Here is a 121896-nt window from a genome sequence, read left to right on the forward strand (position 1 = left end):
AACCTTGGTAATAAGAGCAAACGCTGGCAAACACCAGTAGGGCACTGGTCAAATTAGTGATGGGCCCTCCATGCGATGGAAACTATGGAGCCATTGAAGAGAGTGGGGGACATTCACACCCGCTGCTATGGAACCATCCCCAGACCTAATAGTGCACTCATCATGGTAAGTGATGGCTCACGACGCTGTCCATTGACTTTAAAGATCATTGAACTGTACTCTTAAAGAGAGTGAATTCCACAGTGTGTGAAGTATATGTCTGTAAAGCTGTTTTTAAAAAAAAGACCATAAAACATAATATGTAACTTATTCTCTGCTGTAAAACTGAATAGAAAGTATATACATAGTCATATGTGCTTGCATATGCATCGAAAAATTCGAGAAGAATATATAAGAAACAATAGTAGTTGCTTCTTGGGGAGGAGAAATTTTATTACATACACTTTGTACAATATATATTTTTTGCTACGAGCATGTATGTTCTTTGAATTTTGTGTGTGTGTGTATGAGGAAGATTAGCCCTGAGCTAACGTCTGTGCCAGTCTTCCTCTGTTTTATGTGGCTTGACCAGTCATGCTATATCCATGCCTGGGATCTGACCCTGTGAACCCGGGGCAGCTGAAGTGGAGTGCGTGAACTTACCACCACGCCACTGGGCCAGCCCCTCAGTAATTTCTTTTATTAGTGGCATTGATCATTCCATAGCTTGCACAGCAACATTTGAACCAGGAATTTAAATAGAATAAATGATTTTAATATTTTAACAACTTGAAGAAAAGAGGAATTTTTTTTTCACCAAAAGACAGGTATTACACACAACATACTTACTTTTTCATAAATAGAGCTTGAAGAAAAATTTTTTCCATGATGATAAAACCCAGAATAAGCACACAAACACACATAGTGGGGTTTTTTTCTGCTTAAAAAAAATAATACCTCTTTATTATAGAAATTTTAAAATAGAGAAAAATATGAAAAGAAAACAATAATTACCTATAATCCTTCAGAATTACAGCAACTGGTTACACATTGGTGTATTTTCAGCCTGTTCCTATGTGTATGTATTTTCTGCTTTACAATGATATGAGCATACTGCAAATAATTTTGTGTCCGATTTTTTCTGCCAAAGCCGTAGCGTGAAAAATTTCCCATGCCCTGAAAACGTTCTTAGAGAACGTGCCTTTGAGTGTGTGCATGATGCTGCATCCTGTGGACATTCTCTGGTTTGTTCAACCATCTCTCTTGTTGGACGTTCTGATTGTTCCAGAGCTTTGCTTTATAAATCGTGCTGCAGGGACCCTCCGGCAACCTATCTTTGTGCTCATCTGACAGCTTCCCCAGGACTGAATCCTCGAGGTGGAATGTCTGGGACATCAAAGGACATGTCCGTCGCAGCACTCTGGAAACAGGCTGCCAATGCGCCCTCCGCACAGGTCCTCCCACTGGAGGAGCCCGCTCCCTGAGAGGCACAGCCACTCCTGCTTGTGAAGATGCTGCTTCTCTGAGGACTGGCAGCATCGACGGCCATGGGATGCCTGCTAAGGATAAAGCACAACCAGGCACTTTACACTGATGAGTTTGCTCAATTCTCACCACAAAAGAGGCCTTATTATTGTCTCTGTTTGACCTGTTAAGAAACTGAGGCTAAGAAGCTGACCCTTGCCCGTGGTCTGTCTCCCAGTTAGTGCCAAAGCCAGGACTGAAAATCCAGTCTGGTTCTAAAACCCACACTCTTCAATTAGAAAAAAAAGCTATGGTACATTTTCCAAAGAAAACGACTTTTCCAGATGTCCGAGTGCCCAAGGCCAGTTAGGGTTGCAGAGTAAACAAAGCAGGTCCATGAATTGGTCAACAGGTTTTGAAATGTAGTTGTAACTTTCAATCAGAAAAAAAATCAACCATTTAACCAAGATATCTCAAATCAACAACAACCACAATTTTCTGGAAACAAGTATTTGATTCATAGCCATCAGCCTTACCTTAAGAGTGTGGCAAGAGGGAGGTAAAGTCATGAGTCGTGTATTAAAGGATAGCATTCAGCAGAACAGAACTTTTGCTGAAAACCAAACGACGGCCTGTGTCTGGGTGGGCAACAGGCTCAGAGACCCCTACGTGCCTTAATCAGTGCCTTAATCAGAGACCCCTATGCATCTTAATCAAATGGTCACAGCTGCAGCTCCACCAGAGCCAGGGGAGCCTACAGCCTCTCGCTGTGGCTTAAACCTCTGCACGCTCGAGCCAGGAGAGACCAGACAGTCAGTCAGCCTCCCCAAAGATGGGAGACCCATGTAAACCAACATCCTTGGCCCAGAGAAAGGAAAAGGGCCTGGACACAGACTGAGCCACTGCAGACCCCGATTTCCTGGGACCCTTGAATCGAGGTTCTCTGGGCTGGACATCTGACCCCACAAGGATATTAGAAACCAGTCAACAGGGCATCACTCCAGTTCAGGTACCAGGCAGTTTCAGAGAGCCTGGGCTGGCCGGGAGGGAGGTTACCTTTGTTCCTCAGGCCAGTGCTGTCTGGGAGAAGTATAACTTGAGCCATATACGTGGTTCTAAATTTTCCAGTAGTAACATGGAATAAGTAAAAAGAAACAGTGAAGTTAATTTTAACATATTTTATTGAACCTCATATATCCAAAATAGTATCCATCCAGCATGTATTCAATATAAAAATTACTAAGATATTTTTAATAACTTTATTAAACTATTTTACATTTTTTACACTAAATCTTTGAAATCCAGTGTGTATTTTACATGTACAGCACAGCTTAACTTGGACCCATCACCTCATTTTAAGAGCTCACTGGCAGTGTGGGCTGATGGCTACGGGATCAGACGGCTCAGGCTGAGGCCCTGGCCAACCGGTCTGTCCACGTCGCTGCTGTGAACAGGCCCACACTGCAATCTGGCCTGGCCTTACCTCTTTCCATCTCTGCTCTCATCACGGTGCTTTGACCCAGGGGCCACTCACTGAGCCTTTGTTAGGTGGGAAAAGCAGCCCGTAGGACTGTCCTGGGATCTACCCAGGCAGTTGTGGGACAGGTGATGTTACTGAACTAGCTTCGTTTCGCCTGTTGCGTGAAAAGCTGATCACCAAGACGACAAGTTTGCAGCAGATAACAGGTTTATTCACAAGGCAGCCAAGCAAGGAGACAGGAGGAAAAATCTCAAATCTGCCTCCCCAAAAATGGGGATTAGGGATATTATGGGGTAGGGGTTACGGTGGTCTGAAGTGTGGGGATAGATGATTGGAGGTAAGGAGGAGTGAAGTAATTGATGATCCACGCAAGTGTAGTCAAGCTTCGTGGCTCTTCTTGGTTGCGTGTTCACAAAATGGTGGCGTTAACATGACCTAAGGGTGGAACCTTTGACTCTCTGACACGAGGAAGTCACCTATTGGATACCTGCACAGGCCCAGTTGGTGGGTTGGTGGTCTGGACCAGCCTGAGCCGGAGAGGGGTCGACTCTTAGGTCCTGAAAAACAACTCAAGCATCAGTTACCGTCGTGACCCAAGCATCAGGGATGTCGTCTATGAGGAACCTGGTGGGAGTCAGATAATATGTTGCCTAAGCGGCACAGCTAGCAATGGGTGGGCAAACAACTCAAAGCTCCAATTAACAACTGCCTAAAAACTTTAGTTACCAGCTGCCTAATCATTAATGGCTAACTGCCCACCAGTTTCAGTGATGCTGTCAAATCACTCAGTCTACCCAGCATCTAACATCGGTTCCTCATGGGGAGCACGAGGAGCCCAGCAGTTGCCCTGCTTCCCTCCCAGGGCCTGTGGTGGGGAGGATCCAGCCCCATCACTTGCCAACGTGCTGTGACGGGCCTGATGGCAAGTAAGGGATGGGCTCACTCGTCATAATGCACAGCCGGTTACACTTCCCCCTCCCGTCTGAGAACCTTCCGTGTGCTCAGCTCTGCCCCAGGAACTGCCAAGGAGACCAAAGAGATAGAAAATGGCTTCCCTGGCCTCAGGGAGGGCTGCCCAGTTCCATGGATGTCAAGTTGGACGTTCATGGCAGCCGGAAACCGCATGCACAGCCCAGCCCCCAAGCACAAGCCATGGAAGGGCAGCAGAAGGTGCAAAGGGAATGGAGGGTATGGAGCTCAGTGGGGGCTCAGTCAGAGAGAGGGGATGACACCCAACAATATTCCAGAGGCGGAAAAATCCAGAAGCAGAAAACCCACAAATGAGAAGCAAAAAAGAGCTACTGCCTTTCGTCAATGCTAAGATGTACATTTTTTCATAATTTATTATCTCTGAAATCTGGGTGCATCTTACAATTGACGGCAGCTCAGTTTATGTGGCAGGTTACTTTTTCTTTCTTTCTTTCTTAGATACCTCTTTTAAAAAAATTATTGAAATATAATTGACAAAATTGTAAGATATTTAAAGTGTACAAGATATACATACACATTATGAAAGGATTCCTCTCAAAAGACGCCTCTTAAAATTGATGGCGTGTTAGATTCAGTGAAATACAATGTTTTAAACAATAGCAGTCACAATCACACTTTCTTTATTTACTTATTTTTTTCTGTCTCCTCATTTAGTCTTCACACCAGCCCCTCAGGAGATAGGATGGTCCCCTTTTTGCACATGTGGAGACTGAAGCTCTGGGCAGAAAAGAGTGGGACAAAGGCGCACAGGCAGAGATGGGATTCAAACCCAGGCCAAGGCAACTCCACAGCCCCTGCGCCTACATGTTGACATTCAACTTAAATCTGCACCGAATACAATGTTATTTACTGATCCCCTAGTTAGGTTGCAGGCCCCACGTTGGTTAAGTAGCACTTGTTATGATACAGCTCGTTACAGATAAGGAAAAAGACCTAGAGAAGTTAAGCAGCTTTCCCAAGGTCACACAGTAAGTAAGCAGCAGAAACAGGATTCGAACCCAGGTTTGCTGGTCCCCAGTGCCCCTGTGCTTCCTACTATGTTGTCCTAGTGTCTGTCCTTCTAGATGAAGTGAAGTGGACAAGGCCAAAGCCAGTTTGTCATTTCTGTCCTCACATCTGTAGGTCCTGGATAACTCTCCATGGTAGGTTCCTCCTTTCAGCTCTGTTTGGATCCTAATTATTCAGCTCCAAGTTCAGAAGCTTCCGGGGAGCCCTGGTTCATGGTTCCCAGCTCACCTGGTTTGGAGAAGCTCAGTAAACGGCCTCCCGGGCTGTCTCCACCTCCTGTCCTCCCCAGCTCTAATTGTGGGTTTCCTGTTGGCTTCTCAGGCCCACTGGGTTCTCTACTGGCCAAACCTGCCCCCCGCTCCTCCACCCACCCCAAGCCCTGGGGAAAGAGGCTGCCGGAGCTCCACAAGGTGGCAGTTTGGGGAAAGACACTAATTGCAAGTTGTCTCGCCAGCCTGGAACTGGCTAGCAGGATGGTCAGGCTGGGGCCCCACTTTCAGAACAGCTGATGACAGAAGGGGCACTGGGAAGGCTTGTCTGGGTCCCAGCCTGGGAGCAGCCCGTGGGATAGCAGGTCAAACCAGGGGGAAGGAGGGGACCAGCCCGAAGGAGGCTGAGGGACATCTCTCATTTCTCCTCCTCTATGCTGCAGCCACCCAACCCCCAAGGACCTGACATTCCCCCCACAGGCCCCCGTCTTCCCATCCTCCCTATTTCCCTGGCTCAGGCCTTATTCTCACTGACCCCTGTGTATTCAGTTTCCCCCTGCCAGGCCTGGTGGACTCCAAGTTTATGCTTTGGGTCTCAAGTCTCAGCTGGAAGGCTGCTGCCTCCAGGCAGCCTTCAGCTCCCCCAGGCCAACTGGTCCCCTTCCCCTCTGCCGGGACACCCTTGAGAGCCACAGAGCGGCTCAGAGCAGGAACAGACTCTGACAGCAGAGCGTGGCAGGTGTCACAGCAGTGGCACTTTGCGGGAGTGGCTCCCACAGCTCCTGAGAGCTAGCCATGGGCACGTCCTCTCCACTCGGTGGTCGGTGACATCAGCCTGGCAGATGAAAATCAGCCGTGGTGGGAGTTTTTACACCACAGAAACCAGCAAACACTGCAAACCATGGCGTTTTTTTTTTTTCTAGACAGCAAGCTGTTAAACACGTACTAGCATGCCACTGTGGGACAGGCATAATGGGGCTGGGGGCCCGCAGAGGGCCACTGACTTGGTTTGGGCTCCCCTAAAAACAGACGCTGATGTGAAGAGTTAAGAACAAGCAGTTTATTTGGAAGGTGATTGCAGGGAACAAAAGCACGGAGGCAGGGAAGGGAAGGAACTTATTTAAGGGGGTCTTACAGGCCATTTTGCCAACATGGGCAATCCTGGGGATGGCGGGCGGTGAGGAGCAGACCTCTGTCATCCACTGAGCCACGAGGAAGCCAGGGCGTTGATCCACCAGCCCCTGTGAGTCTTTGCTTGGGCGCTGGTTCCCTGGCTCTTCCAGCAGGCTCTGTGCTTGGACCCCGCCTCCCAGACTGTAAATCCCCAGGGCGGAGACGCCTCTCTTCTGCCTCCTGGGTCCCTGAGACCTTTCCAGGAAATCCATGAGAGCAGAACTAGTTTTATAACGATGCAAAGATATTAGTGTTCTGCCCTCTCGTTCTCTCATGAGTGTACAGTAGAATTTTCCAGAGGCCACATGACATGCAATATTGCAATAGATTGAATGCAGAAGCGAATGTGAGAGTCCAACTGTTCTTTTCACCCAGATATTAAAGAGATTTGCAAAAATGTATTAAAAATACTGATCTTCTCACTGCTAATTGTTTTTGTTTTGGAAGATATATTATTCTTAAAAAGTTGCTGTTAGTGCCATTGAGTCAATCCGACTCCCAGTGACCCTGTGGACAGCAGAGCGAAACCCTGCCCGGTCTTTCTGCACCATCCTCTCGCCTTCCGGTGCTGTATCAGACGATGCTCCGCTGCTGTTCACAGGATTTTCAGGGCCAGTTTTTTCAGGAGTGGGTGGCCAGGTCCTTCTTCCTAGTCTGGCTTAGTCTGGAAGCTCCACTGAAACCTGTCCACCATGGGTGACCCTGCTGGTCTTTGAAATACTGGTGGCATAGCTTTCAGCATCACAGCCACATGCAGCCGCCACACTATAACTGACTGACAGGTGGTGAGGTTCCCTGACCAGAAACGAACCCAGGCCTTGGCGATGAGAGCAGCAAACCTTGGGGCCAACCTGGCGGCATAGTGGTTGAGTTTGCATGTTCCGTTTCTGCAGCCTGGGGTTCACAGGCCCAGGTCCCCAGCGTGGACCTAGCACCGCTGTCAAGCCACACTGTGGTGGCATCCCACATAAAAACAAGGAAGATTGACACAGATGTTAGCTCAGCAACAATCTTCCTCACAAAAAAAACAAATAAACAGAGAGCAGCAAACCTTAATCACTAGACCACCAGGGCTAGCTTCTTAAAAAGTATTTTATTATAAATATGACAATATTTACATTCCTTGTTATTTGTAGTCAGTAAATAGTATGTTAAATTTTTCTTAATTTTCATTTATAACATGGTAAACATTGTTAGAAACCAGAAAACTGGCCCAAATGGAGTCACTTATGCTAAACCCCACATCACCGAACCAAGATTTAACTTAATTACAGTTTCAACTCTCCCAGGAATAGGATCTTAAACCAGTCAATCAGAACCTGGTCAGCACCTATGAGGTCATCTGCCTGGTAGCCCCCTGCTGTCCCCTAAGGAAAGTGACCTTGCCACAACCAATCTGCTTTTTGCTAATAGAACTTCGTCCTGCTCCCTTCTGCCTATAAAAGTCTTTCATTTTTTATAGCTCCTCAGAGCTCCTTTCTGTTTGCTGGACGAGATGCTGCCCAATTCATGAATCAATGAATAAAGCCAATGGGATCTTTGGAATTTACTCAGTTAAATTTTTTTTTCAACAACTTTGATAGCTATAACCTATATGAACAAAATCTTTTTGGGATACGCAACACTTTTTTTTTTTAAGATTTCATTTTTCTCCCCCAAACCCCCTGGTACATAGTTGTGTATTTTTAGTTGCGGCATATGGGACGCCACCTCAGCATGGCTTGATGAGTGGTGCCATGTCCACGCCCAGGATTCAAACTGGCAAAACCCTGGGCCGCCGAAGCAGAGCGTGCGAACTTAACCACTCAGCCACGGGGCTGGCCCCTACACAACGCTTTTAAGAGTGTAAAGGGGTCCCGAGACCCAAAAGCTTAAGAACTGGGGAGTTACTGTTTAATGGGCTGAGTTTCAATTAGGGAGGATGAGAAAGTTCTGGAGATGGAGATGGATGATGGTGATGGTTGCACAAGACTGCGAATGTACTTAACGCCCTACAACTTACACTTTAAAATGGTACATTTCGTTATGTGTATTTAACCACAATTTAAAAAAAATGTTTGAGAATCACTCTAGGCTCAGCTCAAGGAGCAGACTGTAGACATGTTGTGGAGACCACGTAGAGAAGGTTCTTTGAGAAGAGTTAGGCCTGAAACTTTAAAAACAAGGAACATGCCAGATGAGTGCTTCACGCATCATTATCTCTTCTTTCAGCAACCCCACTTTATAGATGAGGAAACTGAGGCTCAGAGAGGTGGAATGGTTTGCCCAAGACTAGCACCCTTAGGATTTGAACCCCCTCGGCTGAACGGTCTGACCCCACTGGATCCTTAGACCCCAACGTCACAGTCAACCCAGACAAGGGGCTCAGCTCCAACCGAGCAAAGCTTTGTCATGACAGTATACAACTTAACCCAAGGTGGCCACCCTCTATTTGAAAGGAAATACCCCATTCCCACTACAGAGCTGTTTTACAAGATGCTTTGTAAGCCAGTCACTTTTCCGATCTTTGAGCCTTATCCTCTCAGCAGGGGACCCAGATAGGTTGCAATGCAAAACCCCCATCACTACAGACATGGGGGGGAGGCCAAGCTCGCAGGTACTCAGGGACGTGCAAACCAACACTATGGGGACAGCAGTCATCTCGTAGGAGGGACAAGCCTGGCTATTGGACTGTGAGCTGCTGACCCTACTTCAGAGGCAGCAAAAACTGAGACCTGCACACCCTCTCTACTGCAGCCGTGGGGTGGGTCCATCCCCACTGGGGGAATGTGACCTGGGTCAGGCTGAGGCACAGGGGAACCACAGGGCTATGTGGCCTGAGCCTCAGGTTGGACTTGGTCCTCATCACTATGTTTATAGATACTTTGATAAGATTTGAAGGGAAAGTTCATCATACAATTTAAATCTGAGGCCCATTATGAGGCCACAGAGCCTATGAGAAGTGAATTAAAATGCTAAATTAATCCTGCAGGGATTTGGGACACATCCATTTGTTAAATGTAAACACTTAAAATGTGGACTATTTTGTAACCCCAGTTTCTCTGGTCTCCCTCTCCTCATCTCTGTCCATACATATGTGCGAACGTGTTTATAAATACACACATAAGTATATATATATATATGTGCATATATATATATGCAGTGTCTGTCTATACACACTCACCATGTATGTGTATATATATACATATGAACCTCATACCCCTAGAAGTCTAACAGACTCTAGGGGGCTGGATGGGGAATTTGGGGAAAGGGACAGGTCTGGGGTGCCAGGTAGACCCAGTGACTTCTCCAGGCAGAGCTCTGGGTCAGAGCTGGGGACCCATGGACAACAGGCAGCAGCCCCTCTCCGGCCACACAGTCTGCAAGAGCCTGCTAGAGGCCAGCGTTTCTGGTTTCCACCTAGAATTAACCCTTTGGGGTTGCAAAGCACAGAACAGCCTCCCAGCCCCAGGCACATAGAAGCTGCCAGGGCAGAGGAGGAAGGAGTCTTTCGAGCTCCCATGTCCCGTCCAGTCTGTTGAAACAAGTTGCAAATGAATAGTGAAAACAGGGCCACGTACAAGCTGATTGCTCCATGTCAGTTATTGTACTTCACCCTCCCGGGATGGCACCCTGCCGAGGTATTCTTATTCCCACTTTAAAGAAGAGATCAGGAAGTGGGAAATTTAGAGAAAGTGGCCAAGCTGGGATTTGAACCCAGGCCTCACTCTAAAACCCTCTCTCTCACCTCTGAACCAAGCTGCTCCATGGTGAGGAACTGTAAAAGTGACCTCTATTTGCATGGCTTTCAATATTTTCTATTGCTTTCTGTGGAAAAGATGATTAATTTTTAAATTATTATTTTTAAAGGGCCCTTTTTCTAATGGAGAAATTGGAAAAATATAAATAAAAAGTTAGTCAGAACAGGAGAAATTACAATGGATACCACAGAGACACAAAGGATTATAAGAGAATACTATGAAAAACCATATGCCAACAAATTGGACAATCTAGAAGGAATGGATAAATTATTGGACTCATACAACATCCCAAAACTGAACCAAGAAGAAATAGAATCTGAATAGACTAAACTAAGTAAAGTACCATAAAGAGAAGATTGAAACAGTAATCAAAAACCTCCCAAAAAATAAAAGTCCAGAACCAGATGGCTTCTCTGGAGAATTCTACCAAACTTTCAAAGAAGATTTAATACCTATCCTTCTCAAACTATTCCAAAAAATTGAGGAAAGCAGAACACTTCCTAACACTTTCTATGAGGCCAACATCACCCTGATCCCAAAGCCAGACAAGGACAATACAAAGAAGGAAAATGACAGGCCAATATCACTGATGAACATAGATGCAAAAATCCTCAACAAAATTTTGGCAAACCGAATACAGCAATACATTAAAAGGATCACGCACCATGATCAAGTGGGATTTATACCAGGGATGCAGGGATGGCTCAACATCCATAAATCAATCAACATGATACACTACATTAACAAAATGAGGAACAAAAACCACATGATCATCTCAATAGATGCAGGGAAAGTATTTGACAAGATCCAACATCCATTTATGACAAAAACCCTCAATAAAATGGGTATAGAAGGAAAGTACCTCAACATAATAAAGGCCATATATGACAAACCCACAGCCAACATCATACTCAATGAGGGAAAACTGAAAGCCATCCCTCTGAGGACAGGAACGAGACAAGGGTGTTCACTCTCATCACTCTTATTCAACATAGTACTGGAGGTTTTGGCCAGAGCAATTAGGCAAGAAAAAGAAATAAAAGGAGTCCAAATAGGCAAGCAAGAAGTGAAACTCTCGCTGTTTGCAGATGATATTATTTTATATATAGAAAACCCTAAAGAACCCATCAGAAGACTACTAGAAATAGTCAACAACTACAGCAAAGTTGCAGGGTACAAAATCAACTTACAAAAATCAGTTGCATTTCTATGCTCTACTAACGAACATACAGAAAGAGAACTCAAGAATACAGTCCCATTTACAATTGCAACAAAAAGAATAAAATATCTAGGAATAAATTTAACTAAGGAGGTAAAAGACCTATGCAATGAAAACTGTAAGACATTATTGAAAGAAATCAATGATGACATAAAGAAATGGAAAGATATTCCATGCACATGGATTGGAAGAATAAATATAGTTAAAATGTCCATACTACCTAAAGCACTCTACAGATTCAATGCAATCCCAATCAGAATCCCAATGACATTCTTCACAGAAATAGAACAAAGAATCCTAAAATTCATATGGGCAACAAGAGACCCCAAATAGCTAAAGCAATCCTGAGGAAAACTAACAAAGCTGGAGGCATCACAATCCCTGACTTCAAAACACACTACAAAGCTATGGTAATCAAAACAGCATGGTACTGGTACAAAAACAGACACACAGATCAATAGAACAGAATTGAAAGCCCAGAAATAAATCCACACATCTATGGACAGCTAATCTTTGACAAAGGAACTAAGAACATACGATGGAGGAAAGAAAGTCTCTCCAATAAATAGTATTGGGAAAACTGGACAGCCACATGCAAAAGAATGAAAATAGACCATTATCTTTCACCATACACAAAAATAAACTCAAAATGGATCAAAGACTTGAAGGTAAGACCTGAAACCCTAAAACTTGGACAAGAAAATATAGGCAGTGCACTCTTTGACATCAGTCTTAAAAGGATCTTTTCGAATACCATGTCTAGTCGAACAAGGGGAACAAAAGAAAAAATAAACAAGTGGGACTTCATCAGACTAAAGAGCTTCTGGAAGGTAAAGGACACCAGGAACAAAAGAAAAAGACAACCCACCAACTGGGAGAAAATATTTGCAAATCATATATCCTACAAGAGGTTAATCTCCAAAATATATGAAGAGCTCACACAACTCAACAACAAAAAGACAAACAACCTGATCAAAAAATAGGCAGAGGAGATGAACAGACATTTTTCCAAAGAAGATATACAGATGGCCAATAGGCGTATGAAAACATGTTCAACATCACTAATCATCAGGGAATTGCAAATCAAAGCTACACTGAAATATCACTCTACACCTGTTAGAATGGCTATAATCACCAAGACAAAAAATAACGAATGCTGGAGAGGATGTGGAGAAAAGGGAACCCTCATAAACTGCTGGTGGGAATGCAAACTGGTGCAGCCGCTATGGAAAACAGTATGGAGATTTCTCAAAAAATTAAAAATAGAAATACCATATGACCCAGCTATCCCACTACTGGGTATTTATCCCAAGAACTTGAAATCAGCAATTCAAAGAGACTCATGCACCCTTATGTTCACTGTAGAATTAGGCACAATAGCCAAGACGTGGAAGTAACCCAAGTGCCCATGGACTAATGATTGGATAAAGAAGATGTGGTATATATACAACGGACTACTACTCAGCCAAAGAAAAAGACAATATCATCCCATTTGCGACCACATGGATGGACCTTGAGGTTATTATGTTAAGTGAAATAAGCCAGACAGAGAAAAACAAACACCGTATGATTTCACTCATGTAGAAGATAAACAAACACATGGGCAAAGAGAACAGATTAGTGGTTACCAGAGGGGAAGGAAGTTGTGGGGTGCGTAAAAGGGGTGAAGGGGCACATTTATATGGTGACTGACAAATGATAATGTACAACTGAAATTTCAAAATGTTATAAACTATTACTACCTCAATAATAATATTTAAAAAGTCAGCATGATACCACCACTCAGAAATAAACACTGTACATTTTGGGTGTATTTCCTATATCTCCGGGTATATTTCCTGTATATTGTCATTCACCAATATATAAACACAATCTTGGGATAGAATGTATTTATTATTGTTAAAAGACCAACGGAGGCATATTAAAAATTTTAAGTTTCTCTGAGCAAAAATCGATTCGAATCAGGCAGCATCCAATCTGGCAGACAGAAAGGAGCTCCGAGGAGCTGTACAAAATGGGAGACTTTCATAGGCAGAGGGAAAGGAACAAGGAAGTTCTCCTAGGAGAAAAGGCGGTTGGTTATTGCAAGGGTACTCTCCTTCAGGGGATGGCAGGGGTCTGTCGGGCAGATTACCTCACTAGTGCTGACCAGGTGACTCCTGAGTGGCTGGTTTAAGATTCCATTTCTGGGAGAGCAGAAACTATAATTAAGTCGTGGTTTGGTGACATGGGACTTAACGTAAGTGACTCCATTTTTGGCCTGTTGTCTTGTTTTTACCAAACCCAATGAGGAAACTGAGGTTAAGAGAATGGCCCAAGGTCACGTAATTGGGAAAGGAGGAGACTGGAGCTGAACACAAGCACATGGACTCTGGAGTCTCAGCTTTTAAACGATGGGGTTCAGGACATGCTACCCCAAAATATGGCACCTGGCGTGTTTCAAGCTGAAGGAATTTGAGAAACAGCAGGTGCAGGAAGGATTGTCTGACCTTCTCCTGAAGCAGGTGATGAAACCCTCATGTGAGAGGTGCCCTCCCCATGCCCGGAGGAAAGGAACAGCCCCATCTCCAAGATGGAGAGGCTCCGAGAGGACTCTGAACGAACAGGCCCTACTAGGTCCCCCAGTTTGTACGGCTCTCAGACCTTTTGTCCTATCACCCTTCTCCACGGCTTCCTGCTCTTCATCAAACCCAGCATAAAAATGCTCAGGGTTAACCATTTCTTCAGGTCTTCACTTCCTCGTGAAGGCTCCCGTGTCACTGAAAACTAATATTAAATAAATTTAGATGTTTTCTCTTGTTAATCTGCCTTTCGTTACAGGGCCCAAGTCGAGGACTTAGAAGGGTAGGAAGAAAGATATTTTTTTCCCCTACACAACCCTACAATTTCCTTTATATCCCACTTTGGGCTTAAATTTCGAGCACTCCTTCACGCCATCATGCATTCCTCTCCCACAGTTGTTGGTAATACTTTGTATTTCTTGGGGAGCAAGGTTTAGCCTCACCAAGGGAAAGAAAGCCCTCAGCAGCACCTGACACCTGCACACGTTGCATTTAGCTTTTCTCAAACTGGAGGGCTCAGGCCTCGTCCCACGAAGCAGCGCTGGAGAACTCACTCACGGTCTGTGTTCTGCCCAAATCACAGAAGGTCCAGCAGAGGCCCCCAACACCCTCACGGCCTTGAGCCTGGGAAACTACCAGGCCTGTGGCCACTGCCCCAGAGGGCTCTCCCGTCTCCCTTGGTGCCCTTACTCGGCTGTTAGGCTGCCCAGGCCTTCAGCTGGGTGCAGCAGCAGCAGCAGCAGCAGCGGGGCCCAAACTGTGAAAAGGCTGGCTTCCCTCCTCCCAGCCGGCCTCCGAGTGTTCATGCTGCTCTCATTCTTCGGGCCCTGTGCCAACCCTGGGCTCACCCGCGCAGGATCTCCTCCCTGCAGAGGATGTGTCCTCATTTGATAGTATTCCGTGGGCTCCCCTGAAAAGCAGCCCCACAGTGACCAGGACTTGGCTCCCAGATGGCCTCACCTTCCCCCTCGGGGCCTTTCCTGGGGATTAGCTCCTCCAGATACCAGGACTAATGCCACCTGGGGCGGCTCCTCCACAGGTCCACCAAACCCTCAGTCAAGCCTGTTCATGGCAGATGGGGCATGTCAGCTCGACAATACTATTCTGCTCTTACTCTGTGCTTAAAAGAACAATACAGTTTCAGAGAAGCAACTCGATGCAGGAAAGGGACTCCGAGTCTCTAGGGCAGCCAATCGTGGGAGGCAAATATATGGGGCACTAATGGCAGATGAGGGCTAGCTTTAGCAAGGTTTGTTCTGTAGATACCTCTGCCGTCTCTGGGTTGATGAGGGTCTGGAGTTTTCTCCAGTGATTAACTTCTGGACTTCTTGGTAGAGAGGGGAGGGGGCACTTTTACAAGTTTATGTCCTGCTTTTAGGCAAATAGGAGGAAGGAAGAGAGCTTTTCTTGTATCTGCTTCTTCTCAACTGTCTTCAGCTCAAAATAATCCTAATGCTGATGTGGCATATTTTGGGGTGGAATCAGGGGAGACCCATGGTAAACACACAGTGGAATGCCACGTGAAAGGAACCTCAAATTAGGAGGAAGAAGGGAAAGTAGGGACTCATTGTCTCCTGGAGGTTCACGCCCTGGCACCCGCATCTGCCAACTGGGGACATCAACCTTCAAGAGTCACCAAGGAGGGGAAATGAGATTGTGTGTGTGAGGACACCTCTCAAGATGCTTGGCATGTAGACGTTACTTGAATCAGAACATATGACTCTTAGAAGGTTCTTCCTTATAGCCAGACAAAGTCTCCCTCCTGGTAATGATGAGATCTTGATGTAGTGCTGCCCAAAGTATGGCCCGTGAACCTGCTGAGATTTGTAGGGGAGGACAAAATTTTTCATCTACACTTCTATCTTCTTTGGGCTGCCCTATTAGTTAAATTGTCATAAGACAGATAACACAAGAAAAGCAAATTTAATTACATATGTATGGGAGCCGCATAAAAATATGAGACCCAGGGGCGAGTCGGGCAGTTGAGGCTTATACGCCATGGTGAGCTAAGGAATGGGATAGGGGCCTGGGGCTTCAAAGGGGAGGAGGGAAATTCGCAGGAAGATAAGAAGAACAGATGTTTGGTTATTAGATGTTTGCCCTGCCATCCATAGGTCTTTCAGGTAAAAAGTTACCTCTGGTAATAGCTCTCTTTCTGGGCCAGGCCCCCTATCTAAATTCCTTTAGGTAGTTAAGGTAGAGGTAAAAGTTTGTCTGAAGTCTGCTGATCGCCTTCATCCCAAAATAATCCACATGCCAAAGTGGCATGTCTTGAACTCCTACAGTCATATTTTGGGGTGGCAGATTCTGATCCCCTGAAGATTACTTACTGGATTCCACCCAGCATGTCCTAGAGATAGATCCCCAGTTGTCTTTGCTCCTCTTAGACCTACTCAGTCACCATCTCGGGGGACAGAGCCCTGGGCTCTACATCTTTGACAAACCCTTGAACAATTCTTGGGCAGAGCAAAGATTGAGAACCACTGATAAGGTGAATGAAACACTGCTTCTGGAGATTAGCGAGACTGGGTTCAAATCCCAGCTAGGCCACCAACTTAAGATTTCTACGCCTTGGTTTCCTGTTTTTTTTTTTAATGGGGATAATAATAGTATGCGTGGAGATTAAATGCACATAAATTTCTTAAGGCCTGGGCCAGCACAAAGTCAGTGCTCCACAGTTGTCAGCCATTGTCTTTCTCCTAGCAGCCATGCCCGGTTGCTTCTGCTGTCCCTCTGTGACACAGATCAAGCTCCTCCACCAGCCCAGGAATAACCCAGCTGGGACCTGCTGGGAGCAGGGCAAATGGAAGCCGGGAAGGGTGTCAGGGTGAGGCCTGTGGTTTTGCTCCCTGCTCCTCTCAAACTGTGACACACTGTAAGGACATGTTTGGCCACTGGAGGGCAGCATCCACCCAGCTCATTTTAAGACCAGCTTTCTCAAAAGCAGCATTTTCTGGGGTTTACTGGACACTGGGTTAGTTTCTTTACCCTAGGATTTCATTTGCATCTACCCTACTGCAGGCAGCCCTTAGTGGATAGACGTGTCCTAAAATATAACCCATAAAGAGAAGTTTTGCATAAAGAACCCTGCTTTCCTCTTGCACTGAATTATAAAATGAGCATTTTGTTCGTAAACCTGGGGTCTCCCACAGAAGCCCAGGGAGTTTTCTGAGTGCCCACATGCCTGACCACCAGGACTCCCCACTCCTCCCACAGGCGCCCAGAGAGCTCCCTATTTTCCCACTCTGCCAGCTGCGGGCTGCACATGAAGAAACATGGAGGCAGCCCAGAGCAAGGTGGCAGCCCCTCCCCACATGCTTGGCACTCTCTTCCCAATGCAGCAGCAAGGATGTTGCTCCAACCAGCAACCCAAGTGTTCGTGCAGTATGAGGACCAGGCATGGGCCTCCATCGCAACGTCACTCTCCCAAGCATGTCCCTGGGAATGGTCTGTGTCTTGGTAAGGGTTACCCCCAAAGCAACCTCTGGATGAGGGTGTGCTGTGAGCTCAGTGGGCAGCTAGACTTAATCTCGTGTGGAAACGCTGAGAAACAGTGCAAAACACGTGCCTCAGAATCCCATGCAAGGGGGAGGTAGCTGGGGTATTCATTCCCCAAGCCCTGGGGGCTGCTCTTGGGGCTACTTTCTCGTCGCCCACCCCACCCTCAGGCAGAATGGGAATCCATTCCTCCCCAGTCTCACAGATGACGTCATGCTTGTTGACCCGCCAGCGTCAGCATCTGGAGAACGTGCTCCTATGTCAGTTTCGGGGGGAAGCAGAGTCTTCTCAGTGGCTTGCAACAAACAGTCCTGACACACCCACACTGAGTCCAGGTGGCCTGGGTGAGGCCGCACCCTCCATTCCAGGGTGAACACACAACACAGGCCAGGCCTAAGCTGATGAGCCAATTCCATTGCCCTGGCTATGGCCACCATATTGCACACCTCCAGGGGATGTCTTTCTCTTCTCAAGAGTGTCTCTTTGCTAGACTTGAAATTGCAAGGTGGTGAGGTTGGAGCCCCTGGCAGCCATTTTGCCACCTCAGAGGGAGGGCCTGAATGAAATCAATCCAGAGAAACCAGGCGCTCCTGGCATCATGTGATGCCCTGCCCCAGGCACCTGGGAAGCCAGCATTTCCTCTGGACACTTCAGTTATCCTGGCCAGTAAATTACCCTTCTGCCTTTACCAGCTTGGGTTGGGTTTTGTCACTCTTGCACCCAGAAGGGTCCTAACCAATATACAACCTAATAGTGTGAGAAGCATCATCCACAAATGACGGTGGCTTGCATACAATCCTGAGTTATTACATCTAATCACCTCATGCTGATTGTGTATGAAACCAAAATATCCCGCTGTCTCTCTTACTCTCTCCCTCTCTCTCCTCCCACCCACTTTGGCTCCAACTTGGCTGTTCAGTACAGAGCACTGGGCTATGAGTCAGGAGACCTGGGTCCTCACCCTAGCTCTGCCTCAGCCTACCACTATAACCTGGAGCGAGGCAACCAATGCTCTCAGGCCTTCACTTTCTCCTCTGTCAAATGGACAGGTTGGACTCTATGACGTCAAAGCTTTTCCAACACTGGTTCTGTGGACCTTCTTTCCCTTCATCCCACGTTTAGCTAGTCACTGAGGCCCATTTAAGTTCCCTTGCAAATCTCTCACCTATTCCTTCTCTGGCATTCCCCACACCATCACCTTTGTAATGAGAATGGCTCCACCCTTTCCTCTTTAAACACTGCTTTCACCATTGGATCTAAATTTAGACCTAAGAAGGATTTTGCAGTCAGTTGAGCCTGGGAGATCCCCCCAGAAAATTCTAGAAGGACAAGGAGATATCTCTGTTAATTCTGACCCTCAGAGTAAGTCCCAAATAAACCTCAACCCCTGATTTTCTCAGACAACTTAGTATCATTGGTTGTGTCCTGCCTGTCCCTCCGACCTCCGTGCAAAGTGTACATCCTTTTATAGTGGTTAGGACTTCTGGTTGCATCTATCCAAAACCCACTTGAGCTAGCTTGAGTTAGAAAAGGGAGATGCGTCACAACACCCAGGGATACAGTTCCTCTCACTCACAGGCTTGAGCTGAAAAGGGGGTGGGTGTCTTCCCTGCTGTGAGCATCGCTTCATTCTTCTTTCTTGTTAAAGACCAGCTTTCTGTGCTTCTCGTCCGCGTTGGCAGGGACTGTGAGCGCCAGCAGCTTCTGAGTTTCCAAGCTGCTGGGCCGGCCCAAGAGCAAATTAACAGCTGTAAGCTGCTTCGCCACACTGCTGACTCATCTTAAGTCTAGGATTCTTCTCTCTTTTCTGTGAGATTCTCCCACATCTTCCCACCTTTGAGTTGTATACAGATTTTTTTAGACTCAGTTTCAGGATTTTACAAATATCCCTATGGAATGTAATTTTATAAGATTACCTCCATCATTATTGCCTTTTGAGGACTTTTTGGATCCTCATTCTCTCGTTTACCTTATTGGCTTCATAACAACTGTGAGTTTGGTGAGCCCAAGTCAGTAGGACTTGAACAAAATAAGACCAACAACTTATAGCATGCAGAAACCTCCAGGCAAGTCATCAGATTCATGAGCCAGCACCCTCTGGGTGTGTTCATTTACGTAGCCTCTTAGCCCTGTAGTGGGACTCTCCATCGTCCCCACCAGGACTAGAGGAGACACTTGTCTGCATTTCAGCAAGGACTGAAACATCTTTATATTGCTCTTTCTGTAGAGCCTGGTACCAACCCCCAAAGAAGACAATGTTTGTCAAGCAGCATCTACTCTTCCTGGACTGGGCTGCACCCAGGCATCACTGTAACCTGTTACAAGATGTTCACAGACCATCTGCAAATGGTTTGTTTCCAGCAGCCAGCTCCTGCAGGTATTAGAGTTTGCAAATCTCTCTTGCACTGTTTGTTGGAAAAGTAGAACTTGAGGAGCTAAGAAAGGATGAGTGGAAATGGAAGATGCAAAGGAGGGAAATCAGAACGTATAAATTAAGATAATCTGTGATGAGAATGGGGTTTTACATCCCTAGCTAGCCGAATTACATAAAGTAGGTTTAGGATGAATCTTTCTTTTGCTCACTCATCAAAAATAGACTCCAGAAGGTTTTTGGGAGTTGACAGGTAATCCATTCCATGGGCCATACCTCACTGAATCTAGGATACAATCAGATTTGTAAGATGCTCCATTATTTTATGAGCCATCAAGAAAGAAAAAGCATAACCAATTAAGTTGAACACAATGCTTTCTTATCATTCAAAATTTTGTTATATACTTCATGTCCTCATTTATGAACATTATTTTGTACTTATTGAAAAGACTCTTTCAGTCTTATTTAGACATTTATCACATCACTCTTGTGCACAGATAAAAAGGAAAGTATGAGTAAAACAAATGTGCTAAAACTTCCTCAAATGCCGAGTCCAACTCTTCTGAATTCCTCGTCAGCCTTTAAGGGCGTTTTTCCACACAGCATTTCCTCTGTGCCATCAATAGCACTGATAATGCTGCATTTCTTAAGAGAGTGCTCCACTTGATCACTAGGAGTTTCTTTCTGTGTACCCATTCTGCAGGCTTTGATCCTGGGGTTTGATCTTACTAGTAGGTGTTAATGGAAGTTTTCAAGACAAAACCAGAACTCGCATTCCTGTATCGAATGCATAGGCAATGACACCAAGCTATGACTGCCACCTGGCCAACAGCAGTAGTAGGACACCATTAATTCTAAAGTGAGATTGGTTGTAGGCTGCATCCGAATCTCAGAGATGTGAAAATTGATGATGAATTGAGGTAACTCTTATAAGGCCACCTTTTGGGTTATCTGTCCCACCTACCCCCGACCAATGGCCTCAGCCTCATCCACTGATAGGCATCATCGTGTCAGACCAGGCCAGGCTGGGCCAAGTGGGTCCTGCAAACTTGGAATTGGGACTAGCCTCTTGTGAGGAGGAAACGTAGACATGGGGGCACTGTGAGGTCCGCCTCTCCCCCAACGGGGGTCATGAGCAGAGAAAGCTGGGCACAGGAGAGGAGTGAAGCCAACACAGGGAGGGACAAAGATACAATGGAGAGAAAGCAGGCTCTCGGCTCCCTGAGGGCTTTCTGGGTGCTGTGGATGGTCCCCACCTGAAGCTGGGCTGCCATCTAGCTCCTGCGTTCTGCGGGACATCCTGACGCCTATCTCCCCTTTGTCTGGCTAGTTGGTCCATGCCACTGGCAAAGGGTCCCATGCACACCTTAGCTGCGTTTGCTCAGGTCTTAACTGCATTTCAGACAGGAGCCTCCCTACTACTCTTGGGGCTTTGAAAGTTTGATGGTCACAAAATGACTTCTAGAGCTATGGTTTAGCTGAAGGACCCTACCAGGCAGTGTCCTGTAAACTTTGGGCCCTCTTGGCCTCAACATATGCTTCCATCTCTGACTTCCAGGTTTGTTGGGTGCTGGGTGTGAGAGGGGCTGGCTGGCTGCCCAGTGCCATCCTCCAGGGCACTGCACAGAGATAGGACCCTTCAGTGTTTGGGTGTTGTTTCTACTGCTCAGTTACCTCAGTTCTGTCCCACTTAGTTTGGCCTCGACTGGGGGTGAGGAGCAGCCTGTGACCTTGGAGACCTTCTCCATGTGAGGGTGTCTACCCCATTCAGGGATTAAGCCCTCAGCCTTCAGCCCCTCAGCCCAGTGCCTCTAACTAGTTGAGCTAACGGGCCCACCACCTCCTGCTGGGCCGTCATTCTGGCCCTTTTGGGGTTTCAGAGCTTTGTAGCTTCCGTCTCCCTCCTCTGTGGACTCACATTTTTACGCTTGGGGCTCTGGTCCAGCAGCTAAGGAACTTCCCAGGGGCCAATGTTGCAAGCTCAGCCTTCAAAGCTGGGGCGGTTTCTCCAAAGCTTCAAGCCTCTGACACAGGTCACTGATGTCAGGGAGGCAGCCAGGCTTCCCGGAGGCCTGGACCATGGAGCATGTATTAGTTTCCTGTGGCTGCTGTAACAAATGACCACACATGGAGTGGCTTAAAGGAATTAAACACGAATTTATCATCTCACAGTTCTGGAGGTCAGAAACCCACAATGGGTCAGAAGGGCTGGGGAGACCCCAGGGGAGAATCTGTTTTCTTGCCTTTTCCAGCTTCTAGAGGCTGCCCACATTCTTGACATGTGGCCTCACATTCCAACCTGTGCTTCCATCGTCGCATCTCCTTCCCTGACTCTGACACTCCTGCCTCCCTCTTATAAGGGCACACTTGGATAATCCAGAATGATCTCCCCGTCTCAAGATCATTAACTTCATTACATCACAAAGTCTCATTTGCCACGTAAAGCAACATCATCACCGGCTCCAGGGAGGAGGACGTGGACATCTCGTGGGGACCGTTACTCAGCCTACCAGAGTCCCAAAGACTGGAAGAGGACTTCCCTTATTGGTATTTTTCTTTAGGCAGGCCTTTTTCTTTAAGAATATTTAAAATAGCATTTAACAACAAAGCACAGCTGATTTTTTAAAAAAACTGTATTAACAAGACTTACTGCCACTTATTAAACGCCCACCCTGTGCCAGGCACAGGAGACAGGAGCATTATCCGCCCATTTGAGGAGGTCATCTGCCCAGGTGGTAAGTGGCGGGAGACACCAGGCCCATGTGTCTCCACTGAAAGGTAGTGATGTTGAAAGAGGTTGTACTTCTTCCCTCAGTGACCACAGGGCAGGCCTAGTCCAAGGCTGTTTAGGTCGGACAGCTCAGAAGTGCTCCCTTCCACTCATGCCGCCCTTGGGTCCCCTCCACGCTGAGCACCAGAGGGCCTGGCTCAGGCTGAAGAACTGGCAAAGCTGCCAATCTCTCCTTACACATAAGGAAATTCTGTCTGTTCTCAGTGCAGGTGACTCAGCCTAGTGATTGCATTCTTTGGGCACTGATCCCATGTCCAGGGCATAGCTCGGAGCTGGCCCAGTGATGGAGGACACAGCACATTTCTGAAACCATCCTGGGACTTGAAATGGTCACTAGAATTTTGCTAAGAAGTTGACAGGCCAGAGAGAGAGGAGCTATTTTCATAGCTGACCTTCACAAGGCTGTCAACAAAGTCTCTATAAACCTATGGACAGAGGCAGATAAAAATACAAAAGAAATATGCGCTCCCTCCCAACCCCCCGCCCCGGCACGAAAGAGATGCAATGAATTCATCCCACAGAGGCAGGAACAATTAACTGCCACCCGGGTCGGGGTAGAGAATTCCATCTACCCAATCATTTAAAGTGAGTTGGAATAGGTGACAATGGAAATTGGGCAGGGTGAAATCCAAAAGCTGCCTGGGGAGGAAGTGATGCAACAGGTTGCAAAACAAATGCCAGATGAAAGGCATGGGCTCTGGGACCCTGGTGACATGGCACAGTGTCTATTAGAGTTGATGCCGTGAGTTCAACCTGGGCCTTGGGGGAGTCGCCCCGGAAGTGCATGAGCGCCTCATCTTGTGTCCCGGTCTAGAACCTCCAAGTGGTACCTACCACGATTCTGATCCTGTGACCCAAAAAACCAGCAACGAGTAGGAAGGGGACTTGAAGCAGCCTATTTAGAAGTAAAGAAACAGATGAAATAAATCAAACTCTTAGTATTAATACTTTGGTGCGATCAGCAGTTTTGCATGAATCATGGACAACCTGTGGATTCATTTAGGGGGCTGGAACACGTAAGAGAACCCGGCACATATTAGCTTTGTTGTTTACACCTGCGGTGTGTAATTGAAATTAGACGTGCGATTTTAATTTGGGAGGTGTAAGAGAATTGTTAGTAAACTGCTTTGGACTGTTCCAGTAACTTCATTTAGACATTTATAATATTTCCATTGCTTTGTGCCAAGCAAGACTTTGCTGCTTAGATTTGAATCTGCCTGGGTTGGCAGTCAATGTCCTGGAACTATTAAAACTGGGAAATACGTTTAAAATATTTAAAGGAATTTAATAAAGTTTGCAAACGGGGTTAATTGCAGGGGGTATTTAATCTGTTAAATGTATGAATGATCAGGACAAGCAAGAGTGTTTTTATTTTTGCAGAAAAATTACATTATCAATATAATAAGATCTGCATGATGACCTTAAAAGCTAAAGAAATAGATTTTTAAACTTTTACCTAACAGATTGAAAATTACTTTAAAGTAAGTATAGTCATTTGCACACATACGAGCACCCTTGAACACGGAGACATTCAAACCAGGGCATTTCTCAGAAGGCTGTAGAATAACTCAGTAAGCAGTTTCGTTCAAATGACTCATTTTTTTTTTTAAGTGAACACATAAGGAAGCCTATTGATCAGACCTCTGGAAACTGAGGCATGCTAAAGTGCTTGCACCTGGGTTTAGCAAACTGTCTAGTTGGAACCACCGAACCACCGCCCCCTCAAGTCCTGTACACTGTGCCCTTGGTTACACTTGCGTGGGAATAGCTATAACAAGGTACCTTGTGTATCCGCCTCTCTGAAAAGACTTTGACTCCGAGACCAGGCTCTGGCCTCGTCTCACCGTCTTCCCCACGGAGCGGCAGCCACAGCAGACCTACACTGAGCATTTACCGGACTTTCTACCAGCCAGCGGTAAAACCGATAGGAATGTTTGCCCAAAGCAAATGCCAACCTCTCTCTCCCCGTGTCCTTTCTCCTTAGCAGCCTTCTTACCTCTTTCCCAGGGCAGCGGGCATTCCAAAAACTTATTGAACTAATTCCTAAACAAGAGGGCCTCATACTCTAGCCTGTCATCTTTGGCTCCAGTTCACTAAGTTCTGACTTAGCCTTAGTCCTCTTAAGTGAGAGGACATATCATGTCAACGGCTTTTTTAAGAGATCGCTCAACTAATCCTTGAAACTTAAAATAAGATTAACTACAGCTAACATTTATGTATGAACGTTCTAGAAGCTCTGTGTGTTATAACACTGACTTTCCAATAGCACCATCATCCCACTTAACAGATAAGGGAATTGTAGTGCACGGTTTCCCATTCTGGAAACAGCAGTCATGGATTTGAACTCTGGCAGTGGGACCCCACAGACCCAACTCCCTGTACCCGCTACAGCAAACTGGTTTGACTCCTAGGCGCAGCCATAACTGGAACACAGAGCTACAGCTTCAGCTGCTAAACGACATTTCTGCAACTGCTGCACTGCTGTTACTGACTTCACTACTGACAGTCTTCAGTGCCTGCACTTGGAGGAAAGGTCTCAGGGAGGAGGCACAGTAAGGAGAAAAACAAGCTAGAGCAGTGTGCACAAATCCCCCCGCGGAGCTTGTTAAAACACAGATTCTGACTCAGAAGGTCTGGGGTGGGGCCCCAGGTGATGCTAGACAGCTGCCATCGGTGGGACATTCTGCACAGTGAGGGATGAGGTGACTCTTAGACAACTCAGTATGCCCCCTGTGGCAAAGATAAAAGGAGTGGTGGGCACACAGAGCTGTTTGATGCTGTGGAATATAAACAAAGGTGAGGCTTATCATCAAGGAGTCCCTTACACATCCAGGACCTTATTTTCACCTCACAGGAGCCTTGTGAGGAAACCACCTTTTCCTTTTTTAAAGTGACAAAACTCAAGTGTAAGAAGATTGAAGGCACCAGGGTCAAAAATGTCCTCGGGGTGGGGACAGGGCCCCACACCATCCTTGCCCCACACACACTTCTGGGAAACGGTAAGCAAGGACTAAGCTGGGAGCTGTCATGGGCGCATCATTGCTTTAGTACAGTGGGTGCCAAGCAACAAAGTTGTCCACACTCTGCAATTTTATCCTGACCATTTCTAATAGGGAATATTAAAATTTTTAAAAAGTGTGTGCTGATAAAGAGGCTAACCATACCTCTTGACTTAAAAATGAGAAGCCAAGCCACATAAATTCTCTTCCTTAAAAAACAGCCATTTCAAAAGATTTTCTTTAATATCATAAAATATCTTCATGGACAAGTGAGCTAGCAAACACACATGCACCAATGTGCCTTCTGACAAGTTTATCCCTGCCCCAACCCCCACTCCCACATCAAGGCGGACATGAGATTAGAGAAATGAATACAGCAGATGGAACAGATAGAAAAAAGAAAGAAATCGATAAAAAGGATGAAATATAACATTGTGCTTGGTTATTTTCCTATGTCACAACAAAACAAAACATTTCGGTGCAAATAGTTAATTTTTCCTCTTTTCCATTTAAGTCTGGTGGAGAAAAAAATACTTTTTCTATAATAAAATATGTGGTTTTTTAGTTTTTTACTTTTTTTAACGTAACTTTTTTTCTTTTTTGCAGAAAATAATTTGTAAACTGTCACTTCACGGGCAGGGAGGCTCGATGCCACGTGGGGCCCAGCTCGCCCTGGCCGAGGTTGAGCGGAAACCACACCCGGGCGGGGAGAGGGGCAGCGGAGGTGCAGGGCGGGCGCTCAGGCGTCCGGGGCGAGGGCGCTGGACCGGCCGGGGCGGGTCAGAGGTCACTTTCGCCGTAGAGCGCCGTGGAGAAGGACATGTAGTCCAGAGCACCAGGCACGGCGTCGGGGCCGGCGTAGGGGGCCATCCGCGCGATGCAGTACTCGGCCTGGTCGGGCGGCAGCTCCCGGCGCAGCTCATCCATCGTGATATAGTTCTGCGGAGAGAGCGCGGTCAGGGCGGCCTGGCGCCGGGGAACCTCATTTGTGACATTAGGTACCACGTTCCACCCCCATTCTGGCCCCCTCCTCGTACTTCTGGACATTTATACACACACCTATGCACACATCCACACGTGTATGTTACACATGCATATTCATGTATGCGTATACACACACATGAAATATGTTTATTTTAAATCTCATACTTTAACCCGTTTCCAAACTAATTCCAAGGGCTAATTGAACCTATAATAATAACTCAGCTGGAGCAGTTATCAGCAGGTAGTTTGGGGGAACATAGCGGGACCCCACAACTGGGCTCCATGGGGTCACATAATTTCAGCAAATTACAATGAACACCCATTTGGGGCATCACTGCCACAGGCAGCTACCTTAACCATGTTTGCAAAATGTGGGCCTTCCCCCATCCCAGTGGCTCCAGGCCTGGGCCTCTGCCTTCCCCTGCCTTGGGCTTGCCATGACAGGTCTGCTTGGAAGCTGCTTCTTTTGGGAGCCTGAGGCTCCGGAAGAGCCCACTGAGGAGCTCCAGCCCACAGCTGGGCCCCCAGCTCCCCGCCCAGCTCTGCCAGGGTCCTCTAGGAACCAGTGTGAAGGAGGGGGGCTGCCCTCAGGTCACCCCAAAGTCAGGAGACCGGGCCCCTTTCTGGGCCTCGGAGACCTCTCTCTAAAGGGAGCCACTCCACCTAGGTGGTTTGTGAGGGTCCTTCCACCTCCGAGGTGCTGTGACCCTCACAGGATGTCCTTGAACTCAACTCAGGCCTTTAGGAAGCTCTTCATAGGTTCAGTCTTTACTCCATTATAGATTGAGACGTTACAAAAATTATACTCCCTACCGGCTTTCGCTTTTCGTAACTGAATCTTTTCAGGTCTGAAGAAAGGATGGCATAAGGATCATCCTGTGAATTTCACAGAAAGGAAATCTGCCTCCAGACTCCTCTCCTCCCTAATTTCCACGGGATGGCTCCTACAGATCCCTGGGCTAGAGATGTTGGTGGGTTTGAGTGACATGCAGGTCCACCAATGATCATCTCAGATAGCCGAGACCTGACCTGGGCCTCTGGTCTCCACAGAGACAGCCTGCTGCATCCCTCCCAATTTTCCACTGTCAGACGGGGCTTTGCAGAGAGCTGGGGAAATTTGGAAACCTGAGGCTGACTGCTGCTCAGGGTGGAAAAACGAGACCTGCTTCCCTCTTGCTCCCCACAGTCCCTCATGCTGCTCGCCCCCTCCATGCCGTGCCTGTGACCCAAGAGGACGGAAGGTGAAGTCTGAGCTCTCAGATGGACTTGCCATCACCCAATCACATACTCCAGCCCAATCTACTGCCCTCCACCACCCATCATTTCATCACAAGCACGAAGGAGTCCCTCAGTGACAAGCAATACGCCTGGCAGGGGACCCCATTAAGCTAATAGTGTGTCCTAGCACCTTAGCTGAGCCCAAGGTGTTACAGATATGGGGAGAGGTTGATGGCAGTGAGAGGCCCAGTGGGACACTGGAAGAAGGGGCAGTGGAGGTGCTCACGATCTCCCCTCCAGATCAGCGTCCAGCCAGTGCCTGCCACGCCAACACGGTGCCCACACCACAGCAGACCCACCTTGTCCCCGGCCAGGATCTTGAAGGAAGCCATGACTTGGTCTGCTGTATCTGTGTCGGCCGTCTCACGGGACATAAAGTCGATGAAGGCCTGGAATGTCACTACCCCCAGGCGGTTGGGGTCCACAATGCTCATGATGCGGGCAAATTCTGCCTCTCCCTGGAGAAAAGAGCCAACCCCAGCCCTGTCAGCCTCTCAGCCACGGCCGCTGGGAATCTCTCACCCAGTCAGCCTCTCAGTCATGGCTGCTGGGAATCTCTCACACGGAGCTGAAGCCCCCGGGGTCTCAGAGGAGCCTGAGGCTGTCAGAGCAGCCCCTGACCTAACCTGGGTTGTCCTGAGGGTATGACAGGGACACAACACCCAACAGTGAAGACCTGGCTCAGGGCTTCCCACCCCCTGCACAAGCCTGGGCTCCCCTTGGGGCAATAACGATAATGCTGATAACAATGTTAACAATGACTAACATCCACGTAGCATCTACTATACACCAGGTGCTATTCTAAGTGCTGTGTATATTTTAGTTCATTTAACCCTCACCACAACCATAGGTGGTAGATGTTTATTATTTCCATCTGATTCCCAGATGAGAAACCTAAGGCCCAGACAGGTTGGTGACTTGCCCAAGGTCACCCACAGTAGGTAGTGGAGCTGGGACTGGAACTCAGGCTCTCTGGCTCCACTCCCTGTGCTCTCCTCACCACCCTGCACTTTCTATGTGCCAGACACGTGCACAGCACTCATGTGAGTTCCTTCATTTAACCCTTACCACAGTCCGGCAGGGTTCCCCTCATCTCATCCAGGCCCCCACACTCGTGATGGCAGAGCTGGGCTTACTCCCAGGGTCACTGCCTCTAGAGCCATGCCCTTGGCCCTGCGCTGGGCAGCCCGGGGCTCTGCATTTTGCACCACAGCCCAGGAGTCCCTGGCTGCCTGGCGAAGGCTGCTGCCTGCTCAGAAGGCCTGCAGGAGGGCAGGCAGCTGAGAATGGTGCAAAGGAGCCCGGGGCCACGGCAGAGGCAGCAGGCTTGGCTGCAGCCATCACCAGGGAAAGGGGAGAAATCGCCATGCCTCGTGTGAGATGAAGCAGAGCCAACCCAAACCTAGGATGTCTAAACCACCAGTCCTGCCTGGTAGCCTTGGGGCCAGCCCAGCCATCCTTGGTGGGAGTGGAAAAGCCCGTCTCCACAGCAAATACCAGAAGACACAGTGGCACAGACTGAGGCGAGAAGGCCAGGCTCCAGGACACACACAGGCCCCGAGGCTAAGGCCGGGTTCAAGGCACCATCTTCCCCAAGGAGAGGAATCTTGAGCGCCCTCTGGGGAGGGCAGCCCCTGGCCTGAGGGCCTCCAGCTTGCCATGGCCAGGACATGGCCTCTCACCAGCTGGCTGCCCCTCACCAGGGCAGAGGATGGGGTTTACATTACCATGTTGTAACCCATGGAGATAAGGCAGGCGCGGAAATCATCTGTGTCCATCATGCCTGTCTTCTTCTGTGGGCCAGTGGCACCAAGACACAAGGAAGGTCAGAGGCGAGAGGAGGAAGGGTCGGCCCGGGGCCAGGAAGACAGGGCACAGAGGGCCGGAGGGGAGGACGAGGCGGACGGTTTGGAGGTCAGGAGGGGGAGAGGAACACAGGAGAAAGAGATGCAAATACACATCCGGGGAAAACGTCCACAGGAAGGAGTAAGACGGAGCAGGGAGATGCAAAAATCCGTCCACAGGATGGAGAGCGGTGAGGAGAGAGGAAGGCGGGCACCGAGCAGGTTCCCACGAAAGACAACCGAGGGCAGAGGTCAGAGTAGTAGATGGAGGAGCCCGACACGGGCCCGGAGGGGACAGCAGGAGAGGACAAGCCCCACGGCCCACAGGAAAGGGGAAACAGGGAGATGCAGACAGGGAGAGAAGAGAAAAAGGAGAAACACGCGTTATTTCTCGCCCCGGAGGCCACCCCTGAGCGTGCTCCATGCAGGAGGCGAGTACCTGGGGGTCGTTGCCAATATCATAGCCCAAGCTGATGAGGCAGGCTTTGAATTCCTCGGGACCCAGCGTGCCGGAGTGGTCCTGGGGCCGCCGTGCACCAGGCAGCGAGCCATGCGGTGCCAGGGAGGTGGAGGCCGTGAGGGGAGGGTGGGCCATGCCCCGGGTGGAGGGTGGCGTGTGGGGAGACACAGGACAAAGGCATGCGGGTGGAGAGGGTGAGGGTGAAAGGGGCAGGGGAGGGGGAAATAAAAGTGCACACGGTTAGACACAAGGACAGACGAGGTCCCGAGGGTGCCCTCTCCCCGGCACACGCAGCCCTGCTCCGGGAAGCAGGCCAGAAGGAAGCACGGTGAGCCACGGGGGTGAGAAGCCCCCCAGAAGTGCCAAGCCCACCTCCAGCCCCCACCCCAGTTTCCATGGGTGCCCCCACCAGGTGCCAGGAGGGCAGTGAAGCAGGCAAGGTGGTGGGCAGCGCCTGACCCCATGCTCCCACCCCATGGGGTCACCCCGAAGCCCTAGGGCACTGGGAGGGGAGCTCACATAACCCGGCCTGTCCCAGGGCTGGGACGAGAACCCAGGACTGACAATTCTGACATCCGCCACAGAGGGTCCCAAAGACGGCCCCTGGGGGTAGGGGTGGGTAGGAGGGAGCCTCTGCTCCTCTGTCCTGAGGCAGAGGTGAGGGCCAGTCCCCATAGCCAGGGGCAGCAGGCCTTCACTTGAGGCTGTGGCAGCCTTGCTCCTAAGGGTTGATTCCTCATGTTAGGAGAGCAAGGGTCAGGGGTCAAGGGTCCTCTCTACCCACAATAGGAGCACTCTCTCCAGGAAAGCAGAGAAGCTGGTGGGACACCAGGACTGGCTTTCCAAGGCCGGCTTCATGCAGTACAGGGAGTCAGGGCAGGCTGACGGCCTCTCCCTCCTCCTCCTCCTCACTTGCCCAGGAACCGGGCCCAGCATGGCTGCGTACACCCTGGCAGTGCCCTCCAGGGCCCTTGGGCAGGGGCTGGGAGCTGCTCTAAGAAGCAAGAGCAGGGGGTGGGGCTCTCACCCGATCAAAGTGGTTGAAGGAGGCCCGGAACTCATTCATCTGCTCCTGGCTGATGCCCTTGGCATCCCGGGTCAGGATTTGGTTCTCCACCTCATTGATGGTCCTGGCAATGGTGGTGAGGAGCTGCTCCCAGCCCACGCGGATGTGCTGCAGGTGGGCGAGGGGCCTGTCAGCAAAGGGGCCCCAGGCCTGGACCCAGGCTGCCCCTGCCCAGCCCTTCCCCTGACCATCCAAATGTCTAAAGTAATCAAATTCAGCTTTCCTTTCGGATTCACAGTGTCAGCAGAGGCAGGGGAACCAGCACAAGATCCCAGGACAGAGGACCCAGATGATGAAGCACGGCACAGTGGTGGCCTCTGCCTGGGACAGCAGAGACCAGACCTGCCAGCGTGGGTCACCTCAGGGAGGAGGGCAAATTTGGTAGTTGGGAAGATTAAAGGACAAAAAATTGGGGCATTCTCTGAACCTCCAAAGCCATAACCACACATGCATGCCTTCAAGGTCAAAACCCGCGTTTAGAATGAGGATGCCAGGGCTGAGTGGTTAAGTTCACGTGCTCCGCTTCAGCGGTCCAGGGTTTCGCCGGTTCGAATCCTGGGCGTGGACATGGCACTGCTCATCAGGCCACGCTGAGGCGACATGCCATGTACCACAACTAGAAGGACCCACAACTAAAAATATACAACTATGTAACTGGGGGGATTTGGGGAGAAAAAGGAAAAACAAAATCTTTATAAAAAAAAAAAAAAAAAGAATGCAGGTGCCTAAGGCAGGTTTGGACACCGACATCAGAATCACTGGGTGCTTGTTAAAAATTTACATTCCTGAGCCCCACCCCAGACCTAGTGAGTCAAATTCTGGAGAGGGGCCCTGGAAACCCTATCTTAACAAGCTCCATGGGAAATTCAGAAGGCACTGAGGACCCAGAGCTCCAGCAGGGAGATGCTGGTATTCCTCCGCCCCACTTTATCCTCCTCCTAGGACCTCCTCCTTGGAAGATGGGTAACTGCCCCCTGCACCAGCCCAGGAGCAGGGAGCAGAAGGGGACCCAGGGCTCCCTCCCCAGAGAAGCGAGGCTGGCACTGCCCACCTCCATAGTGTAGTTGGTGTGCTTGTTGTCGAAAATGAGCGCCTCCTGGATGAGCTGGTGGTCGCCCTCAAGCTGGTCGATCTTGGGCTTGTAGTTGACAATGCTCTTCTCATACTGTCGCAGGTGGCTGAGCTGGTCCTCCAGGGTCCCGTGCATCTCGATGGAGATCCTCCCGATCTCCTGCTCACCCAGGAAGGAGGCCCTTGTCAGACCACCCCACTCTGTGCCCCTGGGATGGGGACTGAGGCCCCAGGTCAATGGTCAACCCCTCAGATGACTCAGTTCCCACCCCAGCACTAGGGAGCCCACGAGTGGTAATTAGTAAGCCTGGAGCAAGAAATATACAGCAGGGGTGAGCCTCGGCATGGAATAGCATCACAGAGGGGTATGACAAGCATTGCTATTCATCACTGGATGAAATGCCTCCTGTCTCTTGGGTACCTCTCTTCAGGAAGGGGATGCAAGGTCAGCTGTTAACCTAAATGTTCACTCTTCTGCTTGCTATTCAAACTCCCTTCTCGAGCCTATTCCCAAGCATCGTCCATCTCAGGGACCCCTACTGTGCCCATGAGCCAGGTTCTTCACAGGCTCAGCGGACCTGGCTTACTCTCAGTGGCCTGAGAGTGGACTGAGTTCTGCTCCTGGGATGCCTGCCTTGGCCCACCACATTGCCACCCATGTCCGTGGGCCAGGCCTAGTCCCTGTTTCTGTCTGTCCATCCATGTAAATGAACCTTGTTTGTGAAAGCACTCTCTGTGCTCAATTCAATCCAGCAAATATTTCTTGAGCACCTACTATGTGCAATGTGCTAAACAGGCACGGGTAGAGTGCAGGGGAGACACAGACGTGAACTCGACCTGGGCTCTGACCTCAAGGAGCTCAGAGGGACACCACACTCTCAGCCAAGTGGTGTCCCTTTTCTGATCCATACAATTTTGCAAAAAATTCCACCCTTGCCCGAGGTTCTGTTCTCTCTGGGAGGATCATGTTCTTTGACCAAGCTCACGGCTCAGGAGCAGCAGGAATGGAGAAAGGGAGACCTGGTCAGCCAGATAAGCCCAAACGGTAAACCACGTCAGCCAGAAAGAGAAAACACTTTCTCATGTGGCTCCTTAGCACTGTCCCTGTGTTGGTCTTTGCTCCCAAACCAGACTCTGGGATCAACCCACAGGCCTTCCCTGCAAAGGCTACACACCCCTCTGCAGGGCAGCAGACCAGTCACGGGCTCAGGACCCACAGTCCTCCATGGCTCCCACCCCGGAGGAGACAAGGCAAGCCTTTCTGTTGGGATGGTGCTGGGAAGGCCTGGAAGCCCCATCTCAGCCTCCCATGACAGGACTCACCTCCATCTTGGTCTGGATCCAGGGCCCAATAACGTTAGCCTGGGCCCCAAACTGCTTACGTAGCCTCTCATTGTGCTGCTGGCGGGCATGCTCCTCCGTCAGGGCCTGGTCCCTCCGAGGCACCAGCTGCCGTACCTGGGGTGGGAACAATCATGGGACACTGGGGACAGGCCAGCCACCTGCCTCATATTTCAGATGAGGAAATGGAGGACTCGTGAAAGAGAGGAGCCGGTCAGTAATAGAACAGAGTAAAGATGTTAACTTGATCCAGAAACTCAGTCATTCATTAACTTGACAGATGAGTGTTTATTATGTGACAATCAAAAAACCAAAATCAATGAAAATCAATCAACCAAAAAAGAGACCAAAATCTCTGCCCTAATGAAACTTACAGTGGTTCAGCCAATGCCTCACCCAGCCCTCAAACTCACATGGTCCCATTTGCCGTTGATCTCCTGAGGCGTGATGGTTGTGTAGGGGTTGGTGCCCGCCATGTTGACATGGTAGGTCTGTACAATCTTGGACACCTCATTGTGGATGCCCAGGATGGCCAGGCGCTCCTTGTCGGCATCAGGGAGGGTGGCTTTGAACTGCTCGTGGGCTGTGGTCAGTCCCTGGACAGAGATGGGGGTGCAGAAGCACAGTGACTGGGAGGGACTAGTGCCTCTCGTGAGCAAGATGAGCAAAGGCAGCCCTGCACGGCCCAGGCAGAGGCGGGTGGAAAGGCCCCGGGAAGCCCGGCCCCACACCAGCTGGGAGACCAGGAGGCATCAACCAAGGATGCTCACGGCTGAGGACCAGCACGGCTGGGCCAGCCATGGGAAGGCAGGCAGAGCCATCACAGTAGCAGCGTCATCCTTGGGGCTGGTGAAGTTGGCAGCAACCCCCTTGGGCATTCACCACCCCAAAGTCAGGTCAGGGACAAAGCCTGAAGTCTGCTCCCCAAGTAACCTCCCCCAACATACACTTCCTCAGCACTTTACAAAACCTTTTCAATCTAACACTCTATAACTATAGAAAAGGGCAAGAAAGCTGTTTTTTGATATAAAACAAGCTCCAAGATAACTGTTAAATTAAAAATAAAGGTTCGGAATACGGTATATGATAAAAGCTACTTTTTGCGTAAAAAAAGGGTGCAGGGAAGAACATGTTAATAAATAAATATCTTTGCTTGCATATGCAGAGACTGTGAGGTCATATGGCTTCCCTTTGGGGAGGGGCATGAGAGATGGGGGACAAGGGGAACTTACTGTATATCCTTATCTTTTAGATTCTATACTATGTGCATGTATCACCTAGTCAAAATAAATAAAATGCGAAGCTTTCGAAGCTATGAAATCTTTGGGATGCTAGCCCTCTGTCCTCTCCCCACGGGGCAGTCCTGAGGAGTGTGACTCGATGAGTGTGGGCCGTGGGTGGTGGGCGGGGGGGGGCGCCGGGCTGCAGCACACCTGGATCTCCTCGATGGTGTGCACGATGAAGGTGTCCTGCAGGTCCTCCATGGCCCCCTCCATCCAGTTGTTGAAGGGCGCAGCCCGCTTGGCATACTCCAGGTACAGCTGGTCAATGGTCTCCAGCAGTTTCTCTGTCCGCTGGGAGTGCCAAATGGGGTGAGGTGGGGAGCCATTTAGCAGTCATATCCAGACTACCCCCTCATCCCAAGAGCCCCCTGGCCAGCCCCAAGGGGTCCAGGTCTGCAAGTCCCAAACTAACTCAGGCAGAAAGAACAGGCTTTTTCTGGGGCACTGGTTCTAGACGTGGGGTGTACGGACCACCCCAGATTAGAATCACCTGGCCTGGCCCCCAGTCTGGTCTGTAGAATAGGAAAGTTCTCAAACGGCTGGGGTTGGGCTAAGTGCACTAACTCAGGAGGATGAGATATGGTTAGGACAAAAGAGCAAGCATCACCATGGGGAAAAGCCGAAACCCAGTGCCAGAGTGAACTTCCCAGTCAGGCCAGGGCCTGGGGAGGTCGGGGGACACAGAGGAGCCTTTGAGCCCAGGCAAAGGGAGTCATGAAGCAGAAGGAGCACACAGAGCTGCGGGAGGCAGGCCTCCATCTCCCTTGGGGCCTTCACCTCCAGAGCTTCCCTCCGCTTCTGGGTCAGGGCCCCCAGGTTGTCCCACTGGTCACAGATCTTTTGGCACCGGGCGTTGACACTGGGTGAGTCGTAATAGTCCAGCTCACTGGGAGGGAAGACACAGGAAGAGTAGGTGACCCAGGTGACCTCTGTGGTCTGCCCTCCTCTCCCTGGGGCTGGGGGCGCTTGCTAGTGGTGCTGGGAGGTCAGGTGTGCTCACTTCATCAAGACCTTCCAGGCGCCCCCCACCCCATCCCCAACTCCTGGGCTTTCAGGAGACTGCTTGGGGGAGACCAGGGAAGCCTAGTTCTCCTTTCCAAGGGCCCCCACCACAACCTTGGCTGGAGGCAATGCCGGTCTTGACTCCAATGCCCAATGGCAGGAAGATGCTGAGGCCCAGCGAGAGCTTAGCGCCAAGACTTGTCATCCTCTCATCCTGTACTACTAGTTACAATGAGAACCCAAGGCCTGGGGGCCGGCCCCGTGGCTGAGCAGTTAAAGTTCTACACATTCCATTTTGCTGGCCTGGGGTTCATGGGTTCGGATTCTGGGTGTGGACCTACTCCACTCATCAGCCACGCTGTGGAGGCATCTCACATACAAAATAGAGGAAGACTGGCACAGATGTTAGGTCAGGTCTAATCTTCCTCAAGCAAAAATAGAGGAAGACTGGCAACACATGTTAGCTCAGGGCAAATCTTGCTCAAAAAAAAAAAGAACCAAAGGCCTGCAACAGAAAGGGCCATAGGCTCATTCTCCACTGACGGAGGTTCTCAGTCTTCTTTACTGACCACCTGCCTGCCAATGCACCTGGCTATACCCACCCTCCTCACTTTTCACAGCCACACCCCCATCTCCCACAGCAGCCCCAGCCCATCACTGGGCCACGCCTACTTGAGCTCCTGTGCAATGGCAGCAATCTGCTCCACACGGTCCTGGTGGGCGGCCAGGTCACTCTCGAAGGCCTCATGCTTCTTGAGCAGGGCCTTTATCTCTGACAGGGTGGCCGTCTCATAGTCCTTCTGCCGCAGCATGGCCTCTTTGCCTGGTTCAGGGAGAGGCAGTACAAGGCTGAGCAGAAGCTGGGAGGCCCCATCTTCTTGGCCCCAACCATCCACCCCCTCAGGACTCCAGGAGCTCCACTCCCAGAGTACACGCCAAGGTGATGTCCACCGTGCAATGACCTGCAGTTTGAGAAAGCAGATGTGCAACCAGAACACCCACTGCAGGGCAGGGCAGGAAACTCACCATTTCCATGGGGCCTGCACAGGGCCATTAGGAGTGCTTAGGTGTGGATGCTATGCAAGACTACGTGGGAACACCAGGGCATAATGTTAACTCAATGAACAGCAGGAAACAACACTCTAGGCCCTGTGGTCTAACCAGGAAAAAGCCAGCCAAGTACCCCAGGATGCTCCCTCTTCAGAGTTTCTCTATTTACTGTTGCTAGTCCCCAGCAGCCTTGCCAGGACCCCCTCCCAGTTCCTCTCAGTGTGGTCAACATGTCCCACACACTCTGCATGTAAGCCATTGGTGACCAGAGCCCTCTCTGACCATCAGGCGCACTGCCCTCTCTCTTCAGGGCCGGGCAGGGCTCACATTTCTTGGATTTCTGTTTCCTGGGAGGAAAATGGAATGAGAAACGACCCCCTGGAACCGCTGTTAGATGAGGATGTTCACCAGCTGCCTTGTGAAACGACTGGCACAGGACAGGGGCTGGCCTTCTCGCATGCCCACCCTTGCACACGCACACTGTTCATGCCCGTCACACATGCTCATCCCCTCAGTAAATGAGCCTGGGCTGTGAGGCCGAGAGCTGTGCCCAATATAGCACTTCTTTCCCTCTTTCTCCTCGTTTTTCTTTAAGTCAGAATAGTAAAATGACAAGTTTAGGAAAAAATATAGATGAGCCTCTTTAGTTCTTGGTCTTTCCCCATATGGATGTTGAGTTAAAACCACAGGGGATATATAAATTATGTTTCCAGCAGCACATCACCAGAGTTTCTACTTCGGCTCCGTGGCCTTCCTATGTGCCACTCCAATAGCTACGGAACATTCCGCCGCATGGCTGAACCACTGTCGGCGTAAGCACTCGCCACCCTCCTGTGGGGCATGCCGGCCCTGGGCTTGCACTGTTGCAGATGGTCCCACTGCAAACATCTCCAGGCACAGGACCTCCTCCGTGTTATGGTTAATTCTTTAGACAGTCTCAAGAAATGGAATTCTTGGGTCAGTGAGCAATAACCTTGTGAGGTGTAAATACATGTAGCCAGATTGCTTTGTCCAGAGGTTGTGCTGGCATCTACCGCTGGCACGCCAGCACTTCTCATGCCCTTGCTGGGCTGGCAAGCAGACGGGGCCAGTCCTTCTCTGTACCTTTCCGTGAGCTATTCCTTGGCCCCAGAGAGGAGACGACAGAAGCTGTAGGTGAACCAGTGCAACCTCCACCATCCCCTTCCACTCTGCACCATCCACGCCTGGATACATAACTCCATACACACACAGTGGAGGATGGGCAGCAACCTCAAGTCATTGTGTACAAAGCCCAGCGTGTGTACTTACAACAGGCAGCTGAAGCCAACCCCCTTGGCTGAGTCAAGGGCACTCCAATCCCCTCCCTAGCCAGGTAGCCACAGAGTGTGGCCATCCCCGCCTTGTCTCCAGCCTAAGGTCTGAGGAGCACAACAGAGCTGAGTCGGGGAGTCTGAGGGCACTGAGCTCCACCGGCCAGTGGGGTCTGCCCCAGGGGCTCCAGCTGGCATGGGCTCAGGGCCCTAGGATTTGGGCAGTCCATGCCCCTCTCCAGCCCTGACCTGGGTTCTGAGGAAGATTTCTAGGAATGATTTTCTCTCTTTGCAGTTAACCTTAGCAGCCAACAAGCAGATGCTACACGTGGCCCCACGTGCCTCCAGGTCAGAGTAAGGGAGACACACATGTGCTAAGGCAAGCGTTCTAGGTCACTATAACTGGGGGGCAGAAAAAGGAAGAGGAAGGCAGTGGAGGAAAAACACCCATGGCTACCATTTACCGAGTGCATTCCACGTGCTGGGCACTCAACTAAGCATAAAACATAGTTAGGACATTTAAGCCTATGACAACCCTTTGAAGGGGGTACTGAGTTGGATAGTGTCCCACTCCACCTCACTTCAACCTAGAACCTCAGAACCTGACCTTATTTGGAAATAGGGTCTTTGCAGATGTAATGAGTTAAGACAAGTCATACTGGATTAGGGTGGGCCCTAAATCCAATGATGAGAGTCTTTATTAGAAAAAGGAGAGGGCGATTTCAGTCACAGAGACACAGAGAAGCAGTCATGTGGAGACAGAGGCAGAGACTGGAGTGATGCTGCTCAAGCGAAGGAACCCCAAGGACTGTCAGCAACCACCAGATGCCAGGAAGAAGCATGGGATGGGGTCCCCCTCACAGCCTCCAGAAGGAGCCAACCTTGCCGGCCCATGCTTCTTCCTATGAGGCTGACACTCTTATTACCCCCACTTTACAGATGAGGAAACTGAGGCAACCCAAAGACTGATGAATTTGCCTAATGTCAAGGAACTGGTAAGAGACAAAAGGAACACAAAACTAACAAAAGGCAAGAAAAGAAAAGAGGTGCAGCTGGTGGCTGGGTTGGGGGAACATGAAAGCCAGGCCCTTGGGAAGGCAGCAGGCTGGGCTGGCCTCACCATCCGTCCAGGCCTCGTGGATGGAGGCCTTCTGCCGGAACTTCTCTGCCAGGTGGTCCAGCCGCTCCAGCCGCCGGATCTCATTCAGGAGCCACTCCTCATAGCCCTTCTCTGCCTGCTCCAGGCAGCCCCAGGCGTTGTTGATGTCCTGAGGGGACGGGAGGCACAGGGTCAGCTCCACTTGGCCCCTGAGACCCCCACAGCTGCTCTGTGCCTTCCAGGAGCCTCCTCCCCATCTCGGCCATACCCACTCAGCCCCCACTGTTATTTCCCTCGGCCCCCAAGGCATCCGGCTTCTTGGGCAGGGAGTGGAGCTGAGTCCACATGGGCCACCCAGCTGTGGGGCTCTGGGTGTGCGGCCCCACAGGGAAAGAGCCCAAGGCCTTCTGTGGCCCAGGACTGGCTTCTGACAGGATTTCTGACCAATCAGAGAGGTTGTAGGACCAGCCAGGCAAACAGAGCAACGAATTGAATGGGGCAAGCAGCCTCCCCAACGTTTTCTGGATCCTCTCATGGGCTCTGGCCTCTGGGAAGTAGCCTGGGAGCTTTAGGGACCCTGGCCTGGGCGAGCTGGGCAAGAGTCTGAGGATAGTGACAGATGCTGAGCACAAACCCATAGCCCTCCAGACAGGAAACCACCGACAGGGCCACCCCCTACAGTTTGCACAAGGGCATCCTCTGGGCAGCAACTGGGACTGAAGCCAGCCTGCGTGCTGCCCTGGTCCCCACCATGTGCCTGGGGGCCAGCCTGCACCCGCCCAGAGGAGGGACATTTTTTCTAACCCGCACAGAGACTCTCCGGCTAGCAAAAGCTCTGGCCAGCTAAAAACTGCTGATTCAGCCCCGGAGCCCAGGAAAGGACCACACTTGCCTAGACTGCATACACTACGTCAAGGGCCTCCTTTCTCTCCTCCGGGTTCCTGGGTCCTGCCTCCTCCCACTGCTGTTCGCATGCTCCTCCCATTCCCTCGCGTCCCTGCCTGCTATGCCACGTCCTCCCATTACTCTCATTTCAAAGGACAAAAGCTTTATGCTCGTCAATTTTAAACTTCTTTTGCATGTTTCTCTGGCTCATAAACTTTCTCCCTGAATAGGGAGGAATAACAAAAATTGACATAAATAAAGAGTATATAACAACATGCAAAGTTGGTCACAATATAAGTTTAGTTGTTTTAAAAAGCAGCTTATTAAATAAAACCTGCTTTAGGATTACCTTAAAAATTATGTTTATATAGAAAGACTAAAAAACTCTTTTCCAAAAAAATGTTTAAGTTGATACTGGGTAGTAAGATTATGAGTAATTTCTATTTTCTGTATTTCGCTTATTTGTATCTTTGAAATATCCTACCACAAAAATCTATTACTTGTTTAAGGTAATAAGTTTTTTTTTTTTAAGTGCTTCAACAAGATTCCATGGAAGTAAGAATGATCTTTTTTTTTTTCTGCTTTTTCTCCCCAAATGCCCCCAGTACATAGTTGTATATTTTCGTTGTGGGTCCTTCAAGCTGTGGCATGTGGGACGCTGCCCCAGCATGGCCCGATGAGCAGTGCCCAGAATCAGAAGCAGCGAAACCCTGGGCCACCAAAGCAGAGTGCACGAACTTAACCACTCGGCCACGGGGCCACCCCTATGGAAGTAAGAATGATCTTTATCGCTATTGAGTTACGCCCTGTTTGGTTCAATGTGTCAAAAGCCATTTTGTTTGCAAAGATGATTTTTTGAGGATCAGGGGGAAGCTGGCAGTGCTGGGGAGGTCTGGGGTGGATGTTCAGGGGTCTGGAAGGACCCCTGACCCAGTCTGGTCAGGAGAGAAGCCGCCCCCCACAGCTGAATGGGGGCTCCAGCCTGGGTGGTACCCTGGAAAGGAGAGATGATATCGAGAGCAGTGCATGCAGGTAGAGCCAAACCTGGCTCCGCCCACGACACAGCACCTGACCATGACCATGAGCAGGTCAGAGCCGGATGCAGTCTCGGCTGGGGGCCCGGGCTTGCCCCCATGCTCACCGAGACCATCCTGCCCTCGGAGGGCATGAAGGCGGGGCGGTTGCTGAGGCGCAGCTTGGTCTGCAGCGTGTTGAAGTTGATCTCCAGCTGGCACTTCTCCTGCACCTTGGGCGGCTTGTGCAGGCGCCGGTAGTCACGGAAGTCCTCCAGCTTCTGCTGCATGGCGTGCATGGTGTTCTCGGGGGCCCGGTTCTCCAGCCAGGGGATGGTGCGGCGGATCCACTCCAGCAGCTGCAAGCAGAAGGGGACGACGCTGGGAGGGAGGACGAGGGCCGGCTTCCCTCTCTTCCCGCCAGCCCTTCCCACACAGGGGGCTTCAGGGAGGCGTCTCTCCTGACAGCACACTCTCCCCAGTTACCACCCTAGGTCATTCTGGGGCCACAAGGCCAGGTTCTAGGGTGCCCCCTCTGAGAATCACAGACATCATGAAGCCTGGCCACTAGGCTACGTTAACTCACAGCCACATCACTGAACCTCCCTGCTCTGCAAGGGGGAGAACTGCCGACGTGGTGGAAGACAGCTCAACCAAGAGCAGGAGAAGCGAGTCCTGGTTCTAGGTCTACCTGGCAGGGCCTCAGTCTCCTCACCAACACCATGGAGAAGTTAACAATTGTTCCCTGAGGTCCTTGCTGCCTGACCTTCTAGGATTCTAGAAGGTGGCTCCCTGACTCAAAGGGGAAGAGGCGGCTTCTGGGACACAGGCAGGGAACAGCTTGGACTGTTTTCCTTGAAGAGGTGATGGTGAAGACGGAGGAGCTGAAGCGACGATAGGAAACATACTGATCCCCTGCAAGGTGCCAGGCACGTCACCCAAATTAACTCATCTGAATAATCACAGGAACCCTCTGGGGTCAAGTGCTATGACCCTCCCCCAGGTTACAGACGAGGTAACCAAGGCACTGCGAGGTTATGTGACTTGCCAAGGTGACCCAGGCTGAATGGCGGAGCAGGGATCAAACCCAGGCACGTAGGCTCCAGAACATGGGTTCTTACTACGCTGGACAGCAGATCCACCCAGGGGAGGGGTGAGCTGTTCCAAAGGCTGAATTCTTTCAAGGAAGAAGCATGTGGACTCTTAACCCAAATGCATTCAATGGCAGAAGAGCAAACCCAGCACTGTCCCATCCTGTCCCCCGGGGTGGTTCAGTCGCTAGGCCAGCCTGAGCCAGCACTGATCTCCCTGGTTCATACCCTCTCGGAACCAGGCGTTCCCCTCTCCTAGTCTGAGTGAAACTCACAGAACAGCAGCACATCAGGCTGGAAAGGCCTGTGAGATCCCTTGGCTCAACTCTCACTTGTCAAGTGAAAAACCTGAGAACCAGGGAGAGGAAGGGATTTCCCAGGCTCACTGTGGGTGACAGGACGAGCCTGGAACTCAGCTCTCAGAAGCCCAGAGACTGGCCCCGGACTCACTCTCTGCTTTCTGGGAGAGCAGGAGCAGAGCCCAAGATGTCCTGGGTTAACTGTGCTGGGACCACGGACCACACCCGGCCTGCACTGGGCCCCAGGACAGACTGGAGGTACAGGTTCTGGGGCTCCTTTTCTGTCAGGGTGGGGGTGGCAGGGCCTTGCTGGGGCCGGGCCAGAACTCAGGTGATACCCACATCGCTGGCCAGCTTCTCGTAGTCTTCCATGAGCTGCTCGTTCTCCTGGTTGACGGCCAACACCTTGCAGATGCGATTGGCTGCTGTCTCCGCCTGGCAATGAGACAGAGGGTCCCGGTCAGCCTCCCGGAGCACCTGGTCCACACCTGTCCCGACAAAGCCCCCTCCCACCCCTGCAGCTCCCAAGGCTCTGAATTCACAGCCTCCTTGCCCCTCCTCACCATCCTCTTTGCCAGCCCATACCTTGTCCCATGGATCAGGGGGGCCCAGAGAGAGGTCTTGGTGGCTGAATTGGGCCCCTGGAGCAGGGCCTGAGTTTGAGGCCCAACATGTATGTTAGAAAGAAACAAATCCCATGACTGATAGAATCAACCCACTCAGCTCAGGCTCAGAGATAAGACAGTTCACGCCCATCCTGGAATTCCAAGAGGAGGCCCTGGGATCCCAAGGCTCAGGCTCTCGGGCTGGATCCCGGGGACGCAGAATTCAAATCTGGGAGTTCTGGAATAAGGGGCTGACTGAGAAGCAGTGCGGCCTCTCAGGATCCCTGCAGAATCTCTCAAGTCTCCTGGGGCAAAGCCCAAAGAACTTTACAGACGATCCAGGGACCCTCTCCTCCACTAAGGGCAAGAGGTAAGGGTCAGCCCATACGGGCAGGACGCCCCGAAAGGGAAGTGTGGGCAGCACTGGGAAAGCCCTGCTCACGTCCTGCACTGAGGGCCGATCTGACACGGAGCTGGGCCCCGGCAGCCAGAGGAACAAGAGGACGGAGCGGCAATCAGAGGCAAAGGCCCAGAATCCCGGGAAACACACCTTCTGTGCATGGAGGGCCCTGTGCACCCCACACCGGCAGGGCCAGGTGGTCCTCAATGCACTTTGCTCAGGTGACTTTTGAATTCAGCTCTATTCTTGTGCACATCCTAACCCAACTCCAAGGGGAGGTGAACTCAAAGCCTTTTTGGGGTCCTGGATAGAAAGGAAGACAGCCTAGGGGTGGGAGCAGACGACGCCTGTGAGAAAACAGAAATGCACTCTGGGGCCCTGGAGAAGGGTGCCCCGGTAGATGACAAGGGACGATGAAGGTTTAGGGGTTAGAAAGATGAGACCTCACAACTGGTTGATGAACAAGACAAAATGGGTTTCAACTGCAGCAAGACAAACTGAGGCTACGCAAAAGGAAGAACTTCCTGAGAATGAGGATGCTTAGAACTGGGAAGGAGTGACTAAGAAGATGTAAATGTTTCTTCCCTGCAGAACTTTTCGAATAGGAAGTACACCCACAGAATCATGTGATGTGTGTGTGACTGTGCTGGGATATGTGTGTGTGTGAGGGAGCAGGATGAGATCATCATCAAGGTCCTTTCAAGCTCCAAGGCAAGAGACTGCATCCTCCAGGGTGAGGCGTCAGAGCAGGTGGGCCTCCAGCAGGGGAACAGCGGGAATGGCCAGAGAGGGAGCTGAGTGTCCTCTGAGAAGGGACTTCAAGGCACCGGCCTGGTGATGCAGTGGTTAAGTTCCCACGTTCCACTGTGGCAGCCCGGGGTTCACCGGTTCGGATCCCAGGTGCAGACATGGCACTGCTTGGCACGCCATGCTGTGGTGGGCATCCCACGTATAAAGTAGAGGAAGATGGGCATGGATGTTAGCTCAGGGCCAGTCTTCCTCAGCAAAAAGAGAAGGATTGGCAGCAGATGTTATCTCAGGGCTGATCTTCCTCAAAAATAAATTGATTAATTAAAATAAAATAAATAAAAGGTTTAAAAAAAAAAAAGGGACTTCAAGTCCCAGGTCTCAAGAAACTGGGGCAGAGAGTCACATCCTCGGACCCTCATCTCCGGTCCCTCAACTCAACTCTGTCCTGGAGATGCCACGGCCACTTCTCACACCGACTCCTGACTGATCATCCTTCCTTCTGAGAAACAGGGGGAGTCCCAAGAGGCGACGAAGAGGGAAATTCCTTCCTGGAGCCTGTCCCAGAAGGTGTGGGGCCCCCGAAATAGCAGGGTTACGAGAACCAGGCTGATGTGCCCATGAGGCTGGCTGGAGCTGGCAATCCGCCTGCAGTCACAGGGCTACTGTCCTTGAAGGCTAGGGCAGGGGCCCTGGGGGAGGCCAATGCTCTCCTCTGTACTGACATTCCTGTACAAATGCGGGGTGGCTGCAAAGACCCCTGCCCAACGTGCTGACGGGGCAGGTGACAGTCATGGCAGCTGCTCGTGGTGGGCAAACGGCAGCTGGCGCTGTGAAGCCCTCCTTCACCTGGGTGTCCTCCTGATTCATCTTGAAATCCTGGGCTCAGTAGTCACACAAACTTTGATTTGTGTGTCAACTTATCAAATTGGTGGACTGAGCGAGGCCTGCATTCACGGGATTTTAGGAGATGTCCCGTGGGTCTCGCGAGCCTTGCCCGTCCCTCACAGCCTGGCAACTGTTCCAGGGTCAAAGGGACCTCCTTTTGGATGAAGTCTGGGGGAGTTCCCGAGTGGGCCTTCTGGAAATTTTTCAAAAAGACTCCATTTCTTTCCCAAGCCTGCGTTTCAGCCCGGCCCCAGCCCCGCCCCTCTCAGGCTGGCCTCACCAGGAGAGGCTGACTGAGGAAACCCATCAATATGACCAGGGAATCTGCCTTTGGAAATAAAGCCTGGGCCTCCTGGACCACAGAGGGCTTTCTTTAGAAAAGGCCGTGTCCTGTCTGCAAACCCCATCAGGGTTGCCTCAAGGGACAGCCCAGCTCCCACTGTGACCTCCAGGAAGTAGGCTCCCGGAATCCAGATTTGATTTCAGAAAAAAAAGGAACGACATGCAGAACCCTCAGAACCTCGCCCCCAACGCTGCGCTCACTGCCCGACTCCCTCCCTCACGGAGGCAGAAGCCCGCAGAAGCCTGCCAGCTGCCTGCCAGCCACCTGCCAGCTGATGGGTGAACTTGCTTCCACACCGGTCCCTCAGTCACCCATCAACCCCAGCTGACCCCAGCCCAGGATGTCAGAGACCAGCTGAGGAAGCACAAGCTTGGTGAGGCCTCCAGAACACGGTCCCTGGAGTGGAAGAGAAGCGAGACTCCTGCTGGTGGATCCGAACCTACCCCAGTCGTCCCAATGTTCTGGTTTTCTAGCTTTTTTCCTCCCAGGGCTACAAGAACCCCACACACTATGGAGGATTTAGGACAGAGGTACCCAACACCACCAGGTACACAAAGAGACTGCTCAAAGGAGAGACTGGTTATAGGGGAGGAAAGATTCAGTCCCTGAGAGGAACTCGAAAACTGAGGCAGCTTCAGAGTCCTGCCCCCAGGCTCCTCCTGCTCTGGAGCCCGAGAAGCAGCCCCAGGATGCCAGACCTTTCTGATGATGAGAGAATTTGCACAGGACAAGGGATGTGAGCACAGATCATCAATGGGCTGAGAAAATATTTTACAGGAATAGGCAAATGGATTACTTCCAAGTGCCAAAGGAAAAGACTTCTGGAAATCTCTGTTTACCTTTCCTTGTTTTGCATTCTCTTGTTTTTCATGACCTACTTTAAGTTGTACTATTTTACAACTGAACACAGAACAATGTTTGGCTTCATATTAGTTATTTTTAAAGAAGTTAGGGACTATTATTCCTGGAAGATGAGCTATCCCAACGAAACCTTCAGCCACCCCAAGACAAACTGCCACCCTGACAATCGGCATCCAATTAGCTGGAACAGGCAGAGTCTGGAGAGGAACCATCCCCAATTACGGTGACGTCAAACACCCAGACGTGGCCAAATGACGCAGCCCACAGCCACCCACAGATTCACATCAGTGCCACCACAATCATCTGTGACATTTTTAGTCAAAGATTTCCCAAATCTAGCTAGAATTGCCCATTTCCTTCCTCCCACAGCCACCCACTACCCTAGCCCTTCCCCATGTCCCAAGTCAGCGCCCAGCCCTGGTGTCCCTGACAGCGAGGCCCCCAACACACGGGAGCTGACCCACGGCAGCCGGCCCACTCTGTAGCCGCCGTCTCTGGCTTTCCCCCAGCAGCCCCTGCTCCAGGCAGCGGGACAAGAGCCTGTACCAGCGCCACTTGCTCTCCTCTCGCAGACCACACTCCATCAGATCTCAGAGCTTCCGTACAAGCTGCGGCTGCCCTCCTCAACCCTCCCTAAGCTTCTCCCTGGTGGGCCCCCTCCTCAATGCTTAAAACCCTCAAGCCCAGTTCCTGCTCCAGGAAGCCTCCGTGGCCTGCAGCCGTGCGCCCGCCCGCAGGTCCACAGCGAGCAGAGCACTGAGCAGACCGCGGCCACGGTGGGCTGCCGTTATGAACAGTTTCCCCAGGTGGACCAGGAATTCCTTGAGGGCAGGAAGGGGTTCTTTCCCTTAGAAGATTCACAAGAGTGAATAAAGCCATGGATGATGGAGGCATGCAAACAGCACCATCTACTCCTAGAAGCTTCCAGAAACACCTACAGCAAATCCAGTTGGTGCCTTAAATGTCTGTTTCTCACAAACAGTTCCACTAGACCATGAACTCTAAAGCTCAAACTAGATAAACGAAATCTGGTTGCTCCAAACCCCTTCTAAATCCCCACAGGGGAAGAGAAGGGGAGGAAAGCTGGGAAAGAATCAGAACCCGAACCAAGGTGGCAAACAGAAGCTGGTCCTCATCTGACCAGGAAAATCAATCCGGCACACTTGCATGCCCCATGCGTGTATGGGCACCTGTACTGCTGCACACGCACATGTGCACCAGACGTGCACGCATGCAACAGACTCTGCTGCTACGCTAGTTCCACCGTCCACGGGTTGACAAGAGAAAGGCCAAGGGAAGGACAGAGGACACTGGGCATGGGTGTTGGAAGATGTCTCCCCATCGCACCCGACACCGAGACGGGAAGAGCGTGCGGGTCTGAAGGACCTCCCTCCACGACGGGACGGGCAAGAGCCCTGCCCACCGGCCTGCGAAGCTCTAAGCAGCTGCCCGAATCCTTACAAGTGGTTCGGGGCAACTCTCAGGGAGGTCCCTGACCCAGGACAGGAACACCCCCCCACCCCGACTCCCACCCCCGCCCCCAGCTGGTGACCTTGTCCTCAGAGGTGGACAAAAGGAGCGTGAAATGGTCGCAAGAGGGATGAGTGAAAGGGAAGAGGGCATGGGGGGAGGTGGTATGAGATCTGGGAGGGAGAAAAGCAGGCCGACACACACACACACACGCACGCACGCACGCACGCACGCTCGCGCATTCCCTACCAAGCACTGTCATCAGCCAGGACACAGGGAAGGCTTCAGAGACCGGGAAGGCCAGGGCCAACGGGCATGAAGCCCAGGACAAAACCCCTGAAGGCACAGGGGAGGAGGAGGAAGGGGAGTTGGAAAGAAGGTTGGGGAGACCACGGCAGAGAGCTCAGACCTGCCACGGACACGGGCCAGCAGACCCTCTGTGGTTCTCAGGGCTGGGGGCCCACTGAGGCAAATAGACAGACGCCACTCACATCCTGGCTAAAAGACGGGGGGCAAGAGGGGCCGGAAGAAGTTGATGAGAGAGAGCAGCAGAGGTGGGACAAAGAGAAAGAAGAAGCAAGACGCCAGAGAAGAGGCTGGAAGGGGCTGGGCATCCTGGGAGGCCAGGGACACCTAGGAGAGGGTGCCTCCCGGCAGGGCTGCTCTCATGTCTCTGTCAGCGCCAATGAGGCCTTGGCAGGAAGCTGAGGAGGGCCCTGCGCACCCATCCAGGCAGGTAGTAGGGCTGCTGCTTGCCCATCCAGGGCCTTCATGTAATATTTTAAAGGCATCTCATCTCCAAAGCACTTCTAATGGAAACTGTCACACCAATTATGTTAGAAGACATTTTTACTTCCATCTTCAGGACAATTTTAGTAATAAATATTCAGATCTTTCATTGTCTATGGTGCACACATGGCACCCAGGTATAGTGTGCAACCTGCTCCACTGTCCATGGCAGGCCTGGTTGGGAATGATAAGGCAGGGCTCTGAGCCTCTGGCCTGACACCAGGGAGGAGGCAGGAAGACTTCTCTCTGCTCTGGCTTCTGGGTCGTCTGAGAGGATGGTCTTGCCTAAGCTGGACCAAGGGAGAAGGAGAAGTAAAGGGGCCCTGGGTGAAGGAAGTAGTCAGGAAGCACAGCCAAGAGCTGTGCTGCTTGGGATGAGGGCTTTCAACTCAGGCTCCGGGGAAGGAGCTGAGGCCACGAGCATCTTTCCCATTTGTGGCATCCATGATGCCCAGTGTGTAGGGACAGAAAGCAGGAGACCATCCAGAGACTGGGGTCATGGCACCGTCAAATGTCCTGGCCAAGGTTCAGAGGGCACCCTGCGCTTCTGCAAGAAGAGGGGGCTTCCCTGCCCCGTCCTTTGACTCCAGGGCCTGCTGCTGGAGGTCCAGGGAGGCCAGCAGGGGGCGTGGGTGAGGCCGAGGGAGAGCTCACCTTCTGCGCACCCGAGAAGGCGAGGCAGTGACATGAAACACTAGGTCACATGGCCCTCCCATCCGGCCTTAGCGTGCCCACACATCTGCGCAGAGAAGGAGAAGAGGTTGAGAAGAGAAAGTAGCGGCAGCAGCACAGAGTCAACCTACACAGCCATGGCGGACGAAGAGAACGCAAGACGGACGGACAGACAGAAAAGGAGGGACCGAGCAGAAAGGAAAACTGAGATGGTGGCAGGAGAAAGGGTCGGGGGGAGCACAGGCTGAGAAAGGGAAGCGGGGAGAGCAGAGGGGAAGGCTGGGCAGAGGGCGGGGGACGTGCGGGACGCCCTGTCATGCTTCTGAGACGGTCTCTCCCTGTGGAGGGTGGGAGATTTGCCTGAGCACGTGACAGGTCGAAGGCCAGGCCTGTGGTGTGCGGTCATGGTGACCTGGATGTTGTGTTTCTGGGGTCCTGCCTGTGAGGGGAACTGAGTGAGGGGCATCTGCTGCCTCAGCTAAGCCTGGTAATAAAATCTTCAAATCTTCCACATCTGGAAGCAGGGTGAATGATGCCCTTTAGCTGTGGTACCCTTGTGTAGTACGGAACCTGCACAACTGGACTTTAACCTCAGGCCTCCCTGAGCAAATCTGGGCCAGGACACTTGAAGGGGTTCACGTCTGCCCACCCATCTTTCCCTTCCTCCCTCCAAGGGTTGTGCTTATGTCCAGGAGTGGAAAGCGACCCCACATGGGGGTCCCGGGCAAGATATAGAAGGCACCAGGACCCAAAGGGGCTGTGGACAGATTTGCTAAATCAAGGCCATGTGCAAGAGAAAGTTGGGGGCTTCATGACACCTTTGCAAAACAGGTCAGTGAAGACAGGAGACAGGTCCCCAGAGCGGCTTCCCCAGGGAGGTCCCTGCTGCCCTGACACACCCTATAGCTTCCACAGAGGTGGGCACTGAGGTGCCGCTGCCCATGCACCTGCCAGGCCTTCAGAACCACCCCGGCTGATGTCACCCATGCAGCCCTTCCCGCTGAAGCCATCGGGGTCCCAGGAGGTAAGCTCCTGCCCGACTTTCTCGGAGACAGTAGAGAAAGAGCAGAGGTGCAGGCGGGAGAGGCGCTGAGCAAGGCCACCACGCCACACTGGCCGCAGGGGCTGACGAGACCAGAGACGGGCCCTCAGGACCCTGTGGCCGAGGAGAGCAGAGAGATGGGGGTGGGAGGGGCGTGAGCATGGTGTGGGGTCCGGCATGAGGTGTGCTGGGCAAGGAAGGACCAGGGGGCCCTGGGTACCTTCTGGGCTCCAGAGAAGGCATGGTAGAAGCTGGACACATAGGTCATGATGGCCTTCTCATCCGGTCGGGCGGTTCCGACAATGTCTGTCAAGAAAAATCTGGAGTTAAAGCCAGCTGGGGAACATACAACACGCCTCCTGATGTGATGTGGACAGAGGCTCTCAGACCACCCGGTCTTCTTGCCAAAATGCAGAGCCTGAATCTAACTGGCTTCCGGCATCAGCTTCCACTTACAGGAAGACGAGAGGGACAGTGAGATGGGGCCCTGAGGGAGCAAACAGACAAACCCCGAGTAGGGAACAGTGCCTGGGACAGCCGGCCCAGCTCCTGCAGGCAGCTCAGTGGCGGGAACAAAACGGGGTGGAAGGAGGACAGAAGAGCTACAGATTAGAAAAGACGTAAGAAATACAACTAAATGCCACGTGCAGACTCTGTTTGGATCCTGATGAAAACAAACCGACTCTAAAAAGAAACTGGGGAAATCTGATTTTGAACTGGGCAGTAGACGTATCAAGGAATTACTGTTAATTTGCTAGGTGTGAAAATTGTTTTATGGTTGCATAAGAAAATATTCAGGAGCCAGGCTGGTGGCATAGCAGCTAAGTTCACACACCCCACTTTGGTGGCCCAGGGTTCACAGGTTCGGATCCTGGGCATGGACTTACGCGCCGCTCATCAGGCCATGCTGCAGCAGCATCCCACAAAGAAGAACTAGAATGACCTACAACTAGGATATACAACTATGTACTGGGGCTGTGGGGAGGGGGAAAACAAAAAGAGGAAGATTGGCAACAGATGTTAGCTCAGGGCCAATCTTCCTCACAAAACAAAATAAAAACCTTTAAAAAAAAAAAAGAAAGTATTCATACTTTTAAGGTATGTATTCTGAAGCATGTAGCAATGAGATCCTGTGATTTCTGGGATTTGCTTTAAAATATTTCAACACAGAAAACAAAAAAAAAGAAAAAAAAGTGTGACAACATCTCAATAGTTGTTATCTAGATGATGGATACATACGGGTTCATTATGCTATTGTCTCTGCTTTTACATATGTTTGAAAATGGCTCCACACACACACAGATGTTGTCACAAACTATCGCATCTCTCATCTATTCTCCGAAGGGCCCGCTCATCTTTCCAAAAAGTCATTTGCTTTCCTGTAAGTGCCCTCTCTCCCCCTTCCCCCTGCGAAGTTAGAGATGAACGTACACCCCCAACTGACCACTCCTTCCATCCCCACCACCCGAACTTCCGAGTGGATGCGCGATGCTCATGTCAGTAAATGGCTGTTGGCTTTTCTCTTGTTAGTCTCTCTTTCGTCACTCTAACTCACAGGGCCCCAGCTGGAGAACCCAGGAGGGTAGTGTTTTCCCTCCCCTACAGCAACCAGGGAGCACCACACTCTAACCCAGCAGCCACTACCCAGACCCCAAGGCCAAAGCGAGAACCACCCTCAGGCGGTCGATGCAAAAACAGCCTCAAAGCCTTTGTCAGCACCAGCCACCCTTCCCTACAAACCTCAGGGAACTATGGAATCCCTGACGGGCAGGTGACCTCCAGGCTCCCCAAATGAGATCCCAGAGACCAGGCCTTCTCCCTTCCTGCCTCAGGCTTCTGGGCCCACTCGTGCTGACCGCTGGGTGGCAGGTGGGAGAAGAGCTGGTGGCCCAGAAGGAAAGCGCCTTCACCTTCAGCATCCAGCATCTTGGGGATGTCCAGGTACTTCTCCGCCACATCGAAGGCCGTGTTCAGGTTTGTGAGTGGATCATCCTACAGGGAGAAGAAGAAGAAGGGGTTAGACAGTGAGAAGTATGACAAGACGCTGGCTACCCCCATCTGGATGACCACCAAGATTGGGGGGCAGAGGAAACTGTTATAGCCCCTCCGAGGCTCAGTCCTCAGGGGCCAGCTCCAGGTGTAGAAGGCTGGCCTCACCACGAGGGCTCACTGGCTGGGGGTTTATAACACCATCTTTCCTCCTCAAGCCTCAGCTTCTTTGCCAGAGAAATGGGGTGAAGAATATTGGCCTGCAGCCCAAGAAAGAATTGCTAAGAAGTGAGTGCTGAGAGCAGGGTACCGGCCTGGGTGCTATCAGTCTTGGCTTCTGGTTTCATCTTTGCACCAACCAGTGGGACTCATGGGTAAGCAAGCTGGCCTCAGTTTCCCCATCTGTTACTCAAGAGATAGACTAGGAGGGGCCAGCCCCATGGGCGATTGGTTAAGTTCGCGAGCTCTGCTTTGGCAGCCCAGGGTTTTGCCAGTTCCAATCCTGGAAGCAGACATGGCATCGCTCATCAAGCCATGCTGAGGCAGAATCCCACATGCCACAACTAGAAGGACCCACAACTAAAAGATACACAACTAAGTACCGGGGGGCTTTCGGGAGAAAAAGGAAAAATAAAATCTTTGAAAAAAAAAAAGAGTTGGACTAGGAGCTCTCAAACTCCTTTGGCGCTCACATTCCATGAAATCTTGGGGCTCCTTCATACAGCTATAGCCTTCTGACTATTCTTATTTCTGCTACCTTCTCAAGAAAACCCATTAGGGATTGGTGAGGATATACAGAAACTGGAATCCTTGTGCACTGTCGGTGGGACTATAAAATGGTGCAGCTGCTGTGGGAAACAGTATGGAGGTTCCTCAAAAAGTTAAACATAGGGGCCAGCCCGGTGGCGCAGCAGTTAAGTGCGCCTGTTCCGCTTCAGCGGCCTCGGGTTCTCCGGTTCAGATCCCAGGTGCGGACATGGCACCACTTGGCAAGCCATGGTGTGGCAGGAGTCCCACATATAAAGCAGAGAAAGATGGGCATGGATGTTAGCTCAGGGCTAGTCTTCCTCAGCAAAAAAAAAGAGGAGGATTGACAGGAGATATTAGCTCAGGGCTAATCTTCCTCAAAAAAAAAAAGAATAGGAAAAAAATAAGTTAAACATTGAATTTCCATATGACTCAGTAATTCCACTTCTGGGTATATATCCCAAAGAACTGAAAGCAGGGACTCAGATATTTGTGCACTCATGTTCATAGCTGTGATATTCTCAATAGCCAGAAGTTGGAAACTACCTATATGTCCATTGAGAGATAAATAAATAAACAAAATGTGGTATATCCATACAACAGAATATTATTCTGCCTTAAAAGGGAAATTCTGATACATGCTACAACATAGACAAACCTTGAAAACATCATGCTAAGTGAAATAAGCCAGGCACAAACACTGTATGATTCCACTTACAGAGGTACCTAGAATGGTCAAATTCCTAGAGACAGAAAGTAAAATGGTGGTTTCCAGGGGCTGGCAGAAGGGGGAATGGGGAGTGGTTCAATGGGTTCAGAATTTCAGTTTTTCAAGATGAAAAGAATTCTGGAGATGGTCGGTGGAGAGGGTGGCACAGCAATGTGAATATACTTATGACACTGAACTGTACTAAAAATGGTTAAAATGGGGGGTGGCCCAGTGGCCCAGTGGTTAAGTTCGTGTGCTCTGCTTCCGTGGCCTGGGGTTCATGGGTTTGGATCCTGGGCATGGACCTACACCACTCATCAAACCATGCTATGGCAGCATCCCACATACAAAATAGAGGCAGACTGGCAATGGATGTTAGCTCAGGGCCAGTCTTCCTCAACAAAAAAAACAAACCAAAGAAAGAGTATTAAAAAAAGGATAAAGCAGTAAGTTTTATGTTGTGTATATTTCACCACGACTAAAAAACAAATTTTAAATGTGGAAAAAAACACAACTCAGTGGGAGGAGTTTCTTGCTGGACCTCCCACTATTTCTTGGATCCCCAGACTAACCTAAAAACAAGCTGGTTTTGTCAGTCCAGGACTCAGTTTCCCCGTTTGCTAAAGTGAGAATCACAAAGTAACCAAGGGATAAACACATTCATTTGGGACACTTTCAGGAAGAAATCACTCAAAATAGAGAAGGTGGAGTGCTTCTGGAAAAGTCTCTGACAGCTTCCAGAGTGATAAAAAACACTGCCAGGCAGTGAAGGTCACTTCCACCCAGGGCTGTAAGCAGTCCTCAGGCCCCAGGTACACACCCACCTGGCCCACGTCATTCCCAGGGACCGCCAGGCCCCCACGCCCACCTAAGGCCACTGTGGAAGGAAGGGCTTCCGGTCAGAGCCCCTCACTCTCCCCTGTTCCCAAGCACCGGTCAGCTCTGGCAACCTGTGCTTTCTGGAAAGAAGCCACAGTTCCGTGGGCCAGGTCTGTGCCAGGACTTGGGCTGGATTTCATTGATGCTACTGAATGAAAGAGAGGAGGAGACAGACACCGTGAAGCAGGGAGAAATGAAAAGACACAGAGAGGGAGGGAGGGTGGGGAGAGAGCTGGCTGGCTGTGCGACAAGGGCCCCTGGACTCTCACCTCCCGAATGGCTGAGGCTCCTGGTGTCTGTGGAAAGTGGGGAGGGACTGTAGAGGCCCGGTCAGCACGGGCCCCCCTTTCTATGGGGTAGGGAACAGCTGCGGACTAACTGGCTGCTGCCACCCCAGCACACCCAGGCAGGGACACAGACACACATACGCCCGTCACCCAAGCGCATCAGCTGCACAGTGAGGAGGCACCAGAAGGCGCGTTTAACAGAGAATCGTGGCCCCTAGGATTTCCCATCGGCAGCCCTGTTTGATTTGGGTACACAGCTTTCGGGCAGGTTGGGGGGTTCTGAAGCTGTTTTTTTCCCCTCACAAGGCAGCTGAGTTAAAGGGCTGGGATCCCTCTGTCCCCCAAGAGACGAATGTGGGAAGGGCTGGCCCTGTGCTGGCCAGGCTGCAGGCTCCTCCCCTGCAGCAGGTGGGCCCTGCCAGGTGGGCAGTGTCCACAGCCTCAAGCTTTGGCCCAGCAGGGGATGGGACTCCATCCTTCCTGGCAGGTGACTGCCCGTGTCCTCCCCTACAAATCCTTCTCAGCAGCTCGCTCCCCCACACCCTGGAGGCAGGGCCTACTGCCACTCAGAGTTGACAGAGCAGCTCTCACGCCAGCAACACAAAGCCTTGCTTGGCCACTGGGAAGCAGAGGTCCCTGCTGGGGGCACAGGCAAGGCGGGGGTCTTTACTGAACCCTGTGCTCTCCAAGCTTCAAGGTCAAGTGGAGAAATATAAAACAGTCACTCCTAGAAGCCCCCTTGCCAAGAGACTCGAGCATGGACAGAGGACGTTCCAACCCAAGCTCCATATCATCAAGTGGGGCGCGGGCAGGGCTCCAGGTGGCCTCTCCCAAGACGCCCACACCACGTGGCCTCGGCAAGGGACGGGCTGAGAGGGAGGATGGGGTGAGCACAGTCAGAGAGGCCCCGGACAGCCCTCTCCAAGGTCTCGGCCAGCGTCCCTTAACCAGCCCGGACCCTGAGAACCACCCCAAGGCCAGCCACACAACCCCACCTCCTCGTCTGCTCCTCGACAGGGGCACAGGCTCAGGAAAACCTCCCAGCAGCTGCATGCCAAAAGCATAAATGAAATCGGGCAGCAGCAAAAGAAAACGCCCCAGCCAGACTTCAGCCGTGAAGTGAACCAAACCCATGGTGGGAAGCTGTCCAGCCAATCTCAGACACGGCCGGGATAAACACCTCTGAGAAAATGCAATGTTTGAATTGTGAAACGAATACATCCACCTTACAAAACCTGCATTGACAGAAGGGGAGAACGCCACTTACTATTCCGTCACTCTAACACAATCACTGCCGCCGTTTGGCTATTTTTCCCGGTGGGCTGTCAAGTCAGCAAAGTACATGCATGCTGTGCACATATGATATAGTGAAGGTGTTTTTCTCTTCCTTCTAAATGGCTGTCTCCTTGGCTCGTCTAAGAAGACTGACAGCCCTCACGCTGGGCCATGCGCTCTCAGAACAGGGGGCCCAGTCCCGCCCTCCCCCACCCCCACCTACCCACCAGGGACCAGCACGCCGGGGGGTGGCAGTGGGAGGTCAGGGGAGCACACGTACCTTCCGCAGCTTCCCGTAGTCGATCAGCTCAGGCCGGTGTCGGTGGATCAAGGCACAGAAGCCGAGGCCATCCTTCCAGCTGCCAGAGGGAGAGAGAAGGTGAGGAGCGGCTGAGGGGGCCCAACACTAACTACGGACAAAGCACGAAGCGGGGGTCTCCTTTGTTCTGGAGATGATGACATAAGGCTTGGGAGGAGGAGTTAGGAGAAGACAGGATGGGCAGGGACATTTCTACCTGTCACCTCCCCCAGGCAGTGGGGTCAAGACTTTGTGGGTGGGGCTCGGCAAGTTGAGACACATTTGCCACATCCGACCCTACCCCCCACCAAGGTCCCAGCTCTCGTCTGCTCTGTTCCTCTTCTTCCCCGACACTCTCCTGGGAGCTCCCCAGTACACGAGCATCAGCCACAGGTGTCAGAGGCAGCAGCCGAGAGGGAGGGGGGCATCCAAGGGTTGGCGATACTCCCTTGCCAAGAAAAGCTACTTCTGCCCACAAGGGCCTCAGCTCTGTTCTAGAGATGAGACTGATCCCACCAAGGGGGCGCGGGGGTCCTTGGAGGAGGCAGCTTCAGTTTTGCAAGAGCCCCTCAGCCCGTGGCCACTCACCTTATGTGGAAGTTCTGGATGTTGACGTTTTTGTAGGGGGCTGTCTTTCTCTGACACCACAAGAGCAGCCCTTCCTTCGCCGAAGTCTCTGTGGGGAAGGGGACAACAGGTGGAGAGGTCAGGGGGCTGGCTCTGTGGAGGGAGGGGCAGTGGCTCACAGGAGGCCTCACCATGGCCACAGGGCCCAGGCTCTTTCACACAGGGGGTCCACACAAAGACCCCTGGATTGCAACCCTGCGGCTACCAGGCCATCAAGTCTACTTCCTTGGAACATTTGAGAAGTTACTTGAGAAACACAGAAGCAAGCCAGGAAGTTTCTCATAGTTAGCTGCATTACACATTTAAATACTGAGATAAGGGCCTTTCAGACTCAGAATATTTCCGTCACTTCCTTTTAATCAAGGAAACGGGGGCCGGCCCAGTGGCCGAGTGAGTAAGTTCTCGCGCTCCGCCGCGGCGGCCCAGGGTTTCACCAGTTCGAATCCTGAGCACGGACGTGGCACCACTCAACAGGCCGTGCTGAGTTGGTGTCCCACATGCCACAACTAGAAGGACCCACAACTAAAAAACACACAACTATGTACCAGGGGGCTTTGGGAGAAAAAGGAAAAAAATAAAATCTTCAAAAAAAAAATCAAGGAAATGGAGCAAGACAAAATATGTTGGCAACCTATGCCAAGTGGCCACTTTGGGGAGGAAAGTTGGATTGATCTATGGAATCTAAAGTCCAGGAATCTCCAGAAAGGGGCACGTGTGCCCTGTGCAGCATACACAGCCACGTGGGAAAAAAATGTTAGGACTCCAATCAGATTTCATCTAAAAGAAAATAAGGTTTTCTTATATTTAATGCATAGATTGCCACTGTTGCTGTGTGTGAGACAGACCCCTGTCGGTAAGGTAAGGCAGGTATCTCAGGGGACCCCAGCAGCTCCCAGCCCAGATATGGCTGCAAACCACACCACCCCATGTGTTCACATCTGTGAACTGCAGGTCATGGTACCCAGTGAAGTGGGTTCGTGGATGATCTCATTTACTTTCAATTCACAAAACAGACTTTAAAATGACATAAATTATTTGAAGTAAAGATAATACAATAATTCAAGCACAGGCAAACAATAAAAAAAAAATCAGCAAAGCTAAGGCTTCTGAGTTCAAGCTCTTCAACAGCTCTATTACGAGATTAAAACAATGACAATTCGATCCGAGCTGACAAGAAGTCTGCCCGAAAGAATCAAACTCATCAAGAAGGCAATTTGAGGAGCGGCCCTGTGGCCGAGTGGTTAAGTTCGCACACTCCACTTTGGCAGCCCAGGGTTTCGTCAGTTCGGACCCTGGGTGCAGACATGGCACCGCTCATCAGGCCACGCTGAGGTGGCGTCCCACACAGCAGAGCTACAACTAGAATACACAGCTATGTACTGGGGGGCTTCGGGGAGAGGAAGAGGAAAAAAAGATTGGCAACAGGTGTTAGCTCAGGACCAATCTTCCTCACCAAAAAGCACAAATATTAAAAAAAAAAAAAAAGGGCAGTGGCAATTTGAAAATGAATTTATATCCACCATCACTAACAAGAACCACGTCCTAAGTGACTATGTGGGCATCCTTTTAACCACTTCAGCCCTAAATACCAAGTATCTATAAACCAAACATAGACCTTCCCATTGCTGTATCACCAACAGTCCAAGATTCCCATATGGAAACCAAGATTTCCAAACAAATTTAATCCACATTGTTCTCATTAAAAAATTACTTGAAGAAAAATCTTTTCAAGATTTAAAAATTTTTTTGGTGTGTGTTTTATAATATGCATAGCAATACACAAATATAATTTATTACAAAATAAATACACATATATCAGACCTAAACTCAAAAACTGCTGGTGTGAAATTAAAAATTGAGAGAGATCACTGCCCCGACCACAGCAGCCTCTTGCAGATCTGGAAAGTGGCCACCAGAGGGTGCTATGGGAGCAGAGTGGAGACCTGGGGTCAGCTTCCCATTCCTGCACTCCCTTCTGGCTGCTGTTCTCCTACCCTTTCAGATTTAACAACCCAAGAGCCAGGTGCAGTTTCCAGCACACTTCCCCACGGCAACTTTGGGCTTTCTCAAAATGGGGAGTTTGCCTGGGGCCAATACACCTGTGGGAACCAGCACCCCAAACAGTTCGTACTTCTCTGCAGACTAGGAGGGCAGATGTCCGCAATGGGCAAGAAGCCCAGGACGTGGCCCACAGTCAAGGCCCCACTGCCCGGGGTGAGGGAGGAAGACGTGACGGTGAAGGCGCAGGAGAGGTGGGGGCGTCATGGAACAGAGCAGACCAACCTTCCACAGAGATGTCCTGGATGGCAAAGCGGAGGATGATGGTCCAGATCATACCCAGGGTCATTTTCACGTTCCCATCCACGATTTCTACAGAAACAGCAGAAGGACATGTTAGGATGGGTCTTAGCAGGAACAGAGTTATTCCGAGCACCCACGTTCTCCAGGCACCACGCGGGAAATCAAAGACCCCACAGCTCCATTTCCAGAGGGAAGTCGATATGTTTTCAGAAGTTAGTGCAACTACATGTCACAGGTGCCAGGAGAGACGTCTATTTGGGGGGTGTCCTGGGAACACAGGAGGGTGTGGTCAATTCTACTGGGTAGTTCGGGAAAGGTGATAGAGAAGGAGGTGTCTTAAACCACGAGCAGTGTCCCCCAGCCTGATGGAGGAGGGGGCAGGATTTCTCAGCATCACAACTGTTCTGGCAACTCTGAGCTGGGGACCACCGGGCAATCGCAGCTCTCAGAATAGCCATCCACACCCAGAAAGCTGGTGCAGGCAACAGACTGTAATCAACCTAACACAGGTTTGTGAACACCCAACTGAAGGATCCACCAGCTCACAAATCCACCTCGTAATGCCATTAGATGGGTATTAAAACAGATGTTTTAAAAAATCAACAACAGCTTCAAGACCACAACTAAGAGATATCCAACAAAATTCCGTCTAAGCAGCACTATGTAGCCTTTTTAAAAATGCTACAAATTCTATGAAGTAATTTTTTTCTTTTTCTGCACCAGGCCCAGAGGCTGGACATACAAACATAACTGAGCCCAGCCTTTAAGGAACCCAGGACACAGAGCCATTTATGGTCTTGGGGGCTGAGCAGGTGACGGTCAAACGTAGACCCCTCACCCCCACCTGCGTCCAGATCCGGTGCTCTTGGTTAAGAGTAAGGCACCCAAAGGATATTTTATTTCCCACAACACTGGTTTGAGGGGAGACTCAACACAACTATGAGGAGATACAACCTCCAGCCACTCCCGATTCCCTGGGCTCATGTCCACCAGGGTTTGCTTCCCAAAATCCTCTTAAACAAGAGTAGATTCCACTAAGGAAGTTACACTCTAAGATCTTACCCCCTTTCTCAAAAGCGACGGCAAAACTGCATGACTGACAGGATACAGCGCACTGCAGCTGCTTATCAAGGGCAGGCAGCTCTTCAGAGCCTGCATCCGGGTGCCGAGCGGAGGAGGACCAGCAACCACTTTGGACACGGGACAGGATGTAACTCTCCCTGCTCACAGCGGGGTTTTAAATGCCCCTCCCAGAGCCCTGGACATCACCGGGGCACAGACCCGAGTCGGAGGGCCTGGGTTAGAGACACAGGGAGCTGCAGCAGCACACGAGCATCCAGCTTATCAAGTAAAAGCAGAGCATGCTGGGGGGAACAGAGAGTTCATAAAGGTTTGATATTTTTAAAATGCCCTTTCATTTGAGACTTCCAATGGTTTAACCTCGGTAACATTTAGAGTCTACATAAATTGGTAAGAAAAAAGTCTAAATTCACAACAGATAAGCAGGCAAAGGACATGAATAGACACTTCGAAAAACATGCAATACAAATAACCGATTTATAAGAATGTTCGATCCCACTTGTGATTCAAGAAGTTATTCCATTTTCCCAGCTATTAAATTAGCAAAGTTAAAAAATAAGCAAACACACACTTCGATGGTGGTAAGGCAACTCCACTGAGGCTAGAAGTGTAAATTAGTTTAAAAAAGAAAAAAAAACTTTCTGGGAAATAGCTTGGCAACAAGGAGCAAGCATCTTGGAGTCGTTCAACTTGTGGACAGTAAAATTCTACCTCTAGAAGTCTATCCATAGCCAATGACATGAAATGCAGAGTTAGGCTGCCTGTAAAGGTGCTTGTCACTAAGCTATGTATCAAAGGCCCCAAACTGGAAACTGTGTGAAGGCACAAAGCACAAGGCATGACCGAGCCCAGACCCTGTCGCCCCTCTGCTCAAGACCTCCAGGGCTTCCCATCTCACTCAGAGTCAAAGCCAGTGGGCGGTGAGGCCCTCAGGTCCCTCCACCCCCTCCAGTCACACGGCCTCCTGAGCTCCCCCCTCCCTGGATGTCAACGGGGCTTGCCCCTTACCACCCTCCTGTCTCCACTCACGCATCACCTTCTCCTTGGGTCCTTCCTTGACCTCCCACTTGACTCTCCGATTTATTTCCTCCCTCCTACATATGTATGTGTGTATTTTCTCTCTCCCGCTTCTAGAGTGCAAGCTCCACAAGGGTAAAGATTTGGTTTTGCATCACTGCTCAGAGCCCAGCATGGTGCCTGGCCCAGAGAAAGCCCTTCTCAACATCTGTTCAATGAACGAGTGAACACTGGGAGGTTCTAACCACAAGCGGGTGAATGGGCAGAGGCGTGACGCAGGCCTGTCAGGCTCCAAGGGCATAACCACGCTCAGGCTCCTCCAGGGCAAGACCCAGGTCTGGAAGAGGGCACAGCTGTGCTCAACCAACAGATGATGAACCCAGCCATTAAAAATTACCTTTGCAAGATTTAATAACTTGGGAAAACCTTTATAATACAGAAAGTGGAAAAAGCAGGTCCAAAATTTCATGAACAGTGTGTCAGATACAAGGGGACATTTTTTTAAAGTCTAGAGAAAGCTCCAGGTGATAATGCTGCCACTGGGCCTTTCCAGGAGCGGAGGCTGGGTGCTGGCCCCCCTCCCTCCCCCACCCTGCAGCCCCAATGCTGCCCCACTTACAAAGGCCAAATACCTCAGTCTCCTGCTGGCCTTGAGCTCAGTGTCCTCCCAGCACCAAGGAATACGGGGCAGCTTCTTTTTTGGGTCTTGCCTACTTCTTCCTCTCCTCCATCCCCAGAAACCCCCCAGGGATTTTTGCTTACTGAATTCGCACTCATACCAAGTTCTCCAGAAAACAGAGGAGCCAAGTACAGGCAAAGACACTGGGTGTGTTCAGTTAAGACCCGTGCACGACCCCGGCCCCAGTGCCCCCGACTCCCCGTCCACCCTCTTGGTGTAACCCTCCCTAGGGGCCCTCCTCCCTGGGTCCCCAGAACAGCACATCCTCTTCCCAGGCATCTCTAGATTTGGAGCAGGGACTCCCCATCTCACAGGCAGCTTAGGTCAGGAGGCCGCCGGGAATGCTGGGTCCAAAAGGAGGGTCCCAAGGCCACAACTGGACCCCGTGGGAAAAACCATGACAGATTATCAGTGTCTGCCAAGGGTGTGGGAAGAAGTCAGGCATGTTTCTGTCATTCCTACGGCTACGAAGCCGTTCGCATCCTGCACTTACTCGGCACCTTCCCTTCCCCCGACACTGCCCCCCTAGAAATGCAGTCACCTGCGCAGTATTCAGACAGTAGAATGAATGATGCTGGAGAAATTCCCCTTGACAGAAACTGGACCCCAGAGGGTTACCACCTCCCAGACCACTGCTGTAGCTACTGTACCCCCGCCCCAATCCTGAGGATAGATGCTAAATCATCGAGACCACCCCCAGGCTCTGGGCACCCAAAGACATCAAGCTTCCCCACCCAAAGATCTTAAAATAAAAATCCTTCCCAGGTCCTCTCCCCTTGTCAAGTCCCAAGTCCATGAAGCCCAGACATTCCAGAATCAAGCATCGTACAAGAAATCCTAACCCCTCCCCGAGGGATGGCAGTTTCCCGCCTCCAGCTTCCATCTGAACATCTTTGGGGACAGGGAACGTACGCCCTTCCTGGAGCACCCACTCCATTCCCTAAGGTTCCACACGTTACCCACACTCAGCCTGCCCACAGGTGCTCCCTTCCAGGCCTGCTCTGCCCTTCAAGGTCAACCAGAGTCTGGTCCTTGCACCACGTGACAATCCTTCAAGGTCTGGCGTCTTTCACCCCGGCTGGGCCTGGTCCCCACGGCAGACGAGCCCACGAAGCTCCTCAGTCAGGACAAGCGGCAACATCTGCCCCCAGCCCCACCCCCAGGAGAGCTCGTTCCCTGACCCACCCCACCGCCTTTGATTTTATGGTCTACAGCAGTAAACTGCACTTCAATCAAATAAACCAAACCCATTTGGGGCCTCATCCAGTTTCCTGGCTTGGCAGAGTGGCCACCCCAGCATGATCTTGGTGCTCAGCTTGAAATGGGAGAGAGGATTTCAAAGCAGGAAGCCTCAGCCTAAAGCACTGGCTCCCTAGGGTAACAAAATTCTTTAGGAAAGTTAGGAATATCTCATTTTAAAGGACTGTCTTAACAATCTTTGGAGAAGCGAGGCCTGTGTCAAAGGAACTGGAAGACCGTGGCCAGCTAGGTGAAGTGGCTCGTGGAAGATTCAAGGTGCTGGTTAGAGTTTAGACCAGTGCTCTTTGCTCCCTGCCCCTCTGCTGAGACAAGCACAGCCGACTTCACCTGCCACTTCAAAGCAGAGGAGAATCAGATGTGAAGTTCTGCCCTTGGCCCCGCGGGGGAGGCAGCAATGCCCAGGGGTGATGGGAAGAGGTGTAGACCTCAGCTCTGGAGCCCGAACACCTGGGGTTTAATCCTGGCTCTGTCACGTGGGAGCAGTCTGGCCCAGAGCCTGTGCTCGACCACACCACATGCCTCCACCCCAGCAACTCTTCTGAGCCTCAGTTTCCTTGATTGTAAAACGTGACCAGTGATGCCCATCCTGCAGGCCCGCTCACAGGTAGAAGGGGATAATCCGTGTAAAGCATCCTGTCTAGCCAGGCACAGATCTGAAGCTCAGTAAGTGCTGTCACGCCCACCTTCTCCTTCCCTCCTCTCCTTTGCTATTCAGATTCTTCAAAAAAAATCTTTTTTAGGTACTTGTTAAATTTTCCTTTCTAAAAATCTGGATTTCTGGCTTCTTTTGAAAAACTGGAAGATCTAGCAATGCTGGATCTGTACACCCACACAGCCACAATTGGTTAGATCGACATGGCAGCTGCCCTGCTTAGTAGGACATGCTCTTCCCAGTTCTCCACAGTCCCCACCCATCCCTACTGCTCACCACTGGCCCACCTCATACATCCTTTACTTCCCTGCCCCAGTGGGCACCTGAGTTTGCAGCACACCACCTGAGTGGCAATTTCTTTGGCTTCCCACCCCTGCTTAGCTGAAACTTTTTCTGCCAAGTCTTTATTCCTGCCTAATAGAACGAATTATTCTTTCCTTCTTATTAAAAGACAGAGAATATTTTCCCACTCACAAAGCAAAGTACCCTGCTATGTGCACGTCCTTCAAACACTTACTGGGCACCTATGGTGTGCATCACACTGCTAGGAGCTGGGGCCACAAGGATGCAGAAGATGAGGTCTCTGCCTCACAGCCAAGGGGATGCTGGGACGCATAAGGCACTGCCCATGACCACCTTGAGCACCAGCCTGAGTTTCCAATAAGGCAGGGGTTCAGCAAACTCTCTCTGTAATGGGTCTGATAGGAAATATTTTCAGCTTTACAGGCCATACGGCCTCTGTCTCACCTACTCAACTCTCTCTGCAGCGAGAAAGCAGGGACAGAGAATATGTAAACAAATGGTGTGGCTGAGTTCCAATATTTACAAAAACCTGTGTCGGCCAGATTGGACCCCATGGACTGCAATTCGCCGACCCCTGTGCTAAAGTTTCTCAGTTTGATATAGAGACATAAAATCCCTCAATTTCTAGAGAAAAGGTGGGGAGGGGGCACTTCCAGAGAAGAGATCTGCTCCTAGGGGTTTACTGGAGCAAGACTCCCACCCTCTTCATGGAAAGGCCACTCCCTCGGGGCATCTTGCTGGTGTCATGCAGACGTGGATCTGAGTTCTGGCTTTGCCACTTACTGGTGATGGGACCTTGAGCAAGTGACTTGATCTCACTAGGCATCTGTATTCTGTGTAAAATGGGCATAATAATTAGAGCCACCTCCTAGGGCTGTTTTAAGGATTAAAGGAGATCAATGGTGCAAAGGGCTTCAGCACAGGACCTGCCAGAGCACGAGCTCAATAATCACAGCCACCGTTACATCGTGAACAAATGGATGGATGGATGGATGGAGACTATGCTCCTCAGCTTTAGGCCTCTGGCACCACACAGCAGGTGCCCAATAAATACTTGCTGAATCTATGGGACACAGTACTGACGGGCCCTGTTCACAGTATTCTATTCCAGTCACCTCGACCCTCCCTAAACCCTTCAGATCCAGCACAGTGCACACAGGAAATCGGGCTGCCTCCTTTTAACCAGTAAAGAACATGCTAATAACGGTTTAAATGGAGCTTTAAAAAATTTTTTTACGTGAAGAAAAAAGAGTCAAGGAGCTACTCTGCAGGGAAATGGTATTAAGAATGTTCCAAACGGCTTCTGGACATTGGTCTTCCCGGCGCTCCGTGGAGCTCAGGGCAGCCTCCCCCCACCGACCTGGCCGGCCTCAGCACGCTCTGCCCAGACCACAGACTTCTCCGCTTGAGGCAGCACAGCGCAGCCGGGCCTGCGGAGGACGGAGGCGGCATTCCACACACACAGGATCCCACGGTGCTAGGATTCGGCTGAGGGGGTGCAGACCAGGGAGTGGGCTCCTCGTTTTCCAGGGGTGGGGCTGGGGTTGGGGGATGATAGTGGATGGAAAGTGGCTGTTGTGACATGAAGAATCCACAAGCCGATCAGATGGAGGTGCTGGGAGCCCCACCTCCAAAGGCCCCCAGGGATGTGCAGGCCCAGGAGTCAGGGTAGTAAAGGTCCCGGGAACCAGGAGAGCAGAAAATCAGGCTCCGCGGGGCAGCCAGGGGGCAGGCCATACTCACCCTCGGCTCCAATGGACACCAGTTTGACCCCCTTGCTGGCTATGAAATCCAGAGCCTTGTTGACGTTGGAGATCTTGTGCACCCTCATCTTGCCTCTCTCCGGCTTGGCCAAGCGTTCACCTGAATGTAGACCGAGAGGGAGGGGGAGACGTTCTTACCCAGCAGCCAGGGCTGCTCTCGCAACACCTTCATCAAGGGCACACCTCAGAGAGACACGCACATGCCATCTGGGTGCAGGCAAATGCCACCCAGGGAGGGAACGAGAGGGTCTACCCTGCCTCTTCTTGCTTCCACTTCTCAGATCTAAACTGCTTGCATCCACTCAATAAGTCTGTCTCAAGCCCCTAAAATGTGTCAGGGACTTGGCTGGCTACTTGGAATATGAGGATGAACAAAACAGTTTCCTGTCGTCAAGTCCTTATGTTCCAGGAAGAGAGACAGGCCAATAGAGAAACACAGATAAATGCACACAAATACACAAATACCAAGGAGGGGAAATGCTTAAAAAGAGGATGCAGGGGCCAGCCCGGTGGCGCAGCAGTAAAGTTTGCACGTTCCACTTCTCGGCGGCCTGGGGTTCGCTGGTTCAGACCCCAGGTCCGGATATGGCACCACTTGGCAAAAGCCATGCTGTGGTAGGCGTCCCACATATAAAGTAGAGGAAGATGGGCATGGATGTTAGCTCAGGGCCAGGCTTCCTCAGTAAAAAAGAGGACTGGCAGTAGTTAGTTCAGGGCTAATCTTCCTCAAAAAGAAAAAAAGAAGATGCAGAGGAGGGGGATGAAGGAGCTGCAGAATGGTTGGGGGAAGGTCTGAGTGGGAGGACAGCCGGGCCTAGAATGCAGGGACAGGTGATCAAGACAGAAGGAACAGCACACGCAAAGGCCCTGAACTCCGAGTTCTAGTCTCAATTGTTAGGGCCTGGGAGGGAGTGTGGGTCAGCCTAGAGTATTTTCAAAAAGCTCCCCGGGTGTTTAAATGGAAGTGCCCGCAGACTCCCTCTCTCATTTGATAACTGCTGTTCTTGTCCCATTACTGCCTCTCAGGGGCACCCACAGCCCAGCTCCAAGTCAACGCCCCACCTCCAGCTTCCAAGTGGGAGCTTCTGCTGCTCAGGTGTCAGGGTCAGAAGCTGCAGGGAAATGGGGTGGAGGAGCTGGTTCTCCAAACACTCCATTAAGAGCACTTTTATCCCAGAGCAAAGGCATCCAGGGACCTCCTGAAACTATTCGAAAAATTTATATGTGCAAAACACGTGCCCAGGCCTGGGGATGGGGCACATGGCTTTCAGATCTCAAAGAGGTCAGGGAGGGGCTGGCCCTGTGGCTGAGTGGTTAAGTTCACGCGCTCCGCTGCAGGAAGCCCAGTGTTTCGTTGGTTCGAATCCTGGGCACGGACACAGCACTGCTCATCAAACCACGCTGAGGCAGTGTCCCACATGCCACAACTAGAAAGACCCACAACGAAGAATATACAACTATGTACTGGGGGGCTTTGGGGAGAAAAAGGAAAAAATAAAATCTTTAAAAAAAAAAAAAAAAAAGAGGTCAGGGACCCCAAAAGGCTGAGAACCACCATCCTAGCGCCTGAAACTCAGGACCCTTGCACCTGCCGTGGTCTCCAGACCAGACCAGCTGCACACTCCCCTCTCCGGCCCATCAAGCACATCAACAGTCTGGCTGAGAGAGCTCACGTGGCTGGGCAGCCGTAATGTCAGAGCAGCACTTCCTCAGGGAACCTCCCAAGCCCCCAGGGGCCCCCAGCCTCTATAAGAGAACAGACTTTCTGCTGCAGATGTGATTAGGCTGGCAGCTCCCAGGCAAGCACCGCTGGGTGTTTATTATTGAATCAAGACTCTCCCCTTGCAGCTCTCCCAAGGCTGTGGTCCCTGGCCAGCCTCCCTAGCAAGGTACGCCACCGTCCTCCTGGGCAGATGAGATGCCACAGGGGCTTCCTCCCATAGGATGAAGGGAGGCAATGCCACATCCCCCCTGGAAGGCTGCTCCTGCTAAAGCCCCAGCCCTTGGATCCTGCTAAGGGTCCTGAGCTCCCCAGCCAGCCCAGCAGCTGTGCACGCCAGCTGGAATGGGACTTCTCTGGAGGGCAGTGGAGGCCGCAAGGCCAGTGGTTCTCAAACTTCAGTCGGCACGAAACCGCCTGGAGAACCTGCTAACTGCAGGTGTCCAGCCCCGCTCCCTGCCTCCTCTTTTCTGACTTAGGTCTCAGGGGGTCTGGAAACCCGCGTGTTGACAAGCAGTCCTGCTGATGGTGGTGTGGTGGTCCAGGACCACACTTCGAGGACCTCTGCAGGCAGCATATCCTTCCTTCCTCTGTCATCCTACCCATCTCCAGAGACACTCAAGGAGGAAGCATCAGCGTCTCGGTGAGTCCATCTCCCCTAGTCCCGAGAAAGACACAAGCCTGCATCACATGCACACAGGTCCCCTTGGGCAGAGGCCGGTCTGTTCTGTTGGAATGCACCGGTGGCCACGCAGAAATGCCCAGCCCTGGTCACTCTAAGATTTGCTGAGCGTCACCTACATGCCAAGTACAATTCTAAGCACTTGGGAGACAGAGATGAGACCATCCTTGGCCCAAGGAGCTCCGCGTGGAGCAGGGAGGAAAACAAGTGAGCCAAAATGATGATACCATGTGGTAAATGACACAAGGGAGGAATTAATGGGGCGTTATCAGAGCCCAGCCACTCAAATGGGCAGGTGGCCAGGGAAGCCCTCCTGGAGGAAACCCAGAGCCGAGCTCTAAAAGATGAAAGAGAATAACACCCAAAGAAGTGAAAGCAGGGACTCGAACAGGTGCCCGCACACACATGCTCACAGCAGCGCTACTCACAACACCCAAAGGTGGAAACAACCCACGTGCTAACTCACAGATGAACAGATAAGGAAAATGTGGCACATGCATCCAAAAGAATAGTCAGCCTTAAAAAGGAAGGAAATTCTGACACACGCTACAACATGGATGAGCCTTCAAGACATTAGGCTGAGTGAAATAAGCCAGACACAAAAAGACACATACTGCATGATTCCACTTATATGAGGCACCCAGTGTGGTCAAATTCACAGAGACAGAAAGTAGAACAGTGGTTGCCAGGGGCTGGGGTGGGATGGGGAATTAGTGTTTAATAGGTACAGAGATTCGGAGCGGGAGGATGACGAAAAAGTCTGGAGATGGATGGTGGTGATGGCTGCACAACAAAGTGAATGTATTTAATGTCTGTGCACACTTAAAAATGGTCAAAATGGGGCCAGCCCCACTGGCTTAGTGGTTAAGTTTGGCGTGCTCCACTTCAGCAGCCCAGGTTCAGCCCCGGGGCACAGACCTACACCACTGGTCTTTTAGCAACCATGCTATGGCAGCGGTTCACATAAAAAAAAAGAAAAAAAGACAAAGATTGGCAATGGATGTTAGCTCAGGGTGAACTTTCTTAGCAAAAAAAAAAAAAGGTCAAAATGGTGAATTTTATATTACATATATTTTACCACACACACACAGATTTCACCTGCACTTTGAAATATTAAAAGGTATTGGGGGTGGGGAGAGGCAGTTAGAGCTGGTGCAAAAGCACAGAAAGCAGAGAGCACGCCATCTGGGGAGGACGGCAAATCTCCCAGGGTGGCACAGGGTCTGAGGCCTGCTACCTTTTTGGGAAGAGTTAGCTGAAAACAAAGCAGGTGCCAGCTCACAAAGGCTCCTGCAAGCGATGCTAAGGAATGTGGGCTGGGCTCAGAGCCCTGGGAGGCACTCAAGGGTGTCAAGCAGGGAACAGCATGACCATATTTGGGCCGTCGGATGGACGCACTGGCTGCGGTGTGGATGACGGGGCTGCGGTGGGAGGGGAGGAGCTGGGAGGGGGTCAAGGCCTCTGTGGTATCATGTAGGTGAGAGCTGACGCAGGCCCACACTGACACCATGGCAGCGGAGATTAAAAGACAGATAATAGAAGAAAGAAAGAAAATGAACAGAACTTGAATGCCAAGTTGGAAAGAAGAGCAAAGGAAGAGCTGTCTGTGATTCCTAGATTAGGTTCAGGAGAACAAGATGAAGACTGCAGGAGGAAAAAGAGGTTTGCTGAGACCAGGAGCGGTAAGTACAGTCTTGGACATGCTGAGCGGGCCCTGAGGGACATCTGGGTGGAGACGCCCTGTGTGGTCCAGCATTAGAGAGGGGCCTGGAGGGAGAAGGCCGGACTGAGAGCAGGTCTAGGACTCACGGGTGTCAAGGTGGAAGGTAAAGTGAAGAGAGTAGCTAAGTTGTCAGTGTATCAACCAAGGCTAGAATCTTGAGGACCGCCAACCTTTAGGGGACGGTGAAGGAAAGATATTCATAAGAAAGCTGAGATACGCGTTCAAGGCGAGCTGTCCCCCCAGATATCTGGGCATCCGAATTTCAAGTTGGGCCTCACATGAGGGTCTGGGATCCTGTAGGTATGTGTAGATAGGTAGTAGTGGGGCCAAGGTTTGGTGATAGCCATGGTTGCATTCTTGACCACAGAATCCTAGCATTTTGGAAGGGCAGGACCTCGGAGACTATCCTCCAAACTCCCTCTTTTTGCAAATGAGGATGCTGAGGCAGAAAGAAAGTGACTTGTCCAGGGAAATATGGATGGTCAGCAGCAGAGCCAGGACCAAGACCCAGTCTTCTAGTCTGAATTCACACATGTCACTCCCAACTTCTTTCAGGAGACCGAAAGTGAGCCATGACCAAAGGCAGGGCGGAGCACAGGTGTCAGGTCAGCAGTCCCCAAGTGGCAGAACCCAGTGGGCAGCACCTTCTTCTGGGCCAGGGTGGCCCTGCCCACCTGGCATCACCTTTGCCCTGGCACTCTCAAGGCCAGTGGTCCACCTCACCTGAGATGACCTCCAGCAGCAGCATGAGCTTCAGGCCATCCCGGAAGTCCTCCTCAATGTTCTCGATCTGCGTCCCCGCTTTACGGAGGTGGGAGTTGCACCACGCCGTAAATGTCTGGGCAAAGGAAAGAAGAGCAAGCCGTCAAACTCTCCACAGGTCACGTGGTCTCCGAGGCCCTCACAGGGGCCCCAGTGGGTCCCCAGAACCCGCCTGCCTCGTGCCATCTTTCCGGTTATTTTGTATAAGGTACTGGTCAGGCTGGCATTGTCATCCTCGTTGGGCACAACGTCTAACAGGGCCAGGGAGGATGGGAAGTCTGCTCAGTGGAGCCCATAAAACCTGTTGGCATGGCTGTTCACACCGTCTCCTTCACCTCATCAACCAAGCAGTGAACTCTCGCAGGGCAGCCGCTAAGGAGACACTCAGCAGGGCCATCGGCATGGGTGGGTACCAGAGGGATGGACAACGTGGCACCCTCCTTGGACGCCTCCCCTCCCAACTGTCTTCCAAAAACATCATCCCCAGCCACACTTCCAAGTGCCACCATTCCATTCTTAGCAATTTACCTCTTAGAGTATAAGGCTTAGTTTCAACCTTCACAGCTATAAGGCAGAGCACCCCAGAGGTAACACGTTAAGCTTCATTAACACCTTAGGGTAAATTAGTTTATTAAATCCTTGTCCACTCACAGCAGCTAGCTAAGGGGATTAATCAGTTTTGTTGGGGACAGAGTACAGAGGCACGGGGTCAGGATAAGGGGAGAGAAAGGTAGGCACCCCAATGTGTGTATGTGTGTGTATTTGGGGTGGGGGGGTGGAAGCACTTTAAGCTGCAAAAGCATGAGCAAGAATTCAAGAAAGGGAATTAAGAAGAGGAACTGAAAGGCCATCAACACTGTAACATTCTAGTCTGTAGGGAGAAGAGCAACACTGAAGCTGCGTCTATATTAAGCAGATGATCATCAGGCAGACCACCCACCAAGGTGCCCTGTGCCAACAGCACCCCCTAGTGGCTCAAACACAGAACAGGGTGACTCAACAAATGAGAAACGAGACTCGTGACCCCCTCTGCCACTTCCTCTTGCCCTGGGGAACTCCAAAGTCAAGTGGCAATGAATGGGCAGGGGAGGGAAGAACACCACACCAGTGACGACTGGGGAAAAGAAACAGCTGTTCAGGTTTATAAGCAAGAGTTAAAGAGCCTGTGAGCAAGCAGAAGGGGAGATAGCTGTCCACGCAGGTGGGGAGGAGGGGAGCATTGTGACACCCCCCAACTTTGGGCCTCATCTGTAACTCACGTTTCACTAGAACTCGTCAACACAGGATACTTCTCTCTCCCTACAAATACATCTCCACTCCATAAGCCAGTCATTCCCATGATAGAGAAGAGGGGTGTGTGTCCTGTCCCAAAGCGTTGGGAAGATAGGCACATAGATTGAGGGTAGGCAGGGGACATATACTGATTCCTCAGCCTGGATATCCTCTACGTCATGCGTAGCTAACACACTCATCTTTCAAGATCGAGCTAAGATATCACCTCCTCCCGGAAGCCTTCCTAACAGCCACCCACCACATGTGGGTTGGGGGCATACAGCCCACAGCACCCCACACCCACTCCATCAATGCCTGTATCCCGCTGCATGGCCCTTGCCAGCTCCACACCTGGATTCAACAGTCACCTTAGAGTCCCAGGGCACAGAGTCAGGGACACAGCAGTGAACAGAACAGCAAAAATCCCTGCCCTGTGCAGCAGACATTCTAGTGGCTGTAAAAATCGCACAACTGGGTGAAGGAGGAAGGAACCGATGCGGGGTGGGGGGGGCAAGGGCCACGTCCTGGAAGATCCAGCTGCCCCCATGGGTGATACTGAATGGCATCAGGGTGGGGGGATGGGCCAAACAGCACCCTCAGGGACCCTGCAGAAGAAGACAGCTCAGAGAAAGGGGATGCCGCAGGACAGGCCAGAGTGCTCACTGGGTGCCTTCCCTCCACTGCTGACACTGCAAACCTGCCACAGAGGCGAGGGGACTTAGTTTTCATTCTCAAGCTGTTATAACTTTTTTATTGTCGTAAAAAATTATTTAAAAATTTTTAAGTCTTTAAAAGCAATGCAACTTATTTTGTTTCCATATTCTCTCCCAGCTGTCATCTGTCTACACGTGCACGTCTGCCAGCTGTCATCGTGCTGTACCTCCACATCTGGGGGCGGGGCTTTTCATGTCCCCCCATCTTGTGTTTCCACAGCCCCTTGCTCTCCTCGCCCCTTCCAGGCCCACGCTCAGCCTCTGCTGGGGTGTCCCACTGACCCGAGGGGAACTGGACCGCCCCAGCAGCTCAAAGGGATAGCTTCAGGTCCAGCGTGGCTTGGGTGTGGCGGGACTACCAGCACGCCCACAGATGGGGGGCTGTGAAACCTCACTGTTTACCATCCAGTCTCTGGGGGCTGGGGTGAGGGGAAGGAGGAAGAGGCTGCTTTTGTAGAAAGATACTGCTTTTGCAAGAGGAAAAGTGCTGTTGAAAGCAGCCAGCCGCATTTCCTGGGGAAGCCGGACTCAGAGCTGTGGGAGACAGACACACACCTATGGCTGCTAGGGCCTCCCACACAAAGCCCTGGTTCTCAGGCCTCCAGGACTGCGCTTTGGGAAAACCCCCAGGCCCCCAGCCCCGGCCCCAACAGATGACTGCCTCGAAGGGGCCGCTGGGCACCTCCCAAACAGGAAAGTTCCGCCAACAAAGAGTACCCATCTCAGAGCTCAGCCTAAGGAGGGGATGGTGGGGTGACCCGGTGAAGAAGAGCACACACTCTGCAGGGCCCAGAGCTGCACTTGATGCTCAGATCCACTATTACCAGCTGTGTGACCTTCACAGTAACCTCCCTAAACCTCAGTCCCCTCAGCAGTAAAATGGGGAGAGTGACAGCACTTTAGAAAAGTCAGGAGGATCACCTAGAAAATATTTATCAAGTACCTGCCACTTAGAAACTGCTCAGAAGAAACACTGGCTCCCCTGACAGCTTCCCATGGACAGGCCTCGGAGAACGTGCCCCCCTGGGCTCCCACACCATGCCCGCCTCCCTGCCTCCAGCTACCAAACTCTGTCCCGGGCGCCACCCCTGCAAGGCTGCCCTGAGTTTCCAGATGATACCCTGCGTGTCTGAGAACTCTCTTTTTGAACATGTGCTGATGTGTGACAGGAGAGGGGAGAAATTGTGGTGTGGGGGGCAGAAAGCCTGCAATTTTTGACAGTGGCCTTGTGGATGCCCAGCAGAGGACGCTGATGGGGCACAAAGAGGGGAGAGCGCTGTGTCACCAACGTGGGCCTCCACGCATGCGGCACAGCCGTATTCTCTCCTCCGGCACAGGGCAGGCCTTGGTCTTGAAGCTCAAGCTCCCACGTTATGGCAGACAGGGGCACCTGCACCCTTTAGTGCTCCAGGGGTCCAGCAGGGAGGAAAAGCCAACAGCCACAAGTGATGTCCACGGCTAGAGACCCATGGCCCCATGGCCTCCAGCATGGACTACCCCAGCAGGTTCATGGTCCAGCCTCATTCAAATAAAGGGCAAGGGACCATTTTATTGCCTCAGTCCAAACCCTCCAACCTTCTTGCTCCAAGAGCCCCATCACTGGGTCCTTGCTCTGACTCAGCCTGACTAAGGAGACAGGAGGAGTCGACAGGCCTTGAGGGGACCCACTCTGTTGCAGAAATGGGCTCAGGATGCCAAGAGGTCTCAGGAGAAGTGCTTGGGACAGCATCTTGGGAAGTGTTCACAGAGCTGCCATGAGGGCTGGTCCCCTTCTCACGTCATCCACCGCCAGCCCTGGTGTACAGCCTCTGAGGGCCCTGGATGGAGGTGGAGGGGCTGGCAGAGAACTGGACCCCTGCTCCACCCCTCACTGACCTTGAGGCCACCGACCCACGTCTAATCTGGCATAAAGGGGACTTCAGGAGAGGAAGAGTGTCATTGTCCTATACTGCAGTTCAGGGATGCAAATGGGCCAGGCCTGACCAGGCTCCAATGGAGAGTGGCCGGGGCACACTTGAGCCGGGCCAAGGTCCATGGAGTTGATGGAGGAAGACATCTTTCTCTGCCTTTTCTATGGGTCTCACAGGCTTGCTTTCACCCAGAATCCTCTATATCTTTCCATGACGTTTTTAACAAGTATCGTGCCCATATATTTCCTTTAGAAGGTGTTGAGAAGGCAAATGGCTTTTGAGAACATGCTCTCCCTACTCCTCAGCTCAGATGCACTGAAATATGACTTGAGCCACACAGGCCTCTTTGAGTCTCTGTTTTCACATCTGTAAAATGGGGACAACAGCATCTACCAGGCAGGACTGCAATGAAGATTAAATAATATAGTCTATTTCACCACAACAAAAAAGTTAGAAAAAAGATAATATTAACATATTGTTAACATTAATGATGATATAATATTAACATGCGTTTGAAATACAGTAGGTGTGCAAGAGGCAGACCCTACCACCATCATCATCTGAGTAATCACACTCGGCTGGCAGCGGGGTACAGAGGATCACCCCAGAAGCATGAGGCGGGGGCTGAGCTTCCGAGGTCAAGTGGCATTCACAGTCTTGATCTCGGTGGGAGCAGGGAGTGGGAAAACACGAGATGCTGAAGCACAGGAAGGTCACGGGACTTGCTCGGGATCACTCCACAGAGCGAGCATCCAAGACACTGGGAGGGGTCGCTCTAAAGAAGACACTGCAGGCCCGGGTCCATCCACTTCTGGCCAGGGGATAACCTTGGGCAAGTGACCCAATGTGGCTCTGCGTCAAAGCACTCATCTGTAACACGGGGGTAATAATAGCAGGGTGGTGGTCGGGAGAGTCAAGGAGACAATCCACTAAAAACACTGATCAGAGGGCCTGTAACAGAGGGACTGCCCAATAATTACCTATTATTACTATTGCCACAACAGTTCGGGTTATAATCGTTACAAGCTCATGCTGTTCAAAGTATTTCATCAAAAAATGTTAGAGCTGGAAAAGACGCTAGACATCACCCAATCAAACACTCAGTTCACAGCTGAGGACACATGGACCAGAGAAGGTGAGTGGCTTTCCTCAGGCCACACAGCTGGGTATGTTCACCTGGCTCCTGGCTCCCAGTCCCACACACTTTCTGCTCCACCAGGACGATGTAGATTTCAGGTGCCAGTACAAATGGGGTGCTGGAAGGGAACCACAGAAAGAAAGCCAGGAGTCTAAATGGCCAGACGAGTGCGCTGAATCTTCTGTAGTATCACTGAAAATAGGTCACTGTGAAAACACTAGCCAGATGGAAACTGGGTGACTGGCCAGCACTGACACAGAGAATCTGAGTTGACGGAACATCAGTAGAGTTGGCGTGGGACAGGCAGCCCCTCTGGGAGCAGCATGGCAGAAAGAGGTGAGGGGAACAGAGCCCAGGGGCAAGCAGGTGGTTGTCCAGAGGCGGGAGATCACTCTGTATGGTGGGCAGATCAGAAACACGTCTTTGAGGAGAACTGGGAACACAGCGCTTCTCAGGAGGAGAGAAGAGAGAACTCAGGCACCCACCTCAAATATGTGAAAGACCCTCCCATGAACAAGCAAATAACTTTGTTGGGTTCAGCCCCAAGCAGAACAAGGCAGGCAGCAATGGAGAGGAACATGAATTCTAGAGCATGGCTGACCTGGATCCAGGCCCAGCTCCGCCCCTGAAAGACCTTGGGCGAGTGACTTCACATCTCCAATCCTCCATCTCCACATCTGTAAAACGGGTAATGACAGAACCTGCCTCAAAGGGTGGCGAGGACCAATGCGGCAACACACGGCAAGCGCTCAGCACCTCACCCACACAGAAGGTCAATACACGGCAGCTACTGTTACTAGGATGACAGACAGGAAGCTGCAGGGAAGACTAGAGTTCAATGCAGGAGACAGACCAAAAGCTGGATGTACAGGGCATTACTGCCAAAGGCATGTGCTTGGCGGGGGTGCTGGGAAAGGATTTAAGCCCCCTCGGGGGCTGAGCTAAGTAAGGTCCCTCATAATTTGGATTCTTCGAGAGCCCAAGTCAGCCCTTGAAACGATTGGTTTCGAAATGTGTCTGAAGAGCTCAGTTAGACCAAGTCAAACACACGTAAACGTCTGAGCAGGTTTCTTAATGTGATCGATATTTTGGTTTGGTTACTTCTTTGTTGAGGGGGGTGCCTGTCCTACGCATCATAGGATGTGTGGCAGCATCCCCGGACCCTCCTCACTAGATGCCAGTAAGTAAAATCCCCCAATCTCAAGTCGTGATGACCAAAAATCACCCCTGGTTGAGAGCCTAGTCTAAGAGACAAACACACATGCCAGAAATAACAACAACAACAATAATAATAATAACAACAGCAGCTCACATCTACCAAGCACTTACTCTGTGTAGACCTCTCTGAGAGCTTGACCCCCGTTAACTCATTCAACCTTTACAGCAACACTGAGGCAGGTGCTATGACTCTCCCCATTCTACAGATGAGGAAACGAAGACACAAAGAGGTTTCACAAATGAGCACAAGGGTGAGTGCAGGAAAAGTAGAACCAGATAGTCTCACCCTCATGCATGCTCCTGAATTTTTCTGGAAACAGCGGCCTTCTTGGCTATCCTTTGTTTTTCCACTCAGGAGAGTAACATGAGTGCAGAGAAGGGGCTGCAAGTGGACAAGCTGGTCGATGGGAACTGCACCTGGGCCCCAGTATCAGTGCGGGGCTGGCGAGGGGACGGGGCATCTTCTCCTTGGCTCTGCGTGGGAGCATGACCCTCGGATGCCACACCTCCGATGAAGAGAAGCCAGAAATTTGGACTTTATGTGAATCCTCTAGTTTTTAAATGCTGGTACAATTTAAAAATAGAACATCCCATAAGCTCCCTCAAAAGATGTTGGCAGGCTAAACCTGAATTAAGACTCAAGGGTCTCTGGTTCCAGAGAGGGAAAACGTGAAACCTTGCTAAGTCTCCTAACAAAAACAGTCACACGCGCAGGAACGCACGGTGTGTTAACACAAGCACTCAGCGGACAGCGCGTCCAGCACCGTTAACACTCCTGACAGACCACAGCCCACATCGGTCACCTGGGAATCCAGAAGCAAAAGCTGAGGGCACATCCTGTGAGGGGTAGGGGGGCTCCCCCTATTTGGACTTGATCAAGGACCGATACCTGTCACCAGGGATGACAACAAGATGTGCCACACACTTATGTATGTACGCACACCCCCATGTTTGTGAATTAAAATAAAGGTACCAATTTCCATTTGTTACATTGGAAAAAATGAAGCTTCTGCTAACTCCCGCTGTAGGGTGGGTCCAATGGCAAAGCCCACAGCAAGGCACAGCGGGCAGGCTGATGTGGCACAAGCCTGGCGGGAGGCAACCTGTCCAGAGGAGCTAAAATGGGCATAAATCTTTCGCCCAATGCTGGGACGCTCTCCTGGGTAAATCACGCTAAATAAAGACCAGCCCATGAGCGTGAAAATGCTCCTGCCAGCATTACTCGAGAGGAAAAAATTAGAAATAGTCCCAAATTATATTAATAGAGTATTAGATAAGTAAATTATGGTTCATCCACTTAATGGAACATTACACGGCCAAAATGATGGGTTCTGAAACTATACATTATTACGGAAAAAGGCTTATATGTAATTAACAAAAAAGCAGGATACAAAATTCTATGAACTGCAGGTTTAAAACTATATGAGCAATCACACAAAGCCGAGAGAACGGCTAGATCAGAACACGTCCATACGCACGCAACGCCTGCACCCCAGCGATGGGACTGTCCCTGAGCCTTCTGCCTGCCCAGGCATCTGCAAATGTGCTGGCTGTGAACCATCTACTCCCGCCTTCTCCCTGCGAGCACGCTCCTTTCAACGTGCACTGGCCTCAGTGCACAACCCACACATCCACTCACAGCTGACCTCGCCACAGACGCCTCCATTGACAATGGCACTTTATCTATTGGTCACGCAGCAGAGTAAACAAGATAACCCACCACAGGCAAATGAGACTGGCTTGGTGGTGGCAGTCGGACAGCAGTGGCACCTCACCCAGCCACCAGGCTCATGTGCTGACCACACCCCTCCCAGGCACATCCTCCTGCTCCCCTGGGATCCTGACCCTCCACTCCAGCCACAGTTCACAGCAGGGGAGTTAGTGTTCAGATGACAGGGGTCAGGAAACCTGGGCCCTGCCCTGGCTCAGCCAGCCATGCTGTGACCTCAGAGAAGTCACCTCAACCCCTTTTGGCTATGTGACCCCAAATGAGTCCCTCATACCCTGCAGGCCAGAGCCCAGCAACTTTTCCCATCATAACTCCACTAATTGAAAGACAACAAAATAGAGCGCCAAGGACAACCTTTTGTTCTTGTGTAGGGTTGATTCTGATTGGTGGACTCTGCTCCTTGTCAAGAGACCAACAGCTTACACAGGGACAGCTTCATCTCAGTGGACTCACAGCGTCACCAGTGTTTCAGTCTCCACACTGCCACTCCTACCCCTCACACCCAGACCCCTGTTAGGAGTTGAAAGGACAGTCCTTAGATGCTCTCTGCCACAATATCCCTGGAAGGACATACACGACCTAGAACAGTGGTGCCTCCGGAGGGGAGCTGGGAGGCTCCTGACAGAGCGGGGAGGGACATTTGCTTTTCACAGAATAGCCTTTTATTTCTTTTGGATTTTATACCAGGTAGAGTCACTATCCATTAAAAAAAAAGTTACGCAGGGGCTGGCCCCGTGGCCGAGTGGTTAAGTTCGTGCGCTCCGCTGCAGGCGGACCAGTGTTTCGTCGGTTCGAATCCTGGGCGCGGACATGGCACTGCTCGTCAGACCACGCTGAGGCAGCGTCCCACATGTCACAACTAGAGGAACCCACAACGAAGAATACACAACTATGTACCGGGGGGCTTTGGGGAGAAAAAGGAAAAAATAAAAAAATCTTTAAAAAAAAAAAAAAAAAAAAAAAAAGTTACGCAAATATAAGAAAAGTTTATCTGGAAGTGTGTACATTTATCTGTTAAGTCAGACCTCTGGGATGGGATAAAGGGAACTTCCTGTTTCTCTGGGATTATGGGGTGAGGGGAGGTCAGTACCTATGAATTACCAGTGGGGAAAAAAACAATATTTCCAAAATAAAAAAGAACAAGAAAAAGATGAAAAAGAAAAAATTATCCCATCTATTTAAAAGAATTAGTAAGAGAATCACTTAAGATATTATATAGAGAAAGGGTTCTGGAATACTTGGGGTTCTTTTCCCGTCCCCAAAGCCCCAGTAAGTACACAGCTGTATATTCTAGTTGTAGGTCCTTCTAGTAACCACCAGGCCATAAAGGCTGGATCTGAAATACTTTTAAAGTGCCTTATCAGTATAAAATATTATAAAGAAAGTCACAATTAGGGACTGGGACATGAGGATAAACCAGCAATCATGCACACACATCCACCCCAATAGTCAGACAGCAACCCCTGGCCAGGGGGCCTCAGAAAAATGTCAAACAAGCTTCTAAGCCTCTTGAAAATGGTACAGAGCTCCCCCCACAAGCTGGCTTCTCATCAGGTGGTCCCCTCCCTGAAGCAGAGCAACCAGGACCCTGGTCTAAGCTCATCAAGTAAAAAGTCAGCTCACCAGCCCCCCCCACATCCTGCTGGGCAGGCGCCCTGCCATGACTGCCAGTCAGAGATGGCCCCTCCTCGGCAGCTGCTGGCGCGGGTGTGCAAACGTTGGGCCAGGGCGCCCTGAGAGGGCGGGGCCGGCACGTGTGCACAGGGCTGAGTTCTCTGCAGCATCTGCTGGTGCAGGGGAGGCCACTAAGGAGCAGCCAGGGAGCCTTCTCTCTCTCCGGCCACCCTGGAGTCCCTGTGACCCCCACACATGGCCAGTCTGGCCAGGGCATGAGCACTGGTTGGTTTGTCTAAGCCAAGAGCTGCCCAGAAGTGATCTCAGACGCCTGGTGTTCTGGTAACATAAACAGGAGTATCTGGTGAACTTATCAAGGGCAGACTGCCAGCCTTTCAAAGGAGGCTGTCAGCTGGTTCACCCACAGATGAAACGCAGAGTCCTCAAGAACATCTCCACCCAGATCTGTTTACTTTCCACCCACCTGAGAGCGGGTGCTGGAAAAGCTGAGAGCCACCAGGCCGTTTCCTCTGCTCCCTGACAAGCCACGCGAATGCTGGGGTCCCGGGAACAAGAGTGCAGGTGGCCGGGGTCGCCCCAAGGAGCCGGGCTTTGGAACCAGACAGACCTGGGGCTTCAGTTCCACCTACACCACTCATCAGCTCTGTCTCTTTGGACAGGATTCTCAATCTCAGCCTCAGGGTGCCCATCTGTAGAATGGGGGTAACAAGACCTACGACGGCACAGAATTAGAGGACCATCTTAGATCTTATGAAGCTAAACACAGGCAGTGCTGTGTCCACAGCAGATGCTTAAAAAATGTTAATCCAGCTGGCCTTTGTCACTCACTGGCTATGTGACTTTCATTAATGAAGGCCTCAACTCCATCTGACAAGTGAGGATCCATAACATCGCTACTTTGCAGGACTCTTGTCAAGCTGAGGGCAATGAAAGCAAAACAATCAGCAAGATGCCCAGGACAAGGCAGGGGCCCAGTAACGCTCGCTGTCACACTGCCCCCACTTCCCAGTCCCTTTTTATTTAACCAAAGTTAATCATTCACAGAGCTCTACACGGTGGAAAGAGGTCTTGTTATCTAAATTTTCCCACTGCTGAGGAAACCCTGAGACGAGCCTCCCGGACAGGATGAGGAGACTAGAAGGGGAGCACGGCCTGTGTGTTTCCTGCTTGATGTCCATCTGCAGCCCATTTCAGGAGAGACAGCACCAGACACCCAGAGGTTCATCAAGGCCAAGGGGCAGGGACCCCTAATGGCTTGTGCTGGAAGGTGGAATGACCTAATGAACACGCCCCAGTTGGAGAGGGCTCCCAGGCCCACCATGAGACCGGGCACCCGCTTTCTGCCAAGGCCCTTGGAAGGCAGCTCACTGCATGGGCGGTCCAGCACCTTCCTGCTGGTGCAGACAGAACCTGAAGGCTCCTGAGAGAATCAGAGCCGTTTTAGAAGTCAGGTGACACGTAAACCCAGTGAAGAAAGGAGGGCTGTCCTCTTAGCTCATGTCCAATGAGTCAGCTGCCCCCATCTGCCACCTCCACAGCCTGGCCTCTCCCAGGGACCCTGAGCCAACAGCACCAGGCCAGCCAGCGGCAGGCTCTGTCAACTGTGGCCTTTGTGGCCTCTGTGACCCCAGACCCGCTGAGCCTCAATTTCCATGTCAGTAAAACAAAGACAAAACGAGGGTCTATGCCAGGTGGCTGTTGTGGGGGAGGGTTCTGTGAGCTAAGGCACTGGGCCGGGCCCAGTGTCGGACACAGATTAAGCGCTCACTAGATGTGAGAAAACCAAAACTATCTACAGAGACAGAAATGAGAGTTGTACCCTCACCCGCTCCAGGTACGGAAGTAACGGACTGAGCTGCTCAGCCACTGAACAGCGGCCACTAAGCAAGCTGAGACAAGGATGCCAAGGGGGGATGGTCTGGTCTCATCTCTGGCCCTAGGGAGCAACTGAGCCAGGCCTGAGCTGTGAGCTTTAGATGCCACTGGCCTTGCTGATGCCTCCCCCAGGGAATGGTCACTCTGAAGAGCAGATCATGGCCCAGGTCATTTGCTTAACCATCATAGGCCAGTCAGCTCCCCCTGGGCACACTTCACACCACCCTGCAGCATGGTGGCACCCCGTTCTGGAGGCCAGTGTGAGACCAGCCAGCTCCCCACTGCTGACCCCGAGTTTGGCCCTGCCTGTAACACCTCCCCCACGTCTGGAGTCCAATTCTGCCCTGGCAGGTCTGACAGCACACAGGCCTCGGCGGGCCGCAGCTCACAGGAATGGCCCACACATTCATTCCCCAAAAAAGGAAAAGCCACCCAAAAGTGAGGTCATTTGGTTTTTCTGGCACAGATGCAGAGAGCTATGGACCACTCAATTCTACAAAGAACTTCCCAGATGACAAGGATTTGGCCCAGCCTACTATTCACAAAACATGGGGATGTGTGGTCTGGCTGAGCGAGCCTAACTTGACTCCTCTGTGTAGTATGAGGTGTGACCCTCAACTTTACAACTTGATGCCTCGAGGGTCTTATCTGCGAAATGGGAATGACCAAATCCAGCCCTCCTGGGGTTTGGGTAAGAATTAAATGGCACAATACTTGACTTAGGGTGGGGGGCTCAAAAAGTAAAATAAAACGCAGTTAGCTCCCTTCCTCTCGCCAGGGTCATTTCTGCTGAGTGTGCTTTGCTGACTGGCAAGGAGGACCTGCCTAGACTCCAAGCCCCCTGTGTGGAAGCCTCTCTCCAGAGGTCAAACCACTTATTACCACAAATTTGAAAGAAAGAAAGAGATACGTCACCGCGTGGACAAAGTTTTCCAAGTCTCTTCTCTGTGCCCCTAAATAACCTCCTGGGCTGGGGCTTCTTTTATGGCCTGTCCACAATCCACTCCTGGTCATCCCAGCCCTCTCAAGGCATCTCCTTTGGCACTGGGAACTCTGACCTCCATGGTGGCCACTGTTACTGGGCTGACAGCTGGAGGCAACCGGGGCATCAACTCTGTCAACTGCTTACAGGGACCTAGGAGGGGTTCCTGGAGCCCCCAGACCCAACAGGGGCAGACACTGCACCTCTCTGTAGTGGGGGTGAAGGCCCGTAAGAGAAGCCATGGTCCAAAGTCTGTGCTTACACTGACTCGTCCAATGACACATGAGTAGGGCAGAAAAAACAGAATAGCTCAGTGCTTTGTTCTCAAATTTGAACGTGTATCAGAATCGCCTGGAGGGCTTGTTAAAACAGATTTATCCCACCACTATAGTTTCTCATTCAGTAGTTTTGGGCAGTCAGAGAAAGTGCATTTCTAACGAGCATCCAGGTGATGCTGATGCTGCTGGTCCAGAAACCACACTGAGGACCACAGGGTTAGTGGCTAAGAGGATGGGTTTGGGTACAGAAGACCGAGGTTCAAACTAGGTCTGCCATTTACTAACCCCGCAACCTGAGCCAGTTCTTGACCTCTCTGAGCCTCAGTCTCCTCATCTGTTAAATGAGATAATACCTTTCTCACCGGGTTAAGAGGCTTCAATGAGCTAACGTATGCAAAAAGCCTAGCACATACTAAGTAGTTAACAGTGTCTATAGTTCATTATTAAAGGACAAGAAAGAAAAAGGATACTAATATAAAGGAGTGAGACAATAGGAACTACTCAGGGCCCTGGAATCGCCTGTGTAGACTGAGTGGTCACCTGGCACCATCTGGGGGTTACGGAGGTCACCTTGGTGCCTAGGGTGTCCCTGTGTCCAGGCCAGCATGCTCCAGCAGGCACCACACCCCAGCTCTCCCCAGTCCTGGACTCCTTCACCCGATCAAGGACACATGATCAATAGGACCTCAGCACCATTCTGGCCCAGACTCCAGGCCAATGCCATGATGCCACCCACCTCCTTCCTGAGGAACCACCACCCAGCAGCCACATGACCTCACACCAAATGCAGGTAGAAACACATCCTTCCTCGGGAAAGCTCAGAGCTCCAGGGAACCCAGAGCCCTCAGGATGCCAGAGACCCCCTAGGCAGAAAGCAGGGGTGGGGGCACAAGCTCGGACCCCAGTCACTCTGGTAGAATCACAAGCCACAAGGAACCACACCAGTGATCTGCCCCCTGGGATGCTGGAGCAGAAACTTCCTAAGGAGCATTAACAGACTCACTCTGTAAACTGCCACTCCCTGGGCAGTGGGATCTCCATGATTCTCCATTATGACAATAATTACCCCATGCCTAAGAGGAAGTTTCTAGTTCCGGGAGCACTGAATGGAGGAAGAGAACAGAGAGGCCTGGCACTTTAATGAGTTCCTCCTCAGTTGCAAATTAAAACAATAACATATCCCTTTACACCTAGTAGACTAATAAACAATTAGAAAGGTGATTACACCAAATGTCAGCAGGATTGTGGGATCCAGAAGCCCTCATGCCTGGAAGGGTGGACTGTCGGCCATTTTGGAGAGCAATCCAAAGCTGTATTGTGAAATCCAATGTGCTCCCACCCCACCACCCAGGAAATCCCCCTCTCAAATAAATTCTCGCACAGTGAACACTGGGAGACGTGGGAGAATTTGCGTCATCCCGTTATCTGCGTCAGCAGGGGAGAAGTTGGAGACGATCTGCATGTCCATGGGTGGGGACGGTACGGGAAAAGGTGACAGACCCACAGAGGCCTTGCATGGCCCCACCATGACAGTGGGCCATGAACCGAGAGGCCTAATTAAGTCAAGCCCCTTCACCTGAGGTCCAGGAAAATACAGTCTCTTCTCTCAAAATACAAATGCAGATCAGCACATTATAAGGTGGACAGAAGCCCTGAAACTCCTTTATTAAGGAGCCTCAGGCAACCTGTGGACCACGGAAACCACCATCCGACATGGCCCAATGCCATCACCGCCCTCCCAGCCTGTCCTCGGGACCCATCAGCAGTCCCGGGCATTGGCAGCCCAGCACAGCAGGCCTGCTGGCCAGGCAGCCAGGGGATCCGCAGCAGGGAGCGGGAGGCTGAGGAACAGGACTGTGTCTGTGGAAACTTCCCCATTTCCGGAGGGGTGGTAAGTACAGCGACGGGGCAGGACACGGGGCTTCGTCTGCAGGCAAGCGCATTCACGGCGCGCTCCGTCCCCCAGCACCAGGCTTATTAACCTTGGAAACTGTGCAGTGGCAGAGGGGGCCACAGAGAGCAGGGGCAGCCCAGGGGGTGCCTGCCACCCCCACAGCCTCACCCAAACCTCATTCCAGAGGAAAGTACCATCTTATGCCTTCAATTTAAAGATGAGGACACTGAAGGCAAAGTGGACCTCTGGGCGCCCCAAGGGAAGGGGAGCGGAGAGGGAATAAGATCGTGGAGTTGCTCAAAGATGTTGGCTGTTACTGTTACCACTAGGTGAGGCATGAGCCATCTCAGCAAATCCGCTCAACAATCCTATGTTAGAGGAGGAAACCGAGGGTCAGAGGCTACGTAACCTTCCCAGTCACACAGCTAGCAAGACGCAAAGCTGCAATTAGAACTGGGGTCTCCAAGAGGCCAAAGCGTGAGCCCTTTCCACTATCCTGGGGGCTGTGGCTCATCCAGGGAAGCCGAGATTAATGAGAAATCAGCCAGCGCCACTGGCCCCAACCACCCAGCTCTGCCCGCCTCCTGCACCAGTCCCAGGTCAGTCTAGAGCCACACGGTCACCTGTGCAGTGTCCCCAGGCAGTCGCTGGGCCTGGACCAGAGAGGGTGGCTAAAGGGCAGCCCAGAACACTGGGCTGAGAATCACCCCCTGCGCTCACATCCAATCACAAGAGAAGGTCCTGGCCCTAGCGGCTCCCTGGGGATGCAGGACTGGCCGGGCAGGTTTTCCTCTAAGTCTCAGTTTTGGGGAGGTGGAAAGAGGGTTTGAACTCTTGTCTCTTTTGGCTTTCTGAACACAAAGCCCATTGAGAGAGACCATGAATAATTGAAGGGGCAGCCAAGCCGGGGGGTATGGATGCCAGAGTGTGGGCAACAGGCTTGCTGGGGGTTGGACTGGCCCTATGTCAGCAGCCTCCCTCACGGCGGGTCATTGCAGATGCTCCTGACCCACCCAGGCTCCCAGCTCCCCCTGCCAACAGGCTGGAGCCAGGTTCATTCACTCATTCAGTCACTCTTACTGAGCACTGACCGTGTCAGGACTGAGGCCACATGCCAGGCCAATAAAGACATGGTCCCTAAATCAAGGAGCCTTTAGTCTGAGAGGGGAGACACATGTCAATCAAGACTCATATAAAAATGAGTGGATATTTGCAAACTGAGTTTAAATGCATACAGGAAAAGTTCCGGAAGTCCTGAGGCCCTAACCTGGTCCAGGCTGGGTGGGTGTGTATGTGTGTATGTATGTATGCACGTGTGTGCACGCATGTGCACACGCGTCTGACCAACGCCCTGGGGCAGTCAGGGAATTATTAAAGCTGAGGAATTTAAATTAGATGAACACTTTGTCAATGTGAAGGGAGACCATATAATTTATCATCCAAACCAGGGCACCTAAGGAGGTGCTATTAATAATTATCCCTGGACAACAGGTGCAAGCCGAGACCTCCGGTCACCCTCCCCACATGTGTGGAGTTGGGGACGGTCAGGAGGGTGGCACCGCCACGCGGGGGAAATAAAATATCAAAGGCCCAGGGAAATGGGACTAAGGCCTGCTCCAACCCCCAGGAAATGGCCACTGGGACTGGTGCAGGAGGAGAGGAGAGGGGTGCCATGGGGCTCCTGCCGGATGTTAGGGTGCTTTCTTCTGAGAACAATGGAAGCCACCAAAGAGGTTTTGTTTGATTTCAGCTGAGGGTGGGGTGAGTGCGGGAATCAGATGTTGGTTTACATGTAATTCATGACAGCTGCGCCTCAGAACGAGCCTCCGAACTGCAGTGTGAGGAGCAGACCGGAGGTGGACTAGAACGGCAGCGGAGGACCAGTTAGGAGACTGTGAAGAGGCAGGCAAGAGACCACGGTGGCTCAGATGGGACCACACGGAAGTGTCATGGGTGCTCAGGGAGTGCGAGAGGGACCAGAGGTCACACTCAGCTTTCAGACCTGAGCCAAGAGATGAAGGAATGGGTGAAGGCGCCATCCACTGGAACACGGCTTTCCATCCCACACTCCTCTGCCCGCCCAGACGCCCACAGCAGCTCGCCACGGTTACAAGAGAAGGTCCAGTCCTCAGCCTCGCAACGTCATTTGAAGGTCAGAGTGGAAGGACTTCGGAGATCAGGTGCCCACTGTCCCAGCGCTCTGTCAGTATTAACAACTAATCCTCCCACCCACCCTATGAGGTAGGCACTACCGTGAATCCCATTCTACAGATGAGAAAACTGAGACACAGACTCTCACGGTCACTCAAGGTCAGCAGATGAGGAGCCACAATTTGAGCCATAGTGCCCATGCTTCCAACCACAGGCTCAGTCAGCCTGGACCCCCTCGGCCCCTCCTTCCTCCTGACCCCCCGAGGGCCCAGCAGCAGGTCACATGCAGCAGCCCAGAGTGGGCTCCTCCCCTCCCAGTGCCCACCAGGCCACCTCACCCCAGCCCAGTGGGCTCACCCTCTGGGAGTGGGGCCAAGCAGAGGCCGCTCCCGAGCTCCCCTCATAACCCTAGTGTGTAGTCGGGTGGACACCCTTGGCCTTGGAACTCCCTAGTGGACCAATCCCAGTGCCTCCCTGCCGTCCCTCCCAAGCCTCTCCACCAAAACCCTGAGAAAATCAGGCTGAAACCATCATTAAGAGCCTCTTAAGGGGAAACTGGAAAGGGGGGTGAGGGGTGTAGTGAGGACCGAAGAGGTGTACCTTTAATGGAGCATGCCAACGTTGGGAACAGGGAAGCAGGAGAGGCAGTGGACCTTGTGCTCGGCATGGCCGATGGACGCTGGCCATACCCATGCCTCGCTTCCCGCACACTGTGCCTTCCCCCATCTGAGCAGGGGAGGCAGCCCTGCCTGCGCTTCTAAAAGCCTTCCCAGACCTAACAAAAAACGGAGGAAGAGAGGGGGAAGTGGAAGCTACCTACCCACAAGACTTCAGGACTCCACCGACAGCCCTGGGAAGGTGTTCAGGCCTGGCCAGGCCACCTCCCTAACCTCCTTACCCGCCGACACCTGCTGATTCCCAGTGGCTCTGGAATGAAGGCCAAGGCTCGGTGCACTCACCTGGGCCCTGGTTTGCAGGAGGCGCACCTGGGAAGCATCCTGGTGGGGCTCAGAGCTCTGGCCCCAGCATCCCAACCCTGTTCCCCACTGCTGGTCTCTGCAGGCCTCCCTCAAGGGGCAGCAGAATGGCGCTGCTGCTTCCCTCTGCCGCCTTGTCACTCACCTCCTCCCTGTCACTCCATCTGTCTCCATCTCCCATCTTTTCCGCGCTTTAGTAGAATGTTTGCAGGTACAATGGACACACAGCACTGGGAGATCTGAGTTCTAATTCTGATTCTACCACAGGGGAACCGAGGGCCTCAGGTCTGTCCTTTAAACTTCACAGGCTCACCTGGAAAGTCTCCCACCTTATGTGTGGCTACACCTGCCTCATACCTGCCTCAATGGGCTCTTGAGATACAGCCACTGGGAGAGCAATCTGAGGCAAGCAAGGTTTCCCAAATCGACCTAATTACAAAACACCCTGAAAATACAGATGACGACCACCCCAACGACCGCCATTCTGGTTCAGGAGTCTTGGGGTGGGGCCCAAGAACCAGCATTTTAACAGCAAAAAGAACTCCAGGTGAATCCTATAATCAGGCAAGTTTGGGCAACTCTGGGCCCCAGAAGTGCACGGGAAGTCTATCACCTCACCTTCTGTGCAGAGAAGGGAAAGAAGAGCTTGTGAAAGCACTCCTTCCTTTGTGCACACATCCAGAATAACACCTCCCCCCACTTTGGGAGCCCAGCAGGTGCAGACTCCAACCTGGGTGGTTTGCAGCCATCATCTCGCTTAGTCCCGGCAACAACCCTACAAGACAGATTGCCTCCTTTTTACAGATGATAAGGACCTGCTGAAGGATACCTACAGCTAGTAAGATGGCGGAGCTTCTCTCCACCCCAGGACTGCCGACTCCAAAGCCGGGCTCTCCCCAGCACCCCGCAGCCTCTGCAGATGGATTCCCCCACAGGCAGGGACGGAAGGCAGAGGGCAGCTCCAAGCACGACTGCCTGTCCTATCCCCTCCCTGAGCCTGGACCTGACACATCCATGGCTAGTCCCAATCATCCTGTCCGGTAGGAGAAAGCGGTGCTCCCCTGCACGGAGACGGAGGCCACTGTTTTCTGTCCCCAAATATGAGGGAGACAGGGGTCCTGGAGCCTGCACTCTAGAAAGGGAGGTAGGACCCACCTAGGAAAGAATCATACAGCAACCCAGGGCAGGAGAGAGTTCTGAGCCGGATCGCCCAGTGCTGGAATGAGGGGCTCCGGGAGGGCCTGGCAGGAAAGGGTGCCGAGGCCAGAGAACATGCTGCATCTAGAATGAGGCCCAACATACCCTGGAGCCCTTCTTCCCCACCCTGCATGATCCCTGATGAGCGAGCAGCAGCCAGCCCCAGAGCAGAGTTCAGCAACTCCCAGCTCCCTGGAGAGGAAGCAATTTCCTCCTGCAGAGGAAGCTGCCGCCACCCAGCCAGACAGCATCCCACAGCCCCTTCCTCCTGTCCCCGCCTCTCCGGGGGAGCTGGGCCTGGGATGAGACAACTGAGAAGCAGAGGGAAAGCGCCACGGCGGTCCTGAAACCTGGCCTTCCTGTACGGAGTCCTCCCCCCCAGCCTGGAGGCTGGTGACTCCTCTCCCACTTAGAGGACACAACAATGACAACAGCTGACATTTAGTGACACTTATTTACTAAGCACTTCATACGGGTTATCACATTTATTCTTCACAACAAGCTTAAGAGGTAAATTTTGGTCCCCATTTTAGAGATGGAAAAACTGAGGTTCCGGAAGGTTAAATAACCCAGCTAGCAAAGAACAGGTGCCAAACGAAACCAGAAGTCCCCTAACACCAAATTCCAATTTCTTTCCACTGTTTTTCTCTCTCTCTAAGCATCTGCTAAGTACAGGGCACTAGACCAGCCAGAACCAGAGATAGCCCTGCTCCCAGGGTGCCACGATTGAGCTGACAGGTAACGACATGCCTCATCAGTGAGGCACAGACTGAGCAGAAAGAAGGAATCATGTGCGAACCCTGCAGGGGGCCAGGGACGCGGCTCACGGTGGGTTTCCACACCAGCAAGCAAGCAGAAGCCAGGTGGCTCTGCACAGGGTTCTGGGGTGCAGGCATATCTGGGGGCCTGACTTGAGACAGTGGTCAGCTGCAGGCACAACAGACTTGGTGAGGGCAGAAATCAGGAGAGGAGATCCTGCTCTGTTAGCAAGAAACAGAACTTTTCTCCAAAGGAAGCTAGCAAGTTTTGCATCAGTCTCTGTAACTCCCTGGCCAAAAATCTATCACACACTAACCCTTCAGGAGAGCCCCTGGGAGAAAAACAGCCTGGGACAAGCAAGCACTGGGGGGAAAAAAAGCCAAAGGCAAGAGTGGGGCCAGCTGGCTCAGGGGTCGCCGTTGCGCCCCAGGGTCCCCAGGAGGCTGCAGCCCACTTCCCTGTGTCTGCAGCAGGAGGAGGCGGGGACCTGGCCCAAAAGGCCCTTCTCCACCAAAAGATGCCAGAGCTTCTCCTTAGCTCAGAGGCTGCCGACTTCCCCAGAGCCGTGCTGCAGCCAGCGCCACACACTACGCCCAGCTGGTCGGCCCGCCCACCTCTGCATGCAGCTACTGTGGCAGGCCCAGCCGGTCAGGGGCCTGGCCCTGGGGAAGGAGGAAGGAGGGGCGGTATCCAGGACCCTCTGCTGATCTATCGACCCTGCCTCAAAGGCTCCAAGGGCCCAGAGACACCAACAGTAAATGCATAAAATATAGCAATTCCACTTTGGAGTCCATACAGAAAAGAATTGAAATTGAAAGCAAGGACTCAGATATTCATACACCCATGTTGATAGCAGCACTATTCACAATAGCCAAAAGGTGGAAGCGACCCAAGTGTCCATTAACAGATGAACAGATAAACAGTATGTGATACATACATACAACGGAATATTAATCAGCCTTAAAAAGGAAGGAAATTCTGACACACACTACAACATGGATGAACCTTGAGGACACAATGCTAAGTGAAATAAGCCAGACACAAAAGGACAAATTCCGTATGATTATATGAGGCACCTAAAGGAGTCAAATTCACAGAGAAGAAAGTAGAACAGTGGCTGCCAGGGGCCAGGAGGAGGGGCGAATGGGCAGTTGTTGTTGAATGGGGACAGAGTTTCAGTTTTGCAAGATGAAAGAGTTCTGGAGATGGACGGTAGTGATAGTGGCACAACAATGTGAATGTACTTAATGCCACTGAACTGTCCACTTAAAAATGGTCAAAATGGTGAATTTTATGTTGCATATATTTTACCACAATAAAAAATATCTGTATATATAAATTAAACACATAAAATCTTATGTGTGGCATAGAAAAATAACCATGTTACCTGGAGGGAATTGTTTTTTTTACCACGAGCATGTCATACTTTCATAACAAAACCAAAAAAGACAATGAAGACTGATAAACCAAAAATGTTTCAAATCCTGATTCATGAGGGTGTTTAAGAAGTCCCCATTCTACAGAATGGGACGATGCTATCACCTGACTCTTCTTGCCACCAGCACCAGCCTGCCCTGCAGAGAAGGACGGGAAGCACCCCTCCCAGAAGCAGTAAAGGCAGACTTGGGTGGGGCCAGCTGTACCACCCAGGCCTCACGCCCTTCATGAAAACGGCAGGAGGGAAGTGACCCCCAGGGCCAGAGGCAATGACTCCAGGGTGACTCGGCTCTGGTTTCCCCGGAAGGAAATGAGCTAGCTAGCCTTTTTCCCCTTCTAGGAAAGCACGAGGGAATGACTCCCCCATCCCTACATGCCCAGGCTTTTTCCACAGACGGCTCTGACAGAACCACCCCCAACCTCCACTGCACGGGGAGGGAAGCCAGAGTGAAGAGGGGGGCAGAGGAAACAGCTTGCCTGACTGGGGAAGACACAGGATGGGGGAGGCACGAAGGACAAGATGTGCCTTTCCTCTTTCCACCCTCAATTCCCACCATGAATACACCAGGAGGGATGCAGACGGGCTCTGGTCCTATGTCCCCACTGACTGGCTGTGTGGTCTGGCCTCACTTTCCTCCTCTGTAACTTGAAGAGGAAGGAACATTTGCTACCTAAGTCTCCTTTCTCTTGAAGTTCTAGGCTTCTGCAGGAGCTGGGTGATGCACGGAACTGAGAAAGGCTAGAGAAGACAGAGCTTGGCCTTGGAACCCAGAGAGCCACGGTACGGAGACTCATGTCTGGTATGCCACGCAGAAGCAATGCTTCTAACTGGAACACCAGCACCCCCCGCCCTTAGGCCAAGCCGCCCAGTCATTCACTCATTCAATCTTTTCTATGCTCTTACCCTATGCCAGGATCCGGGCACTCACAGCCTCGTGAACGTCTCCACCAAGTTTCAAGAGCTGCCATCCCAGCCCCTGTCCCCAAGGCCAGCCTTTTGAGAAAGCAGAGTCTAGAAGAGTAACACAAAGAGCAGGCAGAAGGCGAAAGCATGTAGGACCCGGAAAAGAGCATGGAACCAGAGTCAAGAAAGCGTGGTTTAAATGCAAAGTCTGCCGCTGATTTGCTGTGTGACCTTGGATGAGCTGCTTCAGCCCTCTGGGCCTCAGGTTTCCAGTCTGTCAACAGGGGACTGGGTCAGGTCTCTGCAGGAACTTCCAGCTCCGACAGCCTGGACATCTCTGGGACACAAACTCTCAATCCTGGGATCACGGCGGGGAGGCCTGCTGGAGTCAGCAGCACCACTGACCCTTCAGGACCCCGAGAACTCCAGACAGGCTGAGCTGACAGCCGGCCAACTCCGGGGAGCCTGCGGCCCCAGGGACAGAACTTGGCCGGCAGGGCCCAGCTGCTGGAGGCTGTCTGAAGGCGACCATGTGCTTTCACCTCAGGGATAACACGAATGTTGCAGGATTCTCAAAGCTGGAACCCTTTAGCTCGGGATGGGGTCAGAGGACCACAAGGAAGCTTCGCGCATTCTCCATGCGCCCCCATCTCTGCCGGATTTGAACCATAAACACAGCCTTTTTCTGAAGGGAAGGCCTTAACACAAACCAGATGCAGCAGGGACTTTCCCCCACCCACTCCTGGCCCTAAAATTAACGTTCGTGTCTCCTCTGCCAACATTCATTTGAAGGCCGAGCCTTAAAGAGCCAGCACCTCCAGTTCTCGCCTGCGCACACTCTCAATCACATCCCTGCTTAAACAAAATGTCAAGGTCCCAAAGGGAAAGTGCAGATGGGGCAACCTCCCAGGAGCGCTTGGCACCCATGCAGCCAGGGCCAGATTTAAAAGGGGAGGTCAGTGGAGAAGGGCCGCTGATCCTCCACCACCAGCCCAAGAGGGATTAAAGGGCAGCCTTCCAGGGCGGGCTCTCGAGCCTGGGGATGGGCCTCTGGGGAGGGCATGGGTGGGGCTTGCCAATGGAACCAACCCATAGGGAGCAGTCCTGTGCACCAGCCCTGCCCCTGGGGGACTCTGGAGATTCCTGGAAGAGTTCATTTCCTGGACTTCAGTTTCCAGTCTCTAGAAAAGGGGATGAATAACAGGCATCTTATTTAACTCTGATTCCTTCAGAGCTGTGATGATCTGACAGAACCCATCTTAAGAGAACTGGACTCCACTGGGCCCTGCAGGCTTCCAGGCTGCAGGCTGCTTGCTCCCATCTGGAAAGTTCTCCTGGTCCTACAGATCCTTCCAGCTCTGACTGAAGGCCCAGACCATCCCCCATTGCCCCCCTCACCTCCCCACGCCCTTCACCCACGCCAGGGCCACACCTCGGCACCCAGCACTAAGCAGCCAGCCCATCAGAGAAACACATCTTATCACCCCAGCAAGGGGACACATGCCCTGCTCTTAAGCTTGGGGGACCATGTCTTACACCCTCTGCACACCCCACAGGGCCTGGCAGTGCACTGCACACACTGAACGTGCTCTGAACAGACAGTTCCATCTCACCGAGCTGCCATTCTTCAAGAAAAGGGACAGGTGACAGCAGAAAACTATTTGGAGAGGAACGTTGCTCCAGATAGAAATTCCCTGACTTGCTATAAATTTTAAATACTATTTTTTTAAGTATTTAATCCTGCAAATTTAACACAGCCATTTTCACTTTTGCACGTTACCTTCCTGTTTACACTGGTTTTATGGTTGCAACCGATTACAACATACACACCACATAGAGTTCTGCCACCTTCAACAGTCTATTGAACATTTTATTCCCGTATAATCTTCCCAAATCCTTTAAATCTTCATTTAAAGGCTGAAAAAATGTTCCACGACTATCATGTGTCAGGAAGGTTTGTTAAATACCTCCTCTACAGTTTTTGAGACAGCGAAGCTTCTCCCTCAATTTTACTCTCTTAGCACAGAGAATATTCTTCAGGATTTCTTTGTTTCAGCTGGACAGTCTCCTTAGGACCTGATACAAAGGGTGGAATTATCTGGCCAAGGGGTGGGAGCGTTTTCAAACCTTTTGCCACAGAAACGAGCCACAACGCTAACCCACAGGCTGCACCAACCCTCAAGGCCTTCAGGAAAGAGCACTCCTTTGACCACAAACTTGTCCTGAGGGGATTTTTTTTTTTTCCTGTTTTAAAATTGTTTCTCAGTTAAGCTGCATCAGCTGGGAGATTTCCTCTTCTCTGGGCCTCCAGGTTACGTGCTCTGGAGATCCTTTTTTTTCAATCTTAGCTCCAAGTCCCACCTCCTCTATACCAACCCTTCTTATTATAATCCTAGTCCACTCCCATATCAGTGGACTCGGCGTGGTCCCCCCACTGATTCCTTCCCTACTAAACCCACCCCCCCTCTATTTCTGAGATCCTTGATCCCCTTATACTGTGACCCCCACAGTGTCACATCTCCCCTGTAACACTCCCACTAGGCAGAGAGGCAGCCAGAGGGTTTCTTGACCCAGAGTCCCCAAACTGACCCCTGGGGGTGGGGAGTCACTGGGCAATTGCCTGCTGAACTGAGTTCTACAGGCCTTCTAGGCTCCCTGTTGCCTGGGCCCCTGTCTCAAGGGGGCAGTTGGAGTCTGTGACAGCAAAACACACTGCAGCTGGCAGCCCCCCAGGCTGAAACGATCCAGGATTATGACCATGTGGAGGCGTTCACACAGTCTAGAGCCAACCCAAACCCCTCTTGTCACGCTGTCTGGATGAAAGTTAGAACTCAGACAACAGCCCACAGTCAGAATTTGACTCAGCTGGGACTAGAGGATCAGAGGCCACTTAGGTGGGACAGGGAGGGGAACAGGGCGAGGCAGGATGCAGAATGTTGAAAAGCCCTCTGTCCACAGGAAACCAAACAACAGAGCTGGCAGGTCACTGAAGGACACAGATGTTGTGGCAGGGAGGGCCGCCTGTCTGATATGGACAGCCCCTCGGAATGCCCAGGATGAGAAGCGTGGCCTCCACCATCATCACTGCAATCCTGCGTCAAAGCAGCCTTGCGGATAGCCGGCTGGCCCACCTGCTCCAGAGCCAAAAGCAACTTACAGTCAGCGAAGCAAGAATAGGTTTTCTTTCTTTTCTTTACTTTCCCTCTAAGTAATGGGGGTTTGGGGTCCAGAAGAGATACTTGGTTCACATTTTGGGGGCCTAGTGAACTCAGGTCTACAAGGAGACAAAGCATCATCAGAAGGTCCTGGAGGAGGCACGAATATGAGCGAAGGAGATGAGTTTGTTTAGCTCATTCTGACTGAAGCAATAATATTCCTCAGGTATCCTTCACAGAGGTCTCTAGCATTATCTAAAAATTAAGTAGGGAGCTTGCTACAAATGCAGATTCCTGAGCGCTGAGCCCAGAGTGTTTGGTTTGGCAGACCTGGGCAAGGCCCAGGAGGCTACAGTCTTTCCATGAACCCTAAGTGGTCCACGGACCACTCTTGAGGGAATACAACCTTGGAGCGAAACTCTCCACTTGAGTGGCAGACGGTGGATATGCCCATGGGAACCAGAAAACCTACAGGGAAGTTGTGGTCACCTGGCGTGGGTGATCATTTAATAAGATGTAGGCAGGAGGCCTGTGGCTGCTACCTGCCCCCACTCCTCACAGTAGAGAAACCTCTCCTTTCCCAGAACAAAGTACAAGTCCTTGTCTCCTCAGGAGTCCCGCTCTCCCTCTCAATTACCACGATCCTAATTGGACCAGCCTTCAGAGTTCACTGTGGTTTCCTGGGTGGGGAGAGACAAAGAGGGTAGAGTGTCTAATGAGCCAGACAGAATAAATCAATCTCAGCCTGGCCACATGGCTGCAAGCTGGAGCATCACAAGGCCCCAACAGGGAGCTGGTTCCAAACAACCAGAACAGCAGCTGAGACATCCTGGTGGCTTCCCCCTTCAGTGCCCCCAAGGAAATGTGCCAACACCAAGATTCTCTGTGGCGAATCCCATGGCTCTGAAGTTATGATCATCCACAGCCCTTGGACATAGGCAAACTGTCCCCAGCTGTGTCAGATGGGCTGGCCATCTGACACTCATCACTAGGGACATCAAGCATGTCTCTAGTAGCTCTCCAAGAGAGCCTCAGAGTTCCAAATGTGGCTCCAAGGGTTTGGGTGACTCTAAGATGCCATCATTTAAGCATCATCTGTTCTTCCACCAAGAGACACCTGTGGACCTCCAACTATGGTCCCTGATCAAAGCCCACCCAACTCAAGGGCGGGGCCAGAGTTGCAAGAGAAAGGAACCTTCTGTGCATCACCTCCTACATATTGAAAATGACACAACCATGCAGCTGTGGCACTACTGTGTGTGCGGCACCAAGCTCTCCCAAAGGCTTCACCCATTTTGGCATTCGAAGCCACCTAAGAAACCTTTAGTCGGCACTTAGAGTTGCTGGAGACAGGCTCCAGTCCCTATGTGAGATCACGTCACCCCATGAACAGTCCAACTTCTTCTTCCTATCCCAGCGTCTGAGAAGTTCAGTCAGACACGTAACTGCTCTGGTGACCCGGGAGCTGCCCAGTGACAGAAGTAACACTATGGGTTTGGGGTGCCGGCAACCCTCAGCCCAGAACCAGCACCCAGTCAAGAGTTCAGCGAGGGTCCGGTCAGTGCAGGCAGTGGTCTCTCCCACCCTGCAGCCTTCCTCCTGAAGATGGGGGCGGAGAGGAGAGCGTCACCTGGACCACAGAATGTTCAGTTCAGAGAAGTAAAGCGGAGGAAGTGAGAGCCGCGTGCGGAGACGGCAGGTTTAGGTTCTCGTTTGTGACTTCTCCCACTTCTCTTCAATTTTACCAAACACCCTGGCTCTTCTGACAAGCCTCACAGACGGAGAGGAACTTGGGGAATGTGGTCAGGAGCCAGGTCTGGGTGAAATCTTCTCAGACACAGATTCTAATTCTCGACCTCTTCTCCCACTGACGCTCATCAGCCCGGTGCCCCTGGCCCTCAGGCCTGGCCTGGCGTGTGGTGGCCACTGAGGAACCTGCTAAGGCCAATGGGTAATGATATTTCACATTTTCTTCCCAAATGTTTAAATCCTGACAGTTTCCAAACCACCTTCTACGTATCTAGCACTAGATTAAAATGTTAGCAAGGCCTTCAGAATCCTAGAAATATAAGCCTACAGCCAGACAGCCAATGGCTGAAAAGATCTTTTGCGTCAAAGGAAAATCAGGTGCCACTCCCCCCACCAGACTGGGGTGTCTGGGGACAGCCATTAAGGGGAAGTGCCCCAGCTCAACCGCTGCCTGACAAGAATCAACAGGCTCACAGCAGCAGCGCACCAACCACACACCTCCACGCTCTCTGGAGAGTAGAATTTCAGGTGATCATTATTTTCTTCTTTGTACTTTGCTGTATTTTCCAAATTTTCCACCATAAATTTTACTTTCCTTTTTAATTAGTAAAAAAAAAAAAAATAGGTTTTGTATTGCTGGTGGCACATGAAGAAGTCTGTCTTTTAAAGGCAATTGATGAATATGTAAAAGGACTCATAGAAATGATCATCTCCTTTGATGGACTAACTGAGCTCCCAGATATTATCCTAAAATGCAGGAAAATGCCCAGATGAAAATAATCTTTACAGAGGAATTATCTACGATAGCCCGAAACTGGAAACCATGAAAATGCCCAATAATGGGAGACTGGGAGGAGAGTGGATGTCAGCTGGCTGAGGAGCAAGGCAGCGGGTAAGGTGCCACACCCAGGCCCAACCCCCACTGCCACACCTTTCCTTCCTGAAGGCTCTTCGGCAAAGGGCCTGAGGCCACACCTTGTTGAGACACAGCCCAGCCCCAAAAGAGCTTCTAGAGGACAACTGCGGGCTCCGGGGCCTTCCTTCTGCACCACCGGGGTAGGTCAAACTCGTTTTCCTAACAAAATGGCAGCTCTGGCCCTGCCCTCACGTGCCGAGCACCCAAGCCAACAGTCCTCTTCTCAGGAAAGGTCTCAGGAACCCTCTGAACAGGGACCCAGGAGTCCACACTCACCGCTCTCCAGCCCCGGTCTGGACAAATGCAAGTGTGAGTCTCCAGCAAATGCTGACGAGCATCTCCAAGGACGGAGGCCTCGCTCAGGCTGAACCTCCAGAAACAGCAGGACAAGATTTCCCTATTCGGCTCTCCACAGAAATGCCTTCAGACAAGTGTGATTTAAGCAGGCCCTCGGCTCTGCTGGGGGTTGATTTAGGAACCAATAGACAAAAAAGGTCTCTGTGTGTTCCATGAAACGGATACTGATGGTGTCATCCACTGCACAGCTCTCCTAAAATGGAAAAACCCTCGGTGTTCAGTGCTTACAAAGTGTCTCTTTCCCACAAACTGCTATACTTCCTTTCACTAGGAAATAAACATAAGATCATCCCAATTTCCCCTTTTGTTTGGGCTGCCAGGAAGCTCGGAACTAGGGTCAGTGGTGACCTACAAAAACTAACTTCTAATTTAACATTGTTTTCTCAATGACCTCACCCCCATCCTGACAAAGCTCCAGATCTTCTAACTTCAATTTTAAAATTCTGTGAACCATTTAATGCGTTCTCCTCAAATGTTTTTGGAAAGTACACACAAACATATATTCATGAAACAACCTCTATACATGGACCTCACTTTCTTCAGGGCTGTGTAGCTATATAAGAAAAAATGTCTTTGAGAAAATGCCAAGTGGGAAAATAAAAAAGCAGAACTAAATTGTATACACACTATGATTACCCCTATCAAAATAATGCAGGCATGAGGATAAAAACAAAATAGGTTTCTGAAGATACAAATAGCTGTGTTTAGGTGAAAGGGTGAAAACGGTCACTTTTTGTCCCCTGAAGTTATCTTCTCAATTGTGGATGACGCAAGCAGGCAAGCGGAAGCTAGAAAAGCAGCGTCCCCTGGCCTCTCCCATGTCAGCCCCCAGGCTGCCACACTGGCAGGAGGGGACAGGCTATAGCCCCCATCTGGATCCTTAGGGACTGGAACCCAGAAGTGACAGTCTGCATTTCTTAGCATCTTGGGGAAGAAGCTGGTGCCCTGAAATCATAGCTGTTTGAGATTCCTGCCATCCCCTGTCAGTGGACATGTTCCGAGCCCTCCCTCACGGAAACAACAAACTGGATGCCTGGACACATGGCGGGGAGGGGCAAGGGCCCTGCCATGACCTCTGACTTCCAATGCCTAGGACTTGATTGGCACACTACTGACCCATCACCCTTCCAATGTCAGATCAAATGCCACCCCCTCTAAGCACCTTTCCTCATCCACCCGCAGAAACTAGCCCATGCCCAACCAACAGACATTCCCCAAAAGCTACACTTCTTCAAAACCCTCAGCCCACCTGAAACCGTCCCCTCAGCATCTGTCCAGCCCACAGGACCGCGAGCCCCCGGCCCAGCACAATTGCAGTTGGTGCGCCATCCACGAGCTCAGTGGCCAGCAGATCGGATGGTTCAGCCCCTGCTGAGGGCCAAGGTTTGGCAGACTGGGCTAGAGGCTTCCTCCTGCCTCCACTGGAGTCAGGATCCCCAGGGTTCCCACAATGGCTGGCCTCTACTGCCTCTATCTCGTCTCTAATGACAACAGCCCACGTCAGGCAGAGAAGTGTCAGTGGTCCGAGGGGGAGCAGAGGCAGGGTCTGCCTAACCCTGGAGAGCAGCCAAGACCTCAGAAGTAGGCTGACTCATCACCTAGCAGGTGCAGAAAGCTCATTCCTTGCCAGGGCATCCTCGCAACTGGAAACCCACAGCAGGGACGGTTCCCATGGCAACGGGCCAGCACCTCCTCCACAGACGCCTTCCTTGGAGCACCACTTGCCTGTGCCCACGGGTCGCTTAACCTACCCTCCCCCAGCCTAAATCCTCTGAACGCAGAGTGAGGAGGGGCCTTGAAGGCCAGGCAACGCAGAGCGGCCCTCCCTCTGCCTCCTTCTCACCCTCGAGTATACCTAAACACATTCAAGACCAGGACACTCACAACCTAACAGTTCATCCTTCTTTGGAAAGTTTGACTCTTAGAGATTCTGACCTAGCCTTCATCTCCCACACAACTCTCACCGAGTCCGACTTCCCCTTGGGCCTACCCCACGCAGCAAATCCAGCACAACCCTCTTCCACTGGGCAGCCTGGAGCTTTCTCCCACCAGCCAGCTTCCCACCCTTCTCCACCCTCTGCATGGCATCATACTGGTCTCTAATCCTCTCAACACGCAGTGCCCAGTTCAGACAGCCACGTGCTGAGCAGGACTCGGGACAAGCCGGGCATCCGCTCCTGCCCCGAAGATGGCCCAAGCTTGTCCCTCTGCTGACTCACCCTGTCCTCACTGTCACCCACCCTCAGGCCTTTCTCTCCAGCTGCTCCCTGCCCACTCCTCCTTCATGCCAATCTCCTGCCCCTCCCTTCCCATAACCTGACTTTGCCTTCGCCTTCGGTGACACTATCCGCTTGGCCCACCGCCCCCACCTTCACCAACACCTGATTCACTCTTACACAGTCTCCATTTAACTTTTAGCTCACAGTATCAGCTCCTCCAGGAAGTCTTACCTGTCCCCTCCAAGGTGGGCTGGGGCCTCCCTTGGGCTCCCGTCACCATACCACATGGGACATCTTTGAACTCAACAGGGAAATGCCAACTCACAGGTCTCTCACTTGCTGCCTCTTCAGAGGCAGGGGATCATGCACCTGGCCCTGACCTGGAAAGAGCAACTGCTTAACATGTTAAATCTGGGTGGGAAGCACCTGGGTATTTCTTCTACTATTCTCTGTACCTTTTCTTGTAAATGAAATATCATTAAAAAAAGAAATAGATGATCCACAGTAAATGTGAATCGAGTGGACGAACCATCATTGGCTGCAGTGCCTTCAACCCCAGGAGATGTTTGTCCATCTCAAGTGTCTGCTGAACTCATCCTACAACAACTTGCCTCCCCCGGAGCTGGAGCCCAGGGCCCCTGGTCAGTCACTTGAGCACCATGGGCTCAAACCCTCAGGTGAGCTCCTGCACCGTGCACGGCACAGTGGGCATGAGCCAGAGTTTTTATTCGCGCTAGAGGATCATTTCATCTCCACTTGCCCTTTTTCACTTGAGAAGTTCGTAGCCGTTCATACTAGCTCGCTAGTCTCACCGTAAATTAACCCAGATGGTAAATATGGCAGGCAGGCTCCGCTGCTAACTCTGGAAGCTGGGTAATGGGCACATGGGGATTCATTACACTATTCTCTACTCCTGTGCTTAAATTTTCCATAATAAGTTTTCTCCTTAATTCATTCCTTCAATGTTAATTCCAACATTCCTTAAGTGCCTACCACACGCCAGGCAGCATGGATAAAGAGAGAAATAAGAAACAATCTTCCCCATGAATTGATAACTTTATTAAGTTCTAACTTATCTGCTTATCTTCTCCCTCCCTGGGAATGAAACACCTAAGGGCACTTGTGCCAGGAAGACAATGCTGACCTCCCCAAGGAACAAATAGCCAGGAGGGGCCTCAGGGACTGTGTCTTCCCAGCTCGCTCTACTCCACCTACCAGTGCGGTCTCCCCACACACGGGGGGCTCCCCCACTCAGTAAGTGGCTGCCGGGAGCCGAGGGTGGGCCTCAGGGCTGCTGCCAAGCTCACGCACCCACAGGAAACCACGGGCGGGCTGGGAGCCCCCAACTGAAAGGCAACTTTCCTCAAAGGGCAGGAGCCCAACGCCCTTCACTCTATCCTTACAACTCTTCCTGGCCCCGCTCAGTGCCAGGTACTAGGCCAGCTTCGGGGATAGAAATCAAAGTCATGTGGCTGTCCCTGACTTCAAGGGAATCACGTTCCTATTGACCGGAAATCCTTGGATTCAAATCCTAGCTCCGCCACTTACTAGCTGCAGGACCTAAGGCGAATTACTAAACCTCTCTGGGCCTCAGTTTTCCCAACTGTAAAATGGGGATACTGGCACCCACTTCACAGGGTTGTTGTGAGGATTACATGGCTTAGCACATGCAAAGTCCTTGTCCCAGTGCTTATATGTAAAAAGCTAACGGCAGTGCCAGGCACACAGCATTAGAAGAATTCATGTGTAAAACTTTTTTTTTTTAAATTCACCAGGCTCCCATAGCCCCTGTTAACAGGTATAGGCGACAATGGGCACTGAAACACTCTTTGCAAAGAAGAAATCACAGAGGCAGGGCCAGATCCGAGGGACAGGCTCAGACTGGCTTCTGGCTGTCCTTGCCTCACTGCCTTCTCTTGCCTGAGCTTTTCTGAGCAATGCCCCAGCCACCGCCTAAGGGGTAAGAGGGGCCAACAAGCCTGTAAATGCTTTCCATCCGGCCTCGTCTCAGAGGAGAGGTGCCAGCAAAGCTCCTTCATCAGGGAGATGCTCCCAGCCTACCCGCACCAGGATGCTGCGGCCAGGCCAGGAGGTGTTCCGTTGCTGTCATTGTCTTGGGTTCTGTTTTTGTTTTTCTGAGCCAGCTGCCCCTTTTGCGTTAGGTGGCGTGACTCTCAGTCGGCTGTATACGAACCTTAGTGTGCTCTTTGACTTCTCAGAGTTTGACTCTCTCACTTGTAAATAGGACTAATACCGCCTACCTTCTTGCAGGGATGAACTAAGATTGTGCATGTGAAACAGGCAGCACAGGGCCTGCAACAAAGAGGGGAGACACTAGCAAGGCTGTTTCAGGGCGCAGGGGCCTGGAGCAGCTCTACAGACACGAGAGCAGCCCAGTCTTGACAAGCCCAGAGGTGCCCACTCTGGGGCAGCCAGCGGAGACCAAGCCAGGCCCCCTGCGCTCCCAGGGAGGAGAGGAAAGCCGCCGCCCTCAGACGGAGGGCCCAGCAGAGCCTCATCCCCAAAACCATCCGTGGGGGTGGCCAGGGCCTGGGGGGCCTCTGTGGGGCAAGAAGGAAAGAGAACAGACCTGGGGAAGAAAGGAGGGGGGCAAAGAGAAGTATGGACGGGGGATAAAAAGCCCCCATCAGGCCCTGAGCCGCCCCCACCTCCCCTGCTCAATACAGCGTTGGGACCTGCAGTGTTGGGGACCAGAGAGACAGCCACTTCCTGGTTCCCCAGGAATGTGTGTGTCAAGAGAGAGGTATCTGGGGCTTAAGGAGGTTGGAGGCCCAGTTCCATCTCTAGTGAGGAGCTTCTCTTCCCCAGTCGGGGCCGACGGGCACCAAGCAGGAGGGACCTGACAGAGAGGTGGCAGCCAGGGCAGTGGTTAGGAGGTGGCCTCTGGCCAGGCAGCTCTGGGTACAAAGGCCACAGCCCCACTCAAGAGCTCTGAGGGTTGGGCACATTATCTAATGTTGCTAAACTAATGTTGCTAAACCTCAGGCCTCAATTTCTTCTATGAAGTGGAGATGAAAATGTAACAGTATCTATTTCATAGCGTGGTTATGGTGATTCATGACACAATGTGTGTAACGGACTTAGCACAGGGCTGGGCGTGTGGTAGTTAAGTGTTAGCTGTCAACAACAGGACTAGGACCACGAGTGCCACCAGCACCACCTCCGCTTGTCCCTTTGGCTCATCTGTCGCTTCTCTCCTCAACGGCAATCTCAGGAGCCAGTCCCGGGAACACCTGAGTGCAAGGGCAGCCATACAAACAGCCGCCTGTCCATTGCCCCCTCCAGCCTGGCAGAGCACAGTGGGCCGTCAAGTATGACATTCACCTGAACCTGACCACCCACACGCTAGCCAGACCCCAGCAGCTCCATCTGCCTCCAGAGCACGGAGGCTCACCCTGCCTGTGTGTCTGCAGGTGTTCTGGAGCCCACCCACAAGGATAACCACAGGAGATGATTTATGTGTGCCCAGAATAAACAGTCCCTCCCAAAACCAGCCCCACAAGGAACGCACTCATGGCAGAGTGTCCTTGGACACGTCAGATCACCACGATGGACCTCAGTCTCTTCATCTAAGAAGGCAGGGCCAGGTGACAGCATAGGTCCCTTCTGGCTCAGGCATTCAATGATTTGATTTCTTCAAACCACTACAGGGGAAAGGAGGGTTGGAGCTGGGTTCTAGGAGTAAACAAAGTGAAAGACAGGGCTACCTATTTACATCAGCCCCTTGGGCAGATTCCAGGCTGAAATCCTTGCTCCCTGGCTCTGACAGGAGTTTCTCCTATCCACTGAGCCCACAGGCAGGTCCCCTCCCTTCCTCTCACCAGGCCTGTGGGGCAGCCAAGCTGACACAAAGGACCACTATGAACGGTCTACCTGCAGTGGGCAGAGATGCTCTCCCCACTCCTGAGCCACCCCCAGGCATGCCATCACCTGGACCACACCTGGAGCATCCAGGCTACATGGCAGAGTTAAGGGACCCTTCGCCAACTCCAAACAAGGCCTCCCCCGCTCTCCCCTCCCCAGGCACCTGACTTCCTGCTGGGCCACACCCCAAGCAGGCATTTTCAGAGTGAGAGGGCACTGCAGCGCACAGGACTCTGGCTCCTCAGAGGGAAGGGAAGGGAAGGGAAGCTCATTCACCTGGCCCCACCCACGCCCTTCCCAGAGGGTGAGAACAAATTCCTGAAAGCTGAGGACACAGAAGACTCCTAAAGGTAAGAGTCTGTGTGTTAGCTGAAGAGTGACTTTCAGAGCCAGGCTGGGATGCCCAGGAGTCAACCTCAAGATGACCTCTGGAAGCGCCTGACTCTACTGAGGAACCCCCCCACCCCAAGAGGACAGACACACAGAATGCCAGTGTTCACCCAGATCCCAGAGACCATCTCCATGTGATAATGCAAGGAAGCACCAGCACCACCCCAAAACCCAGCCCCCTCATTTTATAGGCGAGGATCAGGTGTGGCTTGTCCAGCATCACACAGCAGCCACAGGCAGCTCCTAGACAAGCCCTCAGGTCTCCTCCGGCCCAGTGCATAGTGCTTGATGCTCGACCGTTCTCCCTATTCCGACAGGACATGGTCCTTGCAAGCCATTCTCTAGCCTAATAGTTCAAAAGGGACAGTCTCTCCACACCTACTCCTCTCCTATATGCCACCTCCTAAGGTCCCAACAGAAAGAGAGCAGGAGGCAGGTGGACCAAGGTCCTGCTAGACTCCACATGCTGGTGAGCTGGAGGGTCTAAAGGTTCCGTCTGGTTCCACACCCCCCCAAGATGCTGTGGCTAAGGACAGCAGGCTGCTGATGTCCAAGACTTGAGAGAGAACTCCCAGCGCTAGAACTGGAAGAAGGAAAACTGAGCCCCAAGTCTTGGTTCCTTTGAGGTCCCCAACACAAGCTTCAAGGTCCTCGACACAAGAGGACCGGAAACTCCCTAAGATTTTTCTGAAGTAGGGACCCCAGCCAAATGCAGTAAGGGCAGGGAGTAGAGAGACGTGTCTGCCCGAGCAGGACCTCAGGAGAGGAATCTGAAGTGGGCCACTAACCAAAAGGGAAAAAACCCAGCTGGACTGCCTAACAGGGAGCTGGGGGGCCTGCGCTGGCTCCCTGCCACCCTGCCATCAGACACCCTGGAGGGGGTGCCGAGCAGCATGGCAGAGCCTGAGGGCATCCCAGGCTGGGACCCCATCACCAAGCACAAGGCTGGCTTCCCTGGCCTCTGGCCTCCTCCTGACTCCAGGGCATGCCTCGGAGCCCTGCTCTGAGACCTGGATTCAGCCTCGTCACTGCAGCAGCCCTTGTAACTCAGGCCTTCGCCACCCAGCACCTCAGCATCTGCCAGGCATCTCCTGCTGGACTGTGGCTGCCACGTCCTTCCGAAGGCACCGCTATCACCGGTCACCACAACCAGAATTGGGGAGCACCTACCATGTGCCAGCAGGAGGCTCATGGCGAGTCAGCCGTGCTTGGGGTACAGGAGCCCATCTCCCTCACTAAGCCTCGGCCTCTCAAATAGAGAAAGAATACAGCTTTTTATTTATTTTAGGGGGAAGGGAAGGAGGTGCTAAGCAGAAAATACCAGCAAAGTCACAGTCAAACAGCCCCAACCCTTCCCCCTGCCTAGATCGACCTCCTCCACCACTAACTCCAACATGCAGCTCATGTGTTAAAAGTGCAGATTCTCAGGCCCCACCCCAGACCTACCTAATGACATCCTCTGAGGACAGAGCTCCACGATCTGTGTTTTCACAAGCCCTCCAGGATGCACACTGAAGTTTGAGACCATTGTCCCACCCCACAAACCACCCCTATCCTTCTAGGCGTCAAAGCTCTGGGGTGAGGTGGTATGAGTGTCTCTAGATCCCAGTGGCACAGCCTCCAGGAGCCCCGGATAGTGGAGTCCTTACTAGGGGGCCCAAGGAGACCCCACAAACCCACCTTCCATCATACAAGGAGCCCCACGCCTGTCACAGATCAGTGGCACCCCGAGAACCCTCCAAACATCCTCAGAACCAAGTTTCACAGCAGTGTCCAGAGCAAGTGTGACAAGGGCTGCAAAGAGGCTGCCCTTCCCGGCCCTCTCTCCAGCCCACCCTCGACCCAGGTACTAAGTGAGCCAGGCGGGGGCTGAGTGGCCCAGAGCCAGGGGAGAAGGAAGAAAGGGCCAGAGCCAGGAATCCCAGGGGGGACAGGGAGACCTAACTAGAATCCCACTGGCTGCCCCTGGGGCCCAGCCAAGAGGGGCCCCACCATGGCTCCCCACCTCCGGCCTCTTCCAAAACGCTATGCACAGAGAATGACTAACTTCCAAACGCTGCAAGATGCCACTGTGGGATATAAAATATAAATCCATGTAGAAGCATTCCCAAACTCACAGCGGCTTTCCATCACTGCACACTTACTTCATCAAGAAGCAATGAAAGGGCAGATGCCACCCTGGAGGAGGGAAAACGGCAAAGTGGTGTGAGTCTCGAAGAAGCTAACTCATGAGTCTCTAAGAAGCGAACTCTCAGAGCCCCAGAAAGAGGGTAGCAGGCAAGGGTGCAGGCACCCCCAGGCGACAGGAGCCAGGGGCCAAAAAGACTCAAGGGACGAAAGAAAACAGGAATCCGAGACCTGCTGCTCCCGCCCTCGCTCATCAGACACGAGCAAGGCTTGGGACTCTGACAGGACGCAGAGGGGCGGGTATGACACAGGGAGCCTCCCGAAGTGGCAGGAAGCCCAGCTCCTGATGCCCCCAGCCACATGTAAGCGGCTGTGTGACCCCTCCAGGCCTGTCGTCTCATCCACAAAACAAGGGGCCCAGTCGGTCTCGACAGCTCCAGGATGCGGGAGAGGCGAGAGGAGAAAGGGCGGCATGCACACCGCTATGCTGGGTATGACACCATTTAGGTAACGTTATCAACAGGTGCAAACATGCAGACCACAACACAGGCAGGAACTATATAAATGTCCACTTAGGAATAGAAACACCACACCGGACAGTGGTTGTTTCCTGGCAGCGAAGGGAAGAGGACTGGGGAGGAACTCTGGGGCCTCAGCGCTGTCTGTAATGTTCATGGTCTTCATGAAGTGGCCTCAAGAGCGAAATTCTAGAAATAACGGCTGTAACCGCCTGAGCCTCTGCAGGCCTTTCCAAATTTCCTCACCTCCAGCTAAACCGCCTCATCAGGGTGTTGTGAGGATTAAATGAGTTAATATCTGTGAAACACTTAGAAACGTGCCCGACCCATGGCACAGGCCCAGGTTAGTTCACGCGGCCGTCGGCGATGGATGCTCAGCTCCATATTCCCAGACACATTCGTGGGCCTCAACTGGGCCTTCTCCTGAACCAGCAGCTTCTGTGGAAAGGGAATCTGGGGCAGGTCCCCCAGCCAGGCACCCCTGGGCTCCACTGTGGCCTCACTACCTGTGCCAACCAGCCCAAGAGGGGGTTCCAGACAGGCCCACTGAACTGAGACCCCAGTGTGACATTCCCTAATTTTTTAAAAAGCTGATTACATATAGTGAACCTCTAAATTTACTATTGCTTAACTTTAAAAAAAAAAAAATAGGTGGCTTTCACTGAGGCTAAAGTTTGGAATATTATCCACATTTCTAAAGAGCGGCCTCAGGGCTTCATGCCTGCAGAGATGCCTCCCAACGGTCCCAGCCAGAATCCAGGATGAAGGGCAGGAAACCAGGGGTCTGGCCCCGCTTCCCCTGCTCCGGGAAGGCAGGACTCACGGGCCGCCTGCCCCACCCCCCAGCTCCCAGAGCCAAGTCTGGAAAAGCACTTTAGGTTCCTGGAAAGAAAGTCCTTTCCGAAATATCGGGAACTCTACTGGAAAGTGCCATTATATATTATCTGGAGGATGTCTGCCGTGTTTGAAAGGGAGCTGCTCTGTGCCAAAGGCAAGGCAGAAGCCAAAAACAACAGAGGGGCTTCTCAGAGCCACACACACACACACACACACACACACACACACACACATGCATTCACGCTGACACACGGCCACTCACAGACCTGGACAGAGGAGGGGTCCAGACAGCGGGACCTTGGCAAAAGCTGCTGCCCTCCCCCCGACCCTGCCCCACCAGGCTCTCACACTGGGGGTGGTAGGTACCCCATTATCTGGTGTTGGGGCTTGGAAGGATTAAAAGCCCCACTGCCCTGTCCATCCCCAAACCACAGGCTATTCCATGTGGACATTTCCACGTGGGACATGAGAAGAGATCGAGTCTGACAGCAACAAGCCCCCCACCCACAGGCAAGGCTCACCGCCTCTCTCCCGAGACGCAAAGCCAAGTTCCATCAGGAGCCCTGCCTGAAGGAGGCCACCCACCTCGATGGTCCCTCCCTCGTGTCATTTCACCTACAGACGATTTGAAAATAGAGCTCAGCAGCACTCGACTCTACTCCCATCGGTTATAATCAGCTTTACAGATGGCTTTTACAAAATAAATCTTCAGTCCCATAAAAATGCTCCCCTGCAAGTCCTGGCCTGGCCTCAAATCACAGGCCTGTGACCACACTCTGAACAGCCCCACAGCACCAGCCACCACGAAACAGGAAAAACAAGGTGGAGAGAAGGCAGCTTGTCAGAAGGGCTCCCCTCCCCCCAGTGATGGCTGTTCTGCCCTCAGCTGAACCACTTGGGGCCTTTGATTTAGACCCTGAGCCACCAGGTTCAAAATGGGGTCAGAAGGGCACCCAAAAGTCATACCCCAACTGAGGCCCCCAGACGTTCCCTCACCGACTTTCTGAACAGTCTCAAGGCTTAAACAAGAGCCTCCAACTCTGGGTTCATATGCACAGGTTCTTACTCTCAAAACAAGCACTAGGCCTCAGCCACCCAGTTCAAGGCCGGTTAGGGTCCCCTGGTGACGAAGCAAGGGGAAGGCCGAGCAGGTGAAGCTGAAGGATCAGGAGCAGTGGAGGGGGAGGGGACGCACCTGAGTCTTAAAGCAGGGAAGCAGTCCCGAAACCTGGGATCAGCTCCAGAGAGGGCACAGGGACACACGGGGCCCTCCAGCTCCAGGGACCTGAGTCTGTTCCCAACAGTCACTCATTCTACTAAAACGTGTGGAGAAACACAACTAGCATCCTCCACTACCATTTCAACCAAGGAACCTCTGCCAGACCCACGCCCACCCCCTTGGCTTCGAGACCCTCCAGGCAAAGACCTGGATTCAAAACCCACTCTCCCCTCTTCAGGCCTCGGGAGAGACTTGACCTTTCTGAGCCTTACTTGCCCTGTCTATGAAATGGGGACAAGACCTCACAAGTGTGCCCGCCACGGTTAACGGAGAAAACCACATGTGAAAGCATAAATGTTAAAAATCATGAATCACACAATGAGTACTTGATTATATACCATCTAGAGTTGTTCCTTATTATTTCATAAGCCTTGTCTCTCAATTAAAACATGAATTCCAAAACAGCAAAGAGTATGTCGGTACTTCTGGTTGAGTCGAGTTCCAGGGTCAATCTGCCAGGGTTCATTCATAACCTGGCTTACTAGCTGGTCAATCTTGGTCAAGTTACTTAACCTCACTGAGCCTCAACTTCCCTGTCTATAACAAGGAAAATACCAGTACCTTCTGCAAAGAGTTGTTTGACAGACTGAGGTCATCCAAACCAGGCAACCCTCCATCAGTGTGAACTGTTAGTCTTTTTACTTATTTTGGGAACAAAGACACTCTTAATAAATACTGTTTGGTTGGTTGTTTGATATAAAACAGATAACTCTCCCTTCCAGCCTTCCTTCTCTCATCTTCTCTTCCTTTCCCAGGAGGTGGACAGTATTTACATTACCTCCCAGATGCTGGGCTTGTGAAATGCTTTAAACCAAAATGAAAGGTTCCCTTTAAGGACCAAGGGTACCAGCACCTCCATTCCCAGCCCCTTCTCACTCTGCAGATGCAAGCCCGTTATTCCACATCCCTATGCTCAGGATCTTCATCTATCAAGTGTGATCATCCCACACGCCTTACAAGGCAGTTGTGAATGTTAAATGAGGCCGCCAACAGAACACATCTAACACAGAGGCCACGTCCCCCATCCTGGACCCCGTGGGTGACAGGCCTGGAGAGGACTCCACAACCTCTCAATGAAGAGCAGACACCAGCCCAGAAGTAGCCCGCTGTAACCAAGGACCAAGCAGGCGGTTTCCAGGGTAACAGCATCCTCTGCATCTACTCCCCATTTCCATCCCCGGCTGCCTTTTATTCTCCTCCCGCCCCTGTAGTGGGCCAAGTCACCTTTTCCCACTATTGCTAGGCAACCTCAGAGTGGTGCAGCTGCCTCCCCGGGGGAGGACCCTGGCCCTCCCCTCCCCTCCACATGTCTGGGGCCCTGGGGAAAGCTGCCCCATGTGGACCACCCCACCTCATTAACCCCAGGAATGGCAGAAGGTGAGCAGCAATCACAGGCCAACAGGGTCTATGGACGCAGGTCCAGTGGGACTCGGTCTTGGGGAAATGAGGAAGCTCCCCCAACCCAGCCTTCACTTTGTCTGTGCTTATCTGTCATCTGTTCTTACACAGCTTCCAGGAAAAGAGTCACCTCGTGCCTTTTATGAAAGCTGCCCTTCTGGATTATTTTCCTATTCTCTTCTCCCACTCTCTCACCATGAACCTGGACCCCTGACCTTAGAGCAAACAGTGAGCAAGAGAGAAAAGGTGGACACACACATGAGAGGAAGCAGGACGCACCAGAAACTCCTGAGAGGGGCTTGGCTGGGGGAGCTGGGATGTCAGGCGACTGTCATTTTCTTCTATTACTTAGCATTTTCTGAGGTTTTTTAAATTGAGATATATTTATTATACCATCAAAGTCACCCGTTTAAAGCATACAATTCAGTGCTTTTTAGAATATTCACAAGGTTGCACAACCACCACCACTCTCTAATTCCAGAACATTTTCCTCACTGGGTTTTGTCTCATCTTTGGTTTGTCTTGGGTTACACGTTCCTAGACATGCGAGCATCTGTTTTATAAGCAGCAGAGCAAAGTGGTGAGGAGGCAAAGGCAGGAGCCACGCTGCCCGGCTTCGGACCCCAGCTCCACCTCCTGTGGGCTGTGCGATCTTGGAAAAGCTAAGGAGCTGCTCTGAGCCAGCTCTCTCACCTGTAACATGGGGTAACAGGAGTACCCACCTCACAGGATTAGATGTATTAATGCATAGAGAGCGCCTAGGACAGTGCCTAATACTCAGCACGTGCTCAGCAAGGGTGAGCCACTATGATTATTAGCAGAAAATTTTTTTCACTTTAAAAATCCAGTCATAGGGGCCAGCCCGGTGGCACAACGGTTAAGTTCACACGTTCCACTTCTCGGCAGCCCAGGGTTTGCCGGTGCGGACATGGCACCGCTTGGCAAAAGCCATGCTGTGGTAGGCATCCCACATATAAAGTAGAGGAAGATGGGCACGGATGTTAGCTCAGGGCCAGTCTTCCTCAGCAAAAAGAGGAGGATTGGCACTAGTTAGCCCAGAGCTCATCTTCCTCAAAAAAAAAAATCCAGTTGTGCTCCTGGCTCTGGTCTGGGAAGATGGCCCTGCCCAGGCTGCTGGGGACTGCCATAGTTTCTGCTCATTCGTCTGGGAGGGGGCTAAAGCTGGACTAAGACTGTGCCTCTCCCACTCATCCTCTCTGCCATCAATGGCACCATCTGGGGTGGCTGAATGGGGCACACAGAGGGGACAGGTTGGGTTCATGACTGTTGCCCACGTGTTTTGGGGCCTTTGCATCACTACATCAGCCTCATGGTGCCCCACATTTGGAGATGCTGCCAGATAATCCCCAGCCAGGACATAAGGGGAGAGTCAGCAAGAGAGGGCAGAGAGCGCCTGAGCAGCCCTCTCCGTGCATCTACCCCCCACCCGCGGAGAAGGAAGAATTACGCCTGGGAACCAGGGAGAAGTCTTGGCCACGTTGAGAGGAAAGTGGGCTTCCAGGGTGGCTCCCGCGCCCAGCACTCCCACGGCTCCGTGCCTCAGACAGGGCCTGGTTTGGACAATCAGTACGTAGCAAGACACTGGCACCCCAGCCGATGGAGACAGAACCCAGGGCTGGTTCTGTCATGAGTGTGAGTCTGACTGGGAGACCCAAGTCTGACCAGGACTATGGGACCAGGCTGAGGGGGTTTCCTCTGCCAGTGGCCTCCCAGCCATGACCTCTCTGGGGAGCTCCAGACTAAACTGTCCAAATCATCTCCAGCTGTGGGTTCCAGGACGCCCTCCCCCAGTGTCCTTGGTGAGTAACCCAGCCCAGCTCACAGGGCCCTTCCTGCAGAGACGGGGGCCCACTGACCACACTCAGAAGGGACAAAAGCCAGGCCAGCAGGGAAGGCACCTCAATACCACAGCCCCTCAGGCACACACCAGGTCCCATGGGTTGGTTACACTTGGGGGCAGCTCAGGGAGGTGGGGGAGGGGAGTAGATGGCTACAATGGTCCCAATACCATCTGTACAGAGGCGTGGCGCTCCAGGGCCTGGCCTGTGAGTTGTGCAAACAGCCTGGCCTCTCAGAAAGGGGAGAGGGACAAAGAGAATGGGAAAGAAGGACGATGAGCAAGAAGGATGCAGGAGCGGGGGGTCCCCAGCCTGCAGCTGCTTGCAGGCCCCTGCATGGACAACTCCCTGTTGCCCCCTGCTCTGCCCTTCCCATCTTCGGCCCTCTCCCCTACTACCCTACCCTCCTTTGCACACTCACACTCACACACGCACACACACATGCAGCCTCACTGCCAGGGACAGGGGAGGCTTCACAGCAGAGCCTTCAAACCCTGTCTGTCCTGAGACGCAACACAAATGCCACGACTCTTCACCTCCTCCACCTCCGCAGGCACAGTGCTGGCTCCTGCCCTACAGCGGCCAAGGCGACGCCTCTGGCCACTACTGGCGCACCTTAGTGTGACTTTCTAGTCCCTCTCCACTTAAACGATCCCACATGGTGGAAATCTGATCCCTAATAGGGATTCTATCAGCATTCACTGATTGACTCCACAAGGAGAAAGCGTCAATGGTCTCACATAAGGACTAGAAGGTGAAGGATCAGAGACGTTGGCTCTTCCCTAGAGACACACAGTAGCTGGTCTGTGGCTAGGTCATGTCTCAGGCTCGGGCAGCCCTGCCCTGGCTCTAGACCCTGGCTCTTGTGACAAGCCTGCAAGCCAGGTTTATGGTTTGTGGCCACTGGCCAGGCACCCAGCCCCTGGCCTTCCTGGAGATGGAAAGGGGAGGCCCAAGTCCCAACCACAAACCTCACACTATAGGACGCCTGTTTGGCTTGACCTCCTCACACTCAGAACCACCCCACAAAAAGGGTCCCAGGGGTCAGGGCCTCCTCCCACCCCCACCACGCTGAGCACAGCCTTGGCAGCCCCTCCTCAAGAAGTCAGACTTCAGAGTTTCTTCCTTCCCCTTTTGAAAAGGCTGATAACCACGGTGCTGCAGGAGCCTGTTGGTCTCTTACTCCTATGACAACAGCCCCTCGAGGTCTCATCCTTCTTCAAAACTGGAAAATCTGGTTCCCAGTGGCTCCAGGCCTTCTCACACCTGTCTGTCCCAGGGCAGCGTCAGTGCAGCCAAAAGCAGTGCCACCTGCCCAGTCCACGGCCCTGAGGCTCTGGCCCATCCATCTCTCCTTCAGGCTCTGTGCATCGCCAGCCATCAGAGCACCTGCTCTCAGCACACCCACACGGGACAGGTTTGGAGAGGAAGCAGCTGTAACAGGTCCTGGAGTAAAGCCCTCAGCTATTTAACGGTGAGGCCCGAAGACACGGCGGGGTTGTCTCTTTTAGAGGAAATTCATACTCTAGGCTCATTTGCCCTGTGCTCTAACAAGCTGACAATGTTTTTAAGCACTTTAACATTCACCTCTCCATCCTGGATCTCCAAGAAGCAGAGAAGGGGGACAAGGGATCCTACAGCCTTCCAGAGGGGAAGGCACTGAGCAACCAGAGAAGTGAAGCAACATTGAATGAACCAGAGCTGACTTCAGGGTCAGAGGTCAAGGAGAACTCCCACGCACTCCTAGGCAATCTTGGCTCCTTCTAACATGAGTTTATATACTGCACCTTATCTCAAAGCACATCGGGTAAAGGCCATATAAACTGTGGTTCCTGAAAACAGTTAACATTTATTGAGCACTCACCATCTGTCAGGTGCTGGGCTAAACTCCCTCCATACATTACTTAGTTTAAACCTCCACTCAACCATATCAGGCAGGAATGATGATTATTCCCATTTTCCCCCTGGCATCATCAGGCACAGAGCAGGTAAGTGACTCACCCAAGAGCACACAGCTAGTCAGCAGACGGGCCAAGATTTGAACCGAGTGTGTCCACAGCATGTCCATCTGCAGAGCCAGGGTACAGCCCCAGAATGGCGCGGTTTGCCTAGAGTGTAAAGCCTGTCATCCCTGTCTCCACCCCCAGCCTGGGGCTGAGAGCCATGCATGATGCCATTCATCCAATTAGTCAGCACTGTTTCCTGACCACCTACTACAGACCTGAGCCTGTGCTAGGCACTAGGGACCCGGCAGAGAACAGAACAGGCTGGCCTCCCGCCCCAGGCGAGCAGGACTGTCAGGATGGACACGAGCCAGTTCCCTCCTCCAGCAGGTTTTACTCTCACCGGCCTCGCCCTGCTCTGGGAGTCCTAACCGTTGGGGTGGGCGAATGCGCTGCTCCTCCCCAGGTAAACCCAGCTCCAGCTGGCCTCCCTTATCAGCGGCCTGGGTTAGCTCCTGCGATGGTCTTGCAGTCCAGCAGGGGCTTTAAACAAGGCCGCCCCTCTTCCTGCCACCTGGCTCAGCGTGGGTGCAGACTCGGGACCGGGGCCTGTCTACAACCACCTTCATCGACCTGCCAGAGCCGCCTCTCTGTTCAACACCCATTAGCTCAACAAATACTGACTCAACTTCTCCAGAGAAAAAAACCCCACAGCTGGCACCTGTGGGAATACACGTTAAACCAGAGCCTCCAGGATTTAAGGGAGAAGAGACAGAGAATAACATTTAACAGGAGAAACTGCCATTTTACATGTTTTCACCTGTCAATCCAGCGAGGGGGAGGGTAGGGGGAAGGACGTGCTCCTTGTTATAAACAAGGAATTGGAGGCTGAGAGTGGTTAAGGAACTTGCCCAAAGTCACAAGCCTGAAAGTGGAGTCAGCATGCTCCTGGAAATCTATGCTCTCTCCAGCCTGCCTGACACTCAAGACACACACACACACACACACATACACGTAAGGGTGTGGGCAAGACGCATGTGAGGGAATAAACTGAGGGCCATGTCATCCTGAAAGGATGGGTACAGACCTGCTGGCCCTAGAAAAGGTGGCTTGAGAGGTCAGCCTCGAAGGTCAGGAAGATGGTGAAACCATAACTCCCCTAATGCACAGCAGCCTGCGCCTGGAGGCAGGGAGTCCAGCCTGCCGAACTCTGCACTGGTGCATTCTCTGAAGGGACAAGCCACGGCCAAGCCATGCAGGCTCTTGAGTCATGCCTCCCACCTGCACAGACTTCTACTTGAATCACCATCAGGACTCACCACTCACCAGGGAAGTACTTCCTACCGCTCCCTGAGAGGGTGGGCAGGGCAGGAATGCGGCCCATTTACAGAGAAGGAAACAGAACGGAAGTGCCACAGGGACCTCATTCAGTGCCCTATCCTCAGCAACTGAACCATGCCTGGCACACAGTAGGTCTGAGAAAAGTATTTGTTGAATAATCTAATACCAGCTCAGAGAAGTGAAATGACTGGCCCAAAGTCTCACCAACAGTGGTGGTTGCACGATGCTTGGGTCTTCTGCCTCCCACCCAGTGGCCTTTGTATCCCACTGCGCTGTCCTCCTCCCCCGCGCTCACTCTCCTACCTCTATCCGGAATGGCCGGCCTCTGTCCACTTGTGGGCTCTGGCCCCACTCAACCCTCGCCTCCCATGGCCAGCAGAGAGGGTGTCAAAAGCAACAAGTCACTTTAGGTCTGATCCTCCAGGTGTGATACCACTTCCTTATATCCCTACCAGCCCTGAAATTTTCAGATGGGGAAACTGAGACCTATCAAGGTAACATAAAGAATTAACGGTAGAGGGCCAGCCCAGTGGCACAGCGGTTAAGTGCTCACGTTCTGCTTTGGTGGCCTGGGGTTCGCTGGTTCAGATCCTGGGTACAGACCTACACACCACTTATCAAGCCATGCTGTGGCAGGTGTCCCACACATAAAGTAGAGGAAGATGGGCACAGATGTTAGCTCAGGGCCAATCTTCCTCAGCAAAAAGAGAAGGATTGGTGGCAGATGTTAGCTCATGGCTAATCTTCCTCAAAAAAAAGGAATTAATGGCAGAAAAAAAAAGCCTTGGATTTTCTGAGTCAGGTCCAGAGCTTGTGCCGTGAGGCCCCCATGCCTCCATTGACCCCACCAAAGCAGATGTTGGCTCCCCATGGTCCAGAGATCCTTGCAGGCTCTGGATGCCAGGCTCAGCTTTCCTGCCTCCCTCACCAACAGGGGAAAATGGAGGGGAAGCTGTCTGCCCTGAGCATGGCTGCATCCCAGCCCCACCGGCACCAGGAGGGACCCTTGGCTGGTTACTTCCCCCTCTGCCCTCATTTCCGGTGCCTGGCCCACAGAGCTGCTGGGAGCTGCTGAGACTAGAACAGTGCCTGGCACACAGCAGCCAATGCCAGCTCTCAGAACTGTTGAGTTTGCCCCCTAGATAACCAAATTTCCCAGATGACCTTGTTCCCACCTTGCTGTCCAGAGTCAGTTTTATGAACATACACGCACGCACACACACACTACATAGTTTTTCTCCCCAACTACATTTAATACATTCATTCATTCGATAATACTGACTATTATGCTCAGTGCTGGGGAGACGAGTTTCTGCCCCCAGGAACTTAGTCCCACGGGCCTTAAAAGGACTAATTCCTAATTCTTGGGCAGTCCTGTCACTCCTGCCCCAACTAGGCACACAGTAGGTGCTCGTAAACAGCGATTTCTCCTCTTCTACGCTTCATGGGAGATCCCAAGACATCCACTACCCTAATCCCACCCCTCCTGTCCCAATTTAAAATCTATTCTCAAGAAGGCTTCACCTTAAATAAAAAAAGAGCCCCCTGCCTTGTCCTCACGGAATCTCCAAATCACCCACTCCATTTTCAGCTCCAACAGCCCAACTGTCCCAGGAAATAAGTCGTGTGAGAGGGGGGCTGTCACAGCCTGTCCCCCAGCTCTCCCTGAGAGGCCGACAGGAAGAGGGGGAGGGGTGTTTAAGTAACTGCCACAGTGCAAAGAAGCCAGCATCTTCCGACGTCGCCGAATAGGGCTGGGCCGGCAGCAGCGGCGCCCGGGTCTCAGGTCGCGGGGCTCTGAGGAAGCCCTTCGTGCGTGTGTTTTAAATTACCTCTGCTTGTCTGACGAAGTGAGTAAAGGGCGCCGTTTCAGGCTTAGGATTCCTGAGTGAGCTAATACAGGATGCCTTTGGCTGAAAAAAAAACTTCAGTCGGCTCCCTAAACTCCCCCCCTTTTAAGTTTAAAAAAGGGAATGAATGTTACCATTTTTGGACATGAGCGTTCTCCCTCAAGCCCAGCCCTAACCGCACTATCCAGAGGGACGTGCCATCCTGTCCCCCCCATTCCCAGATCAGCGGGCGGGGGTGGGGGAGGATAAAATGAGGAGGGACCGGATGGGAGCGGGCAGCGAGGGGGGGTGGGGGGGTGTTAGGGTACGTGGCCGCCTGGGGCAAGAGCTCACCGCGCAGTCAGGAAGCAGAGGCAGGGTTGGGGCGCCCTCCCCACCCCCAAAAGAGAGTGGTTTCTGACCTCTTCCTGCCACTAGCCACTGTGCCCGGGTCCCATTGCCAGCTCCGAGGTCAGCCCCAGTGGCGGAGCGCGCACCCGGCCTGGGACGCGGCTGGGTGGCCAAGTAGGGATCCCGAGAGAATGACCCCAAATGTCCCCGGAGACAATCCCTTGCTCTGGAGCCCCTCAACTCAGATCAGGTTGCCCAAATTCTCTTTCTCCTTAGCAATGAGCTGGGGTCGGAGGGGCAGGTCGCAGACGCCAGCCCATCTCCGCTCGCAGCTACCAACCCGCTGCGTTAAGCAATAAAACGGTTTGCCGTCCTGACGCCGCCCCCACAGGGCCCGCTGGGGAACCCGCGTATGTCCCCCGGTTTTCTCGGCCCCAACACCACTCCAGCAGGTCCACCTCCAGGCAGACCTGGGGGCGGCTGCCAATCCCTCCAGCCTGGGGGCTGGGAGGCTGAGAGTCCCGTGCAGCTTGTCCCCTGCAGACACCCAGCCCAGAGCAGCCCAGGAAGCGCGCTGCCACCGCACGCCGTTTGAAGAGGCAGCCAAGGGGCGGAGAAGGGAAAGGAAAATCGATCCGAGCAAACAGCCATGGAGCTGGGGGCTCGATCCCAGCCTCTCGAGCAGCGCCCCCACGCGCTGCCCCCGCCGGGATGGTGAGGCTGCAGCCGGGTGGCCTGGATCCCGCGCCCCAAGGCGACCTGCCCGCCGGCGGCCCCACCTCCTCGCCCTCGGGCTCGGCGTTCGCGGGCTCCGGGGCAAGGGCTCTCCCCCTTCCGCCCGGCGCCTGTAACCCAACACCCCACCTCGCAGCGGCCGCGCAACACCCGCCCCCGCTCGTGCGCGCCTGGAACCCGTTCGGAGCTTGCAGCCGCGAGCCCGGCAGGCGGAGCGGGCCGGGGCGGGGGTCTGCAGCGGGCTGGGGCGGTTGCTGACCTTTCTCTGCTGCTTCTCCCAGGCTGGGTCCAGAAGCAGGTCTCGATCCCAGTCCTCTTCGGGCTGCATGTAGTCGTTGGTTTGCTGGGAATCATAATGGTCCATGATGGTGCGCGCGTGCTAGGGGCTGGATTTCTTCCTCCACCTTCTCTCCGGGCGGCGGCGGCTGCTGCTGCTGCTGCTGCTGTTGCCCCGGCGTGGAGACGGAGTCGGCCGGGTTGGGCTGGTCTGGCGGGGCCGGGCTAGCTCCCCTGCGCCCGGTTCCGCCGCGGCGCTGCTCCCGAAGGCGGCTGCTGGCTGCGGCGGCGGCTTGAGCTAGCAGACTGCTGGCCTCGGGGCCGGCTCTCGGACCTAATCTCCACGCACACTGAGCGAGACGGATACACTCGCTCTGCGGGAGCCGAGGCGGGCGGGGGCGGAGAGAAGGGGCAGAGCCCTCCCGAGGTTCTCCATTGGCCAGGCCGAGTTGCCCAAACTTCCCCCCATCGCCTCTCATTGGGAATTCCTGGCATCCATCAGCCGGGCCGCGGCGCATATAGGTGGACTGGGCTGCCCCCGCCCGGCGCGCACGCCCCCGCCCACTCCCCGGATTCCCACTCCCCCGCGGCTCATGTGACACCAGCTTAAGCTGAACGGGACCGAAGCCGGGAGCCGCCTCCCCGAGCTCGGGGACCGAGCGGCAGTGCGCTCAGGAGCCCCAGGAGCCGCCGAGGCTTGGACGCGCTCGCCGCCCGCTGGCAGGCCCTGAACTCGGGCGCGCCTGCCTTGTTGCGCTCCCACGCGCGCTCCAAACCCCCGGCGGCCGGGCTGGAGAAGGGACGCGAGGAAACCCGAAAAGCATTTCATTTTCTCTTTCCCATGGTCCGGAGAGATTGGCACCCAAGGAAAGGGGGCGGGGAAAGCTGGAATGGAAAGGAATTTCCTGGGAATTTCCTGACTCCGTCCCCCCCCCGCCCAGAGCGACCCGGCCGCCCCCTGCCCTCCGGGAGCCCGGTTTCTTGCCAGCGAACGGCGCTCGGAGGCCACAGAGCTTTCCCGCCTCCTTTGCGGCCCGCGCTCGGCTCAGGGGACGGTTCTGCCGCGGAGCTTCCCGGGTGACGCCGACGTCGCCTAGCTTCCTGGGGTCCCCTGCCGGTCCCCGCGGGCTGGCAGGGCCGGAGCTACCCTCATTCACATCGGGCAGTATCCTGAAAACTGAGAGGGAGGGCCCTGAGTGATCTACCTACCCCACGGCCCCCTCCCAACACACACCTGACACATGGGGAAACTGAGGCTCACAGAGTTGAGCTTGAAAAGGGATCTAGCAGGTTCTCAGGACTCCACAGGTCAACCTGTAACCTTATGCCTGACAAACAAAGGCTGATTGTTATGGGGGAGGAAAGAGGGCAGGATTGACCCAACACCTCTCGCTACTTGGTGTCTGCCTCGGCTTCCTTCCTCGGCCCCGGCCTGGCGAGAGGAGAGTCTAAGCACCTGCTCCAGCAAGGACAGGTTCCCGGAAGGGGCCGGCCTCCCGTCCTGGTGGGCTCCTCTGAGGCCCCCTGGGACTGAGGAACAGTAGCAAGCAGAC

The 121896-nt window shown here is 52.2% G+C and overlaps 1 protein-coding gene across 7 annotated transcripts; it reads right to left on the reverse strand.

The window, feature by feature from the left end:
- Positions 1 to 23829: 23829 nt before the first annotated feature.
- Positions 23830 to 120979, reverse strand: ACTN1 (actinin alpha 1). Of its 7 annotated transcripts, XM_014860308.3 has the most exons (22): positions 120327 to 120737; positions 71072 to 71186; positions 66204 to 66323; positions 59452 to 59538; positions 57130 to 57217; positions 56524 to 56602; positions 52268 to 52349; positions 50578 to 50663; positions 42883 to 42975; positions 41279 to 41509; positions 39274 to 39421; positions 36484 to 36634; positions 35587 to 35695; positions 34960 to 35100; positions 33940 to 34122; positions 33509 to 33643; positions 32166 to 32345; positions 31076 to 31222; positions 30028 to 30108; positions 29472 to 29537; positions 28044 to 28202; positions 23830 to 26421 (listed from the first exon to the last, which is right to left on the reverse strand). In XM_014860308.3, the coding sequence occupies exons 1-22, from the start codon at positions 120429 to 120431 to the stop codon at positions 26263 to 26265; spliced, it is 2745 nt and encodes a 914-aa protein (XP_014715794.1). In that variant the 5' UTR covers positions 120432 to 120737; the 3' UTR covers positions 23830 to 26262. The 7 variants fall into 7 exon arrangements, 6 of the variants coding, with proteins under 6 accessions (XP_014715794.1, XP_014715791.1, XP_014715792.1 ...); XM_014860305.3 differs by lacking the exon at positions 29472 to 29537 and having other exon boundaries at positions 120327 to 120979; XM_014860306.3 differs by lacking the exon at positions 30028 to 30108 and having other exon boundaries at positions 120327 to 120733.
- Positions 120980 to 121896: the final 917 nt, after the last annotated feature.

This window comes from Equus asinus, chromosome 7 (genome assembly GCF_041296235.1).
Source record: "Equus asinus isolate D_3611 breed Donkey chromosome 7, EquAss-T2T_v2, whole genome shotgun sequence".
Classification (NCBI taxonomy): Eukaryota; Metazoa; Chordata; class Mammalia; order Perissodactyla; family Equidae; genus Equus; species Equus asinus.

What these genes read in the sequence shown, in the direction of transcription:
- ACTN1 (XM_014860308.3), bottom strand. Translation starts at nt 120,431, where the DNA reads ATGGACCATTATGATTCCCAGCAAACCAACGACTACATGCAGCCCGAA. An exon ending in TCTCCATGGGTTACAACATG is followed by an intron (nt 28,203 to 29,471) that starts GTAATGTAAACC and finishes TCTTTTCTCCAG; the next exon opens with GGAGAGGCAGAATTTGCCCG. An exon ending in AGATCCTGGCCGGGGACAAG is followed by an intron (nt 26,422 to 28,043) that starts GTGGGTCTGCTG and finishes CTCTCTCCGCAG; the next exon opens with AACTATATCACGATGGATGA.